The sequence below is a fragment of the Cyclopterus lumpus genome, chromosome 6 (genome assembly GCF_009769545.1).
Source record: "Cyclopterus lumpus isolate fCycLum1 chromosome 6, fCycLum1.pri, whole genome shotgun sequence".
Taxonomy (NCBI): domain Eukaryota; kingdom Metazoa; phylum Chordata; class Actinopteri; order Perciformes; family Cyclopteridae; genus Cyclopterus; species Cyclopterus lumpus.
The window spans coordinates 11,406,418-11,519,809 of NC_046971.1; the positions used below are offsets into that span (position 1 = coordinate 11,406,418).

At 41.6% G+C, this 113,392-nt stretch overlaps 3 protein-coding genes across 5 annotated transcripts; all 3 read right to left on the reverse strand.

The window, feature by feature from the left end:
• Positions 1–29,422: 29,422 nt before the first annotated feature.
• Positions 29,423–32,996, reverse strand: LOC117732005 (annexin A2-like). Its single transcript, XM_034534604.1, is given in 13 exon segments — positions 29,423–29,738; positions 29,813–29,935; positions 30,163–30,221; positions 30,413–30,508; positions 30,646–30,739; positions 31,008–31,067; positions 31,151–31,230; positions 31,452–31,542; positions 31,682–31,795; positions 31,886–31,980; positions 32,759–32,780; positions 32,783–32,853; positions 32,987–32,996. Coding segments are annotated over 13 exon segments (975 nt in total). The 3' UTR covers positions 29,423–29,678.
• Positions 32,997–33,873: 877 nt separating this feature from the next.
• Positions 33,874–43,363, reverse strand: ice2 (interactor of little elongator complex ELL subunit 2). 3 transcript variants are annotated; one of them, XM_034534106.1, is made up of 15 exons: positions 43,230–43,363; positions 41,357–41,458; positions 40,911–41,250; positions 40,705–40,824; positions 40,495–40,629; positions 40,169–40,285; positions 39,700–39,859; positions 38,902–39,083; positions 38,009–38,804; positions 37,750–37,922; positions 37,513–37,642; positions 36,212–36,296; positions 35,980–36,030; positions 34,874–35,117; positions 33,874–34,271 (listed from the first exon to the last, which is right to left on the reverse strand). In XM_034534106.1, the coding sequence occupies exons 1-15, from the start codon at positions 43,361–43,363 to the stop codon at positions 34,119–34,121; spliced, it is 2,922 nt and encodes a 973-aa protein (XP_034389997.1). In that variant the 3' UTR covers positions 33,874–34,118. The 3 variants fall into 3 exon arrangements, with proteins under 3 accessions (XP_034389997.1, XP_034389998.1, XP_034389999.1); XM_034534107.1 differs by having other exon boundaries at positions 38,902–38,933; positions 43,230–43,350; XM_034534108.1 differs by lacking the exon at positions 33,874–34,271 and adding an exon at positions 35,593–35,627 and having other exon boundaries at positions 35,014–35,117; positions 43,230–43,350.
• A 1,318-nt stretch (positions 43,364–44,681) lies between these two features.
• roraa (RAR-related orphan receptor A, paralog a) lies at positions 44,682–89,205 on the reverse strand. Its single transcript, XM_034534109.1, has 10 exons — positions 89,051–89,205; positions 58,952–59,037; positions 57,465–57,606; positions 55,072–55,470; positions 54,336–54,457; positions 54,098–54,230; positions 52,998–53,105; positions 51,867–51,977; positions 51,538–51,650; positions 44,682–51,130 (listed from the first exon to the last, which is right to left on the reverse strand). The coding sequence occupies exons 1-10, from the start codon at positions 89,079–89,081 to the stop codon at positions 50,966–50,968; spliced, it is 1,410 nt and encodes a 469-aa protein (XP_034390000.1). The 5' UTR covers positions 89,082–89,205; the 3' UTR covers positions 44,682–50,965.
• Positions 89,206–113,392: the final 24,187 nt, after the last annotated feature.

The following is a 113,392-nucleotide window of genomic DNA, read 5'->3' on the forward strand; positions in this document are numbered from 1 at the left end:
GTTTCTAAATAAAGAGGGGGAAATATCTGGACAAATATATGTTTCATTCTATAATTCGATTTATTTTCAGGATTAAAAAAAATAACGCGCTTTAGCTGCCTCTCCTATAGAAAGCAGCAGCCTATTTCGGGGTATTAAACAAATACTTTAGAATTCCGTCACTTTATACAATCGAGTAGATCAAATAAAGGGTCTCGGGCCACTTCATTCTCCCTCATTCACTTGAATTGAAAGTGCAAAGAATGGCAAACTTAGACTGGGCCACCAATGTAGATTTAGCCTTTTTTCAGCAAGACAAAAAGACTGATTTTTCACAAACACATTGCTGACTGGGGAACTAGGAAACGAGCTGCCAAGACCCTTTTGGAATTTAAATCCACCCCTCCCCCATGGACTGTTTGGACAACAGTGTTAGTTTTTTTTTCTTCTCCTCACTTTGTGCATTGTGTGTGTGTAACATTCATTCTGAGTCTGGATGATTAAATGTATTGACACTGCAACGGCAGATTACAAGCTTTAATTTTGAATCAGATTAAATTTTTCTGGCTGGTCATTACAATTACATTTAAACCACATTAACATACATCTTGAAGTGTTGTCATTGAGCACATTAAAGCATTGAATCCAGCCTCTGGAACAACAGTATATATTTACTACATATTTAAACTTGTGCAATTTTTTCCATTAAGTTGGATAAAGTGTACTTTGTCTTATTTGGTATATATTGCACTGTTATAAATAAAATGTTAATGTAATAGAGATGAATGTCTGGAAATAACCTTTGTGAACAAGAAGTCATTCATTGTAAAGTAATCCCAGAATGTTTAATGTAATAAAAATAACCATGTTCATTTGAGTGTATTATGCTATACTCTGTCGCAGAAAGGCAAACCAACCTGGCATCCTTTAATTATGTTTTAAGATGCAGTGCATGGGGCGGATGTTCCATGCAAATTACTAAATTGTTGCACATCAATGGTATGGAGTCAGTCTAGAAAAAGGGCGTTTTTTCTCTGGCAGTCAGTTCATTACTAACTGCAATAAACACCGTAAACTCACCCAGCACAACATGTTCAAATGAGCCAATGACTTAACCCGACAAGAGGAGGTGTGAAACCACAGGTTACAGGTGGGAGACAGAGAGGAAACACACGTTTGACCTCACCATGGAAACTCATCTGAAACCTGATTTAAATTTTCTTTTCTTTTTTAAAACATCAACTGTTTCTGACACAAATACTTTTTTTCCATCAGCAAACATGATCCCATAGTTTTACCTCCTATAGCATTTATTTCCTTTCACATTACAAATACAATATGCTCTTGCTAATTCAGCCTAATATACAGATGATGTTATCCATATTTTCGGTAACATCAATATGAACTCAGCTTTATAAACCAAGCCTGCGATGTCCTTGTTCCCTCAACTATGTTCCACTTAGACAAAGAAGAAGGTCATCTCAGGCAGGGGATGAAATATAGACCACATGCAAAACCCCAATGTTGTAGTTTAATTAAAATAATTCATTAAAGTGGAGGCCCAAGGTAATTAGCATGTATAATTTATGATTTGCTTAATGCATGCAGGCAGTGGCCTCCGCAATAAACTCAACTTAACCTCAAGTAGGAGCTGATACGGACAGGGTGCTGTTATTACTATGTGTTATTGTTTGCATATTTGTCAAGAGAAAGCAAGTGTTTCATAAAACCCTGGCTGTTATCTGGCTTCCATAGCACACAAACAACTTATTTGTTTATGAGTTTATCGTGTGGATTTATGCTCACTCATAAGAGAAGCTGTCAGATTTTGGTAATTGCCCTCACTTTTTCTTTCTGTTTGGCGTCTCGTTTATGGTTAACATGCTGGTCACTAGTTGAAAACTAGTTTCTGCTATAGCTTTTTGAACTGACAGAATGAGGACATGGACGAACGCCACAAGGTAGCTCCACGCCTCTCCCACAGCAGGCGGACTGTCAACGTTGACTTTCAGAAGAAGCAACAATAATCAGTGAAAGACAAAACTTGCATTAATTATGCTCTGCAAATGTGTCAATCCTTGACAAGCCTTTTGACATTTTGAAAGATGGCTAGTGGCTATATTTTCTTATATATTTATTGCAAGTACATAGTTGTTTTAAATAAAAACCACAAAGTAAAACAAATATTTTCAGATGGAGCTGTGGACCATTGTAAACAGATTTATTTTAGTGGTAAATAGAGCCGTGTGCTGCTCTCCTCACAGGTAGGAGAGGAGCTACTGGATACAAATACCTATTTTCTGAGATACTATCACTTTTAAACCTGTTCTTACAAATCATACACAATATAATCATAGTACATCTTACCATTGCTAAGATGTTGTAAGAGGTCATAAATCTGTTTTACTTGATATCACAAAAAAGTGATACAAGTGTGTGAATAATATTGTACGAGTGAAATCCTCACGGTGGACATCATCATTATGTGACTCTATGGTTAAATCATCAGTCATAATATGTGACCTCCGGGTTAACTATACATTATATGGCCGTGTTGGAGGGCAAAGGGCAGGTATAGTGGGCAGCTTGAGGGAGAGGCAGGGGGATGCAGCAGCATTCAGGGCTGGCTCAGCCAAACACCCATGTGTGCATGAAATTAGAGTGTCAACATCTGATTCATGCTGCTGGCTGGTGACTGTGAAACAAATTATGTCAGCGGGTGGCGGAGGCGAAATTCCACCGAGCTGCAGCAGACAGTGGCTACGTGGACGTTACAGCGGGCTGTAGATTCTGTTTTATAAACTGTGATGAAACCTTTTTATGTGATAAAGTTTAAGGCTCTCGGTTCATGCTCCGACTCGTCAAAAAAAGGGAATTATATTTTGATTAATGTTTTCATATTCCTGAGCTACGGACAGTGGAATTTCAGTTATCCGATTAAAGCAGGTGTCGTAAAGAAGACCTAGTGGTTCCATGAAATGGGGTGATAATTGTTCTTCAAGATAATAATGCATATTGTTGCAGGCAGGTGTGAGGCGCATATGAAAAGAGTTCCTACTCTGACACTGTCAGCGGAAAAATAAGTCTCATATAAGTATAAAATTCTAAATTCAGTAAACATTGGAATTCTTTCAAATGTCATTTTAAGTGGAAATACATATTGCAAACATATCCCCCCAATGCTTCTGATGTTTCTTCCTTTGTCCTTGTATTAACTGTTTCTGGGGTTTCTCCCAATCTGAACAGAGTGTCTTTGGAGAAAGAATACAAGTTGTACAGATTGTAAAACCCGTTGAGGCACATTTTTGATTCTCAGCTATATATAAATTGACTTTACTAATACCATGGAGTGAGATATTCATTCAGGAGAACACTGGTTTCACAGTTCAGTGACAGTTGCTGACATATATTTCAGTTTACAACATGAGATCCAACACATCGGCGTCTCTGTACACGTGTACATTGATGGATCTCTTATTACCTACTGAATGTGTGCAAGTGTTAGGCGGGTTGAGGCAAGGTGAGACGGACAACCAACAGAAAGTCATTCATCAAGCTTCAGGCTCCAACGCTGTCCACCTCCAGCCATTACATCTGAGACCTGACACATCTCTTTTCTTTCTTTTTGCTGCGTCCACATGGTCGATAATGTCCAATTCTATCATGCTTTTTGCTCATAAATTGTTTTAATTTAGATAGTTTAACTTCACATGCCTGTGAAGGGTGTGTTCTCAGAGCAAAAGTGGGTGCTCTGTCACAACTTGTTCTGTCTATATATGTTGCACTTGCACAGTATTAGATAATATACTTGTGATTCAATTCAAAGATGTCCCACAGCTACAGTTTGGCCAAATGCTTGTTGATGCCTCAGTGTGGGAAGCAAGCTAAATACAAACAAGCTGCTTTAATGAAGGTACTTAACAGATTTGACACTGTAATGTTTTTGCTTCTCAAGTGCTTTAGCTGTTAGGTGTTAGAACTGTAACAGATTCTGTGGATTTTTAGCGGCCTGCTATTTCCCCTTTTAAATGTGGAACGAAAAGCTAATTTATCACCTTTCTTTGGGATCTTATCGTACCATCTCCAGCCATAAACTAACACTTGCACAGGACTTCAAAGGTGCGCTGTAGGTAGCAGAGGTGAGAAAGGGGCCTACATCCACTTGGGGCTAGTTCCTCCCAGAGATGAGATGGAGCTGATTAGCAGGAGTGTGCAGCGAGCCCCGTGGGGGCAGCAGCTGGAGGAGCGTTCCCCACGGGAGCAGGGAGAGGTGTGAGATTTGACAGCTCCTGTCTCTCCCCTCTGGATACTGCAGGGTCAGGGCATCCTCAGCAGGCCCGGGCTCTGCACTGGATAGGAAGTCAGCAGTAATTGCCATTCAGCCAGTGGGACAGAAGCAGGGGCAACAATAACCAGCGAAGAGCACACAGCCTGTTTCCTCTTTGTCTTGATGTGTTTGAGGAAGGATGCTACCTCCTCTCTGACGGAACAAAGACGCAATAAAGTTCTCACAATCAAATACAATCTTGCAGAAGTTGCAGAGGAAGACGTATCATTCTGGCGTAGCTGCGCAATTGGAGTCTTTTCCTCCACCAGAGAAGGCCCACATAGCTGCTTATTGCATAACAAGGCTGCATTGTTTTGTTAATGTAACTTCATCTGTCTTTGATCTAATCTCATGTTGTCATGACCAGTGTGAAAATCCGTATCAAGTGCATGATCCAGCACTACGCTCATTGTGATTGTGATAATCTCCTGCATTGAAATTCCACTTTGTTCCTTTGTTTCTTTGTTAGCGAACACAATGTGAGGTTAATTAGCAGCCACTGGTAACCTCTGCGTTCCTGCATCCTTCATCACAGCTGAAGTGTACTCTTCACTGGAGCCGGTGGCACTAAGAAGACCAAACACAAGGCCTTGAGCCAATTCAAAGTAAGCAGAATACAAACGCAGCAGCAACTTAATCCCTTTCAGACTAAAACACAGGCCCCAAACGTATCAACAGTAATTGTTTTCTCCATGTCATTAATTGCTCTCATCATTGTTTCCTTTCTTGACTGAAAACACACAGAGGGAGAATTGACTAAACCAGTATTGCATCAAGTTATATTTGCAGAAAAGGTTGCAGTGATCACATTTGTCCAACACTAAAAGTAATTTAATGTGGTAATTATCTGATTCCAATGTGTCACAGTGTAATGTTCTGTTTCTTCTGTGGTGCAGATGCTCTCAGCACAGTGCATTTATCTGTAATATTGCCCTTCCGCCACTTCAGATCTCCCCATTCCCTGGTGGTCTAATTTATGTTAAGTCACAAACCTCCCCTATGGCTGTTTTGAAATGTTCAGAATGGAGACTGTGTGCTCCAGGTTTATGCCAGCACCACAATCCTCTGTATAATTGTTCTCTATGGGAAAGCACATCTCAGTGAAACCATCTGCAAGTCCATGGGGCAGTTTCCTAAGAATGAGTGGACTTCTTAGGGGGTTCCACTGCAATCCAGTTTCTCTTGTGAAGCAAGTAATTAATTCAAATCTCAGGAAGTCAATAGCTGCCTGGATCAGAGGCACGTAGCACACAGCTGCTGATACCTCAGAACCAACACATTCTCACTGCTTGTCTTCTCAGGAAGTCGCCAAACAAAAAGGTTACATTGGGCGCACACACCCATACAAGGCCAAGTTAACGCTTGTTTTAAACTGTGATTTTTTTTATCATACCGTGCACACTTCATTAATCAAAATTGCAGTGACGATAAAGTCCCCAATACTCTTGGGAAATGGGTTCTTTGTGAATGATGTAATGTACTGTCATTAAATAAGCTTTCAAGGTTCTGTGGTCCCTCTAGCTACAATTATTTTCTCAAGCGTTGATTAGCGTTTTCTTGAAATTTAAGTAAAGAAAACATGCCACAGACTATTTTCCATAATACAAAACACTGATTTAACTTGGCACGGTCTTGGTTTCCCCAAATAGTTTATATGGTATCTGCATATAGAGTTGAGTTTCCAAAATTCTGTGGAAAGAAGCCCCGGTTTTTGTGTCCGTTTTTGTGATGTTGCATTAAACATATTGTTCCTCTCTTTTTCTACTTTTTTTTTGGGTCATTAAATTCATTAGCTAAAGCGCAGAGTGATGAAATATGATGAAAGAGCCAGGGCAGCACTTTAAGAACCACAAATGAACATCACTTGCCTGCTGCATCCATCTTTCTTTTCTGTAAAGTAGAGCAAGTGAGAAGAATGAGCCATTTTAGTTATGCTTTGTGTCACCATATCTCTGATTTTGGAATAATTTCAAGAGCATTACTTGAAGGTATATTTTAGAGCTGAAATCAAATTGCAGTCTCTTCCACTTGACAGTGTGATCTCCGAGCAGTTGGGAGGAGATCAGCAGGACAGGAAGGCTCAGTGTGTGTGGAGTGAAAGCCTCTGATTCACAGGCAGTAAACTTTCCTCTCCCCTTCTTCTCGAGACAGGGCAGGGCTGGACTAAATGCCTCGCTGGGCTGCTCCCTACAGCTCATTGTTATCCAACCCATAGAGGAAGCCACTGCTGTGCTTCCAGCCTGTCTCTGACAACAAGTGTAAATAAGGATCTAAATAACAAACAGAGGAATGCAAGCCTGTGTGTCACAGTGAGCTTCACAGGGCTCCGCTTTAGCTCCACACTGGCCACCTTAATGACTTGGTCAAAGGGAGCGTGCAATGGTCGGCTAATTTCTTTTCTTTGGCATCATTAGATGGCACTGTAGTGGACAAATGAAAAGCAGGGCCTGTGTGTGTGTGTGTGTGTCATGGATTACTTGCTTTGGCCTTGTTGTTTAAGACCATGAAGCTGGAGACGAAAATGAGCTCAAAGTTTTTTTTAAAGTGATGTTGTGTCTTAATGTGGTTCAGTGTGACTGTAAATCTAATTAGATTTTGATTTGCAACATGCAAATAAGTGCAACACCTTTCTTCCAACACACAACACACCGCAACAATGTTGTTTATTCATTCCAGTTTGATGATGAACATCTTGTGGGAAATACCTCAGTCCAGAATGACTGACACTATGTTGGAGCCCTGTGGCAGTGAATGAATTACAAGCTTTTTTTGTGTGTAAAGGTCATGCTAGATTCACAGCTTTGTTTTTGTTTTCATTCTTCAATGGAGCAAACAAAGTTAGGAGATGTGTTTGAGATGTCCAAAAAGTTCTTCTTCCATCAGCAGCACTCAATACCTGAAACTTTGTAAATAGTCATTATTAATGTCTGTCATGAGAGCAAAGTAAACAATTTTGTTTGCATGGGATTTTCTGACTGTGACTAAAATCCCTATGATCCCGAGTCTCCTTCCACTTGACCTTTGACCGTCAGGATCCCTTCTTCTTACTGAATCGAGTGTGTGTTGTGCAGCTTGATTGAAAGTCCTCAAGCATATCGGCGAGTTATGAGTCTACCTCCTTCTGACACCCGCTCTGGTTTGGCGAGAGCGTTGTGCGAGGCCTGGAGAAAGGGCTTGCCCTTCTGGCCACAAATCAGCCAGGGAGGCAAGCTTGTATCTTCAAAGGCTGGGCTTCCCCCCGTGATTTACAGCCCCCACAGAGACAAAGTTAGGCACGGCCACTGTCTCTGCACCTGGGCCTTTATCAAGCAGCCAGGATGAGCTCTTTGCAGAAGACATTCAAATGTACAAGGAGCAGATTAGGCTGACTCAATCTTCTTTTGCTCGGAGAGAGAAGAGAAAAAAAAGAAAGAGAACCGGCTGACTTCAAAAAGACCTCTTTACCTCTGCTTCGTGAATGAGTGAAAGGAGTTCGGGAATGAAAACAGCCTTGTGTATTCAAAGTGCTAATTCACAACTTATTCCTCTAATACACTCATGGAGCACTTTTAATTGTGTTAGTTCGCATTCCAAAGACATGTTTGTAGCTTTTAATTGGAGGTCTCTTTGAAATCATTGAAATGTATGACTTGTGGGGCCAACTTAAACAGTTCTCATGTGCTTGGCTTGGAGGGTGGCTGGCTTCCATTCAGGTCTGGGTGGCTCTCAAATATTTGCTATAAGAGTAAAAGTGATCTAAATATAATGTTTGTTGTTTTGTTTTTTTTCTGTTTTTTATCATTATCTTCATTGTAATATCTAAGTTAGGTGCATTTCTGACAGCAATGTTTTAGTGAATAAAAAAACAAAAGAAAATGTACAATTATTTGTCTTCTCATAAATTGTGTCAATTATAATCATTTCTTGAAGTTTATCTATAAGATATTTGACAAAAAAATGCAATGACTTATAACATTTCTTAAGAAAGTATGCTTTCACATTTTTCATTTGATTATTCATTTTGCGCTTTTCAAGAACCATGTAACTACATTGCAGCTTTTATGCATGAGACTAGAGAAGTAAGTTCAATATCATATGACTGGATGACACATGTAATATAATCCATAAATTAAATTTTATAACTATGAAAGGTTTACATTTGGGACAAAACCTTCTCTTTTTTTTTGCATTGCCATGCCTGACCTTTCACTTATTTTAATTTACTTTGGAATATGTCAATGTTTGTGTGAATTTCTATACTTCTATACAATTACAACTGGAAAGGATGTTTGTATGACACGTGTGTGTGAGCCGTGTGTGTGCATGTGTGTGTGTGTGAGTGTGTGTGTGCGTGTGTGTGCGGTGGTGGATGGGAGAAGTGAGTGCTGTAGCATATTTCTCTGTCAATCTTCACACATGTCCACAGCGTTCAATACACTTTGGCAACCTCTGCAGGTCTCAGTTACTTTTTTCAGATAAACTATGGACTTCTTTCTCCCTGAATGAATTCTTTCTTAAGCCATTCTGCCTTCCTCTCCTGAATCATCCTTTAATCCAGAGAAAAGACCCCGAGAACTGGCTGTCATTTAATGCTGCCACTGCCAGGACTCCTAGCTTAAATAAAGTCAGTGTAGCATGAATCTAATTCTGTGGATGTATGGGCCTGGGACAGTGAATGTTGCGTCTGGAGAGCCGGTCCTCTTCAAAACCTCCGTGCGAATGCCTGGCGACTGCACAGTTACCCACAGTGAAAGGACCACCCACTTAGGGTTGAGAGGGGATTTGAAGCTTCCCTGCCTGCTCATTCCTTTCCAGGCCTTTCTGATACTGTTTGCAGCTCATCCAATTGTGCCACTCTTAACGTTACTCTATAGCTCTCTGAAAGCAAGCTTCAACTGTCAATCTTTCTCTTTCGGATAATATCCATGTGTAAGTTGATACATCTTGACGGATTTCCTGAAGACTTTGAGTATACTTTATTAGATCTTGTTAATAGTTAAGTTCATAACAAACAGAGACTTGTCAAATATTTAATTTAGACTCTGTGTTTAATTTTTGCAGCACAGACAATACAGTACCAATACAACTCATTTTATAAAAATATCAGGAAAATGTGGTATTACGAAATGATTGTTGAAAGTGCCGAATATAAGAGGGAGACATTTCTTTGAGACACTTCTCATTATAAAATAATAAAATAAATTACAAATATAATGTATCCCTATTCACAAAAGCACATCCAGAAATCTCAACATTTAGAGATTAATTATTGGGCAATGTCATCAATCGTTCCTGTAGTTTGAATTGCAATGCTTCATACACACCATCTCCGGGGCTTCTCTCTCGCTCTGCTTTTGCCAGTTTTCTTTGAGGTCTTGTATATTTGGATTTCCCGCTTCACTGCTCCACCCCAACATGTTCATTTCCAACTGCTCTTCTCCATTTACAACCTGTTTTTATCAACTTTTTTCACAAAGCACAACAAAACAGAGGGAGGGGAGCCTCGCTGTTTGTAGGGTGCTAACACAGCCAGGAACATTGTCCATGAACTTATCCTCATCTCCATCCCCCAGTGTTATAGACAAACAATCCTTTCCATATGCAGTGGAAGGGGTCATGGCGTTAACAGAGGGAGGAATGCTTTGGGGAGAAAATATTGTTCAGCAATGACACAGAAGTAATTTGGGTCTCACTGAGTGATTTCATCAGGGCCTTTGTTGCCTCAAAGTGTTTGACCCAGAGGTCCCTGTCAGCCCTGTTGTTAATGGGAGCTAGAGAAGAGTGACAGCCCCAGAAAGTAAAACATTTTACTACTAATAGTGGGCCTCCAGAGGCTTAGGCATAAATATTTAAGCTCTTCTCCCTTGTCCCAAATACTGGGGGGTCTCCATGGTGCATTTATCTATAATGCAAGAAAAAGTGCAAATATATCCGCTAGATGCTACTATACCGGCTTGATGGTATTTTTATTCCACAGAGTTGTTTAAAGGAGTAAGAACAAAGTCAAAGGTTTCCTTCAACAGGAAATTGCAACAGTACTGTGTGTTGTTTTGAACCCTCCTCGAGCTTTTCAGGACTGCATGACTAAAAATATGAACTCCTCTGGTCAGTGAGGTGTGAGAAGAGTTCCCTGGCATAGCCTAACATGAAGAAAAGGTACTAGCTTTGGCCTATTTCTCAAAGTAAACTTCATTAAAAAGGCTATGTGGCTTGTGAAGGTGGTCTGACGTGCCTTGAATGATGGTCTCCACAAACAAAGCTGCTACACAAGCCATCGAATTATCTCTGTCAAACTTTGGCGTAATCTGAGCTGATCCTCTTAAAAATATTTAAATGAAACATTTGCACATCAATGGGCTCCATGGCAACGCTGTGTGTATTCTTCTTTGGGGTGCCTCTTTAACACTGAGCTTTAGAAAAGCACATCTCCTCTGTTGTGTTGACAAACAACAAAACAAACAATATTAAATGGAGGAGCTGAAGTTTTTCACAGCGCTGATTGATAGAGGAACCTGAAAGGCTGAAGAAACCCGAGTTGAATGAACACTCAAGTTCGAGACGTTAGTAATTATATGATTGGTGCTTGGGATGTGTCGTTATACATGGGCTATAAACCAGAGTGAGAGCATTTTGAATAAGATGACCAAGGTTGTGAAAGTGAATGTATTGCAGGACTCTTCATAAGTATTCACTGAGCCTCCTCATCAGTACTTTATAGCTGCATATTATTGCTCTCCACAGTGAGACCTGTGAGGACCACCTCTCCCCCTAGTGGCAGAAAATAAATTAGCCTGCATGAACTTAAAATCATCTCCCTGCTCAGGTTTTACCCAAACGGCTCCGACGCCTTCTGAATACATTATAACATAAACTCGGGCATTTTCGCGGTTGCAAGTGTTGCAACAAAATGTGATTATGTTTGTGAAAATAATAGTGCTTCCGTGGTACTTCCTCTGCATTCTGGGAAATGGGCGATGTATTAATATAGCTTGTGGCTTAATTGGGTTTTGGATGGTAGATTAATTAATTTGTGGCTAATAGGCACAAACATGAGAAAACAAACTTCTTTACTTTAAGCTCAGGCAGTACATGCATCTAAGTAAGTAATGTAAATTATGCAGACTGTGTTGATTATTCTGACAAAGAGGTTTTTGTAAGAGGTGCTTTAAAAGATTACTCCTTCCTGGCATTTTATCAATTGCACACTTGCATAAATAAGTTATGCTGCCGATTTGAATTATTAGACTGCTTTGCTCTAACAAATATTGTGCAGTGATTAATGACACGGCTTGTTTATAAGTGAAAAAATATCATCAATATTACAATACAATCGCGTGTAGACTATATAATATACCACAAATTCACTCTGCTACCAGTTTGTACAACAGAGCACGACAATATGAATCTTTACCCAAGTACAAAAACTGTCACTCTTTTGTGCTTTCACACAATACAAAACTTGTCTATTAAAGCTAATTATTCTTTTCTGTTCTCTAAATCTGCAGTTGTATCTCCCCAGAACAGACTGAATCTCTGATGCAATACAGAACAAAGTTATGGGATTCAGCTAGGCCTTGTAACTCTGCTGCAATCCATGCCTGCAAACAGATAGCTTACAGAAATAGAGCCCCCCTGCTCCGCCCCCCCCGGTCCTCGGCATAAAATGTGCTTTAATCAGCAGAACATCAATTAACAGTTGGAAATAAAATGTCACCTTGCCGTTTCAGGGGAGAAGACTTCTTCCCTGAAGCTTTCATTTGGAAAACTTTTAAATTATTTCTTATGGTAATTTTCGGATTGTGCTGTGTGCCAAAACCATTTTAATTTACTGGGGGTGTTAATTATGTTTGCAAAGTTTTAAAACTCAACAAAGCAATTAGAGCCAAATAGTTGTATCAGAAAATGTCAGTGTTCAAATATATTGTTCCAAGGATTTGTATTAGGAAATGTTGACAGAGAGATTCTTTTGACACAAGACATATTAATTGGAAAAGACTAATTAGACAGTCTGGGGAATTGACTATGATTTTAAGGAGATGCTCATAAATGTTAATATTTTTAATTCTTACTTTAAAATACACTTTACTTTGATGTACAAGCTCAAACAAACATACACAATCTCTATAAAGACAAACTCTAGTTAATTGGTTATTATGAACATTCAAGCAATCTAGATAGATTATGAGACCTTTTTTACAAAATAACTTAATACCACATAGATCATAATTCTACCACATTTAATGTGCAATGAATACCACACATTATATTATGTTCTGTGTTAACATTAATTCCATGCACACTTTTTTGTCTGAAATAAAGACTTCAATGCAAATGTTTCCGACCACCATATCCACTACGTCTGCAGATTTGGTCCAAATACCCATAAGGAAGGATGGATATGAGACTATGCAGAGGCGGGACATATATACTGCATATATCAGCGGAGTCCTGCCAATGTGATAATTCTCCAAAGTTAAACAGCCATAAAAGGCTTGAGAACTCTGACCTTCACAATCTAACTAAGCAAGAGAAGCCAATGATGTGGAACAGACCCATCGCAGCACTCACATGATGATAAACTATGCTCCAGCTTTGCTAAAAAATAACTGTATGTCTTCGATGACATATATAGTGCCAGCATTTCAATACGATCCCAATTTATTTTGCACTAAAATGGTTTATTGTCGGCTATAAAGCATATGCAGCAAGAGGCGGAAGGACGAGGCTGCTTCAGCGCAGCGAGTGTGTCTCAAAGGCATATTGTTCTCTGTGCAGCTCAAGAGCACATCTCTATGATGTGCCTCAGCTCCACGAGAAGGCCATAAAAACTATCAAAACTTATAAACCTTATCATTAGTCTGCCTCTTGTCACTCATCCCTGCTACTTTACTCACAGTTAGCTGTTTTTCGCTCGACGACTTTCTACAAAACTTCTATCATGAGTAGGAATTTTGGCACAACAGAAAATAATTTGATCTCATATGAAGTGTTTTATAACAACCTCCCACCACCACAACCACCATCACACGCACAAATTCAATGAGTTTACAGACATTTACGCTCCCGAGCAATATTTGTCACTTGGTGTCAAAAAGTTATCATAGAGAATAAAATGAAAAGAAAAAGAGGTTTTGCTTGTTGTGAGACTTGTGTCATGATATGAGGTCATTTACAATCCTATAACATATTCAGACACTGAGCAGATAAGCGAGCGATACATCTTTCACCATGCCTGCCCTTCACACTTGTCATAGCAGCACCATAAACAGCATCCATAACAATTGAGCCCACAGAGGGAAAACCTCCAATATGCAGAGGAGCCTGCAGCTAGGGCATATATCCCTAAGAAAGGGATATGTTTTTCAAGTCGTTGTGAAAATATGAAACGCATTGTTCTTGTGACAAGCAGTACTTTCTCAGCAGGAATTTTATTTTGCTGCAAACAGCCTTATAATTAATGAATAATGTAGTGTTTAGTCAGAGCATTCTATTATTTGTATGGAAGGAAATCTTTGTGGGTATGTAATTAATCATAATTAAGAAGATTTTGACAAGAGCTTGGGGACAGAGCAGACAAAGCCCTCTTTCTATATTCCCAGGGAGTGCACTATGAAATGATGGGAGAGGTATGCAGGCAGCTAATGAGATATGTTTCCAGCACGGTAGGTCTTGTTATGATCTTTGGTTTCCTCTGTGTTAAGGGAGCTCATTGAGGGTTACAACCGCTGGCTGGAGAAGGGAGGACGCACACCTCCTTGTTTCTCTTAACCCCCTCCTTAGATCTATTACAGTGCTCTTCACAAGGCTAAGTACCATTTAATTTAGTCGCCCTCCCATATTTATCTTCTGCTTGTGATTTATGGGTTTCAAATCTATGCGCTTGAAAAGTTGGGTATCTTTGTTGGTCCACAGATTGTCACACTATGTTGCGTAAACAGCTCTTCCTTTCTTTGATTAATTCTTAGCTGATTTTTTAATGCCCATCATGATAATTAATAACTAATTATTACAAGTTAATTGTGTGTACATTTGTGGTTGTTTCTGCTGGGGGGTTAAAAATAAACATGGCAGCAAAACATAAACACAGTGAGCCCTCTGCATGTGCTCGTCATATAGCACATTGTCTTTAGTGACTTCTTTGCATTTCCCTGCACATTACATATTTGCAAGAATGATTCTTTATTACCTATGATACAAATTCTTTTTTTAAACATATATTTATAATTTCCTATCCTTTATCTTTCTTTCCTCATGTATCAACAGGAAAACATCACATTGCATTTCACTATATATATTATTTGTGGGTGTGTGTGACAAATAAACCTTTGACACATCCTACAAAAAATATTGTACATTGTTCAGATAAATTAGTACTTTTATTGCTTATAAAAAATAATTCAACTGTTACAAATAATTCAGCCACAGCAACAGCAAGCTAGAACAATCAGCTTTAGTGTTGTTGAATTGAGGGTCTTAATTATACATGAGGTACAAGCAAGTATAAGGGAGGAGTGAACACACTCTCAAATTCTACCACTTGAGAGAGAAACATTTAGAGAGAGGTCGCTGACCTAAACATTGAGGAAAGTTCCAAGTCGACAGCAGCCTGTCGGCACCTGTATGTGTCTGACTGGCTGTTAGAGGTGTGCAGAGCTGACTGTTTGAAGAAAGCCCTAATACTCTTTAAAGTCCAGAGAGTGTGTGATGAATGGCCCCGTCCCTCACTCCACCTCTCTAATTTTCCTTTTGGAAATTAAATGAGTTTTTCTGTGCTGTCGCTTAATTGCTCTTCACAAGCAGCGTTAAGAACCAGCGATGACAAAGTGAGCATACCATCTGCAGCAGCTGCTTACTGGAGGCTAATGCCCCGAGGGCACACATACTGTCCTGACACTGGCATTTCTCACTCTGCGCTGCTCCTCCGGTCAGAAGCAATAACACCTCAGGTTGAATAATTCAGCCTGCCATCATCCACAAAGACAGCCTGAGGAGTGATGGCCTCGAGGTAGCACAGTTCACACATGTTCCATTTGGTTTGGATGCTGTAATTAAAGAGACAGTGTTGTTCAAGTGAAAGATCAGTGAAACGATTACGAGCTTTTTGATGGTCGAAATGACAGGGATATGATACTGTCTGTAATAACATTATTATGAGCAATAAAGAGTGGAGATTTGTTGAGTGATCTGGAGAGCTGTCCCACTTGGCAAAGAGCTGAATTGTGTTTGATTTCATAAATAATTGCAGTCATCAGGGACACACATTGTTTTAGGCTTAACGTGTTGTTTACCCATGCCACATGTCTGAGGGAGAGACACTGTTGTGGATACACATCGCCCTCAAGGAATCTTACCAAGGGCCCACAGTTGGCAAGTGTATTAAAGGCTTTTCCAGTGTGTGTGTGTGTGTGTGTGTGTGTGTGTGTGTGTGTGTGTGTGTGTGTGTGTGTGTGTGTGTGTGTGTGAATAAGTGAGGAAGAGAACTTAAAAGAGGAGGAAAAACAACATGCATCCAGTACTTGAGGTATTTAGGCGAAGCTGTGAGCAAACACATCCGTAGCTAATGAGGCCTGGCATATGGAGTGATGATTGAAATTCATCATAGCTCACTGTTGCTGCAGTGCAGGAGTGTTAAGCTCCATCGCTTAGACAACCACTAAAGACTAGTAAAAGAAGCGTATTTTTTAACTACAGTGTTAACAAATTAAGCGCCACATATGTGGGCCAATAAGAAAGTTGAGAAGAAAGGTGATTGATTGTTCCCTTGTTGCCTTCCTGTCAGCTCGCTTTCTGTCAGCAGAGGATACATGAAAGATGGAAAGCATCGACGCCTCTGGCCCAAATCCCACTTTACACTCACAAATGTAGAAATTCTTCAAAAATAACAAAAAAAGCCCAAACTTTTTCTCGTCCTTCATGACCCCAAGAGTTTTCAGAATAAGAGGGAAAGAGACATTTCTTTTGGAAGAGGTGTGGCGCTCACTTCTACATTTGTTCACCGGAGCCTTGTGAGGAAGTCTCTGTGGTGGACTGTGTGTGTGTGTGTGTGTGTATATCTGTGTACAAATGTGTACACTTGCATATGTGTGTGCGCGCCAAACAGAGCTGAGAAGTGGAGGCAGTGGAGAGAGAGAGTGAGAGAGAGAGAGAGAGAGCTGATTAGGAATCAGTGTCTCTGCTTCCTCTGCCTGCGTTTGGTGCCGGAGATGAAAGAGAGTGGAGGTGGAGGTGTGGGTGCAGGTGCTTGAATCTTTATCTGCGTGTCTCCCTGCACAGTGGAGGGACTGCTATGTCCCTATTATGAGTGCAGTGATCTCAGTAGTCCCAGTCACTCCTTAAAAACAGCAGCGCATGGTGCCGTTAGGATGGAGCAGGCAAACATATGCCTCTTTCAAAAAAAATTTAAATAATCCTGATGAAAGTGCATATTGATGTGATAAATTAGGAGTACAATAGATTGTTGGGTGTTTGTGTGTAAATGTTTAATTAACCCGCTTGCCTACATCACTGCTGTGCTTTGCAGCTCAGGAATCAATCTACTTAGCAACCCATTTAACAATACAAGAACTGCCTAGTGTGACACATTCATTGGGGACAGCCGAGCAGTTGTTAATGTCTTCAAATTAACAAAGCCATTAACCCAAGTGATAATGGTCTGTTTCATGTGTATGTGCAGGTTGTCCAAGGACAATAACTCTGTATAAAACCTAGGTCTAATTTTCTTTATGGCTTCAGTTGAATTATCTGTATTTTAATGATCCCAGACATGTTTAAATCGGGATGCTAATGATCAAGGATGTGTTCAAACTCGCTGTGTTTAATCAGGAATGAAAAGGGGAAGTGTCTAATGGAAATGTTAATAATAATTAAAAGAGTTGTATTATACCACGGTGTGAAATTGCCATCTATTGTTCACCGTCAGCTCACCGAAATCACCAAATCAAATATTTATCTAACATTTCAATACAGCATGTGAATGTTGTGTATTCTGAAATCTTGAGACAAATCTCATTTTTAACACCCATTAAGTTCTTCATGTTTTTTTTTTTCTTTAACAGTGGCACATAATAGTGAGCAGTCTGCACCCCCTCCTTTTTTTTGCAGAGATCACAGAACCCAGAGGGGGCCATGATGACCCCATCCCAGAGGAACCTGCTGTTTTGCCTGCGAGGTAAAGAGCTTGGATGCAGAGGAGTTTTTTTAATTTAATCACCGTGCTCCACAGTGCACAGTGTGTACTAGGAGGAGATGGCAATTATAACGCCCGTGCCGGCCTGCTGTCCTGCCCGTGTGGTGATGCATTCCCTGGGGCGTCACAGGGAGACGGCGGCGGGGGCACCGCTACCATGAAAGAGAGCAGAACCCCCCCCACCCACAGACACCCCAAGCTTATCATTCTGCACTAAGAGCCAACGACGAACCGCATCACTGGGGCGGGCCACACTTAGTTAGTGCCTCCTTTTGAGCAGAATAAACACTTCAAAACAAGGTACAGGGTATTTATGTGTTTTCTTTTGTGTGTACTTTTCTGCCAATACACAAAATCCCACTGACCCAGTTTACCTTCCTGCTTCAAATCCATTTGATTACACAGCTTTGTACACAGCGGTTTCACATTTTCCTTAATCCTCATATTAATGCCATTCTCACAGTCCAGATTTAAAGTACCCCTTTGATTGTATTGTTTATACTAAAAGGAGAGGATCCGGTATTATGATACAATATTGATATTCCCATAAATAAGTACTAGTGCTAGCTCTCCCACATACTGCATTCGTCAGACTTTCTCACACTGAGAGGAACTAGCTCAACAACTTTTCATATTGGATCAATCCTACAAGGAATATTGTTGTTTATTGGCAAACATCCTGACACATCATCATACACAATGAAGCAGGCATGAATAATTAATATCCTCTCATACAAAATATTCACTCGCGCTGCAATGGTGTTTACTCCCCTGCAGACATCCATACTGACGATAACCTCTGCTGTTTAGAGGAGCTCTGCGTCTCACTTCTCTGCTGCTGAATACTGAGAAGTTACAAGAGACCCAGTAACAACATAAAAGCAGCGAGAAATAGATCAGTAAATACACAGCAGCACTGTTTAAAGAGTAGCTCGAAAACACGGCAGTTGCGTTTTTTGGAGCCAGGAAAAATAGTGCAGTGCAGCAGCAGCCAAGAACTGGTGACTGCGGGGAGACAGAGGCTTGGAACCTGTGTACAGGTGAGATGATAACGAGATTTAACTGACCTCTGGCATTTAAAGAACGAGGACACAATTACAACACACTAAAAGGACAGTTTGAACGTGTTTGAATTTGTTATTTGACGACAATGTTTGCAATCTTTTCAGTTTCTTCAGGCATATTAGTAATTTTGCCCCATCTTTGTTTGGTGTGTTTATTCAGGTTTGGCAACCGCTGTTAATACATGTTTGGATTCGGTTGTATTTTATTGGCTCCACAGATGTATGGCCTTCCTCCTTCAGGATTCCAAATGCAGCCACATGAATTATGCTCTAGACAAATTACTGTTATTGTTAATACTTGTGCTACATTTGAGCACATTCATATTAAAGTTAGTACCCCTGGTTTAGACTAAAACCAACAGACTTACAAGTGAGTTCTGTATACCTTAGTGAATGTAACCAGTTGGGTCCTGTAGACCGTGTACAGCTGAATATTAAGCTGGTGAGTGATTGACTGATGGAAGATGGTGCAGCCCTGGGGAGACGTCTATGTGGGAGAAATGACACTCCCTTTGTATCTGTCTCGGAAGTCAATGCTATCACACTGTCAAACTCAGAACTTGCTTCCCGCATTTCTTTCATTCCCCCCCATCTCTGCATTCGAAATCATTCCCACAGCCTACAGCTACAAGCGCAGACTTTTAGTGCACGTCCGCTCTAGACGGGAAGTGTGGGGGACGGGGTGCATCCTGGGCCACCCTCACCAGGGAAAGTGACAGCCTGGATAATTGGCACTAATCAAGTGACTGCCTGTATTGAGAGAATGTCGCTATCTGCACAGAGAGAGGAACAAGGTTGACCCACAGAGGTAGTGCCCAAGGCCCTGACTCTCTTACAATGGATTCTGTCAATCTGCAGTGTGTGATAGTCATCATACGAACACAGTCTGTCTTTGGTCAATATGCAAAAAACAGAAGAGAGAAAGAAGAAAGTCAGAGATAAAGAAAGAGAGAGAGAGAGAGGGGTGGTGGGAGAGGAGAGGGGGTAAGAGAGACGTTTCCTATTTCACATGAAAACTAGGATGTTATGGAGTGCACACTACATTATTCTTTTTTATAATTTCTCTTACAGCTATTGCTTTGAATTACAGAGGATTTTTTTGTCAAGAGCGAGAAGGAGATGAATCAAAAATTCATCTGAAGAAGTTCTGCATAGGGTGAGGCGAATATACCTCTGGTGGAACCAACATTTGCAAAAGTTCTATCTCCTTAAGCAATTATTAGCGGTGATAGTTTGACATGTACAAGAGTTGTCAACAACTGACTTTAAACAAAGTACAAAGCAGAAGTAAACAGTGCCTTGGGCAAAATTAACTTGGGGGACTAGCCACCTCATGAATTATAAATGACCACCCATTACTGCAGTGAGTGGTGCTACCAGGAGGCTTCATTCATTGCAATAGACTAACCTATTTCCAACACAAGTGACAGAGAGGCGCTAAAGAATGCAGTTCAGGGAAAAATGAGCCTGTTATTTAGTAAACGAGTTGTGTAATTTCTAAATTGTACCAAACTAACCATGGAATCCCCTCGGGGGGGGTTGTGTCATCTGTTATACAAGGTTGCCCACTAACTGCCATTCACTTGCAAATGAATTCCCTTCGCAGAGCACATTTTAATCCATCTAATTAGCAAAGTGGCCGATACATAAAAGCCTGTGTTTTATCTTTTTAATCCTCACCTCCCTGATGCTGCCTGGAAATAATTGAAATTATGTCAACTAAGATTATATCGAGTCAGGATGATTTTTTCGATTTTAATGTGTTCGCTTTAAACATCCACGTAGATGATTGTGTGTGTTTGAATCTCAGGAGAAACAAAATAATTTGAACTCCACCACCAATAAAAAAAAGAATCCACATATTCAGAGCATTTCCTCTTTACATACCTTCAGAGCATTTCCTTTGCTATAATTCTCAAGGTGGAAATGTAGTACATCTACTGACCTGAGATGACAAAGAAGAGGGATTAAAGAAGCTCCCAGATGCAGCTGTGCGGGAGCCACGAGGAGTCTGGCTGGTCAACATTGATAAAAGACGGCAGCCTGTCCTAACCAGGGACTTGTGCCTGCCTGTGCCTTGTGGGCTCTGTCTCAGAGAGGTGGTGAGACGTCTGGATTGGCACCTCTCTGGATACACTGATAACCACTGGAGAACTGGAAGGCCTGAACAGCTGAGGATCCCTGTAGAGGAAGACACACACCAAAGGCTTCTTTAGACATGCACAGAAAATACATGCTGAAAAGTCCACGAAACAGAACACTTTGGGTACGAGGCTATTTTGTTTTTGTTTATCGGAAAAATTAGATTCACCTTTTTGTTCCAGGTGACATATATGTAACGTTTTGGTCAAACCTAGAAGGAGCTGGGCTGCAGCTGCAGAGAAAGACGTAGGTTTCCTATCAGATAAGCACCAGATGAGGAAGTTGCACCAATGGTAGGAATACTGCGCCTGGTCTGACTTTAAGCACACACACGATACCGAAGACATAGTTTGCTTTTTACTTCCCCACATATATCCTCTTCTATTCCTTTTTGCAATTTGCGCATCTTTGCATTGCACGTGCTGCTCTGCCTCATCTTCAAAGGACCAGTAGATACAATCTTTTTACACTAGTGGGAGTAAATACATAGCTGAATACAGTAGGAAAACAACACTGTGATCTAGCTCTACAAACACCATGATTGGCAGGTGTATGGCACAAAGTGGGATTCAAGCACAGCTTCACACATTAATTGTAGCTGCCGTTAAAGGATGTTAACCAATATATATTCAATGCTCCCTTTTTAGACTCAGTTCTGAGGAGTCACTCTTCAAGCATGGCGGCGTTGTGAGCCGCACCGCTGTAGTTTTCAGGAGACTTGAAATACCTTTTTTCGTGAGAGCGTCACTGCAGAACAACATTCCCCCCAGCTGTTTATTGGCAGCAAAATAAACTAAAATAACTTCAGTTTGTTTTGAATTGAAAGTCTTTATAAATGAAAATAAACAGTGCTGCAGCTATGTGCTGCCGCATATTCTTTCTCATTGAAATGAATATATATATTTACTTTTTATACTTTGGCACATCAATATTTCAGTTTTCTCTTACATGATTTTGATTGTTTTGATAAGGTCCAGAATTATTTATCACCCTGGACACATGGAGGCCACTGTGCCTTGTTGTTTCTGATTAAGGCCTTCAGATACAAGGCTATGCTAATCTGAAGAACACAGGATTTGGTGAAGAACTTTACAGATGATAAAAGGACAGTGAACACAACACTGCATAACATTAGCAAGGTGGAGTTACTTCTACTGACTCATAATTGTCCAACATGCCTGGGAGATACACAGATGAGTTCACGCGACACACCAAAAAAAAAAATCCTCGCCCCTTGTTTTGCATAATACTCAGCTTTGCATGCTGGGAGGGGCAGGTGCCAGTGATCTTCCCAGTGTCTCCAAGTCATTTTGTTTATCATTCAAATGAAAACCTTGTTCCATTATCCATGAGGGAGCGGGAGTAATGGTGTTAATGTCCCTTACTCATAGCTCGTCTTCTGGTCCGAGCTGACAGCACCTCAGCCGCTCATGTCACAGATGATGAGAGACAAAAGCCAGACAGAGGGCGGCAAAAACAGGTAATTACTTCATACCTACACTTTTATAAAGGAGACTCCTCTCAGCACTCAGATTTCTGTGTATTATAATTAGGCCAACCAGGCCACGGTCTGGGGAGGTATTTGAGGACACAGACTTTGGGACTTTGATGAATTCTGAGGTGTCAAGCAGACATGAAGGGACCTCAGCCCCTTGCGCCCTTTACTCTGTCTTGTGTGTATGCTGCATGTAAGAGTCTCCTCATAGGGATCCTTTGCCTTTATGATGCTCTATGTGATTGATTATTTAGTGGAAAACTCCACAGCTCAAATCAATGTGAAGCCAGCAAATAAAGTCAAATAACAAGGGAGAGTGCATGCAGGTCTGAGGGAGGGAAAGATCTCAAGATGTTTTTGAAGCGAGTCAGAGTAGCCAAAGGCGAGTAGATCGTCACGCTTTCATATCCACCCTTTTTAATATTTCTCCCCCGTTTTAATGATGTGCTTCCTATCCTTGAGTAAAGTTCTTCATAGCCAGTCTTTTTTGCCAGAGAGGATTTTTTCTCTTTGAAATAAAATGTAAGTATATATTTAGTCTCCTAGTTTAAAGGCTTACAGGCCAAGGAAGAAATTCAAATTTGTGCTTTTATGAATAAGCATATTGACGGTTGTCTGGCTATTGCCAAAATGTTAACGATATATTAATAAACAGTGTGTGAGTTCTGCTCTAAAGCTTTGCTGGAGGAGTATGACGTTTCAGTTTGTAAATTAACAGAAATAATCACATTAATAAAAACATTTTCAGCTCACTTTCATCATCTCTATGTTTATAAGAAAGAAATACTTATACTATAAAAACATAACTTGCACGGATAACTCAAGAAAATAAACAGGATGTGGATGTATATAGGCATATGGGGACTTTGCATAAAGAAAAATCAAATATTGATGATAGTGTAGAAACTTCCAAAAGAAAAAAAAAACAATGAAATCCAAAGCAGCAGGCGGCTGTCATTACAACACCTTTAAATGTCTGAGGCCCAGATATCAAAGCCGTCCTTTTGATATAACCAGCCTCTGCTCTCCTTTAAACATGTTTATAATGAAGGCATCTCATCACACCATCTCAATTACCAACCAGAGCCACTTCCAGACGCAAACCCTCAGGCCAGCTGAATATACCTGCATACCCTTTTCTCCTTGGCTAAAAGACACTGGGTGCACTTGAAAGGATATGCAGCCACTAAAGTTGGCATATGTGACACTTCTAGTCTGTAAATTAAAGCAGGGTTAACTAGCAAACCAGGATTTTGAAATCGTAAAATCTGTAAGACTGCATATAACAACCTGGATAGATTGCAGACATTTACAGTAATGGAGTCAGGATTCACGGACAAAAAATTTCCTAAAAAAATCTAAACGCCAAAGAAGAATTCCTGACTACAGTGACTAGATGAAGAGTACAGAGTTTAAATCATTTCACATTTATGAGCTTTTCAGAAATTATAACATTGACAGTCACAGTTTACAGTATAACAATGAACAATTTAACTGTGTTTTGAACCTATTGTTCTGTTGCAACATATTACCAACTTTCTGTTAAAGACGTTGGAAGGGAAAAATGTATAGAATATAGTCTTAAGGCAGTGATAGCTATTGGAAAGTGCTGGTTCAGTCTGCCTCTGTCTCTGGGCATAGCTTTGATCAGTCCCACCTCAAGACTTATCCTGGAGGGAGCACTGCACTTCTTTTCTCCATGGCTAATCATACTTCCTGTCTTTGTCTTTATGTGCTTTAGACAAGCATCAGATAGAAGCACAGGAACAGATTTGCCCCGAGAACCTGGAGAATAAAGCCTCTGGTTGTGCTGCGGCTCGTCTTCTCCAGCGGATTTCCTCATGAATATTTTCCACTGTTTTGGAGAGGTGGATTTCAATCCATTGCAGCTTTAAGAAAAGGTGCTTTTGAGAGAGGAGGGGAAAAAAGCCTTTCGGAGTTCAAGATGCCAGAGTAAATGCACTGTATGTCACCTGACTGTGGTGGATGGTGTATTTTTAGCTGTACCTACAACCAGTGATGACAAGGCCAGAGGTTATCCTGCTGAACTCTGAGTCACTGCGCCCTGCTAAACAGAAGGGATGAGACTTAAGTAGTTAAATGGTTAAGAAAATAATTTCACATGCACAACATATACTTTGGGTTCAGGCTATATTTACTGCCTGCCACCGATGGCACTTTTCACCAAGAAATGTGCTTTGTGTATTTCAAGCAAGTACAGAAAAGACCATTTCTGCCAGGAGCCAAACAGAATGAAAAGAAATAGACAAAAATCCCCTTTTGCGGGGGAGCTGAAGGCTATGAAAACCATCTTGTGTTCTATTTTTGAGCTGATTTCCATATCCATGGCCACCTGAGGGAGGTCAGGCTGCCCTGGCCAACTTCCTCTCAGGGAGAGGGACTAACGGTGACAGGGACACAAACCCAAGCACAAACCATGCTCCATCCTTTCCAACACCCACGCCACTCACTATCCTCACTGGCACCACCAAGACTCTCACAGAGAGGGAAATGAATCGCCATAGAGAAACAGAAAACAACAAAATTATTTTTTTTCCTTTTACTTCTTTCTCTCTGCACCCCCCATCCCCCCCTCCTCCTTTCTTCTGCTTCAAAGCCTGCAACTCTCTGCTGCGCCCTAGGGTTAATTAACATGAACCAAACATTGAATGATCAGAGAGAATGGGAAATCTCCAAAGGTTAAGTGTCACATGGGAAACGTGTTGTCAGAAGGAGAAGAAGTAGAAGAAGTAAAGTTTTTTTTTTCCCTTCAAATGAGAGAGTAGCGTAGCACAAGGAAGAAATTCATAGACACCTTTCCAAAACTTTGCATTTCTCCTGTCAGAGGAGGCAGAGCTTCGCGGCCTGGCTTCAAACAATATCTGTAATTCCATGACATTTTGATGAACAAAAGAAGTCTGCAGTTTCTCACTTGCTGATCTTTCAATGGATTTACTCCCCTTTTTGTATAATATCGTGCAAGCACACACAACACAATCTCATAAAGTGAGGAGCAAAAGCTTGCGGAAAGAAACACATCCATCACAAAGTTAATCACTGCTTTTAAAGACCTACTCATTGAAATTGTGTCTCCTCTTGGTTTATCCCTGGAGGGAAAAAAAGAAAATGACTTCATGAGCCACAGATATCCGGGATAGCATGTTTTGCAGGGGAAATAGTATGATTTCTCTCTGTAATAATTAACACAGGCTCCTCTTCTCTCCCTGTGGCTTGTCGTTGACATTTGGTTCATGCTTGAGTGTCTGCCTAGCTGATTTCAATCTCTTGCATGAAGGTGAGGCTGTGTGTGCGTGAGTGCGTGCGTGTGTGTGTGTGTGTGTACGTGTGCATGTGTGTGTGTGCATATAGGCCTAGTGGCCAGTCTCACAAGGACATTGGCCTGCCTTCAGCAGATGGGATTAAGCATCATGAAAATATGGATCAGACATCCACTCTGTCAATCCCAGACCTCCAACAGGTTAGAGGTTGTAAGCCAAATGCTGAAACACAAATGAGTCGTGTCAGTGTGTTTGAGTTCTTTCAAAATTGCATTATGTAAAAGGTTATATCTCACTCACATCTGAATACATATTTTGACAATTCACAAATTTATCACAGCCACCTCTATACAGTGTGTCTGCAGTGACAGACCATATTGATTTACACTGTGCTCCGAGGATGAAAACACCTCAGAATGGTCACCTCAGCCGCTGCTGCAACAAGCCTTATTTTACATTATTACATTATGTATGCAGGCTTGAGTATGGATAATGGATGAATCTAAAGCAAAGCAGTTTAATTACCCACCATCATTCTGTCTCACCTAGCTGCGGAGCACACATCTTATTAGCCATGGTGTAAATAAACATTAATATGCCAGGCTGATAAAGACTGTCCTCCCCTTGCAGTTTCCTGGTATATTATCACCATCGCTGCAAAGTACACACACCCAAACTGATCCAGTGGCATGTGCAAACAACGGAGGAGCTGCTGATGCTGGGGCCAGACCATTACAACCACTTCACAGAAAATTATCATTATTGCATCTGGCTGGAGGCCACGCAAGCGCCATCAAAAGATTAAACTGTACACACACTTTATGCATACATGCATCCTGTATCATATAAAACAGAGAACCTGTGTTTCTTATGTCAGACATATGATCAAACCAAGTGGATCACAACAATCTTTGCAAGTGTGGTTCTTTGTCAGAAATCTTTTCTTTTGCATGTTTGGCAGGGCGGCGAGTGGCAGAATAGGCACAGGGGATGAGGGGCGTCTCTGTGGGCCAAATGGAGGAGGAGAGACGGTGTATATAGATAGAAAGCGTGTAGGTTAACCAGCCGCAGGGTATTCTCATCCCTTCAGCAAACGGCTATAGAGAGGAAGCTTCAAGCAAAGAGAAAACTCAGCATCCAATCCAGCCCTGAGCATCACATACTGCTGATCTGAAACTATATAAAAGTCTGGTTAAATGTCTTCAGGCACGCTTTTTAAAAAACTGGATTGTGACTAGTATCAGACATGATTGATTTAATGTACAATTAATAACAAATCATCATTGTTTTTCATGCAAGCTGCACCTTATGTGTAAATACTTAAACAGGGTGAGGTTAAGCAGCAGATTTGTAGTTTGTGCCAAGTATAATATAACATTCTCATAAATCCTTTTGGCTTCTCAAGATGACAGAAGCTGAACTCTTCAAAGACATACACTGTGTTGCATGTTACACAAAGCTCTTTTAGAAACTTCTTGATAGTTTTCTTTTGTGTTGGCCTGCAGATGGACTGACTGCAGCCATAACCGAAGCGGAGACAGGCCTTATTCTGCTCTCTTATGTTGTTTCAATTACCAGTCGACTGTACAAAGGAGGCAGCCTGATGGCATGACGAGTGCACAGCGCTCTTCTGCCTGTGCTGTTGTCTCAGTTTGAGCCTCATAAAAGGAAACGGGCCTGACGAAGCCAGAGGCGGAGGATCCGACTCTGCGGTCTGCGCAGAGAAACATCAGCAGAGTGCAATTCTTCAGAAGGAGATGTCCTTCAGTGTGATGCCAGCTCTCCCTGGGGCAGCAGCATAACACACAAGCTCTTATTTACCATATACAGGATCTCCCAGTGCCCTTAACGAGCCAGGGTCTCCAGCATCACAGAGACAAAGGCCACACTTTCACTGAAGAAGCTCTGGTTTGGCTGAATTAAATAATGATAATTAAGAAAATATTAATCAAACTCTGGCTCTCTCGGCTCTGCAGCTGTGTGAAGCGAGCGGGTCCTCCAGCTTAGCCTGTAGGAGTTCTCATTTATGGTACGACTGCGACCTATAGAGCTGCAGGCAAACACACACACACACACACACACACACACACACACACAAACACACACACAGATGCACAGCACACAATTAAAAGCAGACCTTGGTGGCCCACTACTCTATAATTAAACACCCTTTGGTGCTCTGCACAAAAATTCAGAGCCGGGTTCAGATGTGTCAAGGAGGGAGAGAGATGGGAAGGTTCAGACGCTGTCGGTTCTCTAAATTGCAAGCTCTGTTCAATGCAATAAATTAATAAAAAGCACAAACTAAAACCTTCCCAATGTGCAGTTGGTGTGTCTGGCGGGGCGGCAGCAGCTATACAGCTGTACTGTAAAACTTTAATGCTGCTGGATGCCTGCAGCGCTGCCTGGGCTTTGTCTCTGAGGTGAACTGGGGGAGCTATACACATGTTCCATCTAACTGGGACAAGTATTAGAAAAAGTAACTGGATTTGTTTGACCTTTCAGGCTAAATCCACAGTGCAGCCTGACATCTGGGAATGGTCACTGGTCCTTATCAGTGTCTTTGATTATTCAAAGAAACAAGTAATCAGAAATGCAATCCTTATTAGGTGATTATGGTATTATTCTTCACCTTTTTACTTCAGAGTGCTTGTCATTTGATTCTAGTTGTTATGGTAATGCAGGGCATTCCATCTCCTTCCCAGCATGCTCCGTGTTTGACATTCATGGGGTTAAAGTCCTCTGAATGATGAAGTGCCAGCGTTTGGGACAGTAAATTGCATCGTTTCAATCGAGAAGAGAGTTCCCCTTGGGTTTGCTGGAGGTCCCTACGGGCTGGCCTTGAACAGAACAGCATGTTGTACATCTATATAAAAAAAAGGGAAAATATGGGGCTACTTTCTTCTTTATGATGCAAAGATCAATCTGTCACCACACTCACGTATAAATCTCACTCCCTGCTTTGCAAAATACTGTTTTACCTAACTTTACACTATATATATATATATTTTTTATTGCCTATAAACATAAACCATCACAAAAGGCTAATGTTCTCATCAATATGATTACAAAATGATCATAAATCCAGTGCCTGGTTAAAATCTGAAGCCATTTCTCTCCTCAGCTACTCAACCAGTGAAAATATTAGACAGAAGCATTATTTTATCGGGCAATTTCTCCCACAATAATAGATGATCTTCCATCATATTTGATCCACAGTACACCACTTTGTTTTAGATTATTTGGTCCATACGCTTTTCCTCACATCCTTTTCCTCATCGCTGTGTTCAGCATTTCTGATCTTGCCTTTTGGGGACATTCTTTTTTCTTATACTTCAGTAGAAATGCCTTGACAACACTGTGGTGGTTATTTCATCCTGAGAGACCACAAACTAAACAGCAGAATCACACTGTATAGAAGCTTGTTTAGTGGTATGCAAATCATCTTTGCCGGAGGTAAAATTAACATTTTTAATTAAAATATTAGCACCAAACAAACACAGAAAAACACACTAATGATTAAATCATCTTGATGGAACCTCATAGTGGAAGATTTGAACCTTATTTCTTTGTATTAAAAGATGCTATATGGATCATACAGGACTCAAAATAATACATCTTCAAGTCTGTGCAGTTTTAATTTAAATAACCTAATTTCATGTACGGTTTTAAAAATAGGCAAACTGCAAAAAATAGTAATATGTTTACGCCTTGCGCAAATAAAATATATGTTCTTTGTATAGCTGTTTCATGTATTTACACTTCATTTACTATGTAAAAAAATGTACTTTGAGATCAAATATTTGATTATAAAAAAAAAATTCAAGTTCTCTGCATTAGGTATCAGATACCATGAGGCCTGAGACACAGGAGCTGGAGCTGTCCGATTTCTTTTAATGCTACTATAGCGCCCTCTAAAGGTTATCTATGTTATCAACATACAACAATATCAGAACAAGACGGCAAAGACAGTAAGGTACAATACAAAGCAACTTTATTGCTGTTTGGTATAACAAATGTAAGCTTTACAAATACAGATGATACAGACTTCATGTATCAAGAATTGCATTTAAATTGTATTCAATGTGGCATTTAAATGTGTGAATAAAAAAAAAGGATGGGATTTTGCCACAGAGTTTGTTCCAAGTGTGATATTCATAAGTCAACCTTTCCATTACACCTTTCCAGAGGTGGAAAGTGAGGCCCTTTTGATACGGATGATTCATGTTCACTCCTCTGGTCCGCACAGGCCGAGCAGCACCTTCTGGTAGTCTCCCTTGGTGTGTTCCTGTAGAAACAGAGCAGGTTAGAGAGGCTGCATGACAAAAGAAGGCTCAGGGGCAGGCTGAACAATTCACTCACCATAATAGTCTTCTGCAAAGACTCTCCCAAGTTGGTCTTGTATTCAGAGCAGATCTTTTTCAGGTCCACCTCGCAGCGCGACACAATAATTCTGGTCACCATCTTCTCTTTGGCGCCTTTACTCTGAGCAGACAAGCACAAGTCAGCACTTACAAGTTGTACACGCCTTACTTAACTACAGCCGCTGATGCAACGCTGTTGTAAGATAACTTCTGCCAACTTTGGATTCTGTGTTCCTGCAGCAAAATTGCACTTTCTTCTTACATTTGTTCTAAAAGAGAGAGAGAAAAAAAAGTCTGGCCCTCAAAATAGCCACATTTCAACAAGAAACAGAACAGCGCTGTAACTACCTTCATGGCTTCATTCAGTCGGTTGGCAAAGTACAGCTGTTTGTTTTCAAAGCACTGAACTGGAACAAAAGGAAAACTGAATAAATATCCACAATAACACATCTTGCATTTGAGAGATGATTTTCTTTTGTAGATTTAGAAGTGATTTATGTAAAAATACCTAATAATACATGGTGAATATTTACTTCAGCAATTTATAACAGGCTCTAATGTATTAATAATAGGAATTATTGATAAAAGATATGTGTACCTAGCACTAGGAAGGACCGTTGCAAGTCTCCTTTAACTTCCTTCATAATGCTCTCCTGCATGTCATAGGGGCTGTAACTCTTGTACCTTTGAAACACTGACAAGCAGAGGGGAGGGAAAGCAAGTTACTGATTGTTAATGGGTATTTTTCAAATTTTTAAGAAGAATAAAACATTTAAACAATGACTACCTGATTATGTAACAATGCTACCTAACCAAAACATGCAATCTTACCCTTTTGCAGGTGGGGTACGCTTCTTTCAGACATAATGGAGATCCAGGTCGGCACATCAGTTCCTTTTATCTTCACCCCAGCTTCATAGAGTGCCTGAGCGGAATCAATGAAATATCAACACAGCTACCTTACACTTTGTGGAGGAGAAGTCTGGTTAAATATCAAGGAACCAAAATGAAGTATTGTTTTTGAATGAGCTCAAATTGCTCAAATTTGTGGTAAATTATTATTAGTGTCCAAACTAATTTGAACCTTTCAGTGACTTAGTCATTGGTGAAATGCAAGAAGTCACGTTTTGCATGAGATACTGCGTATTGAAATGGATGTTTGTCTACAGACAAAGTGAAAATGGGCAACTTACTCTGGCATCTTCATCAATCTTTTCATAGTCTACCATCGAGGACGGTTCTGCTCTCTTGGTCTGCAGAGAAATCAGACACAAACTCAGGTCAGCTGAAACTATGCGTTGTATTAATCAGAAAGACGGTCACTGACAAATCTCACCTGCACCAGAGCCAAGAGCAGTTTAGCAAAGTTCCCCGAGGTGTCACCTGCCACGTCTTTCTCCAGGTCTTTCTTGAACACTGTGGGAAATAATGTTTTTGATTTCCACATGTAGCTGTCTCCGTCTAACTCAGGTAATCACATAGCTGTTGACTTTCTGGTTCAAGAACATTTAAGACAAGACCTTTGAAAGAGAACCTAGGCTGTACAATAGCCTAATAGGGCATGAAAAGCTCAACAATCTATGGGTGAGGCATTACATATTACAATGCATTTCCAGCCTGTGATGTTTTGAACGTACACTCCTTGTAGACCTTCTTGATCTCCACCAGCTCATTGTTGCTGCGTGAGCACAAAACCTCAATCAGCGTCTCTTCATCTGTTCCTGCACCCTGAAATAGACAGACACCTTTATTACTTTTTATACATGAAACCTTAAGATAAACACAAGTTCTGTCATTTGTCCAGTAGAGGGCAGTGCAACCTTTAAATCCAATCCACTGAAATAGTGTACCAATCTGTGTCCTGTACCTTGATGGAGCCTCTGATCAAGGAGGCATCGTACTGGGCCGTGCTCTTCATCAATCCAAGGATCACCGTTTCCAGAGAGCCTGACAGCTCTGCCTTCAGGGCTGAGATCATGTCCTAAAAACACAACAACGTTACCTGAATGTCTGCGCTACGGTTTTGTTTAGCTGTGTAGCATTTTGGGTCGTCTCTCACGGCCTACTCTACCTTCTTTGCCCTCCTTTCATACGAAAAAGCAATGTCTCGTCTTTGTGAGTAGGTCCGCTTTGTGAGGATGTCAATGATGGTCTGTTCATCCACTCCTAATGTTAGACACACACACACACATCAGGTAAGACAAAAAGAGATACCAGCAAACTAATAAGTATATTTGCACAAATACTTTTAACGACAACATAGTATAACTTTGTATGGATTACCAACGAAAAGAAGAGCCAAGACGAATATGGACATTAAATGACATTGTGTCATGGCTAGGAAAGCCCTGAAGTGGTTTTATGAGCTGATGTATGATATATATATATATATATATATATAGATTCACAGAGATCTTTAAACAAAATTCATGAATTTCTTGTGCTAGCGGAGTATTGGACAATTATATTCAACTTTACAGTAAGGATCTGAGCTTTGAGATATTCTCTAGGCTAAAATGGTAAATGCCACATAACAGGTTTGGAATATTTTGAACATGTAATGTGTGGATTTATCTTTAGTTATTGTTAAAGTGTATTTTGAAGAATAACAAACAAGTATAAGAGGGCCTGGCAGCAAAGCTAGCTTGCCTGCTTGAACACATGATGTGGTCACGAGGTATCCTCCCCCCTCAAACCTCATTAGTAAAGAACAGAACATATTCTTCATGACAACAAAATGGTGGACTGTTAGCTTTCAGACTGTAGCCAATGGCTTCCCAGCTCTGCCGGCGCTGAGGCAGACTTGGAAATGTTCCCAGCATGGTCAAAAACATTTGAGGCCAGGATGCTGACTCACAAATACCAGCTACTCATCCGAGAGAGAGAAGCAGAACGCATGCACTGCTTTTTCCTTTTCAGCAACGTGTACAGTACTACATCTTGCCTTTGGTTTTGATAGCCGGTCTCTAGTTCTGGCAGCATCTCTGTCAGGGTCAACGTCCACAGCCGGTACCACAGTGGGGTATTTGGGTTCATGGCCTGAGGATCCAAAAGAAAATCAGAGTGAGATCAAATGATGCCATCTTACGCAATGTATGGTATACGAGTTTCATAAACTAAATAGAAGAGATTACCCAATGTTGAGAGAGAGCTGTCCCAGGAATTCTGATACCATAGTCCATTGTGACGTCCTGGAAAAGGTGACAAAAAACTGTCAACACGACACACTCTTATAATCAGATCTCAATTGTAATCCCATCACCAACTTGTCTGAGCGTCAATCCAATGGGCTGCGTTTGTGTCGTCTCAAGATATCATCACTTGAGCCCAAAAAGGAATTGTCCCTCTACACAGAGGCAGGGGAACTGAATTAATTTAAGTTCTTGCTTTTGGTCGAACCGTGTCACAAAAAAAAAAGAAATCCCTGCGAGAGGTTTTTACATTTCATAAAGTTAGTGGTATTCCTTAGTTTATGCTTTGCCATATTCATAAGTAAAATGGTTCAACACTACTACTGACGATCTCCTCGGTCTTTGAAATTCTTGTTCACTCTGACACATCCTTAACAGCAATCCCACAGAGACACACCCTGGAAAAAGTGCTAATGTACTCAAGTCTGGTAAAACAACTGAGCACATTCCCATGCAAGAAAACAAGTAGAGCGCTCACACTGGAAAGCAGGGATTCACCAAAACTCAAGAAAATAAAACTAAAAAACATGTTTGCACGAACTGAATGGAAATCATGTGGAAATCATTTTCCATGACTGCAAGTTAGGAAATTCCCTTAAACCTCTATGCAGTGTTTTATCTCAGTTACAAATCTCAGTTTATTCACATTAAAACTACACTGAACTTACCGAAGTTGTCAACGTTGAGATGATGCAGATTTGTCCAGGCAATGTTTGAATGTTATGGGTGTGGAGGTTCAACTTTTCTGACAGATATAGTTTTCCTATTCACCTCCCCCCTTTCATGCACTCATGACTCCACCCTCTCACCCTCCCTTCCCCCCCACCCCACACACACACACACACACACACACACTAACACACATGGATACTTGCACAAAAGGTTTATTGTTTTCACAAAACATAATGATTAACAACATATACAGGTCTCCAAACAAAAGCAAAATATACATTTTCTATACTCTCAAAGTGCTTCAACATTCACATATATGTTTACGGTCATAATGTATTTCCAGTATGAAATTATATAGTTAAGTGGTCTTGTTTCCTTTCCTTTCCTTAGCAGTACAGGTCCAGCCCCTGATCAGACTCCCCTTATATGAAAATATAGGACTTAAAAGGACTTTTGAACTAGCTTTTTGATATACTTGTTACGCCTGGTGGCACGTTTCTTTTGTTTTTTCTTCTTGTTGACTCCTGCATTCGATTTGTTCTGTGACTGCTCAGCTCCATGGCTGTTGGACTGCGATGACCCATAATGTTCTGTCTGTTAGGATAAAGGAAGGTAAAAGGATTTTAGATTTAAAATTTCAGTAGCATCTTACCCTCAAATTATTTGTTTATTTTGCATTCTCAGAAGTACAAGGGTCTGTGGCAAGTGTTGACAATCGAAATGCCCCGTTGGAAACTTATTGCGAAATGTTTGCTGATGCTGTTTGATAAGTTTAACACCGTGTAAATATCTTTGAGACATTCATTGTGTGACATTCCATACAATCAGTCTCCACCACTGACTCTGCAGAGCTGTTGTTGACATTGCTGCGCTCCCTATTGTCCCCACTTTTAGTTGTAGGCATGTATGGCAAAGCTATGCAGTAGTGTGCTGGTTCAACCTGTCTGTTACAGAAACTGCCAAATGCTTTGCACTCACTACGACTTATAGAGAGACTGCGTTATTTATCTTTACGCCTATAGAAACCCTTTGTTTGTGGGTGTGGTCTTTGCAGGCATTAACCCATAAACACTTATTATTAGTCCAAACAATGTAGCATCTCTTGCCATTACTTGTCCAGTCATGACCTCCAGTGCTATTGTATATTTTGCCACTATGTCATCTAATAGCTATGATAACGCAAGTCAAGTACACACCTTTATAGAGAGTTTTGGAGGGAAGGTGCAGGGCACACGGCCGTGTTTCTGGTGGAAGGGCAGGACCACAGCTGGATCAACAGGTATCCAGGGCACGAGGCCAGATGCTGGGGGCTGGGGGACGGAGCTGTGGAGCTGCTGCAGGTTGTACGCCCCCCGACTCCCTTTCCCATTAGCCTCTTTTAATAAGGTCACAAAGGGTTCGCCTGCCTTGTGCGCAATCAGGTACTGTCCTTCCTCTAACCTACAAAACCAAATTAAGTCTTTGTCAGTGTGTTAAAGTCAAAACCCACACACTGAAACATGGAGCATTCTTAGTTTCCGGCCAAATGACTGGTATGGAGGTGAAGAATCTTAAGAAAGCAGAAGGTGACACATGTATTGTGTGTCCTTGAGTAAAAAAGCAAACTACTGTCATGTGTTTAGCCCGAGGCTGCCCAGACATCTTAAACAGAGCATGAAGACAGAGGCAACTCATCCGCTGACGTTGCCCAACTGAACAATAGAGTTTAAGAAAAAGATGCAACCCCCTCCAAATGTTGGACTGTACATTTAATTAAACCACATTCATTTACATTTTTTTTAAATGCAGTTTTTACACGTTGTGTGCTCCCATTAGGACAAAATAATTAAAAACTATAAAGTTGTAAAGTCAGTCATGTACGGTACAATAAAAACATCCTTTCTGCAAACAATTATGTTTTTGTAAAAAGACTTACAAGAGAGAATTACTGCCCTGCGGTTGTCTTCCTGCCTGCGCCAGTTAGTTACAGTTAGTAGCAGTTTTTCATCCATGTCTGTCCAGAATATCACCACTTCATAACTGTATCCTTCTAAACATGTGTTAAATTGTCATTATTAGCATTTTAATTCTTGTGAAGTCATTGTGACCTTTGAGCAACAGCATATAATAAAGTGCATCCTTGTGTACAAGTGGATGTTAATTTAAAGAAATTCCCTCCAGCCGTTCATAAGAATAGGACAGAACGTCCAGATGAACCCAAAATAATTTGTTATTGCAGAGGCATTATAAAAAAAGAAAATTGAAAATGAAGGATCAGCACTAATAAACTAAAAACAAGACAAAGCATGTCTCAACAACTTACCCAGTTAGCTTTTTCAGTAGGTGGTGCAGTATATTCAGGGACTTGGATGGCCTGTGGATGGAAAAGAGATATCACCAAGCTCTAGTCCCTCTACTTTCAGTCTGTCTACTTTAGTGGTAATCTAAAATGTAAACACTCTAAATGACAAAACCAAAGGCAATGATAGCTACCTGATGAAAAGGATTGATTAACTCAAAAATTAATCGCACACATCTGTTGTGAGGACACTCACTTGAAGCCACAAGAGATGTTCTGTTTCCAGTCGTCATGCAGCTTTCTCAGCAGAGCTACTTTTGATGTGTGCGCATTGATGTGAGCTACAGAGACAGAACGGGAGGGTGAGAGATGCACGGAGAAAGGAATACGATCTAATGAGCATGCACATCACAAGCTTCACTTCCTCATCAATCCCATTTCAAGTGCTTACGAAGTAATTAGTCTGTGTTGATTTGCCTGCATTGTTACAACCTTGAGTGGGTGGTAAGAAAAGCTTGTTGGTCCCGTCTCCTTTCATGCCTCCCACTCCAGCATGTAATGTCTGCTTATTTCAAGGGTGCCTTCCTTCAATTATAGACTGTTTTAGAGCCAGCCCCCACAGCCATAAATACACCATTGGGGGATGCCACATGATGAACTACGAACCACTTAGCAAAGAAGGACGTCTTATCAGTTGTGCCCATTGCATTATGAAGTATGTTAAGAAATCATCTATATTGTTTGACATAGCTGGAATATTACTGTTTCCTCTTTCAAAAAATCTAGGGCCTCAGATGCCTGATAGAGGGTTACACCTACTTTATGGCAAACACATTCATAGAGAAGCTGAATATAGGAAACCAGGATATAAGCTTTTTGTGCTGACAGTGACGCTGATAAGTGATCCTTCCTAGTATGTCAACTATGCCAAAAGACTGGAAAGGGGTATAATTCAGAGAAAGCTTTTTACTAGAGCTCTACAATAAATTATGATGCAGGATAGATGATGTCGATTCCCAGCCAACACCTACAATACATCAATGAACCTATTAATACCAATGAACCTAGTACAGAAAAATGATAGAGTCGTTCCCTGAATCTTGAGCAGTACATGTAAGTAGATAATATGCATTAAGGGAATTTAACTGAAGTTCAAAACAACATTTAGCTGAGCTCTGCACACCACGTTCTTTGTAATTCCCCACAATCATGTGTGGCTGTAGTTATGGCAACAAAGTAAACCTATTGACTACACACTCACAGCAGGATGGTGAGTCATCTGAAGACTATTCCATTGGTTTGTGGGAGGATGTGCCGTGTGGACTCTACTGAACCCTCTGAGGGAGAACGAAGAGATCTCTCTTTTCTTTTATCCACATAAATATTACTTTGACCATTTTCTTTTGGCAGTTATGTTGAAAAATTAAAGACTCTACGGCATACTTTTCGTTACACTGGTACTGAGAGCAATTTGGTAACATCTATGTCTTAATTTCCACTGAATTCACAAAGAATATGATTGCAGGTAAACGTGATAATAATTGTTGTTTGTTTTACCAATGTAGGATACAGTGCTGGAGTGGAGCAATGTCTCAGTCCACAGCTGGCAAGCCTCACTGCTGCTCAGACACTCAACGCCATAATTCAACTGGTACTCCAGCTTGGGTAAGACATGCACTGGCACAAACTATTGGGGAAGAAAATACAAATAAGGCTGTTGCATTCCATCATTTCATACCTATGTGAATTGACACTATAACATTCTGGAGGGTGAGCATAAACTAACATGTATACCTGGTTTGGGCTGTTTTGGCCCACTTTTCTAGTATGCATCAGTGAGACAGAGCTGCGCACCATGAGCAGCAACTCTTGCAGACTGTAGAGCTTATAGAGCAGGCTGCCTTCCTCTGGAGCCTTGTAGTCTTGTTCATCTTCCGCACCAGCCTGTAAGACCTGTGACAGAATTTCTGTGTGGGAGGCAATGATGTACAATGTGAATTAAGCACATGAACACAACTTAAATCCTCTCAATGAAAATCAACTTGAAACTAACTTTTGTGCTCTGTAGTGGTGATGTTGACCACTGGGGCAGATACGTGAGGAGCAGCGCACGTCTCTCCATCTTGGTTCTGGTTTCTCTCCAAATATGAGGACACACAGGGCTTCACCAGAGACGTTGGATGGGAGTGAACCGAGGGTCCCATACATCGGGTGGGTGAGGTGGTTTCCTGGGATTTGGTGGAGCCTTTGGCTGCTTTAACGGGGGAATTGAACATGGCAGTCTGCATGCGCAGGATCTCACCCAGCTGGTCGCCAGATACCTTTGCTCTTTTAGATTGTCGCCTCTGCTTTGTACCTTTTTGAGGGGACAATGAGTCCGGATTTACAGTTTCAGACTCGGAGAAGGGGATTATCGGGGGGTCTGCAGTGCGTGATGCGGTCCGTGTGTTAGCTGGAGACTCAGAGTCATCAATGACCAGCTTCTCCTCATCCGAGTCTCCTATAAAAGAACGGTTTTCATCACTTTGTTGACCAGAGTCCGAACTCATTTGTTCAGTTTTTGGGGTAATGGTTGTCTCCTCTTTTATGGGACCAGTCACATCGGCCAATGAGGTATTCATCTCTTCTTGTGAACTGCTGCCAGTGTTTACAAGATGCTCACTTGACTTTTTTGTCTTAGCTAAAGACGAAGAACCTGGAGCATTTAAACTTTTAACACATGCATTTTGCCCATTCTGTATCTTGGGGGGTTTAATGGGGGCCTCTCCAAATGTCTCCAGGTCAGAGAGGTCCATCTCAAAGTCAAGACCATTGTTTCCAGAAGACACTACGTTTCTTTGTGAGCGCTCCTGATTTAGAAACAGAAATAAAAGAATCATTGTTCAGGTGAAAAAAGACCAAAGACATGATACCACGTATAGGAAATCTATTTGTGCGGCTACATACTGGTGGGAATTGCTGGTCATCCTCAGGAAGCTCTGTCAATAAATGGAACACATTTTTACTTCCATTTTTCTTGATGGACAGCTTCAAACTCTCCTCATGGAAGATATGCGACCTCTCTCTCACTGTCATTTCAGTCTGCAGAAGGGGTGAGTCTATGTACACAGTCTTCTTCTGACTACTGCCTGTACATAAGATGTGTGAAACAAAGGAAATGTGAAACAGTGCCATCATGAGGCCATTCAATGTCAACGCATGCTGTGATTTATCTCAGATTTCTTTATGGTGCATTCTTTCACCAACATGACTAAATATGTCTTAACCCTCATAAGTAGAATCAAATGACTATCTTGCAAAATCAGTATATGTACTGCCAATGTGAAGCGTGTTTTTTTTTTTTACAGTGAATGTAATAATCTTGTGTTATACATGTAAAGGTCCTTATATTCTAAAATGTCATGTCAAAAACATGACACAGCCAATTTGCCACCGCTCTTAAAATTAAAAAATCACTTAGACAAGAAATGTATACTGTGTCATCCAATACAAAAAATAATAAAATGTAACTCCTTATATAGGCTTCTGTTTTGTGCTACGTTCTCTGTATACACGCTACTATTTGCATTATTCTCTGGCATTTTTGCCATGATTTGATGAATGAAAGTGAACAGCAACACAAAGAGGAGGGAGATAAAAAGGAGATGCCTGGTCCTTTTTATCATTTTCACTCGTTGGAAGCAAAGCCTTAATTGGCCACAGTAAAACCAACGTCCCCCGATAACACGAATGATGATGCTGTACCTTTTTCTGGGTTTAAGTTGACCCAAACGGGCAGTTCCCAATGCGCTCCAAAGTCAGGGCCATGGTTGTCTAGCAGCCTTACAAGGGCATCTCGAGTCAGACACACTTCAGGCTCATAATGGGCAGACAGACTCTTGGCATTAGTATCAGTGCTGATTTTCTGTGGAGAAAAATAAGATGAGGTCACTCTACCAGAACATCTTCTCCATCAGTTAAACACAGGCAACTACATGACTGTCTACAATTAACTTGACTTTGACAGCACTGTGTGTCCCGGCATCTTTCAGAAACACAATTAGCATTGGTTTTGCTGAGCAAGACATGAACACCCTCTGGTGTCTTTTGTGAAAACTGCAAGAGCTAAAATGGATTTAACAATAGACCTGCGGTCATGAATCCCATTCTAGCAGTAAAATGTCTTTGTGACTTACTTTATTGGAGTAATTAAAAAAGTGAAACAACTGCTTACAGCGTGCATGTCCTTGGCTTTTTTAGCTGGAGGATTCTCTGATGAAACACTCTGATAATCCGATGCAAGCTGTGCATCAGCAGGCACTATCTTGTGGTCTGTAATATCCACATTGCCCTGGAGAAATAAAGGGTACAAATATGGAAATAGAGGAAGTGAATCAACACAGAAAGACTGATTCTGCAATTCAACACTTAAAGTTGTAACAGTTGAATAGAAAACTGGACAATGGCATTTATGAACAACTTATACATGAAATGGTTATCCTACATATCTGAAAAAGGAACATCTCTTGTGTGATACTTAGCACTTCAAAAGTAGATTACCATGATCAGCAGCTGTTTCTCAAAGGTCAGCTGCAGCCCTGGGTTGAATGTGCCGCCTGTCAAACTAGTCATCTCATAGATCTGATAGAGCTCAGGAAATGTATTCATGTTCTCCAAACACACCCTTAAGAACTCCTGAAAAACAAATTAGGGCTCAATGTTTGAATACATATGAAAATATATCTGGTGCAATCTTTGAAGTATCAGTACCTCTGAATATTGCATGGCTCCCTGTGATATGAAGTGGTAGTCGTCCGCACATATTTTGGCCACATCTTGCAGGTACCTCATGAACTGCATCACTTCATTATTTACACGTGCCTTCAAGTTCTGACATAAGAGCACGTACGTTAAAGTGGGGATGCAACAAGGAAGGACAGGATTAAAAATACCATTAAAGGAGAGAATGATGTTACCTGTGGAGGATCTCTTATTTTATTATTCATCAAAATATCAAGATATGTCTTCTGTTCTTTGCTGGAGAGGTTGGATGTACAGGGGAGGGGCAGTCTGGGTTCAGGATAAGCAGCAACCGTCTCATTCTCAACCTGCTTGAGCTTTACTCTTGATTTTTCAGTATCCATACTTTCTTCTGTACCTCCAGCAGCATTATCTGCATCATCACTATCACAGCTGTCCCAACAGGACTCATCCTTTCTGATGCAACTGTTGTCTTTAAACGCCGCTGCTTCTTTTGTGGAAGGAGAGCAGGAGGTGTTTGCGGACCCACAGCCCTGATTATTGTACTCTACTGGACTTTGGGGAAAAAACAACAACATGTAAGATAAATACTCACTAGTTACACAGAAAAAAAATGCAACTGAACGGATGTATTACTTAATATGTTTTTTCATTGGCATACCTTTGAAGAAAGGCCCATAGTTCTCTGATATTAGGTGCAAGTGAATATCTGTCATATACATCCTTGGTAAAGAAAGGAGCTTCAGGGACTGGAAGGTCCTCCCTTAAATTAAAAAGAGAAAATATGTTATATTAAAATGACCTGCATTGTAGCCAACAATTCACAACAGCTTCTGCACTGCTTTAATACTGGGACAGACTTCTGTTGGCATGTAAGACAGAACATTTAGTCTGTGTAAAAGCAATGAGTTGTTCACGGAATTAATCTTCAGAAGGCACTAATTTTCAAGGGTTTACTGTAACAACAACTGTTACAACATCCATTTATTTCTCGTCTTGCTTAGAAGACTAATTAGGCCTCCAACTGAGAAGATATCGACCATGTCATCATCTATAGAAAGTCAATCTCAAAATGTAAAACATTGAAGCCATTACTAAATAATAAATAGCATCAATAATGAATCAACATTCCGTTTTACACAAGACACAATATCACCCAAAAGTGTTATGTAGTTAGCTAATATTATATTACAACGTGGGTCTATATATTTAGTTTCCTCTAAGTGACAATTATATCGGTTATTAATGTTTACTACTTTACCAAATAAACACAAATGCAGGGTCGCAATGAACGAATGTCAGAACAGGACTCACAAAATATAAAGAAATAGCTAAAATCATACTGTACACACATATATTTTATACTGGATGAACCTCCAGCAAGCAACTGTGGGAAGGAAGCAATATTTACTGTTTGCTAAAATGTCAATTGTTTATCTAAATGAAATATAAGATAAGATAATCCTTTATTAGTCCCTCAGTGGGGAAATTACAGGATTACAGCAGCATTGCTCACAGTAATAAGTAAAAAACAAGTAGTATAATAACAGAAATAAGATAAAAGAGTAAAAACAAGAATAATATTATATATACAGACGGAGTAGAAATAGAATAAAGTGTATAAAATAAATAACAAAATTAAAAAGTACTTAAACGTATTAGTATTGCACCAGTGGGTGGGCTAAAGTGCTGTTCAGTGCGAAGTCCTAAGTGTTCGAAGTGTTTGTGGCCTACTGGGAGCTCAGCTTGTTGTATAGCCTGACTGTAAAAGGCAGCCACAAGTGCGGCGCCGGAAGTAGAATATGACAAAATAAGTAACGTAATATGTAATGTAAATGTGTTTTCAAAGTAAATAGGGTAATTTCTCAAATGTTTCATACCGTAGGTTGTGATAACAGAGTAACTAAACTAGGCTCACACAACATTAGCTAGTAGTAGTCGACTTGTTACAATAGTTACCAGCACACGTGCTACACAGCATCAAGTCAGATGACGTTAACGTTAGAATGTACAACACTTCCTGTTTAACTACGCCTTCAAAACACAAGCTAAAATGAAAGTAATTGCGTCGTTGTTGCGATTCGTACAATATGTAAATCACAACACGTTTGCGTCCTGAAGTAAGAACACAAATGCCAAAGTTCATGCTATAACGTTTATAAATTAGTGGTGTAATAAACATCCTGTTTTCACTTTATTGTGAAAGTTGACTTTCGATCACATTAAATAGCTTGACTAACTAAGGTTAGCATGGTGCATCTCTCTCGTTTGGTATTCCCCGGTACATACTCGTGTTTTCAATAGGAGCATGTTAACGAATAATAAACTACAAAACAGTAACACACTGTCTTTTAAAATCCAAGTAATTTAGTGAACATTTGGTTCGTAACTAGTTGCCAGTCAGTCACTCCACAACACTGAGGCACTAACTAGCTTGTTAGCTAAGATTAGCCCAAAGTTAATGTAGGTTGCCTGAATCGTCCCAAAACGTACCACTATGATATTCTGCATATGGCAGTGAAACTATTACTCACCATACCAGCTCCATTATGGTCAGTACTAACAAGCGGTCCTGAGGAATGACAGCATTGACTGTAAATATATGAGTTAGCCAGTTAGCAAACGTTTGACAGGCGACATTCTTCGTCTGGTGAAATGATGTTGACATAAAGCGCTTTGTATGCTATGCTGCCCCCTCCGGACACTGACTATACTATGTTTATGATTTAAACACGAACCTCCTTCTTTGTACCTTGACTAAGGTGTACAATAACCGTCCTCTATCTAGGTCTGCAGGACGCAGTGTCTTAATGTCTATTTATTAATTATTATTAATAATTATTTATGGTAGGCCCTTGTGCATCACGTTTTGCTGCAGCCATTTTCTTGTGTCTGTAAAATCTGAAGTGATTTCCAGCTTCAGTGCAGACACTTTCTAAACAGACTTCCACCCTAATGCTCATATCGACACCTGGCTCAGGCATTTACCATGGGGTACATCCACTGTATAATGGTTATAATATAACAAATAAATATAAAGCTTCAGAAATAATAGCCTCATGGGTATCATCTGTACACCGATGGCTCAAAACCTCTTATTGATCTTGCTTTCCTTTTGCATTAGGCCAACCATAACATTCTGACATCTTTGAAATCATCAAATGTTTAAAGCAATGGTGTACGTCAATTCTGAATTATTTGCCACACGTTTCATATTGCTGTTAATTTTGCATTTTCAAAATGTCCAAGGTTAGATTGGAAAATAAGATGAAACATTAACGTTCCTTGCAGGGAATATTACTTTCATATTTCTGTAATTAGAAATAATGATGCAACTTTAAATGTCATGACCACAATTAAGTTATCATATTGGTAATATGGTTTAATATGTAATAACCCATGGATGTGTATATATATATATATATATATATATATATATATATATATATATATATATATATATATATATATAGTAGTGTTATATGTCTTAGATAAACCCATGTTTATTCAGTTTTCACATGTTTAGTTTTCACATGTTTATTTGTTGTTGCACAAATATAGATGCAATTCTAAAACAAATTTATTTATATTTGTTCATAGAATTTGGCAAATTAGTTCCATTGGTAAGGCTACCACATCTTATTAAATATTGAAACACTAATTCAAACAGTTGGGCCCGATACAATGATTGTGAATAAAAAATGTACAATTTGATTAATTTGGTTGAAAAAGAAAAAGAGTGAGCCAAAGAGAGCAGACAACAGAGACAGATAAATAGTCAGGAAATAGAAGCCCATTACAAGCGGTAAATTTTATTATGGGATAACAGCACATAAAGCACATCTAAAATCGATGTGTCCAATGCACTTTTAATAAAGGTAATATTAAAGGTACAGTTTCTAAGTACAATATAACAACATTCATATTAGAATGAAAAGTATTTAAAAGACAACATTAAATTTCTTATTTTTCTTTACAGCTGTATTTACAAAATGAATCAAAATACTTATTTTCATATTTAAGAATCAGACAAGAAGGAGCAAAACTACGTTTGTGAATAGACTACCTGCTAAAGAGAGTTCAAAAGAGCTGGATAAAAAGGTACATGATCATCTGTCCCCATTTTAACATCAGTAGCAAACGTGTGACTTAGAAATGTGTGACAACCACACACTAGTTTCGGCTTTCCCATAATTTGCACTGCTTTTGTATGGAAAAAGAATCCACCCCTGTTCCACCCACCCTTCATGTTAAGTTACCCCAACCGACTGAGTGCACATTGAACACGGAACATTAAAGAAATCCAGATGTGTTGTATGCCTCTTTTACAAATACATACAACTACTTGATATACAATGCATTAGTAAATCTCAATTAAATAAAAAAAAAATAAAAAGTTGATATAAAACAAATAGAAATTGAAGAAATGTGGGTTGCCTGTTAGTTTTTGCCTGATCAAAGAAAGGTGAACTTTTCTGTCTGCAAGCATTTATTTGACCATTCAAGATCAACATGAAACAAACTTCCCAGTTACGTTTCTCAAAAAACGAGGTAAGGGGTGACATGTACACTCTAAACGGACCATCTACACATTGAAACCCTTTAACATCGAGCGCATCAACCCATGTGAAAATGGTTAACGTCACATAAAGAAAGAATCTGAAAAACATTTGAAGCATGTGAGAGTTGAGAATTCATCCTCATGTACAAAATACATCGTCACTTCAGTACACGTCTGTAAAACCACAAAAAATGACAATCAAAACCATGTATGCATCTTGTTACACCGAGAGGCACTCAGTGTGATACGTTGTGTATTATTGCAAGCATATTCTCACTGATATTTGCTACAGAGTGGAGAGAAAAAGTCAACTTTGTCCTCAAATGGCGATTTCTTTTATGTAAATTTGTAACACTTCATGTGGCGCAAGAGGTTTACGCTACTGGTCTAAAGAAACCAGTTTCAGGATAGTCTAAAATGGGGAATAACAAAAGCATACCGAGGATCTGTTTAATAAAATCCAAGCACCACTTCCCTGCATCAGGTGAAGAACTATGCAGACACAAAGAGGTAAATATTTAGTATCTTAAAACCTGACAAACTATAGCCTCAGTGAGTGGTTTTACAATCAGACAAAGAAAAAAACACAATACTGCTGTTTCAGTTTGAATATTATCATTTTTCCACAAACCGGAAAAGCAACCTTAAATAGTTTGTTAATTAGCAGATACTAGCTTTGCTATAATTCAGAAGGAAATAAGTGCCTTATCCCAAGACGAGCACACTGATACAGGTACTGGCCGGGTAATTTTACCACTATCATTTTTATTATTATTTATTGAGTCCTAATATCAATAATACATTAATATGCAATGACATGAACGGCCTAATAGGGCGGGCAGGCTTAGGAATCAATACTTTGTTCACAAAATTAACTTACCTAGCACCACACATCAGGGCAACACAAAATAAATGTCAGCACACCCTATCTCTATCAAACTAATCCTAAAGGAGGGAAGCAAACTAGAAACTAGAGAGTTATCGTACAATAGGGTGTAATTGATAAACAGATAAATAGTTTCACTGGGTAGGCCTTAGTAGCAGTATTTTCCTCTTACCTATACAGTCAGAAATTTCAAAGCTACCTTTATACATGTGATCAATAATAACATTAAATATGGTGAATAAATGGCTGAGAATGAGGGAGAGAGAAAGAGTGAGAAAATAAGTTCTTAGTTCTCCACCTGGGAACAGAACTGGTCAAATATACAGATGGAACATAAAAACATCCACAGAATCAACACAAAGTAAACCAAAAAGTGATAAATAAGAGGTGTATTTACATGCAGATGTTCAAAGACTATTGTGCACAAAAGAATCAAAAATAATACAGACATATATTATTGCTTGACATTCGATTATGGCTAAAAGTTTCTTTTCATTTTTTTGTTTTACTATATTCTTAAACGTATTTTTAATCATAAATCCTTATCAGCTGTGCTTTGGAAAATGACTTATCTTAAAATGTGATGACTGACTCATAATTCGGGGTAACACACCGACACTCCAGCACATCTTTAAGCGTGACATAACACTGATCTTCACAATTTATGGCCGAGAAGACTCATTTTCAAAATGTACAGTCCAGATTTCATTTCAATTCATCTCCGGCCGTAGCCGCGCATGTTCGAAATGATAGCGAAGCATGTTTTCGCTGTGAAGCTGGTCAATGTTGCCTCCCAGCATTCTGCAGACCTATGAATTGTTGAAGGCATTATGTCATGCTTTTAAAACCTACACCTAATATGGATGGATCAAGCTTGGCATTTCCAAAACCTTTCATAAAAAATAAATAAAAAAAGACCAAAATAAAATCCTCGTCCACATAACCCTGTTCCTTTGTAATTATTAAAGCCTTGTCTGGGGTTTATTTTATTCACACACTGTGAGAACAAACACATACACGCATACACACATACACACATACACACTATTGCTTTGTACAAACAGACAACAGAGCAGAGACAGAAGGACCAGCACATTTGACTGTTTACTATACACTGATTGAAGAGCACACTTAGCATCAATCCCTTACTTAAACTGGGACATATCAAGTGAGAATATACAGAAGGACATCACTTTACAGGCCTGTGTGAAGGCGCAGTTTATAGTTAGACACAATAATTCATGTGTATGATGACCGTGTTCTGCTATCCTGCCAATATCGCAACCATACTAGTACAGAAGATGAAAACAGAGTGACGGGGCTTTTGTTCTGGACTAAGAGTTCACGTCATCAGTTTGAGTCAGCTGAACGAATAAAGCCAATTCAAAAAGGATGATAACTGCACTGTAGAGACCCGTAATTGTAACACAAGGCATATTGCTTGTTTTGTATTGTAGAACACAATACGTGCCACTCGCAAAAATGAAAAACACATTTTCACTTTATGAGAGAAGAACCGTTTTGGTGGTAGACCTTAGCTGATCATATTTGAGAAAAATACTGAATTGTTTTTATGCGACCATCAAGCGATATTATAACAGCTTTAAGAAAATGGAATCATTTTTTCTTCTTCAAATAAATAACAGGATATCAGCCAAAGCTCCATCTCTCGATAATTTTCTGAACAGTAAGTGCTCGATGCTCTGCATGTTCAGTGTGCTAAGCCCCCTCCTCTCATCAATCGGGTGCTTTAAAGAGATTTTTTAAAGATCTCATAAATTCGCATGAGAGCTAATCAAATGCTTTGCAACTGTCCAGAGGAAAACGAGCTGCTTCTTCGGTCTACCTGTTACCTCCCTGAGCGTTCACACCTCGTCCTCGTTCGCTGCTCTCGCTGGGCCGCTGGGCCTCTCAACCTGGATTGTCTAGCAGTGTTCCAGACTGGGTTTCTTTTGCTGGGAGACTGAGGTTTACTAGTCGTAGAGGGCTTGTGCATATCCAAATAGCGTTGGATCATAACAGAGATTATTACTTCGGTACAGCATATCTACTACAACCCAAACACAACAGATTTAGTATTGCATAAGAATATTTGGTTTTTCTAACAAAGAGGGTAATCATTTTTAAAGACCCTGATGACACCGTTTGAAACCAAAACTGATTTTTTTTTTGTGTGTGACAGGAAATATGCTGTGTACTGATAAAATTGTTTGGTTTCTAAAAGTGATGGGGTTTGTTGTTTATACAAATGAGATTTTTTTTTTCTTGAACTTGACCAAAGGGGCGCAGTGGTCTTTGAGTGGCTGGGGGCCCCGAAAGGACATCGATAATTAAAAGATCGGATGAATATTCAAATGTGAAATCTCAACCATTTCTCATGGAACATCCCTGACAAAAAAAAACAACACACAAACTAAACCTAATGAGTACAAACAAATGTCCTCTCAAACCGAAAGCGCAAAAGAAACTCTTCCCTGAGGGGTGACAGCACAAGGTGGTAACACCTTGTACAAATTGCACGGCTGAGGAATGATAGTGTGCAAACAGAAAACAAAAGACAAACAACTGGATTCTATGTTACGGTTGGTGACAGATGTATCAACATGCTTTGTTGGGTTTCTAAAGGGATATCATTTTTTTCTTTTTTTTTCTTTTTTGAAAGATATTTCTAGAAGCCGCTACCGAGATCGCTGGAATGTCTTAGGAATCCATTCTACATTATAGACGAGTAGACTGGAAAGCGGACGCAACGACTACTGTTTGGCACATCCAGGGTTTTTTCTACCACTTTACTACCACACTGACAAGAAAGACACACTCAACAAAACAGAAGCACAACAACAAAGCATTCTGAAAATAGCACTTGTCCTACCATTTTTATGTTTCTCCCCTAATCATACAAACAACAGCTATCCTAATTATTGCAGGAATATAGTTAAGTGCTACCTGACATCTTTTTCTCTCCCTCGTTCTCTTTCATGAGTTTTTTAACCGAAACATGTTACAAAAATAGAAGCTTTACTACCAGACAAGGCTTTGAATATTCACTTTCCCTTCACTGTTCCTTCTGTGTCCTGTTGTGGCGTTGCTGAGGCTGAGGTTGAGGTGAGAAGGCAGATAAAGACAAAATAATCTTAACAGTTTGACAGAGTGTGCTTTTAGGTTAGACTTCATATCTTTGTCATTGGGCCGTCAACTTGCTTGCTGTGTCTTCACCTTCCACTAGATGGAACAATTGGATCACAGTCTCTGTGTGGAGCTTAAAACCTGGCTGCGCTGTTTCATTTCTGTTTTCATGTGGCCTTCTTTACATAATACGTGACTTTTTTCAAAGTTAAATTAGTCGTATATGAACGACGGTGTATTGCAAATGTTTCAACAAACAATACTTTCATTTTTTTTAGCTGTTCAATCCAGGTCTGTTCATAACAAACGTCAAGAAAGCCAAGAGACTTGAATGTCATAAATACAAGTTTGTAGCTTGTTGTATGTGTGCACTCTCTCTCAAAGGAGTATCAGAGCCACATTTTGACAGGTGTCATGCTGATGAGGTAACAGGCGACAGAGCTCCTCTCACCTGCCTTCTCATCCGAGCCTCTTTGTTCACCAACCAGCAGCCTCGCCAGCAATCCTAACAGACAGCCCTTACACTTCCAGACCAGTATCATCTGCAGCTCCCAGGACTAGCCTCTGTGGCAATGGTTCAACTTGTATTTCTTGTGCACATGCAACACATCACTAGGTAAATATACGAGTCTTAAATTAAAGAAAGGTGTAAATAAAAGTGCCTTATCAATTCAACAATTAAGAATGGTCTAACTACTAATATCATACATGTTATTTAAAATAGATTCTATAAACATTTATTTTTTTCTGTATAGTAAGTACTTATGACCATATACCCTGTAGTACATTATAAAACAGGTGGAATGGACCCTTTTCATTGTGTTGGTGCCCTGTGCTTCTCCAGGGCACCTGTCCAGAGAAGGATTAATAGCAGATGGCCTTACATGATTTCACTATGCAACAATGGTGGATGGAGTCTTTGACAGCTAAAATCATTGCGTTTTCATTAGAATTACCAGAATTCTATGATTCATTTTTTTCTTCTTTTTTTTTTAGATTGTCCATAGAGAGGTGTCGATTGCATCACCATGCCGACAGACCCTCCCCTCAAAGTCGCTGTGAGTTTTCAATCCAAGAACGGCATCCAAAAGATACGACTGAACACAAGAGAAAAAGGGCTGAACTTGACCAAAATGTGCGCATTTGTCAGCTGTTTATTTCCATTTGGGAAGATAGCGATAAGACTATTAGAAGTTCTGAATGTGAAAATACTAAAACTGTTTTGGGAATGTAATCTGAAAAGTAATACTGATGCGGATTTATCTTCAAATTGAAGACGTCTTCAGCTATTTTTAAATTCCAAAAGTGACTCAGTAATTGTTTATGTGATTACCAGTCAGATGTACAGGTAAATCATAACAACGGCGATGCATAAAATGAATGAATGAATGAAATGAAGTGAATCATGATAGAAATGCGCAAAAGAGGGTCAAGTTCAACCAGACAGAAATCATTTGTCCCTATCTCCTCTTCGTGTCCCGTGGGGTGTCGGGTCCCACAAGTCTTCCAAAGAGGACTAAATTCAATAAAGTAAACCTTGAGAATCAACTCCCTAAGCCCTCCCCTTCAAAGTAAAAAAAAGAAGTTGAACAACGTGCCATCTGTCCGCTCTGGTTTTGTGCAGGGCACCAATAAAGTGTCTGAGATTCCTCCTCCACATTCCCCTACGGTGGGCACACTGGCACCTGGCAGGGCTGCTACCCGTCAACGGGCATGGACTGCTCAAAGTCTGATCCGAACAGCTCCTTGTATAAGGGGGGGAAGTGGGCACGCACAATGTCTGGATATATTGCTTTGAAAGCTGTAAGCTTCTCTGTATGCCTACTGCACAGCGCTCGCAGTGTCGACACTTTGCATATCAACTGTGGAGAGAGAGGAGACAGGCTGTTTAGATTCACAGGGAGGCAAGGACAGGAGCAATGGTAGTGAAAAACATTCCTCCCTACAGTGTATTCCCTCTCACACAGGGGCAAACAGACTTGTAAATATTGAGAGAAGCACTCAGGCAGGAGGAAAGCTTGACACTTCATATTATGGAGCTGGTACAATTGATAAATTGCCACTTCTCTACTGATAAAAAGGCATTACATAACACATTATGAATGCTTTGCCTGAAATCTGTGTAAGCTTAACCAACTGCTCTAAAAATTGATGGCCTGTGGATAAAGATCCTAAACAGTGGGAGACTGCACTCCTACAAGGGTAGAGCATGCTTAGCAGACAGCGACTCTCAGGGATAATGGATGGAGTGTACGGCATCGCACTGTACCTTTGTAAGTATACCATCCTCTCTGTGGTTCTTCTGCAGGACATGCTGGAGGGCCAGTTGAATCTTCTGCTGGAGTTTCTCCACCTTCACCTTCTCCTGGAGCCAAGATCGGTCTGGAAGGTACATTTTCACAGCTGTTAGTTACTGTAAAAACGCACACCTGATAAGCCCATAACAGTCAACTTGGCTGATGGGAAAAGGAAATGATGCAGTGCCACTAATATCAGATACTAATTGATAGAGAAAAACAGGAGGGCAACAGCGCTCTTTGTCGTGGTGAATGTGCGTCTTCCCTTTTTTTCCCCCTTTGCACTGTGAGTGACACCTACCAGCAGACATCAACACAAAGGCGGAGAACAGGGCGATCTCATCCTCAGACAGGTGCATAGAACACAAGTTTTTCCCAAACTCGAAGACGGAGCTGATCAAGTCGTCACAGCCTGCCACAGCAAAGGACACAGAGAGAGGGCTTAGGATGAGGAAGACCAAAGAACAACATTCACTCTTGATCTTTATTGGGAGAGAGGCACACAGGGAGGGGAGAGGAAAGGGAAGGAATGAAAAAGAGCGGCATGCTGACAGCACATTGGAGCGTCTTAAGCAGAACAGGCAATGCCTTTACTGAGTTTTGCCTCCCAGACGAGTCACTTTTGGCAGTTGGGGTGGTGTTATGCAAGCCAAAATGAGGTCACTATTGAGGCTTTTAGTTAAATCAATTATCGGGGATACAGAGAGACAGGCGGATGCCACTGCGGCTCGGGAAGCCCATCACTCTGCCTACCCTGCTGCGGACCCCTCTGTGCAGAACACACAGGACACCGGGACTCTCCAAGCTGGGACCGATACACATGCTCACTCTCTCTCTCTCACACTCACACACACACACACACACACACACACACACACACACACACAAACAGGGCGGTACACGGAATGGAAAACTTACACCAAGAACCAGAATTGTTACTGCCGCCATGGGACATATTTACTACTACTTTTTTTACCGTCAAAAGGCAGTTGGAAATCCGAGAAAATCCACAGTGGAGAGTCTTACTATTGTCACGGCAGTCAAACACGAATGCTATTTGCTTTTGCCTGAGATGTTTTATATCAGTCTATCAATGATAGTTTTGATAGCGCTTCCCCTAAAGACACTGTCTGGCTTTATTTACTCCACAGTTACAGGAGCCATATGCAGCAGAGCTTCCCTAACATTTCTGTTCTACCATAAATAACCATGGCAGAGACAGCAATGCCAGGTGAGGCAGGGATGAGTGCTTAGTGTTTGCTTCCAGGCCTTCAGCATTGTGTAGAACAGAGCAACAGACTCTAATTTTGGCTATTACACTAAGGAAGGGAGTAAGATACTGTAAGAAACACACACAAATCACAGCAGCATACATATACACACATGCAAACTCATTCAAACGTGCACACGCACGCACACACGCTCCACTTACCTAATGACTTGAACACATCAGGTCCGGCATACTTTCCATCAAAATAGACTGTGTTGTTTTGCGAGTCAAAGGCACGGCACATTCTGACAAACACAACTTCCAAAGAGCCTGTGGAGACAGACAGGAACAAGATGCTCAATCTGAGAGTTGTTTCTTTTTCCCCCAACAGTTACACATCAGTAAGGGATGCAAAACTCATGATTGTGCTTTGTGTTATTCTTCTACAATGTGAGTAACACAAACACTTTGACATAAAGAAGTCTGCCGTTAGAGAGAGAGAGAGAGAGAGAGAAAAAAAAAAAACACCTCTGCAGATGATAATATCATCGACAGAAGGCTATTCTTCCATAATGACATGCCAGATAAAAATTGAGCTTCATTCAGTTGTGACAGTGTTTATTCATTCAACCTTTATTTAGCAAGATAGGTAGGGAATTTATTCTATCCTACAATTTTGTACCACTCTTTGGGAGTTGATAAGAGGATCAAGAAAATGTAACAGAAGCCATTACTGCCTCTAAGGGAGATGCTACTGTTTTAAATGTCATGTCTGACAAGGGATCTCAGTCTTTATTTCATTATTCATATTGGCTGTGCTAATGTAAATAATACTCAAGGAAAGACCCAGGAGAGGTGTTTGTTTGCAGTATGTGTGCATCTGTGTTTCAGCCTCCGTATTCATGCGTAAATATAGTTGACAGTGTGCAAAGAGCCATAGCTGCATTTAATATTCTGTAAGTATGTCTTCATGAGAGCAGTTTGAATAAGCAGACATCATCGGTGTCTGAGGAAAGAGAGGGGAATGGCAGCCGTCATGATAGGTATCCTCTGAGCTCAGGAACACATCGCTGATCTAATGTTGTGTCCGTCCCTGCTATGTATGTAAGGAACAGAAGAGAATAAAGAGCGACAGAGGCAGAAAGAGGAAACCGGCAGGGCGGGGTCTCTTCTTTGTGACAATGTGTGTGGCGTGTGAAGAAGAGGACTTTGTGCAGTCAGGTCAGCTACGCTCTTGTGACAATGCCAGCGGGGGGTGGTGGGGGTGGTGGTGGTGGTGGGTGAGTTTGACGGCAGCAGGCCATGTTGACAGGCTGTCATACCTGCTTTCAGCAGCACTATCTGATCATTCTGACACAGCTCCATGAAGCCGTCGATGCGCTTGGCGAACTCCACCACATACTGAATGGCCTCTGTTATTTTGATAGCACACAGCTGCCACATGACTTCCCGGGGCTAAGAACAGATAGGACAGAGAATGTGTTATCTGCTTTAAAACAATGAGTTTGATTACTATTACTGCTGTGAAGGCCAGCACGGGCCCGCTTGTGGTCGGGGTACCTTGCTCTGGTAACTCTCGACCTCCTCCTGCAGGAAGGCCTGCCAGGTCATCTGCTGCAGCTCCTCCCTCAGGTACTGACATGTCTCCATGTGTGACTTGGAGATGTTCTGGGCCAGGTGCTCTGCAATACAAGAAGATCACAGTTGACTTCTGAATGTTACTCACAAGGATTTGTGAAAGGGAAGACCTCACTGATGAAATATGCCACAGGAAAAGAAGATTTATTTACTGAGCTTTCAAAAAGGAGGAGAGGCGGATACGCGTGGGCTTTTCTGACTGGGAAAAGGCTTGTTGACATTTCCTTGTACTGCCTGCAGGAAGCTCATAACTTAAGGTTGAGGCACAGCCAATCTAGTTATGACACAAATGCATGGCGAGGAGGAGGGGCGCCACGTTACTCACTGAAACAAAGGTCACATTTTCTCGGAGAGAAATATTGAGTATAAGAATTTAAATGGTTTTGAAAACACATCTGTTAAAAGGAGTTCCTGGGCACAGGGGAGTCTAAAAAAATGATTTCCCCAGACTCCTGCCCTGCTGGATCCTGATTGGCCCTAATTAATGGAAACTAATTACAAAAAAGAGGCTCTTTTAATGAGTGTTGGAGATGAGTCTCCAACCTCCTGCTATTTTAAGCAACCTTTGTGTCGTTTGCCCCACGGTTGAGTTGTTCTCCCCCTCCTCCATTTTGCTGTCTCTCCTCTCGTCCCCCCCTGCCTCTCTCCTGCTACTTACCTAGTTCAGCCATGGACACGGTGGGGGAGGTTTCTCCGTTGGTGAAGGAGCAGTAAGGGAAGAAGCCAGAGCCAGGGGCGAAGTCGCAGATGGGCTCCGGCTTGATGCCGTTGATGTCCAGGCCTGACTGGTCAGGAGATGGCTGGATGTCCAGGTAGAAGCTGCTGACCGCCGAGTCTGGTTTGCTGCCGTCAGGGGTGTGACCATCCATGTAGCCGCTGAGGTCGTCATGGAGCTCAGTGAGGCCATTGGCTGAGAGGCCATAGCTAGGTGTGAGCGGCTCCGCCTCTCCAGGCTGTTGTTGGTGGTCACGCTGCTGCTGCTGCTGCAGCCGGTGCTTCTGGACCTCAGCGTACAGGCTGTCTCGCTGCTTCTTCGACATGCGGCCAAACTTCACCGCTGTGAGTAGCAGGACAAAGCATGTGTTACACTGTGGACCATTACAAACAATCAACCACAATTATGTGATAATAACTTCTTTTCAAAACATTATGAAAGCCCTAGTTAATTTGAGAATGTCTCACTGTCATTTTTATTATTTTATTGTATTGTTTTGGCTAAATCGTGACTCCTATAACAAAAACATAATTCTTGCCAGCTGGGGCTTGTTTGCTCGAGAGACAAAGATTGAATTAATGACATTAATTCCTTACTTATAGTATATATTGTGAATCACATTAAGAGATCATCTGTCAATGCATGCCCTCCCCATACCAAGTAAAACAACACTCATGAAAGTCATATGTTACTATTGGACCAAAAGACGCCCGCTACTAGCATCGTTCTCCACAATACTCAATGTACAATGTACAGGAAAGTAAAAGTGATATACTCTTTTAATAGAAAACACTGATGACAAAAAAGCAAATCTCCATATTTCAGGAGGGATCACTAATGACAGAGATTATTAAAAAAATTAACAGCTTCATAAGTGCAGAGGCAGAAGTGGGAAGTGACGAAGTGACTAACAGCTTACCAGCCACTCAAACGTGAGACAGGCTAAGTTGCTGCCTCCTGTTTCAAGGTTTCCAGACTAAACACTGGTGCTGAGAATGTGACTCCTTGGCCAGAGTTCTGGGGGCCTGGCAGTGTGTCAGCCGGTCACAGTGTGTGTGTGTGTGTGTGTGTGTGTGTGTGTGTGTGTGTGTGTGTGTGTGTGCTTTTCTACGCACAGTGGAAAGCGAGTGAAGCGGTGAGGAGGAGTGCGGGCAGATGGGCTCTGGTGTGTTGAGTGAAAGCAAGAGTCACCTTCGTCTGTCCTGAGTGTGTGTGAGTGTGTGTGTGTGTGTGTATGTATGTGTGTGTGTGTGTATGTGCATGTGTCTGGCTATGCAAAGGCACTCATAAGTGCTAATGTACTTCTGTGTTCATTCATATTCATGAATATGTATGTGTGTGTAACTGAATTTAAGCAAAGTAGTGTGCATAAAGATATGCCAGCCTCTGTGTCTGTTCAGGTTTTCTCTTGTCTGTGTGAATTCCTGTGTGTGTTGAAAAAGAAAACCCATCATAGATCTGCTTTGTTCTGACATAATCTCCTCAGCTCAGTCCAGTCTGGACTGGCCCAGACTGGACCAGCCTGGCACAGCAGGAGCCCTCCAGCACACATCCCCACCTGTGTGCTCCCATTACAGCATCTCAGCTGCAGCAGCACTAATGACTCTAACAACCTCCTATTTCATCAAACCTAGTTTCTATCACAGGAACAAATTAGTCCCACAGACAAAGCACTCACCTGCTACTCGCAGACAATGAACACAGACCGACGTCTTAGCATGTGTTCACGTCACCATTTTCTTGGGATTTGTCTGTTGTGTCTCTTTGAGAATAATGGTGTTCATTATTTGTGTGTGTGTGTGTGTGTGTTTTCTTTGTCTCGAAATAAAAACATCAGTATTTGGTACATCAGTAATATAGGACCAAATAAAAATAATGATAGAAACCCACAGATGGCTATGTCAAAGCAGTTATGAGTAAAAACAGAGTTATGGTGTTGTTTTAACTGACAAATACCCAGATTTCTACCCGGGAGTAGGGACGTATGAAAAAGTTGCATTTCTTGCCGCAAGAAGGTAGTTTACACTAAACAATGCCCTCTCTTTCTTTAAATGTTCTCATCCAGTCTTTACTCATTCTTTTAAATTGAAAATAAACAGATACATTCCTGGCTTGTTTTTTGTAATTAAAAATGAGCCCTCAATAAACACTACCAATAACTTCATAAAAGGACTTTGGTATTTCAGAGTCCACAACAGCATCCCTGAAGTACTGCTTCAAACACAGAGCAGAGCAGATTCTTGCCCACACGGGCACTTGAACCTGGGCTCTTCACCTCCCCTGATTCACCATGCCCCCCCTGCTGGGTCTGCCCACCTCTTCCATCAAGCACTTACCATCTCGTGACATGCCCACTGCCAGGCACTTCTGCAGCCGGCAGTGCTGGCAGCGGTTGCGGCTGGTGCGGTCGATGAGGCAGTTCTTCTGACGGGGGCAGGAGTAGGCTGCATTGCTCTGCTGACTCCTCCTGAAGAAGCCCTGGACAGAAAAGGAGCATGGAAACACTTTGGGTTACTGGATGAACCCGCGTGGGAGGAAACATGTTCTGGGAGTGAAGGATCAATGCATGTTTTCATCGTGTTTTAGTTCTGACAAAATTCATTACTGATTGATAGTGATTTAATGTATTCCTGGTGGTGATACTTTTATTTTACTGCTGGCAAACAGATTAGATTATGTTACTACGACTGTTGGCTGTTAAATCAGGCATTTAAAGAGTGCTTTATTTCATCAGTGTATACAGCATGAGGGTGGTGTGTTTGGGTAGGAATGATAACAGTGGATAGTATTTTTCTTCAGTGGGGCTATTAGTGTTGATTAACGCGGCACTGGCATGTGCAGTGCTAAAGGATTGGGAATGTACACCGACTGGATTCCTCATCCTTTGACTTAATGAATTGATTCCAGCACATCATTAACATGCCCCACTCTACTGCTCCATACACATATGTCTTAATTAGCTGCTCATTGGCTGTTTAATTACAAGAAAACAGCTGACAGCTGCCAAGTTGCTTTATAATGGAAGCCATTATGGAAACAGGCTATAACTGCCAGTGACAAGCAGCACTCTTTAATAAAGCTATGATTTATGGTCCAAACTTTTGTACTCGCACATATCATTAAAGGCCTCTCTGCCTTGGACTAATTAGCAATCATTAAAGATAGATTTCAGCAGTTTATTCTTTAGTGTTTCATTCCTTCCAGCTCCTGTGTGAGGGAGAGTAGTAGGGAAGAACAGGAACCTCTCAACACACACACACACACACACACACATACACACACACACAGCAAAGGTGCAGGCTGGCTGAGGAATGCTAATGATGTGTCTGGTGACAAGCACTGGGACAAGAATACACTCTAAGCACAAAATTCCCCTCAATGTGAATGGCTGGTGCATTTGAAACAGTACAAAAGGCGGCTTCAATGGAAGCAACACTGTAGCAAACAGCCAACAATCTGCTATAATTCAAAGCACTCTCCTTTTGATCATTTTATTTCAAGAAGAGCATGCTGCAGCAGAAGCAAAAAAGAAAGAAAAGAGAAGTGAAAAGACATGTCCCTGGGAGAGAAAAGCAGAGCAAGTCAGAGGGATGACTTTGTCCTACTAATTGTACTTTTCTGTGATGTCCTCTGTGGTGCTTGACCACTTTAATGATCATGTTCTTTGTGTTTACACTTCGCAGTCCTTCTCCAAATCATTGTAAAACTTCAGCAACATTCATAAATGTTTTTCCCAGCAAGCAACTCTTTCTTTATCTTCTCAAATTACCCTGTCTACACACACACACACACACACACACACACACACACACACGATGCTTACCTTACAGCCTTCACATGTTATCACGCCGTAATGGATGCCTGATGATTTGTCTCCACAAATCTTGCAGGGAATTATTTCGATTTGAGCTGCAGAGAAGAAAAGAAAAAAAAAAATCAACATTTTGCTGTCACAAGTCACTGTACAACACCCTCGCCACGGATCCACGTTGGTACATGAAAGAGCACTGTGCTTCTAAAAACATCACATCCGGTGGCTTTTGAATCCTCACTTCCACAGAGCATTAGTTGAATATTTACTGAGTTGGATATGTGTGTGTGTGTGAGAGAGAAAGGAAGGAGGACATTTTAAGTTCTCACAAGCAGCCAATATAAACAAAGTGTCAAACACAACTTATATAAGGAAAACCCCATCTACCCACAAACCCAAACACAGAACAGTCGTATTAATACTAGCCTGGAGCAGCGACAAAGGCTCATTTAGCAACATGAGGAGATTTTATGAAGCTTCTTAGACTTTAAAACCATAAGCACCTAATGAGTAAATACATTGCGGCCACAAAGACTCATAACATGGCCACTGCAGTCGACGCTACGAGAGAAAGTGTTCAGTGGCCGCGGTGTTGTGCTGCTGACAGGCCTGTGATTCACCCGCCATAGAGGACAAAAGCACAGAGAAGACAGGCCTCATCCATCGCTGGCCTTCTCTTCAGGAGCATACAACAGGGCAACACAACACGACACGACACAACACAACACAACACACAGACATCAGAGACACAGAACTCCCAGCTCGTCCCACTGCTCTCAGCTTTATCATTGCAGCCACTGATGCTACAGCCCCCCCCCCCCCCTCTTCCTCTAGAGATCTCTATCTCACAGCCCTCCTCCACATCTACAACATCTCCGTCCCAACACAACAGTGCACTGCAACGCCAGACGCATACCGCTATCTGATCCAAATCCAGGAAAGATCACCGCAGGATATTTTCTCACAATGTAATGGTTTTCTGCAACCAGCGATGTGGCCAACCAATCAGAGCATGTGGAGCTATTGCAACACCAGTCTATACCAATTAGGGGAGGAATAATATGGTTTTGCCTTAATAAGATGCAATAAAAATTATAATAATTAAAGAAATGGTGGTAAATTCGCTATGTCAAAGAGTTGCATCAGCCTCTCCCCTGCAGCCAGGCCTAACTGTCTCTTCACAAGCCTAGAAGCTTCAAATATCCCTCGTACACCTTAACAACCAACCTCTTTAAACTAGTTTGATCACATCAAAAGTACTTCTGCTGAAGTTCAATCCAAAGATCCCTGCCCATTTTAATCATCTGCCTCGGAGCTTGTAATGTGTCATGTGGATAATGTCCTTGTCCCTGAGGCATGCCCGGGAGAGGCCCTTTACACAGAGCCTCTAATCCACTAACCCCGGAGCCACACTCTATTCATTCAGGAATCTGTGTCTGTTCTCCTCGCGCTGCTGGAGTCAACAAGACCGGCCATGTTTACATGGAATTAGCCTACATTTCGGTAAAATTAACAAAAGGGAGTCGTGGAACATGCACAATTAATTCTCCTCCAGACCACACCTCCTGTGATTTGTGATTCTCACATACAATAGAGGGCACTGCACCTCGTTGGCCCGGATTAGAGTGAAATCCAGGCAGGAGGCGGGCTTCGACAACCTAACTGAGAGGGTTAATTTATAATTAATCTTTTCCTTACTGTGCACAGTTGCTTGTTATTTCGTTTAGGTCTATCTCTGTATGAGTGCACTCTATTGTTTGTTTTTGTGTTCTCCCAGCATGAGCATTAACAGTGCAGTGTGTTTCAACTCCTTTAGCGTTTTCAGCCTCATTACTTACATAATTTGTTCTGACATGCACTCACAACAACTGAAGCGTGCCGTAATTATTTACTAGTTGTGGTTGTAGTGAGCTAAAGGTTGTAGTGACATGCCCCAGCCATTGGGTGGCAGTGCAGAGCTGTGGCTATGGTTGTCTTGCCAAGTTAAGCCAAGCTTCTTCCACCCACCCTATCCAGCCCACAGGCTTTTGGCTCTGAGCTCCAGCCTCTGATAGCTCCAGGCTTAGGCTGCTGCTAGCTTCCCCCACCCCCACAGCATAGCTGTGAGATGCCTTCATCTCTCCTGAAGAAGCGGAGCTGGCTAGGCGCTCGCTCAGGCCTGACAGAGGCTGTGCCACATCAGGTGAAAGCAGTGGGAGTAGAGACACGAGGGTGCCAGGCCGGGCAAGGCATACGCAGACACAAGCATGCCTCACAAAGCCCTATCTGCAGCAGGAAGACCCTGAGTGCACCAGCTAACACCCTCTCACTCCACCGCTGCACAACTCCTGAATGCTCAGTGCACTCAACAGTAAAAAGGGGTTGTCTCTGGACCGGCTGAGGCAGGCTCTGTCGTTTCTTGTATGAGAGAGGACCTCATTCTGAACATAAAGTAATTTCCACACTACGCTAAGCTGCTTTCAAAAAGATGTGGAGAGAGGGGTCAAGGAGAGTAAATACCCAACAATGACACAATGGAGATCAAATACACCATGAAGTCACCTACAATCATCAGCCTAAGTTAATATTTGTATGTCTGTGACTGTGTAAGTTGTCCTCTTGTGTGGCTGGTCATGGGGCCCCCACGCTACACTTTAGACACTGAGCATGATTTAAACTGAATTCACACAGGAGTCAAACAAAAAGGCATGCGCTCATAAGCACTCCCAATCTGGCAGTCAATATCTATTGACATGAGCTGCGGTGTTAACTGCTTCTTGGGCTGAAACAGGCAGCTGCTGGCTCGCTTGAGCTTGACCAGTGCAGTGCCACTGATCCCATTCACTGTGCCTGCATGCCTGCCTGCCTCCCTGCCTGCCCGCTTCCCTGCCAGCCAGCACTGCCTGCACTGTTTACGACATCAAAGCCAGGCACAGTTAGACGGGCAGCCATGCTAAAGCCCATCCCAGCAGCCCGACGCTCCTCACAGCACTGAGATGGGCCTCTGCACGCGGGCCACTTCAAAGACACCTGCTGAGACGCCAAGATTATGTGTGAATCACACTGCAGCACAACCACACCACACGCATAATCATGAGGGCTGGACGGCGGCTCAAGACTGATTTCCTGTATGCAGCATTGCAGCCTGGCGTGGGTGTCTCGGACAATGGGCATGGCAGAGAGAGGAGACAGTCAAGCCGAATGCTAAAGCTTGTTCTTTGTCTGTCTGTGGTTGAGCAGTTCAAGGACACTGATTCACCACACTAGCAGGCCCTTTGAGGGGATGACGTGTCACTCAGAGCACATGCACAATAGGGCAGCCAGGCCTCTGCATGTTCACCCAGTGCCCTTCACTGTCTTCTCCACAGCCCTGAGATCAACCCACTGCTAAATCTCCACTCCACTATCAAAGACCTGGAAACTGACAGTCAAATGTGAACACCCAGAACAATTTGCCAAACACACTAACAGCTTACAGGGGCCCTGTCATAGTTTATATTGTTATAAGCATCAGACAGACACTGTCAGACAGAACACTTCTTCCCTATGCGCTGCAAATGTCATATTGATTCATTCAATGATATAAAGAGTCATTCACAAGACATAATACAACTGTGAAGCTGAGAAATAAATTTAAAAAGTGGTGAAATCTTTAGAAATGATGCTACTCTGGTAGTCACTATGCAGTTTCAATTCTTGATGAAAAACAACAATTACATGCAACAAAGAGGACCTTCTATTCTTAGCTACTACAGTATAGTGGACTATATTATCAAATGTAAACACACAAATACGGAACATTTTAATTGGCTACCTACTAATTATTTGTTTTCCATAATTATCTGAATTATACTGTTCAAATTTTAGATAAAGCATGCTGGTAAAAAAATTAAAATAAAAACTGAATATCCTACAGGCTTGAGCAAACATGGAAAATCACCAGTCAAAATCTCCTGGCTGCTTCCACTGAACCCTTGGACTACTGACATAACGCTGAAGGATTAAGATTATCCCTTACATTACAGACCCATGCCCAGGCCACCGTCATAATGCTGAGAGCTTAACCCATTACTCGATTGGACCAATAAATCATTTTCTCATGGCCTGATGATTCATGATAGATATGCACAATAACGGAGGTCTGAGATATCGAAGTCTATATTCTGTTCCCTCTATGCAGAGCCGTTATGTTTTCCATTGGCTCATTTACCACACGCATCATTCTGAACGAAAGCATGTGAAGCAGTTTGGGAAAAAAAACCATTTGTCTCTCCGAGTGAGTATTTGTGTGCGTCGGCCGTGTTGTGTTGACAGCTGTCAATGACAGAGTGATGCAAGCCAGCGGGCTCATGTCAGAGATTATGTAAGGAATTGAACAGGGCACAGCGTTATGAGCAGATTAACAATTCTTCTCCTATCAGACAAACTGTGTTAATACAGCCTCCATTTCCAATATTTTTTGCAACAAAACCAAACAAAAGCTTATAAGGACACATGCCTTCTCTCAAAAATGTACACACGGTTAACATACAAACATTGGAGGCACTGAACCGGCTGGCAAATGTGCACTAAGCAATGTTCCTCCATCATTATGTGCAGCTATTCATTTTGCCCATTTGGAGATCAGCTGTCGGTTGATAAAGAGTCTTCTTTAAACAGATACCAATGTCAGATCTAGCGGTGGAGAGACGACAGCCTAACAAGAGCTGGAATCAGAAATCTGCCTCTTTTCATCTGCCGGGGCTCTGCTGTCATGTGAAGTCGCACAACACAATACTTTTTTATTCCCATTTAAGCAGCAGAAGAAATGTTATTTGAATGTCAGCTGCAAAGGACAGTTGTGGCACGGAACACAGGCTGAATAGTATAAATGTGTTATTTGTTTAGGGATCAGAGGCTGTTGGCATATTACCATAGAGCTGATCTAATGGCATTTGCAGGTTTGTAGCACAAAGAAAACACACAGCGCTTGTACAGAAATTCACCTGAAGACCAAAAGTCTGTATCATCACTTTAAACAGCTTCCATTCAAACACGCCGAAGTCATCAAAAATATTTGGACCAGAGGGATTAGGGCGAGGAAAGACATAATTGACACATTTTGGTGTCTCCATGCTGCGTCTGGCTAATTCCCCCCCAATCATTTAGCCGCCTAAGCTGTGATCCCCCTTCACTGGAGACCAGCTATATTTGAAGAGATATTTCCGTTTCAAAAGATGGGCTCTTTAAGTCTTTCCCTATTATTCCTTCATAGCAGTGCAGTGACTTTGCTATAGCTCAGGTCTGGACCATTGCCCTTGGCTGCTTTTTGGATGAACTCTAGCGTACATCTCTGTGTTTGTTTGTGCGTGAGGCCTATTAATATTTCAACACTGCCCAACTTCAGTTGCCTGTACAACACAGCAGTGCATCTCTCTTCATGTCTCTCCCTGTATTTACTTGACTGTTTTATTGAAGTGCATTCTGACACCCTCTATGAGGGGGAGCAGGAGAAGGGAAGATGTATTCCCAAACCGCAGCACAAGACATCTCTCTCCACGTCTCTTTTTCCACCGGCGTAACAGTAATTTGGGCACTAATTTATGTGTTGTTGTGGCAAAGATTGACGAGCTTCTTGACTGGGAGTCTGTGCGCCTGCACTCTAGGGGAAACAACAAAAGCCTGGGTTTACCGAGCAGACGAGCGCCATGAAGGGTAGCGTGTTTGCGGCGTTCCCCTCCCCATCCCTCGTCTGCCCCACCTGAGCTCAAATCTCTCTCCCCATCACTCCCTCTATCTATCTTCCCCCACCTATTCCCTTCTCGTCTGTGACTGCAGTGACAAGCAAAGTTGTGCTGGGGACCGGAGGGCACGCCCCCTTTGTGTGTGCGAGCTTGTGCGTGGGGGCGTACATGTGTGCCAGGAGGGAGAAAGACTCACACTGTTTACTCTGGTGGCAGTATGCAATCTGTAGACAGCACTTACTTATGCATCTACCAGCCTCTAGTTAGTCAGAGTCATGAGAGCTGAATAAAATAAATCAGAGTTGCAAATGTTTACATGCTTTGTCTAACTATTTAGATCATTTGGTTTGGGCCCTTTACACATTTAAATGCGATACATCTTCTATTATAATGACACACATTATGAAGGGAAATTTAGGTTTTTCCAAGTCTGAGTCAGAGTTGCTTGTGTATTGTTTTCTTTTCTCATGCATTGTACAGCAAGACATTGGGATGCATCAAAACTCAAGATCACTGAGGCATAAATCACACAGGACCACCTGATTGACTGGTGCAGGAGCTGCAGTCTGAATTCTAAGATTTAGCGGAGAATCATGTGATGCTTCTCAACCTTTAGCCTGACCACTTGAACTAAGCAGGCAGTGGTTAAAGCCTCGATTGTTGCAGTGACTTAGTTAAGCACCTCTCAGCTCCTCATCTCCCTGCAGGGACAGCAGCCCGGTCGGCTTCTTTAGAAAAACACAGGAATATATAAATAATGAATCCAGCAAAACATCCACTGCAATTACACGCAGAAACCTTTACATAACAACAAAGAGCCTTGTTCAATTGCACCAGGGAATTTGCTACTGCCACACTGTACAACTTCCTTCCTCCTATAATTGCTGTATTAGTATGCATTTCTGTAAGACAACTGGGATTCTGCTATGGGTTTTTGAATAGGATTTTTTTCACTGTTTCACACAAAGAAATCAAAACTTACATTCATACAACTTCCTGCATTGTCTTTTTGCCAGAGGCGTGACTGAGAAAATGAAAAAAAAAATTGTGGGCAATTTAGACAATTGCAAAGTCTATCTGTGGGTGCTGTTAGATGCTGGTAGATATTGGGGGGGGGGGGGGGGGGGGGGGGGGGGGGGGGGGGGGGGGGGGGGGGGGGGGGGGGGGAGGTGGAGTCCCATCTCATGCTGCTGCTCAGGGTGAGTGGGTCAGAGGCACGCAGCCAGAACACACATGGAGAGCAGGCTGAATAGTTCAGCTGACAGTAATTGTCCCTCTGCGGTCTCCTTAGGAAAACATGTTTCCAGACAATGCAGGCTGCACGGGCCAGATAGTAATCATGATCTTGATTTGCTCCATCGAAGAGGGAAGCTCAGCATAAGCCTGCAGTTATGGCGCAAGTCACTATTTCCATTGGAGCTGACATCAGCTGAAGCCAGTCCTGCGCAGGCACATGCATTAATAAGAGCATTTAAAATAAATTTGAGGGAGGTACACAGTGTCAATGAAACATTATCTTTTAAAAAGTTTGATTCTTAAATGTTTCCTATTTGACGGGAAGTAACATACAGGGTAAACTATACTGGAGGTAACAGTATAACAATACAGAGGCCTTCAGCAATGTCTTCAGTTAGCTCCTGCAGCCTGTTAATGTTTTATATATCAGTCACCTGGAATTGTTCCTTATATAGTGGACATCTGACTGTGGCAGGAAACTTGGAAGCTTTTAAATCATATGCAAATGTATCATTTTATTATAATGCATTGTAATCTCCAAATAAAAAAGTCAGTCTCCATAACAGGTGCAGGTCTGTATACCTTTAATGGAATCAGGAACGTTACTGTCTACGAGTTTTATGAACGCTGCACACAGCACCGTAAACACGACAGCTTTTACCGCTGAGCTTATGAACATTTTTTACAGCACCTCTGACATTCTGCTTGAAGGTCTTCGGTTTTCATCAGCTGAAAAAGAGCAGGCAAGGACAGGGAAGACGAATGACACCAATGGCCAGCCGATACTACCAGGGACATGTGATTGAGACAAATGAGCCTTGTTACGCTAGCTTGTGATACTGAATCCTGCTGCTCACAGATCCAGAGCTTGATAGAGCTGAAACTAGAAGCACCCAACCTTTCTACAGATCACCAGTGTCATGGGGCCCCCGAAGAAGAGCTCTCTCAAAGAACCTGCTTCACTGGGCTCTTTCTGTTTTTACCTGGACCACTTTTGTTTTGTCCTCATGCAAGTCCATTTTTATGCATGCACACAAACACACAAACACACACACACACACACAATTTGGCCTTCACATATTTTCTAGGCCCCTTCTTCCAGGTGCAAAAATAAAATGAAAGCGAGCAATTATCTAATCCATATACAGCGCCCTTGGCTAATAATAAGTGACTGCGAACACTTCCATCATGCATCATTTATTCTCAATGCTACTAAATGATTAAACTGAAACGTTATGATTGCAAACCATGTGAAATATTTACTTGTGATGAAATCCGCCAGACACTTAAAAAATCAATCTGTTTATTTCATTTTGCTCCTGGCAGTATCAGTAGACTGAGGCATTGATGGTCAATGGCTCGCTTAGTGTCTTGTCACTTTATTAGTAATGTAGTAAAGTGATATTACGTGGGCTTACAGCTAGTTACATATTCATATATTATATACAGTATATCCGCGCATGGTCTTGAATACAAAAACAACCACAACAAGTTGTGCTCTCAGTGTGGAGGAGCTGCTGAGCAACTCCACAGTCTTCCTCGCTCTCCTATTGTTGTAACAGACCGTATGAAAGGCATTCCTAGACGACAGGGGTGCACGAGAAGTGTCTACTGCCACACAGAGTTCACAGACTGCTTACAGCGTGAGAGGCACATTCCCTCTGCACTGCTGTTTTCACAGCCCTACCAACACTGCCCTGGTTTTGTTTAACATGGCAGGATTAAGCAGCCATGCATGCTTCCCCCCCCCCCCCCTGCACGCTTTTGCTTACGGTGGAAGGCCCGAGCGCTCGCCGTTACCTTTTGGCGCACCAGCTTTTCTGAGTGCCGGTGAATGCGCCGTGGCGCTCTAATCCCAGGCACATAAACAAGTGCCAAGATTAATGATTGCGTAAACACATCCCAAAAGCCCTGAAATAACAATCAGCTCTTCAGCCCTTTCTACAGCCAGTGCGAAGGCTCTTGGAGTCAGCTGACAGACAGTTCATCCCTCTCTCCTTTGCTGCTGCCTCACAACAGTCAGGAGTTGTCTGTGCTTTGTTGCTTCATTAACAACAGGAAGCTGTCAATATTTTCCACATGAGAGAAGGCATGTGCAGCGCTGCAGTAAGAGGGAACTTCTAAGCCAGAGCAGGACACTGGGTCCTCTACAGTTCTGCAGCTCCTCACTTCTTCCTGCTAACCAAGGCCGCTACACACCATATCTGGCCCTCAGCGCCTGTCATAACGCACATGTCTCGCTGAGGCCATAATGAAGACAGCCTGGTTGGATGAAAGTCCAGATCTCAGTGCAGTTCTGATTAATTTGTCAACCTGTTCCTCATTGTGGGATCTAAAACAATAGTGTCTTTGACTTGTGAAAAAAACAGTCAAGTAGAACTATAGGAGGACATTAGAAGTGTGTATAGCAATAAATCACAACCACAACAGACCAAACAAGGCCATTAAAATGACATTAGGAGCACGGACCGTCCACTCATCCCTGTCATCCCTGGTCTGCGACTACAAGATGAGCTGCTTGGTGGGGAGGAGAAAGTCGTGGCGACAGGGAGAGACAGACGGGGAGAAAGAAAAGAGACAGAGTGCAGTGCAGTCCACTGGTCCAGGGCAGGGGAGCGTGGGACGTTCAGATGAAGTGGGAGGCCCCTCTCCAGGAGGTTGCTCCTCAGCATGAAGGCAGAGGCAGCACCCCGCCTAATGAGGGGTGAAGTGGAGCCCCCTGTGGGACCCCCTCAGGCACATTCATTAGGAGATGAAAAAGCATTTCCTGGGGCAGAGCAAGTGCCTGCCTTGGCTCGGACATGTTTAATTTAGGGCCATATGAAAACATAAGGCCACACTGGCCAGGTCCGCCATTGTGGACTAGGGGACTCAACAACACACAGAGCCAGTGAGCCAGAGCTTGACTAAATGACTGTGTGCAGAAGTGAATTATGTTGGGGTTTTTTTCTTGGAAAGGTTTAGGGTTTGAAATACCCTTTTAATCTTACAACATTCAGATTATTGAAAGGTCAAGTGCACTGATACTTCCAACTGCGAGTGAAAAGTCAGTTGTAGACAGGCTATTATAGAGAAAATGTGCGACTTATCACAAGTTTTATTCCCTTCAATGCATTGCATTTTGTTGCATCTTATCGGCTCCAGGCAAAAATAATAGATTCATTTAGCCAGTGGTGGTTTGTGGAAGGGAACCAAGGATTATGGTAATGCAGCACTAAACGCTGCAAGCAAAATACAGTGAAAGAGAAGTTGCTGCAGTAAGAGACACAGGAAGAATATCCGAGAGGTTAATTCATATGATTGCACAAATCAGCATTCACAAATGCATCTTGAAAATCTCCTATTGCACAAGGTATGCTGTTTGCAAAGACAATAGAAAAGACGCTGCTTCTTTTCTTTCACTGAAGAAGGGCCTTACGGGGTATCAATCTACGGTCATTCAAATACAGGTCCGCTTACCACAGCTGCTTATTCTTGTTCCTGATGAATCCTAACATTTATTAAGGCTGTCTTCTTGCCTTGTTAGATATGTATAACCAATCTCCTGTAATTAGCAACTGCTAACCTTTGGGGTGCTAATCCTCCTTGAATTGTGGATTTGTACATCAAAGCCCACACTCTCCCATATAGCTGGTGCTTGAAATTACACTTGATTTGAAACCTGCAATTATTTGTATAGCATGGATGCAAACAGTTTCCTCTTTTATGTCTCAGAGAATCCCGTGGGTTTGCAGTAAAGAATCCTTAATCCACTCCAGTGGAATCCAAATATAGAGTTAACACACTAACTCCCTAAAATGTAGATGCACAGCCAAGTGCCTCCTGTGCACGTAAAGTGGAGAAAGCTTTTCTTTCTCTTATTTAGATTAGATTTCTTCAGTGGCTTAGATGCATCACATAAGAGCGAGGGGGATTGCCCAGGGGTATAACACAACCATACTTCAATAACGGCGCATGGCTACGCTTGCAATTGTGAACTTGTCCTTTTCACAAGCAATAAGTGAAAGTTGATTAAATAATCAATGGCCTTGCCCCTTTGTTTAATGTAATCACATGTCCAGGGCACCGTCGACAGGGTGAATGTCCAGCTGTTTAGAGTCAGCTGCAATTTGTACTCTCTCCCATTCAAGGCCAGAATAAATCCATGGTACAAGGAGGGAGAGATTATAGAGAGGGAAAACAACTGAGATAGCTTCCCACACACAAGCGCGCGCACACACACACGCACACACACACACACAAGCACACATACCCACGCACGCACACAAACTTGATGCTTTTGCAGGGAGGATGCCTGAAGCATTTATTTTCTTTAATGAGAGACAAGAGTCTCACATGTGTCAGTGATGCACAGCATGGGAACAATAGGGTGGGCTTTAATTCCATCAATCTACTGCATTTATCCTTGTATCACATCAATACCTGTCAGTTAAGCAGGATGAGATAAATCATGTCAAGCAGACTGAGTCAGGGCCACACTGAGCTCAGTAAATATGCAGACTTAAAACTCATCTTAAAACTCAGGGGTTGAATGCGTTTCCACACAGTCGGTGACAAATTTAGAGCATGGGTCTTAAGCAAGGAAATACACGAGATTACCTTGTGAGACAACATGACACAAAGATCATCCTTCCTGCACTTACTAAGTGATTAAATAGCTATGAATTAACAATGATGTTGTTAGGTATTTAGAGGAAACGTTACACCTCTGCTGTCACCTAAGCCTCCCATGGAAATCTCTTTACTTACCTTACTGTAACAAGGATCTCCCAGTCACACTTCTTTTACCATCTTAAATGGGAACCGACACCTCACCTTCTGACACCTGACATAAAATGCATGCATAAGCACAGGCAAGGTGCTATTGAATGACACGGAAAACTTGACTGTGACGAGCAGAATCAAGATTCATACAGCTCATCCTTGTGTTTTTATGTGTTTTGTATATGCGCATGCCTAAACTTGTAAAGAGAGTGTGAATCTGAGAAATATCGGGCAGTGAGATTTTGTAAAGTCCTCCCCACGTATGTGCAATAACATCAGATTTATCGTCAGATAAAAAAACAACATATAAAACACTTCAAGGATTGGCTTTGAGCGATACCAATAACCCCGCAGGCGGCCAAATTATGATTTATGTACTTTGGCTTGAGAGTGCATGGGGCAGTAATGTACATGTCTATGGTAGCCAGGCTTCTCACTGTAGGAGCGACTCAGTGAGAATACATTTGGTGTAAAATTGCTTCATCTGTTTACAATTCCATTTGGAGTTTATGAGAAAGACAGGCAAACACAGCCTGATATATTGCCCCTGTGTCACGGCATGGCAGGAGCATCCACACAAAGATTCATCTCTCACTTAGAAGCCAAATGATACGTCTAATTTGCTGCGAGCACAGTTATTTTTAACCTCTCCAGCTGTCAGATAATGGAGCTTGACTGTCAGCGCTGGTGTGTGTGAGTGTGTTAAAAGGTTGCAAACTCCTTTCAATTTACCATTCCCTTTGAGTGAATTACAAAAATGCACATTCCCATTAGTTCACCTGATTGACATTGCTTTTTCTTTTATCACAACCAAAGGGGGGATTTAAAGAGAGTTGACGGAATTAAAATGGAGACTTCCAACGGCAATCTAAATTTGGTTTTCAAATGCTTTTTTCTTCCCCCGATGGCTTGAAAACATCTCAAAACTCAGTGAAGGTTGTTTTCGTGGTTATTAATTGGACAATGTGATGTCTTTTTATGACTCCTGAATGATCGAGTCCTTTTGAGCAGCGTGCTACAGCGCCAGCATGTAAACATCTGCTACATTGCCTACCCTCTACAAATGTTACTACATTATTCAATACCCTTTTAGGAAGGTGAGTCATCTGGTGTTTAATATTGCCAGCTTTTATTTTATTTAGGCATTTCTCTATGATAAGAGCAACAGTGTTAGCCTCATGCAGAGGGCCAGTTACATAAGGCCATTGGAAACAGTTCTTAATCAATGAGCTGGCAGTGGACTGCAGGCTGGTGTCAGTGGTTTGGCTGATGTAATTTAGATGGACACTAATGGATTCCCCAGCCTCTCTTCATCAAACATAGCTGTGAATCATTGCACCGCCATTGTTAAGGGACATTAGACATTTCTAACAGGCAGCACTTGGTTGGACTGTGCTAACATGATATGGTAATAGGAAAACCATAGAATGTCCTCAAGGCTGGAGAGATGCAACATAACAAAGGGCTGGGGGTGGGCGGTGGCATTGAGACATGGACAGAATCAGTCCAGGTCTACTTTACATTTAACACACCCTCCATCTTGAGCTTTTTCAGTCTTGTATAGAAAATGGACTAAATAACAAATCGCTCATACTGTTTATTTTTTTTCAACTTACAACAAATGGCAGGAGGAAAACCAATGTTTGCCTCACACAGCTATTGCATTTTTCTACTGTAAATACCGCTCTAGTGAATGACTGCATGTCCACTGTTCCAATAACCAGCTGACCTCTAATGTTTGCTAACTCCAGCTTAACAGCATGTTATGTAAGAGAAGTGAAGGGGACATGTGGGGACTGAGCTCAGTTTACTTGGACCAGGCCAACCGAGGCAGCCTGGCTGCCATCGCGTATCACTGTGCTCTTACAAAAGGTATAGTATGCTCTCAGTGGGCAATGACACTTCACATTGACCCGGTGTGACTCGAAGGTAACTCAAAATACAAACCATGCTCATGGCACAATCCCAGTTGCTCTCAGCCCTGTGCTTACACGACCAGACCGGAGCTCAAGTGAACTGTTATAGAATAGTTCCTGACCTCAGAGTTAAACTATAATCTGTGGTTGTTATTGCCTTTAAAGCTCCCTGCAAGGTGTTGAATCACAGCTAAAAACTGCTACAGTATAAAAGGAGAAAAATACGACAAAAGAATTATCGTCGTAACCAGTAATGTGGCAAAAGATCTGGTGCATCTTATTTTTCAATTTACGGTTCACTTAATCTGGTGTGAAATGACAACCTCATGTCCGGCAAATAGAATCTTGTTATTTTCAGACGGGAATTTAAAAATCATGTGCAGTGCTTGAAAGTTAATGTGCTTCCAAAAATAAAAGAGGAATCATCTTTTTTTCTTTTTCTTTCAAAAGATGCATGCTTATCAAAACAGAATTTTTGCAAATAGGCTGATGCAGTACAATGCTGTTCTTGCTCAAAAAAACCTGCTGAAAAAGCACACTTCATGGCGTAGCAAGGAGCAGCCCCTGTATTGTTAATGTGCTTCCATATTGGCCGTGTCTCCTGCTTCACTTCACAGGACTACGCTTCATACTCAGGTGCCAACAGTAGTGCTCTTTAAGGGTTACATAAGCAGCAGCTAATGGTGCTTGGTCAGTATTTGGGATCTAATCCTCAGAGGCAATATGATCCACAACAACAACTTTCTACATGTTGCCGTGGCCCGGCAGGAAACACAACACTCTTTATGAATCGAAACAAATCGCATAGAGTGGTGACTAGAGGGAAGAATGATTTCTCTCTTTCTCTCTCGCTCGCTCTGCCTTCTCGACACACTAGATCCATTTCTCTGCTTGTTCAGTTGGCACACACATTGCCCCCTTACAAAAGAACATAAGGCTTGGGGAATTTTCTAGAAAACCCATTGCAGTTCTCCTCCATGCTAGTTAAATTACAGAAGAGGCCACAGCAGGGGACTTCGGAACACAGCTACCAATCAACTGCAGCAATTCTCCTGGTGTGTTTGTCAACATTGCTGCCTGGTGTAATTGGCATAATTGTCAGGTTAGAGCTCGGCACTAACCGGGCGTCCTCTTGGTGAGCATGGGCCGTGTCATTAAAAGGGACATGTTTCTGGAGGCGCTCCCGGGGACACATAACACGCAAGCATGTTGGAGCGACAGCTCGCCTGATAAAATGGCTGCCTCTTATCTCTACTATGCATATGAAAGGCTTATGTCTTCTCCATGACAGATTCTACGCCTCATCACCACAGGATTTGCCCAGATACACCAGAACAGAAGCTGGGGGAAAAACAATGTATCACATGTGTAGCCTCATCTTAACACTGTCAACGGATGTTTGTGTGTCTCCGCGTGTGTATGCACACGCACTTGCACACACACCCACACACACACACACACACACACACACACACACACAAAAAACACAGACACTCGCTGAAGCACAGATTGAACAGGAACTCACCAAAAGGATTCATTGCTAATGTGTGTGTTTCTCACCTGCACAGTAAATCACAGTTTGCAGCACAGTAAACTTGGCAATCCTGGAGCAAGCTTCAATTATCCTGATATTCTGTAGTGAATACTTGATATAATAATGATATAGTATCTATAATTACCATGATGTGGTGAGGCAGAGTGTGCTGAAAAATTATCGTTTGTATCATCACCACTGGGTAGCATCATTATTAATCTGACAGCACTCATAAAAAGCGCTTTGTTTGTTTTCTCTGATTGCTCTTTTACTACCAAAATAAACAACTCGGCTCCTTTGAGTTACAGCGGTATAATTTGCTGGAACAGCAAAGGCATTTATCTATAAATTTATTTTCAATTTGAGGTAAGCTGCAGTCATGAAAGCTAAATCACTACCAGGGAGAAGATTATTCTAATTACTAACCAGCTGCCGCACATGCTGCATGAGCACAGGATGTGTCAGAACACAGAGCAACCAGTAATCAGTTTCACAGAATCATTTGAGCACACATTTACATCTCGCACTAAATGTTAAACATGAAATTGTCTTCAATTGTATGCTAATGTTGTAAAACTAAAAGAAGCATATGCTCTAACACGGTGCGACTGAATTTAGAAACACACATTTTATGGTCAATTTGTGGTGCAATCTTGAAAACTGAGGGTTTATTTGCAGCTGGAATTAAGCCTGATGGTATTTTAGATTCCACTCAGATTATTCTGGAGGATATGTTAACTGACAGCATGTTGAAGGAATGTACATTAACGCATGTACTTGGACTAATGTGGTTAATATATATATATATATATATTTTTTTTTTAATGGAATAGTGAGTCCAAAGGTTCAGTATCCTGGGATTCATCCACACAGTAAGCTAAGAAGCCAAAGTAGAAGTATTTTCTCATATATGTCTTTCCCGAGCTATATGTGAATTAGACCATAATGCTAGCATGGCTTGGTCCCTGGGGTTTTCTTTGCCATTTGGACTGCTAGCGCTGCAATCCCCCTGACGGGCCTGTTTACGACTGCTCTGCTATCAGAGGGCTGAGCAGAGTCAGGGACGAGCCTTCATTAGAGATTAAAGTGACCGTCACAAAGTCCAAAATCATCACTGCTTCCCACAGCAAGGCGAGGGGAGACACTGAATGGGCTTAAGCTCATGCACCAACAACAACTCCATATCAGACAGATCCTCTGCTTAACACACAAGTTCCTTTTAAATTCCAATACCCATTGAATGACATTTAAAGACATTTTTTAAATTGGCTACAATCAATCTCTTCATTGGTAAACACATGTCATGTTCATAGCCACGTTGCCATATAACAGAGATGCATTTTTGGAAAAATACCATGCATGACATTACCTCCTAAAATCAGCAATATTTGAAGCAGGAATATGTACGCTTCAGTAGCAGACATTCATATCAGAAGAATAAGAAAGATAAAATACATGTTATTGCTTATTAGAGCCATCATACATGATTTCTACTGACCGCAGAGGTTAGACTGAGTGAAGCTTCTCGCTTTTAGTGGTAAAGCTCATCCATCTCCTGACCCAGCGCTGCTGGAAATAATTACTGATAGATATGAATAATATGAGACAGAATATGTGCCGCTGGATGAAATTCCTGGCTTTCTGACCATATCCACTCAAGATGTCTTCCCCTCCGAGGCATTGTATGCCATGTACTCATCTGTCTCTCTCGCAAAACCATCGCAGGATTCACAGAGAGGAAGACTCTACTCTATTATATGCTTTTTTGCGTGGGGAAAACTCACTGATGAGTTTAAATGTAAAAAATCTGTGACTCCTTTTTACACCTACTTTGTAGGTAACAAAGACTGATGTAACGCAGAACAATACTGCCCGGAAATAATGGCAGACGGAGGTTAAACAAAGCAACAAAGCCTTTATACACATTACTCAATCATTTCTCCTTCCATCAAAAATTCTTGCTGTAACTCCAGAACAAAGCAGCTATTCTCAGAGGAACATGAAAGACAGACACCTGTCAATCACAGCTACTGTGACTCTATATTCCTGTGTCAGAGGCTGCAGGATGGAGAAATGTGCAATATTCTGATAATATTTCATGCAAACTAATGCAAGTCAGAACACTTCCCTGCTGGCCAGAAGGAGGGGAAATGAGAACAGGTAATTATCGGATTGCCTCAAGGCAAGAAATGATAGAGATTGCAGAGAACGGGGATATTTAGCCCTGCTAATGAAGGCCCATGTTGTGGGAGCACCAGGAAGGGGGAGCAGAGGGAGGCTAGGCTGTGGCTCAGCAGGAGGTAGAGCCTGATAAGACCATCTTACATAATGGCCACATCCAGGCCTGGCTCGCTGTTGGACTGAGGCTCCTTGTCCCTCACGTTCTCTCCCATCCACTCTGCATGTCTGGCCAAGGGAGCAAAACATTGCAGGAGTATGAACACGAAGAAGTAGCATCTACAACTTTGAGGACTGGGGGCTGAGCATGTTTACAGATGCAGTACAATTATGTTTGCAATGTAAATGAGCACGGTGGCATGTTTATCAATACAATATTATATTCACTAGAGAGACAAAGAATTGAGTGATTTGAGTGAAGGATCACCCCCATTTAACCCTATTGAAGGAACCTGAAAGTGCTGAAAAATAAAAAGAGATAGCTTATTTTGTATATGCAGCACTTCCCCTGGACGGGTATGAAAGTTTAATCATGACATTAGAATTCACAGGCATTCCCTTGCCAGACCTGCTTGCAGACATCAGAATTGCTAATTTGCTGGTTTGCCCAGGAAGAGCTGGCTGTTGGGTGCGGAGGCGATGAATGGAAACAGGAGTCTGATTTGTCCAGATAACCTTGAACCCCAAAGCTCAGCTTCCTGTGGATGTACGGAGCTCAATCAGTCCCTCTTTATCATGTTGATCTGAGCCACTGTCCAGTGCAGCGCTGCACTCGCTCTTACCTGACTACTTTGAGAGTGTGTCATTAGCCAAAATCATTTCCTGCTCTCTTTCCTGCCTGTTCTGACACAGCCATTAACTCGCACTGAAATGTCATGAATGAATAAATGCAGCAAAATAATTGCTTTCAAAAGGCAATCTTGGCTCTGCAGTAATGTCCTGATCAGATATCAACATTAAGCCAAAACAAATCCTTTGACCAAAATGGCAGTCATTGTGGCTCGGTTTCTAATCTGGATAATGAATTCCTATTGCTTGTGATGAGTCCACTGGAGACACAGACATGCTAAAGAAGAAAGGTCCTGACAGGGCTATGAGTCAGCAGAGATGTGGACTTGAAATTGGCCAGGCTAAGCAGTTTGAAGCTGATGGTGATTTGAGTAGACTCACTGGTCAGCCCTACAGTACAGTACAAGAGCCGTGGGCTGAAAGATGTTGGAGTTACTCATGGGCACAGGTGCTTTATCAGCAGACCACATGTGAGGGGTGAAGCAGTAATAATTGTAAGCTTCATCGAATGATACGCTCCATGTTACAGTAAATTATTCAATATCTTCATACAAACTAAAGCTTTCCAATTTTCTCTTTCGTCCAAAAATAATATAGTAAATATATACAATAAATAGTTCATCTCAACGAAAAGCGGTTGGAAGTGCTGTTTGTTTTCTGCTCCGAGTCCGTTGTGGGCTCAGGACTCGTGCTATTAACACAATTAAAGTGGAAATCTATCATTGGCAGGGAAAGATGAAGCAGCAGGAGCAGAACTCTCACTGTTTTCTGTCACAGCCTCAGCTGTGTGCACACACTCTGCTCACACACTGCCATCTTTCACTCAGCCAGGCACTTGCCTCCTCGCCCACTGCGCCCACCAGGCCCAGGGAGCACATGCCACTGCCAAACATCCATTTACTCCCCGCAGGACTCCCACCTATCTGAAGTGGGCCTGTCATTGAGACGCGTTTAAATTTCACTACACTGAATGCTGGGCGCACAGGTGAATACGTGTTATTTGGTCAGCTACACACAAGAACACACACAATGCACGTAATTAAATGCTTAGTTTAAAATCAGCTTTGATAATTTCTCCGTTAACACCCTGTCACGCTGACCGACTAGACTCAACAGAGGGTGGTAATTGCTTCCCTGTTGAGAGGCCGGTAGCTTGCAAAGGTGTGTGTGTGTGTGTGTGTGTGTGTGGAATTACTGTACGACACATGTCCACTGGATTCAGCGAGTGAAAGCTGAAAAACACACATACTCAACAGCCACAATACACAGTAAGTGAGCATCTACAAGTCTTTGTTTACCTGAGTGGACATAGGGTCAAACTGTGTGAGCAAACATACAAACATAAATTGGCTAATATACGAGCAGCATGACCTGATGACCAGAGATATCTTCTCTCAGCAAAAAATCCCACCAACATCTTAGCCTGGAGGCAGGTTTAATGCTTACCTGCAGATGCTGCCTTTGTCTTTGAAGTGGAGCGATGGATGCAGCACAACAGATGGAGATGTTGGATGCTTTCAGGAATTATTAATGGCACGCTATGATCCCAAATGACCTTCAGCAAATAGTCTCCCAGCACTGGAGTACACAGGCAGCCCTGCACATCCATATTGTATTCAGACAACACACCTGGGTCAATGGAGAAACACCAAGCCATCATTACTGTACTTGGAGCACTAATCCAGTCGGGAAACTTTGCCTCCGTTTTCACTCAAATGCATCGAAGAAGCATCCAATCAAATGAAATACAATTGTATGTTTCAGGAATAGATTTGAGATTTATGCAGCAAACCCTAATTCCGTAAAGCCCAATTTGTTTCCCACACAATGGGAACCATACACTGGAATTAATCTGCAGAAAGCCTTTCCTGTAGTTTTAAAAATAAACCCCTCATCAATGGAGGCTTTTATGGTTGCTCAAGGGATATATATATTGTGACATCAAATCTATCTGATGGACATACATCAGTAACAGACATAAAATATCTGTTGCCTATGGATAACATTCAGTTTACAGTACAAACTGAACAAAATGAACAATCTCTGGGTCGCCTTGGAGAGAAACTGAGCTGCTGAAATACACCACCTCCGCTTTTCCCTTTAGTGTGATGGAGCCAAGGTAAAAAAACTCAAGGAAACATGATTATGTTAATGCTTTTATGTCGGGAAATAAACACCTCACAATGCTGGGATATTAAAATAAAATTCTGGACCAAAACAAGAAACACACAGATGTGTATAGTTTTTGATTTACAGTAAACAGGATCATCTAATTCATGAGCGTAAGACATGTAGTGACTGCAGTGGATGGTTTACTGTTCTTTCCCTCTACTACATGACATGACATGAGAAAATTACTGTTAGCGTCTCCAATAAACAGATGTTAATTTGTTTTACAGAGCGACTGGTAAAACTTGACATATAAAATTGTGCTTTTCAGGACATTCATTTAATATGCGCTTGAAAATGCATGGAGTTAGCATGTGATTTACAGTGCGGCTACTAATTGTTCAATCAGCAACTGGGACTGCCCTCTAGGCACATTCATGTAGAAACAAAATTAATTTACAATGGTTGCAATTAAAGCCCGAAGCTATCTATATTTGATCCCTGGCAGACTTGTTTTACACACCAGATTGAGCCATTGTTTTACTTTAAAGAAAGCCAATATGTTGGACCTTGTTGAAGCAATACTTTGGGTGTTGGGTACCATTTACAGTACAGTATATTGTACACCTCACCGCTGCACTTGGAATAGCAGAAAGAGTTCTTGGGTAAGCCAATGAACATAACAATAGTCAGGCCAACACTATGCGTCACTGCCATGTGTAACTGTGTGTGGAAGGTGAATGAGAGGCAAGCAGGAAAGCCTTTTGGCCCTCGACTCGACTGTGTACATCAACAGTACAGGGCCAAGTGAGTGTTTTACACCTGTATGGGTTTAATTGGAGTTATACAGTTCCTATATTTAGGAGAATTGTGGAATATTAGGCTGAGGCGAGAATGCCCTGCCATGTTTGTACAGTATATGCAAGGTCTGCAGCCTTCAGTTTCCAGAGAATAAATACTGTGGTGGTGCTCTCATAAGACACTGCATGTCTTCAAAGAGCTACATCTAAGGGAGGAATTGATCAGACACTTTTTCTCACACTCGGTAAGAGTAGAAAGGAATACATTATTCGAACAGTGTCTATCTCCTCATATACACAGCCTCTGATTAATTACCTTAGGGCTCTCTAATGAGAATGTGTAAATTAATACAATGTTAATCTACTATGTATACCATGTTTACTCAAGTTTGGTGAGGTTCAAGAAAAAAACAAAATCCCTGATGTATAAATTATAATAATCCCACATCAGAAGATAGAAGGAAAAAAAATCCATGCTGAGATCAAAGCAGAACGGCCCGATGCAATCATGTGTCAAAAGATGAAAAAAACAACTTCCTTACCCACTCAAGTGGGCAAGGTATGTCAAACGTACAGTAGTTTGATCATCCTCAATTAGAGAAAAATCTGCTTTACCTATCTCCCATCATGCCTTTGCCTGTTTCCCCTCTTACCTTTGGTTTATCCGCAGTGACAGCTGATATGAGCCTGATACGGGACATGTGACGAAATATATTAAAAATACTTTGCAATGTGCTTCATGTAACAAATACATTTCACTGAAATACAAATCTAAGCATGATGATACTGACATTTCTCAATTTATTCCATACAAATGTATGAAACTTAACTTAACTGTTATACGCGATTTGCATAAATGTATAAAATACATAAACAATCATTTAATTTGATATACATGTAATAAAGACTTATCATAAAAACAAATAACATACCATGAAACAAATTCACACACAAACATGCACAGTCTGGGAGAACCTTCCAACCCATCACTTCTCAGACACTGTGGTTGAGACTCGGGCGTCTTTCATCACAGCAGTGTAACACCTTCAAACATTTCTTTTACACGAGGAAGCAGAGCTCAGACAATAGCCATTTGTTTACCGAGACTGAGGGAGTCACATCTGGAAGTCCATTAACTGCAGAAACAGGCGGTAACAATAAGCCTTTAAATACAAATACACAAGAGCAAGTGACATTGTTCTTCCTCAGTTTATAAACTATGTGCACTAGTGTAATATTGTTGGTAATATTTTTGTTTCAATGCATGACTGTTTTGTTGGTGAACAACAAAACATTTAAGCATTCAAGAAATAAGCAGTAACACTGTGGGTGCTTCTTATGACAGTTAGACGTCATTAGCAGTGGGCTGTGCAGCTTTGAGAGTAATTGAGAATGCTTTGTTTGGGCAGATTCCTCCTCTGTTGCCCAAAGTCACACATTAAAGAGATTAAAACAGCCTTCAGCACAGTAGGAACAGGGCGGTCTTCCTCTCCTCTCCAACTATTGACAAAAACAAAACTTAGAAGCGACAGCTGCTGATTTGTAACTAAGCGATAGATCCCTGCAAGCAAATAAAGCAGTCGTGCCAGTCTTTTTGCTAGAAAAACTCTATTTGTTTCCTTGTGACAGAAATCCATCGAACGCCATATAAACCCTTAAAAGTTTACATAAGGTTTTTTTTTTTTGAGGAGCCATTTCTTTCAATTTGTATATTGAATTCTGTGAGCTCTGAAAATGAGCTAAGGGAGAACTTTTTTACATCACGGAGGAAGATCCTTTCTTTGCCTAAATTAGGCTCCTGGAAGAGGGTGATCACAAGCACAGCCTGAGACTTTGAGCGAGGGTCTCTGCTGACGCTGCTGTTGTCGAGGCTGGACTGGGCTGAGCAGCCAGGTTGACAACGACCTGCGCTCAGCACTAGGAACGCTCTCATCCAGAAACAAGAAGCCCAGGGGAACAAAGACAACAATATGCCAAAATACCCACTTGAAAACAACAAAACAACACAAAAAGGCTCAAAAAGAGTCAGTGGTGGGTGATTGCCAGCTGCACTCCAGATTACCAGGCTCTCCGAGAGTCTTTCAGCAAACCCTGAGAGCCGTAGCATCATCTACAGCTCCTTAATCAGTTCAGTTGGGGAGGGATGGATCCTGACATGCAAAAGGCTCAGCACGATGGGGAATAAACTCATAATCAGCAATCAGATATTCCACATTGCTCAAGGGGGCGGGGAGCTCATCTCAGATAGGTCAAGGATCTCTCCACAGCCAGTTAACCCCTTTGCTCCCGCTGGGAAACATGCACGCTCTCATTGTCTAGGACACGCATTGTTTAGTTGGCTCTGCTGCCTGACTTGCTGAATTACCATGTTGAGCCAGACACGTGCAAAGGAGTGCATCCTTTTTCTCTTGTATATAACTGTGTAAATACGGTTTCAATGGCAAAAACAAACTCTACAAGTGCATAAATGGGATTGGAGTTCATTAAAGCAGCATGTCCCTGAATAAGCCATGTGCGGCGCCTTTAAACAAAGTTCATTGCCTTGCACATTCTATTTCCTTTCATCTTTGCAATTAGCACTGAAACAGCATTTCTTTTATTTCAAATGAATGCATGTGCATAAAAATCAATCTTAAGCAGTCTGTTCAAGCAAGGCTGTTTTTCTTTGTTATTTATGATGATAAAATTCCTTTCATGCATCTTAGTTTGGGTGAGGGGGGCCTAATGCTGCTAACCTTGAGTTACTTTTCACTCCGGCCTGCACAGGTTCCTCTGGGAGATTCAAACATTCCCTATTACAATGTGCTGCAGCAATGACAGCAAAGTTAGGAGACTGGAGCAACTTAAAAAATATTATTATTATTTGTCTATCTTGAACAGCACCCCCTAGTGCTTGGGAGGATTCACAATCTTTGTTTTTCGATCAGCGCAGACGCCAGATCATACAAGTGTAATTGATGCCATCCAACAAGTAGAACCCCTAATGGCCTCTGCTGGGACACGTAATCAAACGCCTCACAAACTTCTCTCCCTTTTGTAATCTAACGTCGGAGCGCATGTTGTGATCTTTGTTATAACGCTGCCTGCTCCCTCATCTCATCAAAATTCTGTACACCTCTCATTTTTCATCCTTTGTTCCACGCCAGGGTCCTTAGATGCCGCAGTCGCTCTCCATGGAGCAGAGGGGAGTGTGACTTAGTACGCTGTGACCTCTGACACCTTCCAAGCTCCCTGACTATACAGCATGCCGTTGCTGCAACTCTGACAATGTCATCCCTATTTACAATGTCTTAATACAAATTCCATAGACATTCATATGTGCAACCGAGGTCATCACTTTCAATAAAGTTTACAGAACATGGCTGTACCACATGTCCATCGCAAAAGTGCTGTGTTAGCCATAATAGTGACAGCTCTCATCAGCGGCTGTCACAGAGCTCCTTTTTGGTCACCATAGGTCACATTAACAGCAGAAAAGAACTCCACTCTCATCTCACCTCTGCTGCGCTGACACATGAGGAGGATAAAGGGAATGAACCACACAAACAATACTCCTTTTCTTGCCTGCTGCCGGCATGCTTACCAAGCAGGGAGATCTGATTACAACGGAGAAGAGAGCAGCTTGGTGTTTCATGGAAAAGCAGGTCAACTGAGAGCGCTGTCAGAGCTCGGGAGTCACCGGCCTGATGGAGGAGGAAGAAAAGCTATCGCACGCGGATGGATGGAGGTTTGTCTCCAGCAGTACAGTAATGGGCTTTATTTACTCTCCCATTAAAACCAGAAAGGATGGGACGAATGATGGAAGCGAGAGGGCTGAGCATACGACTCAAGGGAGAGATGCATTAGTGTTGTCTGGTGTTCCTCCTCACCTTCTACCGCTTTTCGGTTTCTCCCCGGTCTCCCCCTGGCTCACACACAAGAGACAGAGCTGCCCCATTGCCAACAACTAACTCCTTATGTTTTTCTGTCCTCAGTGTTTGAGTCAGACAAAACGCAAAATCAATAATGCTTTTTCTCCCCCATTTCCTCTTTGATGCAACTTCAAAAAGCCAATGGACAGCCCTCAAGAGGCCCACAGAGAGAAAAAGCCAATGGTACGAAACACGTTAAGAATGAAAGTACAGGGGGAAAAACTTCACTCTTCAATCTCTTAAAACACTGTTAACTTCTGAGCCTCAAGGGGCAAAGCCTATGAGGGTAAAACAGGACAAGTCAGGCTAAAGAAATGTTATTTATTCTTATTCTGAATATATTATGAAGTCCACAGAGTATGCACAGTAAGTACTGTAACTGACCAAAAATAACAACTAATTAGAATGTAAAGGGAACGGTTTCTGTGAACCGTGAAATACATCCAATGCCGACTCACTTCACAGTCTACAGTGGAAGCTACGGGAAAAAAAAGAGTAAAAAAAAAAGTGAAATGTTCTTTAACTTCATGGACTGTGGTATATGATTATCTAAGGAGTGCTGACAGTGGGAGTATTCTATCAGCAGCTAAATGCTGCATGACAGGAAGACACTTCAAAGGATCTATAAGTGACTCCTGAAATACTGAGTGAAAGTAACTCAGGAAATTACCCTTAAGTTAGAGGCGTTTGACTAAACCCAGCTCAGTTTTTTATCTGACTGGGGAGCCAAATTGAGAATCCGAATGAACAAAAATCCTCTCATGTAGCCCAATGCTTATCTTGTTTGTTGTCCCCTGCTGTTTGATTGGGCATGGGACAGGAGGGTCATTCAACCTCGCCTGTGATTGGACTAATCTGTCAAAGCCACAAGGTGTGACTGACAAGATGAGATGACAGAGCGGCCTGCCACACTTCCAAGGGCTTGGATGGAGTCACAGATTAATGTTTATACAAACTATACTCAGTTCTGAGTATAAACAGACTATTCATTTGTATTTGGTTGCTGCAAAAGACTCTTCTAGTCTCCTCCATATACTGTATAGAATAGCATATTTGTATCAATACCTTTTAAAGTAAAAAAGCATGTACTTTTTTTGCATTATGCAGATAAATATTTTGTTTTAAATAATTTTGTAAATATTGTATTCTTGTTGTATCCTGATTATTAGTAACATGATTGATTATTATGTTATTTATAATAATACAATCATAATTACTAAAAGATGAATTGTAACATCACAAACAATACTAACTATAACTAGTAACTCAAAACAAAAACTATCCTCTCCAGAGTGCACCTCCCCATCCTCCCAACTTCTATGGAGCTAAATCAAAAATCCATGCTCTCAATGGGCAGTCAATATCTCATTAACTAGTCCCTCCAGACACAGCCAGGCGGCCAGGATGTTGGTCTCAGTGTGCGCAGCAGAGACTGGCACACCTCACACACTTTAATAACCTGTGGGGACGCCATTCCCCTTCTTCAGCCAGCTAAGAGGCAACCGAGAGGGCTAAAGCACGCAGCCTCCATCTGTCAGAGGGACTCTCTCTTTCCTCTGCTCGGATATTATCTTTTGAATTTGACTGTAACATGGAGCAAGAAGTTGAAATTAAATCAAATCATGAGATATTTAATTTGAGGTGTAATGTTATCAATATGGGAATTATGTTCACATTCAAAGTCAAATTATTTTGATCGGATGAAAAATAAATATGAATACTTCTTAAAATACTCTCTTTGTAAATGGGGCTTTTATTTTAAATCCTTGCAGGTGACTTGTGCTATATTTGCCTTCACCTTAATCGGTGGCGATTTTTCTTTTAGCTCTTCATGTCCTCAGTCCCTAACTGGATAATAGCCAATCTTGTTAACCTCTGCTTTAATGTGTGAGAGCCTGCAGCACTGGGAAGTGAGCACCTCAATCGGCCACTGATAGAAAGAGACAAAGAGTACCAAATCTACAGCAAATATTTACAGCCTTGTTAACATAGCCTTACAGCGCCTATCACAAGATATTTGGCTTTAGCTTCTCTACGGCCCCAGAACATTTTTTACAGTCTGGTACACACTCGTGTTAAATCACATATTAATGTGCAGCCTGCATGCACTAGGCCTCGCTTTCAATGCTTTTAAAAAGAAGTACTCAGATCCTTTATTTTACTAGAAGTACCAATACTAAAATGTAAAAGTACTCAGTGTTAAGTAAAGTTATAAGAATTAACTGGAAAATGTGCAATACAATAATTTAAGTACCCAACGCGTAGAAATAGCCCCTATGGTTGCATTTAGTATAACTAACCATAGTTATCTTTTTATTTTTTTAATCTGCTGGTTATTTTCGGGATCAATCCATTTCGTAAAACCTAAGAAAATAGTTTGATATGTCAATCAAAATTACCCAGAGCTCAAAGGGACACCTTGAAATGTCTTTTTTTCCTTTTACCAAAAAACAGTCCAAACTTCTAAATGATTCCGTTTCGTATAATTTAGGTTAAGGATTCACTGACTAATCATCATTGGTTACATATAGTTGAGCAGTAAATTTTTACAACACATCATATTTTAAATGATCTGCAATGTCTTTCTTTTGTTTTGCACGTAGAATCTTAATTTGTCAGGTCACTACTGTCAGATGAATGTAGTGCGGTAAGACATTTGGAGTAGAAGTATAACGTGTGAAAAAAAGTAATCAGTTACATTCTGCACCGCTATGTATACCTCGTCACAATTATGCTCTTTATGAAGAGGTAATTATATGTACTATGGATGAGATGCACGTTTTACCTTTTCTGTCAATCTACACATCAAACAACTTTCTTTAATTATGTAATTGGAATTTTCATCCTAATTGTGCTGAGTAGGCTGGCTAATTTGCATGGGGTAATGAGAGGATGTTTCCATTACAGGTAATTAGGTACTTGAGAGGCAGTGGTGTGGTAGAGAGGCTGAATAGAGAGGAAGAGGAGGGTAAGAGGGGGGAGGGGGTGCAGAGTACAGACAAAGCCACAGAGACAGAGATGTTTGGTATAATATATTAGCATTATTTTGGGAGTGCACAGTATGAAACACATTTTATTTTTTAAATCAAGGAAAAAGGCACATGCAGTATGAACAACATTAACATAATAACAAAGTCATGTTCTGTTCATCCATCTCACTGAGTTTCAGGAAGAAATTACTACTGCCATTTAAATTAGTTTCCAATTATACAGCTGGTTCATATTCTAATTTAATTTCTGACATTGCTACAGTGTCCTATCATGACACCAGCAGCTCCTATCCAACTGAACGTACCAATAAGGGGTGAGACCGAGCACAAAGTAGACATACAGACTGGCAAAATAGGCATAAACATCTTAACATGTTTACGGCTGATGAACACAGAAAAAAGGTACACATTAAAATGTCGTGTCTCTGCCGCACTTTAAGAAAGTCATAGAAAAGCTACACAACAGTCGATTCTGTCCAAAACCAATATGATTTCATAAAGCCCTTCACAATAAACTGCATAAAGGACATTAGGTCAAAGGCCATTTTTCATATGCATCTCATTGAAAATGAGCTACAGGACTGCTCTTCCTCTCAATTTCACAACTGACTGTGAGCCTCACTTCATAAATGAATTCTCACACTGTAATCGATAGGGGAAAACTAGAAGGAATTAACACTACGGTCAGAGTCTCACACAAAGAGCACGATATTTAACTGCATCTAGATGGAAAACTTAATATGTAAATACATAAACTGTAATTAGGATAAGCTGAAATGGTTACCATCAATAATACTAATATTGATAGTAATATATAAATTTAAAAAAACTATTTTACAACAGATGAATTATTCAAATATATATATAATTTTTTTTCTTTTATATTCAATTTATTATTTATTTATATTAATATGTAGAATTTTGAAAATGCTCCACTGCTTTTTTGTCTGAACGTAAATACCATAAAAAAGCACAAATGTAAATATATTTCTGGACAGATGGAAGACCAAAAAAGCATCATTGAGTATCAAATTAAATGATCATTACTGACATTTATCCTTCAACACAGAATGACAGCTGCCTGAGTCTCATCGATGTTATTGTATTTGACTGTATTATGAGTGCATATGAGCACATTTGTTTTGATGTGGTTGTTCACATTTCTCTACATGGAAGAATGAGTGCATTCATATGTGCGAGAAGCGTGATTATGTGCGCGTGTGCAAGCATGCATGAGAGAAGTGTGTGCTGTACTGTATGTCTGACTGCACTTTCAGTGTCTGTCTGTGCGGATGTGTGTGCGCATGTATGCCCGTATGATGTTGGGGGTGGAAGAGCTCGGATTAAGCATACTAGATCAACATCACAGCGACTGGGAGGACACAGTCCGGCTCTCATGGCCACATATGTAAACCCGACTACCCTGAAAAATAGGTCAGTGGAACACAACACACTCACACACACAGATATACACACACACATGCACCAGTATCAACTCAAAGAATCACAGTCTGCCAGTCGCGCCAGTGCCTTGTCGCCCGTCTGCGACCCATGTTCAACACTGCCACGCACATCTTCCCGTGGAACAGACACATCCTCTGGACTGGAACAACAGGATTAGGAACGGGACAGAAAGGAATAGCAACACGAGCCCCCCCTTTACGACCCTTTGCCCCCTGTCTCTGCATGCTACCTCACATTTATGCTAAAAAAACTTCTCAGGAGCTGTGCTTGTCAAAGACGTGCAACGATTACACCGGCTGTGGTTTTGACCGCACACCAGACAACAGTAGCAGCGAGAAAACACATATACACACACACACACTCGCGCACACACGCACGCACACACGCACACACACACGCACACACACACGCGCAGGAATCAAAGCAAAATACCTTTACATATTTTTTAGAAGTTAAATAAGTCTAGCTCAGTTTTCTCTTTCTGAATAAAGAACATAAAAGACATCTGTTCATGCATGAAAAGAAACATTAGAAAAGCTTAATTCACTTTGCACGCATTCAGAAGCACAGTATTACTGTATTCCTCCCTCCCTCTCTCCCCCTGTCACACTCATGCCTTGCAAATGAAATTGCAAAGAGTTGGCAGGCTATGAATAGCGGAGCCGTACTTCCCTACTTGTTACTCAGAGTGCAGGATCAGCATGCATATTTCTCTTACCTTTCATAGCTGAAATCACAAAATACATCATTAAGCTTCGAGTCCATAAGAGAACAACTATCACCAGCGCAAAGCCCTCCACTGCTGTCTCAGCAGCAGCTGGCCAGCACAGCTCTGTCTCTCAGCCTCGAGCATGACCACACCAGAATCCATGTGACTGTGGACATCAGTGTTCATGTCTGACTGCTCCCCACCCACAAGCCTTTGATTGGCACAGCATGCAGCCAGTAGGGGCGCTGAGAGCTCAGGCAGGGAAGCTGGCCGTCTTCCCACTGATTGCAGTCAGAGCCTTGTTATACCGGCTTGCTAGACACAGCACACTCACTATCTTCTCTGGCATATCTTTTTAGTGCAAGGATAAAGTCAAGAACCAGTTCCAGCAGACATTGGTTTATCACACTCTTGTTCTGTCCTTTTAACTCTGTTGGTTTTCTGCTTTAGAAAAAACAGTGCTATCTCAAGGATAAAAAAAATAAAGATTTTTATTTTTATTTTAAAGTAAAAAAGGGGATACGTGGCTACACAGGGATGAGAGAGGTGAAGCAGGAAAATAGCCCAGGAAACAAAACAGAGCGGAAGTAATAAAAGGAAAGTGGAGAGGATGGATAAGAGGGGAATGTGTAATTTTTCTGTGGCTCAAAGACCGAAGTGCTCCGCTCTCCTCCTCCTCCCTGTCTGTAGATATGAGTGATCAGTGTGAGGCCAGATGTCTGCAAACAGCGGTGGGCGCTACACAGAGAGAGGACGAGTGGAGCCTCAGCTTCTTCCCATGACCTCTCAGAGGACCTGCATACCCTTCTCTCTCACACACACACACTCCGACGGCTCTCACACACTCTTTTTTGACAGGTGAAGAAGGGGAGATAGTGACGGAAGGGTTTGGATGATCCCTTCCACCCCACAGCGACCGGGCAATGAGTTTCTTGCTATCATTTCTCCTTCTCTCCCTCCTGTGCCCCTCACTCTCGCCCCCTGCTTCCCATTCCAGTCCCTACCTCTCTGTCTCTCTCTCTCTCTCTCTCTCCTCCCCCACTCCTCGCTCATCCTCTCTCATATGATAATCTGTTCTGACTCCTAACCAGCTGCCTCTCTCTGATACAATATTCTGGTTTTAGTGCAATCCAGCCTTGGCCTAACCACGTTGCATTTGGCATTTCCATGAATAAGCTGGCGATCATATCATCTTGTCTCAAGACAAACATCATGCAGCTTCAGTTTCAGGCAATGCAATATTTGACATCAAAAAATTACAGGAAAAATATTTTTTTTACACCACCAATATTTCGAATTTGGATATTTTAGAGCCTGATTTCAAAATTGTATATAATTGTATCACTATATCTTTGCCACAAGATTATGAAGCTTTCACATGGACAGAATTTCAACATTGCATTTTTGGATACATTATTGTATTCCTGTTTTACACACTAAATATCTATCTGAATTTGATGCCTTCTATTGTGGTTTATTAAATGAATAAAGGTGCTTCTAACCACATACACAATGGAAATGAGGACTCAGCAGCTTGCAACATAAATCTTCCCATGACAATGTTTCATTAGGACCTCTATGATCCATTAGAGGCACTAAACACATTAACTCACATTGAGTCAACACTGGTCTCTTATTGCACACCGTCTAATGAACAAAATATCATTCAGAGGCTGATAGCATCAAATGGAGCGTGCTTGGGATACAAACTACACATAGACAGGCTCTGGGAAACTATTCAAAACAATGTGACGTCAGAGACAGAGCCGTTGACTCATTTCAATGTTGTCGTTTCCCCACTAGATCTTCAAAGTTCACCAGATTCAGAGCCAGGGCCTACGCAGGGACCTGTTTAACTGCCACTATCTGTGGTCGTCCCTCACAAACCAGCTGCTCCATCAGTGTACCAACCGTGGCTCGACACACAGCGGCTTAACGCTGAGCTATGGTTAAGGGGGGGGAAAAGAACAACATGATACTGTAGGAGGAGTTGCGCCTGTTGGCTGGTTATCCAAGAACATCTGAGAGGAGGATAACATCCTTATTACCGTCTGAGAGTCAGGAGAGAGAGATATACATATAACATATCTTCACTATCCATCTGCTTAAAGGGTTGGTTCACCCAGATTACAAAACAAAAAGCACATTACATTCCACCAAAAAAAACCTAACAAATGACAGTTTTGCACATTATCCACAGTAACTTGGAAACTTTCTGCAGGCAAATAATATTTCAAACTTTTTCTTTTGGGGGCAGTCCTGGGGCTTCAGTGTGTAAGTCACCAACCACGGAACGCAATGTACGTAGTCCAAATGGAGCTGGGGATCCGCATCGCTCCGTCCTCTTATTTCTTGTGGCTATCTAATTAAGGAATACTGTGAGCCTCACAAACAAAATTGTACAATTTCTGTTCTTAATTTTGGTGAACTTTCCCTTTAAGAAAAACATTAAACTAATAAAACCAATCTTGATGTTGTTCTACTCTTTTAGCTCTACAACACATATAGTGCCTGCAACTGTATATAATTGTGCTTAAAAGCCCAGGCCTCCCAAAGGAGAAATGTCTCCAGCAAAGCTGCTTCATTTGCTCTTGATCACACTCTCTCCCTTGACTGCTCCACATTACCAGTGACAGTATGCCAATACACTGCTGATAGTTGTTCATTAGGGCATTGATTAAGCCACAAAGGCTCTGATGGTCAAATGTCTGTGGGTATTAATGTGCGGATCACTGTAGCCGTCAATACGATCATTTTAGTCAATCATTTCTTTTAGTCTAAAAATAGAAATCGTGAAAGTGAAGTTGCTATGTCTCCAAGAGGGAGAAACTTTCTGGTACGTACACTAAATTTGTGCATTTAGACAAGCCCAGTCATGTGTGTCACACTCTTCTTGGATTAATTCAAGCAAATGTATTTACTGTAAACAAGCTCTGTGGAATGGAATTCAATTGAGATGAGGTGGAGAGCATCCACTGGTGCCCCTGGAGGAGAGGAGAGGACCAGAGCTGATAATGGCCTCATTAGCAGTCTGTCAGTAGCCATTCCATGCACAGACTCACCATGCAGCTGATCCATTTTAACTCTTACAGCTCTGGACCAGCCTCAAAACTGTCCTCTGCGTGCTGTTGCACTCTGCGGCCTTTGACACCACAGGATAAACAATTATGGACTTCTTCATTGTGTGTGGCAATCTCATTGTGAGGTATTTTAGAGAGTTGAGGCTTATATTCCACCACCTGGGTGTTTGGAGGCACTACACCAGCCTGAAGCAGCGGTAGAATTAACAAGCTTCAACAGGCACTCCATGAAAACAATACAGATCAATTTAATAGAGATGCCAAAGAGTGGAGGGCATAATATTAGAACCATAACAGCACTGGCCCACACCACACAATCATAAACCAATTTAGGGCCATTCCAGGCAATTTCCTGGGGGCTTCCACTTGTGGGAAGACTTCAATAAATCACACAGACAACAAAGGGAATATCTATTTCAGTGAAAATAGAGGACACTATTGGGTTATGTCCAGAGGACTGAGCAGGGTTGCATTTAAAGACACGTTTGAATAAGAGAAGTGAGAGTTTAAAAACATACTACATGCCGCTGCTGTGCCTGGGTTTCATGGTGTAATGTGGAGCTACAGGAAATGCTGTTCACTCATTACAGCTAATGGGTTTTCCATGGAGCAAAGCCGTGTGTAGCAAGATAGCAGCTGTGGGTAAGTCGCGTGCTTTCTGCAATCTTAACAGTTACTGTGAACTCTGATCAGATGACTATATACACTGCCCTTCATCCTTTATATACACAGCTCAGCACTATTCTCTCTTTCTATCTGTCACTCAATACAAACACACAAGAACAATATTTATAGAACAGGAGGGTCAAGATGAATAAACCTGAAAGCATATCATTCCTACATAGGTGAAGTGTACACCCGTCAACTGTCATGTAATCTGAATCAACAACAGTACTTATAGTGAATGGTTGACAAGGCTATAGCCTTTTGTTTTACTGCCACGGTTATTTATAGAGTGAAATTTAAATCGTTTTTTGAACCAACACAAAAATAAGAGCCTCTGGTATTTCCAAATCAATTCAATCAAAAGTTTCTGTACAAAATAAATAAATACAAGTGCTGTATCACCGTGGTAACAAAGCCACATTGCCCTCGCATGTATTGACCACGCTTCACATTTAAGGCAGACTTGCATGCCTGCCTCACATTAAATGACCCCTAGCATGTATGAGTGAGGTGGTGACAAGAGGCTTTGAACAATATAATAAGCACTGTACTTCAATGAAAAACATCAAACACCCTCAGCTCCTTTTTAGTCGCTATTTTGTTTAGCGGCTGCGTAGTAGTTGCTGTTCTTTCTCAGCTAGACTTGAACTAAGTGAAATGCCAGGCCGTTTCTGTCTGTCTTTGGGCACTTCAGCAGCAACACAAGTGTTTACAATCTTCCCACTGGAACTGAATGTTCAATTGATTGATACAGCCTTAAAGAAATATGCACCCTCATACATTCAACAAAGGTTGTCATTTAAGTGACTGGAATATATCAGTTTATTTATTTGGTTTATCAAATGAAAAGGCAGTGGTAAAGAAGGATCATCAGCACTGCTGGAGTGCTATCAATTTTTCAATAGATCAATAGAAATCAGATTTAACAATGAATTGCATCGCATCCCCTTTGTGCGAAGCTGCCCTTGGGGACAGAAAGGAAAGGGATAGGAGGATCGAGAGAGAAGGAGCGAAAGGGAGATTATCACAGGCATGGCAGTCTGTGTGAGAGGCTTAGCCTGGCTAGGCAGGGAGGTGGAACCCTGTGAATTCTAATGAACTGGCAAGACTCCCCCAAAACCAGCTCCATGGCATGAGGACGACAGGAGGGAAGGAGGCGGTGATTAGGAAGGCGCAGCCCCTCCACGGCAAACCAAACAGAGCAGGTCATTTTCCCTGTGATAATTATGGCTATAACCAGGCATGAGGGATTGATAATGGACCTGCTTATTCTTCATGCCCTGCAAAGGCAACCACTGAGCCTGTCAAGGGTCAAAGCATGATGTTGTTGGTTTTGTTTCTTCTGTTGGTCGGGTGACTGGTAAGAGTTGCAATAGCTGATGAAAAGGGCAGAAGGGGAACTTGGCCTTTGAGGGAGAAGTTAACGAATGAACTTCATTATTGAGGAGCATACCAGGGAGACCCCCCGGAGTGTGTGATGTATTACCGAGCGTCAAACTTACACACTCCCCCAACATCACCAATATAGCCTGACATCAGCTCTTGGGGGAGGTAGGCGTGTAAACTAAAATAGTTAACCTTCTGGCTTGAGGCTATAGAAGGAAAGAAGAGAACAGAGAAACAAACTGTGATGTACAATATTTGCCTCAATAGAGTGGCTTTCAATAAAAAAAAAAAAAAAGAAAAAATATTTTAAAACCTCGAAATTACTCAATAATTCTCTGGCATTTAGGCTGAACAATTTCACCATTATTCTCTCTATTGAAACACCAAAGTGAGTAATGAGGCAGAGTGTTTTTCTGTGACTGCACAGCGCAGAAACCCTCCGAAGAAAACGGTTTCAGCTTAAACTAACACATATTTAATGTGTCTCTTTGACTTCAGGTAATGCAGTCGGTCCGGTGAGGCAGTCCAGAGCAACGCAATGTAGATCACTCTCATTTATTAAATAGAAGCTCTGAAGCGTGAAAGTAACTTTTCCTTAGTTCTATGAGCTTAATAAAAACAAGTGACCCACTAATGGGACCAATGTTTTCCTCAAGATTGAGGGAGATCTTCAGGCTATTCGCGATGTGCACCGCTTAGCCTTCCCCCAGATGGAGTTTCTCTATGGTGGACGGGACGAAGGAGCTCTTTTACTGAGCACACTCGCAACACTTTTACTCTTGACTTATGAGGATGCCATGGGTGCAGGGGAGTGATTCATCACTGGGTGTGCTCCTCTTGCACCCTCACACATTAGTAATGTGGTCCGCTGAGGAGGAGTTCTGTCATCAGTCTGTACCTGGACCCTCTGAACAAGGTAGGTCAACAGGAGGCGGCAGCGGCTGGCCCACTTTTAGTCTTTCACAGTACCTTTAAGTTTCCTCCAGCTCTGCCACAGCTGAGCCTGACGCACACAGTAAGACCAGTCTGGTCAAGGGGAGACTGTCTCAGTGCTGTAACTGGTGAACTCTCTATATCTGTTGACTCAGTGAAGCTTGTCCTCCCAGTGCCAAAGTACAGCAGGCCAAGTGAGACTTGGTGAGACGTTAAAGCAAAGGGAGATTAGTATCTTCATTCAAAATATGATGTGTTAAAAAGCAACAAAGAAAAACAAAGAAAAACAAACAAATGACTCATAGTTTGGAAGAAAAGTTCCCAGACTTATCCATCTGAAACTGCCTGGGGAAATTTCATCACAAGACTCCCTAGTCTTCTGTAATACAGCCGCAACAAAATAAGTGGCAAACACATGATCGTCTGTTCTTTCACAAAATGTAGCGCCACTTTAAGTCAGCATAAGCCTTTGACCTTAACATTGCAGGTAATGCACATTTAAATACCTACCTCAGTATTCATGTTTGTCATTTTACTTGTGAAGATTAGGTGTAAAAAGGCTATTTGAAACCAAAACACAGGATTAAAGGATAATGCTGCTCTGTGTCTTGTGAGTCGACCTTGATTCTGTAATCCAGCACAATACTGGAGAACAGCATATTTCTCTCTCTTGTACATTCAATACACTGTAGAACAGCTCACGCTGATGTAATGGCAAAAGCATAATGGCACCACGCTGAAAGAGAAAGTAATCTGAATTAAAGGGAACTTCATTGTAATATCTTTGTAATGGAAAATATTATTGATAGTACATTGATTATATATCAAAGGATGCTGGATGAATATATGAGCTGAATAATGTTGTTGCACGTAAGAGAGGAGTAAAAAAAAAAAAAAAGACAGTCAGGGGGAAAGCACATATAAGTGAATAGTTTTGAATCACGCAGACCGGCACTTTAATGACCAGGGTGAGAAATGAACTTGATCTTTAAAGTGAACCAACCTGCAGTCAGCCACGGACCGTGCCACTTAATCAGAGCGGACGCCGATTTAGCAAGGAGCTAACTACGCAGGAGGGACCCACTGTGGTGGCAAACACATTACAGAGCAGCGTGTCACCCGACTGGCGCAGGTACGTATACATGCTCTCCTCTCTTCCCCCAATCTGCCTTATTTTCCTGACTCCGTGTCTCTTTTCCTGTTTTTTTTTCCTTCTTCTTCTGCCGCAGACACAGTAGAACGAAAACCTGCCTTTGATGTCTGGGATCCTATAATGCTGAGCAGTAGAAATCCGCATGCCTGTTATCTGTAGAATCTTAATGATGACGGCTAACTTCACAATGGGTTAACCACATCCCTCTGTTCTCGCACTGCACACCCACAGAAACACAAATTAATAGCAACGGGAAAAAACAGCATTTCTCTAATAAAGCAGATTCAACAAAATGTGCACAACGCGATCAGCACAAATGTCAATGTATAACATCACGGAAAGCTTTTGCGAGCACTTCTGCTTTCTTCTCGGTCGATGTAACTTCTTTTTCTCCTTCGGTTTCTGAGCAGAATGACAATTGTTGTTGGAAAGACGTGATCCTTACTTCAAATGCATCCAACTACCTTTCAGTAAACATATGAAGCTCGGTATTCAAACAGACTATTTTGTCGTGTTTCACCCCAACATATTTATTTTTCTTTGTTGCACTGTGACAATCATTACTGATCGTGAAATGGTGCTTACATGATATTACAGAATCATTTTATTATGGGGGACATCTTACTCACTGCATGGTTTATTCAACAACATTCTTCTGAATAATTCAGGAATAAAATTATATATGTTCATTTTACTTGAGTTAATTCATGCATGATATTGCATCAGAATTTTCATATCCTAAAAGAAACATGATGGCATATTTCTGACAATAGATCTTTTTTTTTTTTCTTCACTTCAATTTAGTATAATTTGTCTCAAAAATGCCCTTCAGTGAGAAGTGAAGACAATCAAGATCAGATACATGCTGGTCAGAGTGATAAGCTCTGAGCATCGAGAGGACAGTCTATGTGTATGGCTGCGACTGAGGAACTGGATGATGGCACGAGGACATTTAATTATGGCCCCCATCTTAAAGCTTCCCCATCAGCATCAGTCAGGATCATATCTGGAGGAGCTCCATGACCTCCGCCTCTGTCGCCCTCCATGAATCAAACCTTTCATTACCCGCTGACACCCTTGTCCTGCGCTGAATGTGGGTACACCATGGGAAAGTGATGAGACATCGGAAACCTGATGAGTGACGGATAACCTGCGCTTCTGCAAAGGCTGGCCGGCTGTGTGCCGCCGCGAGCGCAAGGCCGGCCGTGCCCTCCCAGCCATGCCAACTGTTTCGCCTGGCAGACGGCAGCATCTCAGCACAGCCCACGGTCCCCGGCCCCTTTTCACCTGAGGTGGCAGACAGCCGGCAGAAGAGAAATCGCCAGCAGCAGATGGGGCCACTTACTTTGGCTGGCCCAGCCAAGCATTGTGTCCTTGTCACATGTCACTTACTCTTGTTTTCTGGTCTGACAACACTTCAAGACAGGGCCTTTCAGTTTTCAGTGAGATACAAAAGGGAAAGAGTTAGGAAAAGCTGACGAGGCCTCTCTTCACTCCGGCGCAAATTCTCTGAAAGAGCCGGCACCAAGAGAAGAACCAGATTAAAAGCCAACAAAAGCAGAACTCCCCCACAGAAAGCTGTTGTGCACCCCTACGGTTCCCCTAGCATTCTCCTCCTTATAAAACACCATGGGCCCCCAGGAGGTGATAAAAAGAAGCGTCCACACCCACAGAAACGTATGCAAAGAAAGTGCATGTAGAAAGGCTATTTGCAATTTTACAAAATGGCAGACATAATGCTTTTACTGAAAAATGAGGACCTGCCATATTGTGTTGGAGAGGAGAAAGTATGGCACCAGAGGAAAAATGGAGAAAAATCATGCTGGCCTGGTTTACGACAAATAGATAGCTCTATTGATTTCCTTTTTACAGTGACTGTCCATCCTTCACTGTTGTGATTACATTGACCCATTTCATGAAAAAAAAAAAAATAGCCGTCTGTTATAGATTATAACTGAATGTCCAAAAAGAATACTCTTTTTGTGGAACAAACAAATAGAGAAAGATGAAACATAACCTACGGTACAGAGGGAGAAAAAGATTGTGTCAATTTAAGCGTTCAATGTTGCTCTGGGAGGAGAGGAAACAACAAGTTCTTGTACCACGCTGAGAATCAAATAACTTCAGCAGAAAGAGCGGCGGTGCTTAGTGGCGCCCCGCATTGTCAACTTCAATCCTAACAAAAGGGCAACAACCTCAAAATGATTGTAATATTGCCCAACCAACGTTCAAACATAATAATGCCAATTCTACTAACGTGGAATTATGTTTAGTAGGAACAACAGAGTATAATGATAATCTAATGTACGGCATTGCGCTACTATATTTTTACAATATTTTTGTAATGTTTTTTACTCTAATTCACTCCAGCACAGTTCAGTGCTGTATGCTTTGTGCTGATGATTCCTCTGCGTCTGTGTGTATTGCTGTGTGCACTCGTCCTGCTCCACTATGCCTGTGCTGCGCGTCTCACTAGACTATCTCTCTCGCGTAGCTCAGGGGACTCTGGCTGGCTGATCTTCATTATCAGCCCGAGCTTAACAATGTTCTGGATGCACTTCCCACATGAGTGCAACTAACAAATCCCCACAGAGCTGAATAAAGGCAACAATGTGATGAAATACCTTCAAACAGCCACTGAGCATGGAAAACTGAGCTATGCAGAGACAACTCGCACTGCCCCGGGCGATTCCACAGGAGTGCGCCTGTTGCCAAGCAAAATTAGACAGCAACTGGGACATATTATTTGCCTAAATTGGCAATGTACAGCACTATTAAGGACCATAAATCTCATGTTTGATTAACTGAAAATACCTCAATTCACAGAGCCATGGCAATAGCATTTCTACCACTCAGAAATCCAAGCAGGCTCTGATGTCATTTAGATGCTTTACAGGGGGTAAAATCTGTATGTATGTGTGAACTCAAAGAGCATTATTGAGATTGATAAAGCTGTTAGAATATTGTTTCAAAAATACACAAGACTACATTTATGAGAGGAATCTCAAATGTACAAAAGCAAAAAAAGAATCTATAAACTCTAGCTTTATAACTTTGAGTTGAATCTCAATGACATTATTTCACTGTAACTCTGAGACAGTGCAGAAAAATCTAAATCGTCTGTTTCTTTTAAAACAGATTGGCTGTCCTATTACTATGTGAGTATGGATCTCTGACGAGAGAAACTCAATACAAGCTGCTAGCAAATAAATTAAGATGCAAGAGCAAGGCCATGTTTCTCAATCAGTGTAAGGAGTCTGTCATCACAATGGAGATAAATATAGGGTGAACGAACTGGGACTCTACAACGTATCTGTAAGACTGAAGAGGCAGCATCGTCTCGCTCCTTTTTTCTTTTCCCGGAGTTACATTCACTCCTACTACTGCCTCCCTCTGGCCACTCTATTCCCAATCTAAACTCAGACACACACTGCACATGCTGCATTAAAACAGGAGATTGGCAGAATATTGCAAACACCCCTGAAATATAATAAAATAAAACAACAATGCATTCATTATTTTTTAGCTTTTGTTAAGACTGCAAATTCCGCCCGATGGTGATTTTTTGGGGATTTTATTAGAATATTGTTTAGTGTGTATTTTTAAATACACTTTGTATGTTTTGTCTAATCTTTTGTGTACACTTAATGTAGATACTCAAGCCTTTGTTTTATTGTGTGTCATAGTCTGAACAGTAAGTCAGACAATCAGTATATTGTACTTCATCTGCAAGAGTGAGAGAGGATTAGCTCGAGGTAATCAGGAGATCTGCTCTGTTCGACGAAGAGCATCCTGGCTACACGACCTGTGTGTGTGTGTGTGTGTGTGTGTGTGTGTGTGTGTGTGTGTGAGCGTTAGCTAGCTTCCTGCTATTCGAGCTGTGGGACAGAGCCTCAGACTGCCGATGGTAGATTAGAGGTGAGACGTCTAATCTCAGTGTAATCAGCTGCTGCATCTGATCCTCCGCTCCACACCATCTCTCTCAACAGGTCCAAACAGGAACTCATCTCACAGCGACACAGCCTTTGCTGAGGTAAGACGGTGGCCGCGTGCGTGTATCTGGTGTCCGGCATCAAAGTGAGAGGAGAAAACAGCATAATAGGAAATTCAAGCCCTTAATCTTTTGCTGTAACCTGTCACAGGCAATTTTTATTATTATTGTTTAACAGCAACTTCTACTAAAAGTCAATAAAACAGAGCATATGTAAAACTGTCAGGGACATGTACAGGAAAACCACGGCTGACTTCTTGCTGAGAATTATAGCCTTGTGGTTAAAAAAAGTGCTGCCGAGGGGCCGCCCCTTATAAGAAATGAAGAAAGAAGGGGAGTCAGACGGAGAGAAGAGAGGTTGCTGCCTCACAAAGTAAATCTACTTAAGTCCTTAGCAGTCAGACTTGAGACAGGACATCGCAGTCATTGGCACAATGAGTATCTGTTTTCATCTAGAATACTTCCCCTTCTGATGGCTCTATGATTAGTCCAGTTGGTTGAATGACAGAGGAGGGAGAGAGGAGAGGAGAGGAGAGGAGAGGAGAGGAGAGGAGAGGAGAGGAGAGGAGAGGAGAGGAGAGTCTGCCAGTGAACAGCTGCCCCTGTAATTTATATTGATGAGGGGACTGGCATGGCGGGGAGCTTCCAGCAGTTTGATCACTCAGGCAGAGTGGGGAGTTAGTCAGAGACACGGCCCATCCCTGTGGTCGAGGAAGACCTCCTAACTCTGTGTACACACACACACACATACACACACACACATACACACACACACATACACACACACACACACACACACAGAGAGAGTAGCGGTGTGGACTGGCGTAGTGGGGAAGTCAATGTTTTCACTCCGAGAACCGGGATAGATCTACAGCCTGGCTATAACCATGTAGGGCAGAGCGATCACCATCATTATTACCATATAATCACCAGGCTTCTCTAAGAAAGACCTTCTCTCCATATTCTCAATGACCATTAACCAGCCCTTGAACTTGTTCTTGTGCACACAGTTCTGACGAGGTTCTACAGCCGCTTCCTGTCTGTGAGGCACAGCAATCAACTACTTGTTAATTGGCTTTACTTTGATTTCCTCACAAGGACACGATTTGAATATTTCCCACTGATATGAGACAGCGTGGTCCAGTCTCTGCCCAGGGCTTTGAACCCAAGACTCCTAAATCATGCTCTTTGATTTGAGCCCCCTTCCGGTGTTGAGGTGCTTAGCGCCGCACTAATTAAGATAGTGAGGTGGTGGATGGTGGGTCAAAGTGTTTCTGTGCTACCTTGAAGATATCCTGACACAAACACGAACATGCACAAATTAAAATATTTATACCAAAACCCCTCCAGACCAGCAAATAGCTTAACACACAATCATGCTGCTGTTTGACAGGTCTGTTTGAGTAAGGTAGACCTGTCTAGAAGATCGTATCCTTTGCCCTGCTGTCTGATGTAAGAAGGATCCGGGGTGTTTTACAGGGCGAGATGCAGCTTCTCACAATCTGAAACTCTTCGACCGCTCTTACAGAAAAGCCCTCTGGCCTTCCCTCTCCACAAGTTTCATCAGAGTGATCAGAGGGAAAGGATAGCCTTCAGGGCTAGTTTCTTCCGTTCACACAGTGGGGTATGAACACACATACACACACACAAAAAAAAATGCAGTACACCACACAAAAACGTTTTTACATGCCTTTTCGATTACACTTCACACGTGTCAAAATACGTACAAAATACAAATCTCCTGGATATCATTGATTTCTACGGGTTTGACTGTTCATCAATTCTGCATGAGTACACTAAAGTTGAAAAGGCACCGGTGGTGGTTAGACAAGGCGAAGCCTGTGTACTATTGTCGTTCAGCATAAAGAAGTATGTATCTTTCAATTGCAGTGATAGGATCTGTACATGAAGAATACAAACTCTTGGTAGTTAAGGCAGCTGTAAGAGGCAAACCACCACACAACACCACATCCGTGTTGCTCAGCTGCAGGCCTTGCAGAAAACAAAGAAGTGCTTCAGCACACTCTCTCCTTCAACTGTGCATGATTATCAGTCATATGACTGCATAGCATTTTAATTTCCTCTCTGGGGTTATCATCATATTCACTCCAGGATGGAGAAATACAAAACAGTTAAAGTGGATGGCACTGATCTAATTGAGGGTATTGATTTATTACAATACTAGTCAGGTAACAATATGCACATAGGCACTGATGAAAGAAAAGTCAACAGAAACAAGATGATCTTATCATCTCTACTGTATATGAGGTACGGAGAATTTGTTTCCCCCACATCAGTGTAGAATCATAGAATTAAATAACATTGCTTACAGCCTTAAAATTGTAATGCAACACAAATAAAAAAAATTCAAAAATCAGTGTACTCACAAGTATGGGTCTTCTTTGCTACCGAGATACCTGCAAAGAGAAAACAAGCAAACCATGAAAATAACCACCAAATAAAAACTTTACATGGCTCTGCGTATGGCTAACTGGTGATGATGGCGAGGAAGAGATCGACCTTGTGGTCCAACACACTGTCACTGTCCAAGGTCACTAAGGTGGCAGGCCCAGGGCTATTATGTGTGTAGGCTGGTGTGTGACCTACAGCCATGCTACATTAACATCCACGACAACGCGGTTGAAACTTTATCCTCTGCGGGCAATGAATGAAAAATTATACTTAAACAAACAACATTTGGAATGCTAATGTGTTGAGCAGCCGCACTGATTGGGCACGAGCACATGACTAACTAAGCCTGTGGCCCACAGCACCATGAAGGCACTTTGACCTCCCTGTTAGCTAGTTAATCTTTTATTTATATATTGAGATTAGGACCTCTTTTTCAAGAGACTGAACAAAAAACATATATGAAAGATAAAAGAATAAATATAAGCACAAATTATGGTACACAACATCAATTAACTCAGAATATAAAGAAAACAATTACATGTAGTATTTAAAAAATTTTTTAAAAGGGTGCTCGATACCAGCAGTGGGTGGAATACAAATCAGAGATCTTGAATCAGCGTAATGTTTTTTGTTTATTTATTATCATTTTGACAAGCGATTGATAAGTGATAATCATATCAAATCAAATCAATCAAAAATGTGAAGTTTCTAGTGGCACCATCTACATGTATTACAATGTGGAGTGGCATAGATTCTACATATTATTTACAGTACATATTGTGAGAATGAATCAGACCTGCAAACTCTAGAGGGGTGAAAAGGGTGACCATAACCAGTATTTTCTTCTAAATATACTTTACATACTGCTGGGGAGATTGTGAATTTTCCCCTGGGCACCAATGAAGCCATACCGATGAAATAATAGAGTTTTTAAATTCATAGAAATTAATAAATAAATAATTTTCTGTCTTAATTTGCAAAGTAAAAAGTACAATATTTGCCTCTGAGATGCAGTAGAGTATGAGTATAAAGTAGCAGGAAATACAAATATTCAAATAAAGTGCAAGTACCTTCAAATGTGCACTTAAGCACAGTTCCTGAACAAATGTATTTAATAACTTTCCATCAGGTTTGATAAGAGAATAAAAATCCCAGCACTGACAATGACTGGCAATTGATGGTAATCATTTTAATTGTTTACACTTCCATACATGTGAAATTATACTAGCTATAAAATTAAGGACAAGCATATTAGTGTTATATGTTATAAACACATGTTTAAGTGTCTTTGAGTATCACGAAAAGCGCTATATAAATTAAATGCATTATTATTATTATTAGCACTGAGGCGTCGAGGATGAAGGATCTACATTATTCTCATCCTTAAACCTCCAACAATTTACACTCACCAGTTTATTGTAAACCTCATGCTTAGAGATAATGTAATGATAGAGGTAGAAAAGATTTGATAAACCATATATGACATACAAGCAGTGATGTATGCAAGTTGCAAACTGCTTATCAAACAAGTGGCCAGTCTGACCAGTGAGTCAAAACTGGCTGAGGTGGAGCTGGGCCGCCACTGCTCATGCTGCCCTGCGCCGCCCCTTCGGGTGTCAACTCATTGAGTGAGCCACTTCGGCTTTTGCCGTCTGCAACATTGGTCTAATGCCCCAGGAGCCTGATGCGGACGAGTGCACAGCCAGCCGTGGTCCCCAGCGGCCCGCTGGATGCTCATGCTTTGCGGGCCGATAGCACACTAATAGATCCCACTTGTCATGCGGAAGCAATGGCTAATTCTTCTACGGCTTGCATTTGAATCTCGGGGGACGGCGAGCTGACATGATTCAATAACTCTCTGTGAAAAAGGCGTCTGGTCGGAGATAACAATGTTTCAGACACGTTTGAGGGGAAACGAGTCAAAGAGCAACGAGGGGGAAAACAAATAAGCCCTTCAGCCTCCTATAGACATACACACAGAAACACGTAACTAATATCAACTCCACTGAGCAGAAAGAGGGAAAACAGTCACCTAGGGGCCCGCAGCCCGTGATGGAGCTCTAGCATTATTCCAGTGCTCAGGGCCAAAACGCTTCTGTTCTGTCGAACTGTGACATTACGCAAGGAGAAAATAAACAGTAATCCAGTCTTAATTCTACACTTCAATCAAATGACATTGAAGCCTGCGAGAGCTGATGGTCCATTAAAGAGCAGTGGTCTCAAGGCAGCTGTAAAAGCCAATATTAAGCAGTTAACTGGCTCTTAGTGTTGATGGGTAAGACAACCTCTTAGACCATGCAAGGAACATAGCTGGAGTGCCTTGTGGAAACTGTATAAGAAAGAAAAATAGCAAATCAGCAGCTTTTTACTGGATTTTTGTCAAACCTCACATTACAGATATAGACACATAAAGCAAAAATGCTCAAACTATTTAAGGGGAGTCTGGTGACAATTAGAAAAAGAGCTATTATCAAATCAAAAGGTGCCGCACTTCAAATAAATTGTGCAGAGTGCAGGTGCAAAAAGTGATTTAAAAGAAGTCATTTTAAAAAGCAGCCTGTTTATCTTCTGACTGACCACAGAGAACAACCATTTGCAAAAAAGTTCATGACAAAGGAAGTGAACGTGTGTTCACTTCCTTTGTCATAGCAGGTTCAGAGTATGTGGAGAGTATACGCGGGTGCTTTGCCCAATGTGAACCACACAGACCACAGTGATACTATTCTTCACTGACAAGTCAAGAAGGAACAACATATCTGGCACTTGTTTCTAATGCTCAGATGTTGAACTCTACATCAAAGATGCAGTAATGAATGATCATTATTGTATATTCATTACATTTCCTATTACATAAACGTACGCCCTACATAAATGTTGACTTTTTTATCTTAGTGTAATTCTGATACTAAGTTTTACCCCTATTGCCACACTGCTTCATGAGCTCAAGTCTATTTATTTATATTTACTGTTAAGGCTGTGAATGGTTTTGTTCACTAGACTTTGGACATTTTCCCACTACTAATAGTAAGTATTGTGCGTATCCTTAGGGCCTAAAATGTACTAATGCAAAAATAATAGTGAATTTGTTTTGAAACCTGCATTGTTTAAATCATCCAGTAGTCAACTTCTTCCTCTTTTTTTGTCCATGCAGTCAGCAGAAATGTATACCACATAACCACCATGTATGCAGCGTGCAAGTGTGTCCTCATGCCACAGGAAACGGATAGACCTTTTTTTCTTCTGTGCCCTAAGTGGTCAAACACTGCACCACCTACGGTTAGCAAATGTTAAAAAGTCAATAAAGCCAGATGTACAGAGAAAATATGTACCATACATTTAAATCACAAACTCTAAAAGTAAACACAGAAAAAGCAAAGACAGCCAGAGCTGTGTGTTTGTTTCTATTAAGGGGTCCCAACAACAGTCCATCTCTCACTCACCGCATTCCAAACACCTGATAACATGACAACTATTCTCTTCACTAATGTGGTCTAAAATGCAGAGAGAAAACCAATTCTGCTCATTTGGCCTGTTTCTATGCAGGTTACAGGAAGCAGGAGGGGTGGTAAGTGGGCCCACTTCCTCCTCTGTGTGTCATTCAGAGCCCTCGGATTGGAGGTGGCAAGGAGAAAGGGGCCACAAAGCCAATGAATGAGTCAGGCAGTGGGAAAGAAGGAGTTAGCTCTGGGCACTGACATTGGAAATGCCTGCCAGCTCATGTCTTCTCCCCTGGATGGCAGGTTCAGAGGTCAGTGTGGAGGTGAAGCTTTCCTTGGCTGACAAACAGGCTGCTCTAAACACTCTTACAACTTGAGGTCCGCCTTTCATTAACACCAAAGTGCTTTGTGGGGATTATTTATATATGATAGATATTGAAGTTAAAAGACAAGCATGTTGTCTGCATGAGCAGCTGAATGCTAATTTCAACATTTGTCACGATGGAAGGAGGGACAGTTGTCACTGTGTAGCCTTTGATCAGTCATATTTCAACATGCATTGATAAACAATTCAGCACATGTTCTCATGAGACTTCGCCAATGCGAAGAGAGGAACTGTGCAGGCGAGTGGAGGTTAACCTCCACCACATCTATCTGCAGGGGGGGGCACACATCCTGTAAACATGTCGTTTAGACAGGAGGTGAGCGAGTCTGGGTTTGGCCGCCTCGGTGCTGCAGCCGGCGGTGGAGCACCGTGCCATCGCAGGCGACTCAAAGTGACAGCGCTGTAATGAAGTCTGAGGCGCATGGCAGGCTGTACGTCATAATTTCAGGTTCCTTAAAGCCTGACAGGGAATGATTATCATGGATGGTTATTGTCACCCTGCCTCCCTGGGAGACGAGGCGTGCTCTGGGGTTGTTGCACCGTGACATTCAAAGTTACAGTCTCCTTCATATAATGGAGCTGTCCTCTCAGCGCGCTAATGGGAGCGATCCATTTAACCTGTGCCAGAAACACACAGACGAGGAGGTTCCTAATGCGAGGCCTCTCCCGTGGGGACGTCACACTCCCCCCCCCTGGCTGCTCCCTTCCTGCTGCTTGATTCATTGACTGGTGCTCCTCACTTATCCTCATTCACTGTTCAGTCTGGGGAGACAGGGAGGCTCGCTTCCTGCCGCCTGCTCCACATGCCACCGCTGCACGCCCGCCGCACACAAGGACATAGCCAGCCCAACAGACCCAGCAACTGGAAGAGCCAGGTAAGGCCCAGTGAGGGACGGACCAGACCCCTACTGGAAGTATCGGTCAATACCATAGGCTTTGGGAATGCTAATGGTACAAACGCTCTACAGTTGATAAGGCCTCCCAGGCAGAAACAAAAAATTACACAATAATGAGAAGGGTTGGTTATGCTGCTGTCTTAATGATGGCAGCTGTATGCGACTGTTCATTTCAGTCTACTCCTGAGGTCGCTGGTTAATGATGGTGCCTCAGCGTGGTCATCTTAAGAATGATAGATGTAGCCACATTCAGTAGTCCATCTTTTGAGTCCTGCCGCACTCTCCCGCATGCCAAAAACATTACTACATTCCTGAGAGAAACTAATTAGAAACAATTAATGTGTTTCTTTGCTTAGCCATCACAAAGCTCCAAAACATGTTTTGTTTTATGTTGCATCTTTTGACATTTCACAAATTCAGGCTTGAATAAATAGGTGACTTGTTTAGATAGTGGACAACTCATATATTTAAAAGAGCATCTTACAATAATGTAACTGGTCAGATGTGCAGCTAAAGTACAAAGATATGATGCAAGGTTACTCTAGCTTTAATACCCATCTCATCAAATGTCATAAAATAGGATGGATGAGCCGATTCAAGGACCTCTGTGCTGTTCTAACTTTGGAGTCTGAAGGCCAAGTTTCATACACAAAGTCATTTAAACAATCTTCCATTTTGCAGTGACACACTTAGCCGTATTAGTTATTATACTGCTATAAACTAAACATGCAACAATGTAATGATTAAAAAAGCACAATGATTCTAATCAGCTGCCCCCTAATATACTAAAACACTTAATCCATGGAGAGGCCAATTCTCTGGGGAGGCTCAAGAGAAAAATGACTTCTGTCTCCAGGCGCTGTTATTTCTGGTCATTTCTAATTGGTTTTAACTAAAAGCAACCACTCCGAGACTCCACAGGTTACGCCAATGCATCGCTATGGAATTGTCTGCAAATAGAAGATATACATCCAAATTAGTTTTAGAGGACACCACAATTGTCTTTCAGAGGATGAAAGGAGAAAGGGCAGAAAAAAATAAAAGCATAGATGCCTTACTGAGAAAGGAAAGAAGTTGAATGATCCCAACGAAAGAGGAGGGACGTTATCAGGGTGACCCTGAGATCATCGAAACCCGACCTGACTTGAGGTACCATGTCACACGCACCTCGCCCCCTACAAATGTCTCCCAGGCTTCATGTTCAACGTCTCCCCCCACGCGGTTCTGCATTGCTGGGCCTGTGAGTCTCCAGGTGAGTCCTCAGTGCTGTTTGGTGGCTCGTGAATTATACATTGCAGCAGAGGAATTGACGTGGCCCAGGAGGGCCGAGAAACAGCAGGCATGGCTGGGAGGCAGATTGAAGACTCTGACGGAATTTTAATTGTACCGCAGGGAACGCTGCGATAAGTGCTATTGTTACTGATAAGACACTGCTGCACAGGTTCACTTAGCCGAGAGCTTCAAAAAACCCGACAAAAAACCCAAAACGTCCAAAGCTACATGCCAACAGCCCTATAGTGAATAACTGTTGTGTGGAGTATGGTTCATATCACTGTCATACTTATAATTATCATTACGCTCTCTCTGTGCTGAGTATTTATCTGCAACGAGCTCAGAGGACCAGTGAAGGTCAGCTATGCCAAAGGAAGACAAATTCAAACAAAAAAAGGAACCGTTCAATCAGACACCACGGAGGCATCCCATCCAGTTGTTTTGTTGTACGATTCAGTACAGTACTGCAGGTGAAAAGCCAAAATGTGAGGGTTTTCTGCTGCTCTGATGTTGTTCACTCTGATCCTGGCTCGAGCTGTACTATACAGTAATTCTCCTCTGAGTGCGAGCTGCTCCCGGGGGGCCTGACGGATGCAGGAAGGCTCAGGGCACTGGTCAAAGTGAGGCCAGGGGCACAGGCAGGCCTCTGTCAACTCTCTGTGCTGGCGGTTCCCAGCCCAGCGGTAATCTCCCAGTGATCCAGCCTCAACCACACATGTAACCCAATAGCCTTTCAGCCCACACCATAAATAAAGACAAACCAAATTCAGCAGACCACCCTTACTTTACCATTATTGAGCTACACTGAACAGCAGTCTGAATGCGCCACCACTGGGTGTGTTTACACACTTAAACATAAAGGCTTTAAGTACAGATGTGAAACGGATATGTTGTCAGAGGACCGTTTATTTCAAGTGGTGTAATTACATAGCCTTTTTGTAGTTTCTTATTTTCAGAATGTAAACAGAAACATACAACACAATTCCCAATATCACAATACATTACACAGAGGTTATAGGTTACTCTGCCTCTCTAGTCAACAGTAACATTCCCCAGAGACATCTCTTCTAATCACATTACAATATATTAGCCCCACACAAGTTGAAATCTAAAGGGGCAATACGATTACCTGCAGCTCCTAAGGCACACTCTCCAGTTATTCACAGTAATAGCTTGTAAGTGTATTACAGTCGGCCGAAAGAGAAGTGCCCCTTTGGGCGAACCTATTCAGAATCGCTTAAATATTTACAATGCACAGAACACTGGAGTTAAATAAAGAGAATCTCAGATATGCAGTTTGCCTGAAATTGCTTGTTTTAATTTTCGGCTGTCGTCTGTTTCCACACATGGTCGCAAAGGATGATTCAGAGGCCATCTACTTCAGGAAACCGCGACGGTTTTGCCAAAAGGCATATATTATTTTAACAGATGAAGTGTTGTTCAATGTTTGTATACTCAACTCCCCTGTCCGGGCTCAGTTTTTCATTTAATCTCAAGAGTAGCAGTTATAAAAGATGGGATTAGAACATATGAGTTGATATGTGCTCTGACAGTTAGTGACAATCTGTTACCAGAGCTGTCCAGGTCTGTCAATAGACTGTCCACACAAGCCTGGGAGGGAGGGGCTGCTGGGACTGGAGCTTTGATGACAAATTAATGTCAGCTAATATCAGCTCTATAAAGGCTGACTCAGAAATATATTGGAACCCTTTCATTACCATCCCTCATTCAGTCTCAATTCTCATCCAGTAAAGTACAGTACAGCAAGCACTTGTCTAATGAACAAGGGTCTATGGGGAAGGATCACTCCATGCGAGTGTGTTGGAAGTCAAGGTCCCACAACAGTGGACTCGTGGCTCTGCTGATAAGGACTTGGTGGTAATTGCTCAAAAGGGAGGGAACTGCAGCCCCATTAGGTCTGGTCTTAGCACTTGCCAATAAGCCAAACTGCCCCTCTGAAGCCTCCCATGTAATGAAAACTTCCTCTGAGATGAATTACATGTCTGTCAATCCACTAATTAATATCATGGACTTGTCTTTTTGGCTTCTCCACAGTAACAAACTGAGTCAGAGAGATGGGGATTGAGGGTATATCTGAGCACTGGAAGACATAAAGGAAGGAGAAGCCGAGGCAAACTAGCGAGCGCGCTGCTACTGTGATTCACTGCAGTCATCGTCGGCACTTAGTGCAGCATCTATTTTTCATGTATTTCATAATTAAAACCTGCGAGTTCTGTAAGTCCTCCATGCTCCATGCAGATCAAAGGTAGTCCTATTAGCAGGGAGTTCATCAGTGAAGCCACTCTTCTATTTCCAGGCAACATAGCATGCTTAAAGCACAAATACCCTGTAATTACACATATGTATGATAATGGGACAGCCACGGAGCTGGACTATGATTAATAGAACACAGATCACAGTTTCCACCTCCCGTTTCAAAGCCAACACAACAGAGGACTTTACACGTGAGGATAACCCATATGGAGCAGATAAAGAGGTTGATGAAAGACTGAATACATATTTCACACATCGCCTCTTGTGGCGCAGGTGGAGTGTGATTCATATTTTGCATTCTCCCTCCCCCCGCTGCATTCTCTATGTAAATGTAATCGGAGGATAACGCGGGATAAAGCTCTGCAGAGCGAAGACATGACGCCTCACTTCTGTGTGGATAGAGAAGTACAAACCGACCTCCCGTAGTGTAATCAACAGACTGAGCTGTGTTACGTTATTTACTGTATTTGCCACATTGACTCTTGGGTAACTCGATACCACAAGGCTGGATGCCCAGACTGTGGGAATTTATTTCCACCAACACCGTCACTAGAACGCTGATAAGCACTGTCCTTTATTTTGAAAGAAAATGTGTCCGTATATCTTTTAGTGATTTCCAACCTGATGGCTTGTGACCCTTTAAAACAAAGCAATGTCAGTTTGCAACCCCACATCAGTGGTTGCATTTGTTTAGCGCTTGTGACCAGTACAACTAAAGAGAATGGTATAATTAATTAAATCAAATGAAAGATTAAATCATCACTAGTCACAATAATACAATTTAATATTTGAAAATGTTAACTTAATTTGGGGGAGCAAAAAACATGGTTTTCTGTCCTCTGACAGAAACTGGCAACCCCTCAAATTGGTCTTGGAACCCCTTGTGGGGGTCCTAGTCCCTAGGTTAGAAACCACCAATATGTCTGATATATATGATAGTAAGTAATAATACATCTACCAAGGGTAATTACCTACAGAGTATGATCATGATCAATTTGTCATTTTTTTGTGTGTACATGCTTTGCAGTAGAAGAAGCATTCAGAACTCTTACTTAAGTAAAAGTAACAATACTAACCAAGTAGTTAGTAAAAGTATTCCTTACATTATTATGTGGTAAATTCAAAAATGATATCTTAAATACCATTGTGTGGCATCATTTTATGAACTGTTGTTAGTAATAAGTATGAAGTAGCATACAATTGAAATATTCAGAATCAGAAGTTAGTTACACATACAAGGACTTTGGTTCGATAATTGGTGCGCAACAATAAACAGCGCAAATGGAGTACCCCAGAATGGTGCTTGAATACAGTACTTACAGTAAATACACTTATTTACTTTCCAACACTTTACCACATCGACCAAACTCAACCAGCAATTTATATTATCTCAATTTATATCTAAAAACTCTGCCTACTGTATTTTGCTGCTACAAAGCTTCCTGCTGTCGATGGGGTTATTCTTACGCTTATATATTGTATAACAATGTCAGAGGAAGAACTTGAGGTAAAGTCATATGAAAGAGGAACTATAATTAGCTATACTAGCATGTGCACACTCATAGACATTGCAGCAGAGTTGTTCATGCTTCCTTACTGAAAGCACAACAACTCTCCACTCCAGAGCCAAGTTAATGGTTGGGAGCAATCCAATGAACTTCCCTCCAGGCTCTTGAGGTCAGTTACAGTTCATGCTAGAATTGCCCTACACTAACAACACGACAAGGTAACAGGAAGGGCTTGTGGTTTATCAAGTAGGAAGATGACAATCCTAATATAAACTCCTAATGTCACATGATAAAAAAAGGGCATTTGTCCAGAAGGCACAGCAAGATAACACATCCCAGAGCCAAGTCACGTTACAGAGGGGACAGACAGAGAGCAGGAATGTTGCACTTTACACGAGGGAAACAATCAGCATCAGCAATCCCAATGCTGGCCTGTAACAAAGACAGTTCTAGCATTCTGGAAGGCTTTGTGGCATACTGCCCATTCTAGTTTTGGTGGATCTACATTACATTATCGTTTCTGCAACTATCAACACTGAGATGTAGATGGCCAGGCCCATGGTATCACGAGCATACAGAGTACACCATTGGCCCGACACACATCCACTCCATACAATCACACAGTCAAGAGGGGTCTAAGGTTGAGTGGGGAGTCCATACTGCAACCACAGCCATACATTCTCAGCAATATGAAAGCTTGCAGCCGTGGCCAGCAGTAATAATTAATAGCATAGTCTATAAGCATTCCATTAGGTGCAAGCAGCTGTCATAAACATCTTAATTAATTTACAAAGCAAGCAACTGGGGAATTATGGCGACGTAAAAATCTGCTTCCCTCTGCCGCTCCATAGCACTGGAACAGATCGGGCTTTTAAATTTTTAAACATGCCTTTCATGTTCTCTAGAGCACTAAAAAGCCTTTGAACAGTCAGCTTGTTAGGAGATGCACCTAGCAGCC

Bases quoted from the DNA above. Each gene is read 5' to 3' on its own strand.
- ice2 (XM_034534106.1), bottom strand. From the start codon at position 43,363: ATGTCAACATCATTTCACCAGACGAAGAATGTCGCCTGTCAAACGTTT. The intron at 41,459-43,229 runs GTGAGTAATAGT...TTTTAATTTAAG, and splicing joins ACCATAATGGAGCTGGTATG to GGAGGACCTTCCAGTCCCTG. The intron at 35,118-35,979 runs GTAAGTTGTTGA...TTGGTTTTGTAG, and splicing joins CTACTGAAAAAGCTAACTGG to GTTAGAGGAAGGACAGTACC.
- roraa (XM_034534109.1), bottom strand. From the start codon at position 89,081: ATGATGTATTTTGTGATTTCAGCTATGAAAG. The intron at 55,471-57,464 runs GTAAGTGCTTGA...TGCTACTCACAG, and splicing joins AGTGGGCATGTCACGAGATG to CGGTGAAGTTTGGCCGCATG. The intron at 51,978-52,997 runs GTAAGTGGAGCG...TTGCTGTGGCAG, and splicing joins TGATGTGTTCAAGTCATTAG to GCTGTGACGACTTGATCAGC.